The sequence below is a fragment of the Ornithorhynchus anatinus genome, chromosome 16 (genome assembly GCF_004115215.2).
Source record: "Ornithorhynchus anatinus isolate Pmale09 chromosome 16, mOrnAna1.pri.v4, whole genome shotgun sequence".
NCBI lineage: Eukaryota > Metazoa > Chordata > Mammalia > Monotremata > Ornithorhynchidae > Ornithorhynchus > Ornithorhynchus anatinus.
Window position 1 is genome coordinate 12,464,317 of NC_041743.1, and position 142,410 is coordinate 12,606,726.

Below are 142,410 nucleotides of genomic sequence, written 5' to 3' on the forward strand. Positions count from 1 at the left end.
CGCCCACGATGGCCGCCCGGGCGCGGGATGCCAAATCGCCTGTCCCCCCCGGGCCCCGTCCGCCGAAATCCTCCAACCGTGGCACGGCCGGAAAAGGTCACGGTCCCCATCCGCTTTCGCTCCCTGGGGCGGCGTGGGCGGTGACTCACCGGGTCGGCTCCCCGGCGGCGGATCCGTTGTAATGTTTATTTTGTACCGTCATAGCACTTTCCCAGCATCTCCACCGAGAAGCAGGGGAATAGCGTCACTCCCGGATGGTCTCGATCCAGAATCCAAGAGCGGAAGGCTCGGAGATGAACAGACACGGCTCCCCGGCGCGGAGGGCCACGGACCTCGGCCGGTGCCTGTGGGGAGCGACTTCCTCCTGCTTACTGGGCCGTCGGCGGTAGGGATGTATATCGCCGAGTCCGCTCCCCGGCCAGTCAGTCTGGAATTCGTTGCCCCGAAATCGGTACGACGCGTGAGACGCGCCCCCGCGTGAGGCACGTGGTAGGATGGACGGCTGGTGGATAGTCATTCTGTGTATTCCCTGCTCATGCTTAGTAATGAGTACTGCCCAATTTTAATGAAATATCGTATAATTTTATGCCTGGGTAACACATGGGGTTCCTCTGAAGACGACACCAGTAACGGGGAAGCCGACCGTGGGTGCGCGCGTCTCAAATGACCAGTGTGGGATTGGCGGTCCTGACCCCACCGTGGGCACGTAACCCCCTTTTGGGCTGCTCTGTACGCTGTCGCGTTTTCGTGGCACTGGTGTCATTTTTCGTGTTAACAGGTTTTAATTACCACCTCTCTTACTCTCAGAACTGCCCCTTTCATGCTTGTCGCATGTCAGGATGGTCTTTCCGCTGCAGTTTTTTCCCAACATTCTGCGACGCAGTGTTGCCCAGCGAATAATAGGAGAAGCGGCGTGGCTCGGTGGCAAGAGCCCGGGCTTGGGAGGCAGAGGTCATGGGTTCGAATCCCGGCTCTGCCCCTTGTCAGCCGTGGGACTGTGGGCAAGTCACTTCACTTCTCTGGGCCTCAGTTACCCCATCTGTAAAATGGGGATGAAGACCGTGAGCTTCACGTGGGACAACCTGATTACCCTTTATCTATCCCAGCGCTTAGAACAGTGCTCTGCACATAGTAAGCGCTTGACAGATACCAACATTATTATTATTATTATTGTTCTTTTAATGATAATTATGGTATTTGTTAAGGGCTCACTTTGTGTCAGGCACTGTATTAAGCACTGGGGTAGATACAGGGCAATTGGGCTGGACACGGTCCCCGTCTCACATGGGGCTCACGATCTTAATCCCCATTTTACAGATGAAGAAACTGAGGCCCAGAGAGGCGAAATGACTTGCCCGAGGTCACACAGCAGACAAGCGGCAGAGCTGGGATTAGAACCGACGCCCTTCTGACGCCCGGGCTCTCTCCATTAGGCCACGCTGCTTCTCCACGGGTCTGGGAGGCGGAAGGACCTGGGTTCTAATTCTGGCTCCTCCCCCTTGTCTGTTGTGTGACCTTGGCCAAGTCACTTCACTTCTCTCTGCCTCAGTGGGTGGGAGCTTTAGGGGCTGCAGTCTAAGGGTCTCAGACTAAGGGGGCTAGCGGTCTGACCGCGGTAGCCTTAGTCCCTCACCCAACCTGCCTTAAGCCCCGGGAAAGAGAAGGCTGGCTCTCATCCAGCCACGGAGGGGCCTCTTGTGATGTCCTGCCGCGGATCAAGGCAGCAGAGGAGACTAGTCCTCCGCCTGTGAACGTTTATAGGTGGCGCGGCTTGGAGCCAACCCGTGCGGCTCGTGGGATGGAGTTGGCCGAGGGCAGAGCGCAGAGAGGAAGGGCAGAGGTCACGTGGCTGGCCCATCCCCACCCCCGGATTCCGATCGGATCGCCAGGACCTTCTCCCTGGCCCCAGGGGGCCTTGCTTTGCCGACCCTGACCCACTCAAGCGGCAACCAAGGCCCCGGGGAGCTAATGAGGGTAATGATGATTAAAAAAAAAAAAAAACCCTGGCAGTCGTCAGGCGTTTACGCCGAGCACCGTACTAGGCAGTGGGGTGGAAGCAAGATAATCGGGTCAGACACGGCCCCCGTCTCGGGTGGGGCTTCCGCTCTAAGCGGGAGGGAGACCGGGTATTGAATTCCCGTTTTGCGGATGAGGGAACTGAGGCACGGAGAAGTCTAGGCGACTTACTCCAGCTCCTGGAAAGGACAGCCCGAGCACCACGCACGGATCATATTTTATACTGGAGAAAGAATCGTACTTTTATGTGGTTGCAATTCTTTCGAGTTTAGTCAGGAGGTCGGTGCCAATCGGCAAGGTCAGGGATCCCAGCTTAACGCACGGGTCGCTCTCCACAGCAACCTCGCCCTCTTGTATTTATCGTCGTCCTTGTCTTTTGTATTCTCTCAATTGTTTGACCCTTCTTTGTGTGTCTGTCAGCTGGCTCCCTCTCCCCTCCGCGGTCCTTGGATTGCGAGCCCCCTGACAGTGAGGGATCATATTTAACCATCACCCGGGTCCCTTTGTCCCCCAGAGCTTAGTACAGTGGTCTGTGCAAAATAGGGACTCTACGAAGGCCCGTATTAACGCTACTGCGGAATTGACCGTTACCATTCCTCTTGTGATGGGCAACGGTGACGAGGCCAGCCCTTCCCGGAGGACAGCAGAGTGAGTTTTCCGGGAACGTTCCAGAAGGCCCGCGTTTCAAGCCAGGTAGCGCTACCTGTCTCACAGTCCTCGGCGAGCTAGGGTGGGTTTGGCCGGAAAGGAAATTAACCTTCAGCGTCTGCCCGTGACGAATCTGCCCACTCGGCCTGCCAGACCCGTTTACCGTATCAGAACAACTTGTTGGCTTCACCCAGAAATTAGAAATGTGTTTTGGCTAATAAATCTAAATTTATTTTGCAGTAGTCATTTTTCTTAATGGGAGTGTTTTCCAGATGTTGCTCAAGTCTAGTCGTCTGGGACCCTCTCCAATAAATGTGGAAAGTTTGCTCTCATAGGTTGGTTCTGTCGGTTTTGCCTAGCCCACTGACCAATTAGTTCTTCCTGATTTAGTTTCACCGATATATAAAGCATCCGGGACGTCAGAGAAACAGATGCATCTTTTATAGGGTAAGTTGGTTTGGAGCTGATTTCATTCAGGATGTGTTTTCTTACAGATACTCAAACCGCTGCTACAAGTCGAGGCTTCTGGTTTGTTTGTTTTATAATTTTAAGAACTTCAGTGGAATCCACCTGTTGGAAGCGTCACTGAAATAAAAAGTTAATGAAAACTCAGAAGAGTAGGATCTACTCTGCTCTTTTAAAGAAAGGTCTTGTCAGTTTGCTTTCAAAGATTCAATTCTGAGGGTTGGTTTTGGTTTTTTTTTTTTTGTTTTTTTTTTGTTTTTTACTATTATTAGGGCTTGAGCTGTCAATTGTCCTTCTAATGATTTTTAACGAGGCTATTAAAATATTTGGTGTAATATTTTCCAAATGTGTAGCATTCTATGCAGGCTATTTATGACGTTGAGTATATTTAATATCAAAATCTGGTGAAAGACCAGAGCAGGTTTTTACTCTTGCTCTTAGCTAAAATGCATTTCCTTCGGATAGTCTAAAGGAAGAGGTATTTCATTGGACCACTAAGCCTCCAAATGGCTTTTTTAATTATTGAAATGATCCCTTCCTGTCGATTCAGATGAACTCAGATTTAAAGTGGTGTAACAGTGAAACAGACATTTTTCTAATGCGTTTTATGTTCCCTTTTTCAGGAAGAATGCAGACCATGAAAACAATAATGGAATGGAAGATACTGTACATTCACCTGGCGTTGCTTTCCCTTTTCCTGATAGAGGAAGCGTCTTCTCAAGGTACTCAAAAACAGTGAAGTTCCGAAGCAAGATTTTAGAGATTGGATTTCAATTCTTATTATCCTATTTTGAATATATCACATTAGAATTTACCATCTGATTTTATTTTAAAAGGAGATGCAAATCCAGATGAGTCCTTAGCTGTCTTTTCAAGTTGAATTAGATTTTAAGTCTCAAAATTATGCAAACAGCATAGACTGTTTTTTATAGATACATACACACACACACACACGCACACACATATATATATGCCTATATACTGTTAAATTTATAGCCTTTATAGTCTCTCCCAAAAGACAAATTCTGAATGTTTTACACGAAGGTGTTTTGAGAGGGTAAGATGATCTACTATTAATTTCCCCAAAGGTTTAAAAAATCAGTAATGTGGACACAAAAATGGGCATCCGCCTTAGAGTCCCGAGGCTGGCTTTTCTTTAAATGCCCTGAGCTCTCCCGTTGTGTTAGTGCTCTTTAACGGTCTCTACGGATGGATCCGTGTGAAAATATTTTGTTTTGCTCACTATTGCCAGGGCACCTCCATTTCTAACAGTTTGGGATTTGGGCTCATTTCTGCCAAAAGTCCTATCAGAGTCTTGGCATGGCTTCCTTTTGGCTATGAAATTCTGGAAGAATTAGTACTGGCGTCCCACTGAGCTAATCGGATTCCTGTTGACTAAATAAAGGATTGCCTACCGAAGCATTCTTCAGAAATGTAGAACGCTTAGACAGCAGGTAGATGCAAACGCATCTGAGTGCTTCTCGCTCGGTGATTTTAATCTATCCAATCTCTCAAATTCTCGCTGTGCGGTGGCATCGGGAAACTTTAGCTCTCGGCTCGCAGTGCTAATATTTTCAGCCACGATAAAATTTCTTTTGCCTTTTTTCTACATTTCGCACCCATTACTCACCGAAATACACTTTACTTTGCCTAAATTGAACTCTAAATTAACACGTGATGGTGATGCTGATAAGGGTGGGCACAGCTTGAGTTTACTTTTGGTCCTGACGTTGTTCGAATCACATTTTGCCTGCAAAAATGATTTCATGATTAACTCAAAGGGCTGCATTTGCAAATTGTCTAGTGCTGCTTTCACGTGGTCTCGTCTGTAGCTTTCACGCTTGCCTGTCCTCCATCACCTCTGTTTCTCCCACCCGGCCTCTCCCTGTACGTACACACACCTGTATGTATACAGTGTTGGAAGTTATGCTTGTCTTGAGTGCTGTGTTTCTTTTGTTTCTCTAGGCCCTGTTTTGAGTCTTTCAGCAAATTTTAGACTCTCTCTTCAGGATACTGGTCCTGCAGACTGCCATTCTAGGCATGACAATTAGGAATATGTAATTTATTAGCAAATTGCCTATTCACTAATAAATTAGTACATTATTAGAGAACTCTATCTCAATTTCAGGAGGGTTTCTAAGGTGTTAGGCTCAGGTTGCTGCTTGAATTGTTTGAGGGTAACTGTGCTTCACTGTGGTTTTGTCACCTGTGTTTTCCACTGTGGGGAAGCACCTCTCCCTTATGCTGTAATTCAGTGTGAGATTTCCCGGAACTTTTATACTTCTGAATGGTCTGTCAAAGACAGAAACCTTTCTGGGCCAGACGCGTGATGTTTTGTGCCGCACTTAAGTTTACTGCGTACCTGTCCAGTGTGAGTAGTTGATGGATTCTAAGTAAAGTGGATTCCTTTTCAATCCCCAAATCCCTCACCCCGGTCACGATGAAAAAAATCAATTAGATGAGGAAGGGATGACCCTAACTGGTCCATACAAAATCGAATGAATATATCAAATATTAAATCTGCAGAGTAGTATCGTCGATTTCAAATTTTAAATCATATCTATCCATGAAACCTCCAATGTGCTTGCCAATTTCCAACAGAAATCATAAGAGCTGTAGGGGACAGTTTAGTCAGATGAAAAATGATAACAGCAGCTGTGGTATTTGTTAAGCACTTACTGTGTGCCAGGCACTGTGTTAAGCTCTGGGGTGGATACAAGCAAATCGGATTTGGACACAGTCCCTGTCCCACTTGGGGCTCACAGTCTCAATCCCCATTTTACAGATGAGGTCACTGAGGCCCAGTGAAGTGACTTGCCCAAGGTCACGCAGCCGGCAAGTGGCAGAACTGGAATTAGCACCCATGACCACCTGATTCCTAGGCCTGTGCTCTATCCACTACGCCAAAATGAGGTTTCAAAGTAAAGGAGACGGCTCTTGAAAGAAGCCAGGGAATTCTCCCTGCAGTTGATCCTTCTCAGTTTCCTCTAAGAAAAAGCGTCTAGTGGTTCTGCCAACCGACGGATAGAGGAACGAGGATCTCAGTAGTTTCGTAGCATTTGTAGAGGTCTCACGTGGTGCGGTGCGCTGTAAAAGGTGCTTGGGAAGTAAGGAGTAACCAAGTAACACGTTCCGTGCCCACGAGGAGTTTACCGTCTAACGGGGAAGGCCGATGGGAGGCTGAGACGACGCACGGGCAACCTGGGAAGAGAAGGTTCGGCAAGCTGGCCTTTCTCTTGCCCCCGCCGTGAGATGCTAACCTCCAGTCCCCTCCGCCTCCCCGACCACCTCCGAGCTGGCTCGATCCCTGGCCCTTGACCGGACGGATAATGACTGGATACCGACACGGGCCGGCGTGGCTGGAAGCCAAGAGCTAGGCTCACGGCATTGATACAGGAAATACGATCTCTAATGCTTTTCTTTAAAAATGAATTCTCACCCACCAGGTTTTACTCAGGGACAATAAGATGCCCTTCCACATCTGACCTCTCACTGCTAAGAATAGAAACATCTCCCTCTGATGCTCAGAAGGATCAAATGACAAGGCCCCGGTGGCAGAGACCCACCAGGGGCAGAGGGGAGATTAGAAGGCGAGGCAGATCCGTGTCTCAAATGCCCGAGGACCACTGAACTTGTCTTCCGGCCACCCGCCCCAGCATTTTGCTCTTTCCCCAACATCCCTCCCCCTGTATTGATCGGTTTGGCGATGTTTACGCGGGTGTTGTGTAATTGTAGATGTATCAAGCTGTGCGGGGAGATGTGGGGAAGGGTATTCTAGGACTGACGCCTGCCACTGTGACTATAACTGTCAACACTTCATGGAGTGCTGTCCCGATTACAAGAAAGTCTGCACCAAGGGTAAGTTCTCAGGCCCGACAGTTCTTCTACTGGTGAGCACTGCTCCTTTTCCCCTTTCTGTTGGAGTGATTTTTATGTTTCTTGTTTATGATTCCATGTTTGCTTGTTCTGTGTCTCTTGTTTTGTGGCATAAATGTTGCACTGTACTGTATCTAGAGAAGGGACCAAACCCTTTAATTACATAGGAACCCCCCAGCTCCCCCCGCCCCCCCACACAACTGATGCTCCGAAGATAATTGAACTGCTCTTTTTTAACAAGTTCTAAGATTGCTATCACAGACGGCGGGGGACCGTTATACATCTTTTAAGGATTAACTGCATTCGGCCGGAGACCAAGCGGTTGGGCAGTTTTAAAGGATCACGGTGTAAAAATGTTGTTCATGAAGTTACCAATATTGAAGACTATATTTTAAATCAGGATTCAACGGATGCTGCACGTTTAACGTATTGACGACTAAGACCTGATCTAATTCGTTTCCCAAATCTAAGATTTTATTTTCACTGTGTTGAGGAAAGACTTTGCTTTCCGCATACAAGTGCATTTCTCCTTCAGCGCATGTGAACTGAGTACCGAAGCAACTGAAAGTACGATTTGATCTTGAATCCGAATGAAGACCATTTGGGTGTTAGTCTGGAACAGGGTTCATTTAATGCAACAAATCTTTAAATGGAGCCAGTTTTAAGTGGGCAATGCTGGAATGAAACAAAGCCTTTTACTGTTTTAAAGCATTGTCACGTGTGAATTACAAAACTGGGGAGGGTGAACTTTCTCCCATATTGAAGGTGTCACGGAGGGTGATGTGATGGAAGAGGGTGGGCGGGAGGGAGAAAGAAACAGTTTCATTGTCGAGGTGAAGAGATTTGCAGATTTCTATGCCTAACCTGATGTCGTTTCGCCTTGGGTAGAGCTCTCCTGCAAAGGACGGTGCTTTGAGTCGTTTGTAAGAGGGAGAGAATGCGACTGTGATGCAGCCTGTACTAAATTCGGCAAGTGCTGCCCGGACTATCAGAGCTTCTGCGAAGAAAGTAAGTGCTAGTTTTTATTTGGGTCCTCTTTCCGGCATTTTGCACACTGCCTCGAGTTTTTTTAAATTGTGTTCCATAGGGTAATCTGGCTAACGTGTTTTTTATTGCCTTAGACTGCCGGCATATAATACTGTCACTTAACTGAATTACATAACCGTTCAGTGGAAATTCTCTTCTGTCAAGAGAAAAGAGGGCAGGCCCTGTTCTCTCTCTCCTCCCCTTCATTTTTTCTACTTATCTTGGCGAGTGCTGGGGCAGTCGGTCTTGGGACAGTACGTTCTTTCTGCTTCGGGTTTCCGGTTCCAATTCAGGAAAGGTTAATGATGACAGCCAAACTGTTGCTGGCCTCTGTTGAGTTCCCAGAGGGCTGTCCCAACAAAGTACGTTGAAGTGTGAGGTCCCTGCCCTGCCCAGAAGGAGTTTAAATTCTTTATGGGCAGGGAATGGATTGACCAACTCTACTGCACTGTGCTTGGCCCTCAGTAAATCCCACTGATTGAGTCCATCTGTTAATATCTGTGCTTTTGACTGCCGTAGGTGAAGATGAGGGGCAGAATGATTCCTCTGAATCTGCACTTAAGTGTAGAGGATTTGGCCAGCGAGATCACAACCAAATATGCCCATTTCTCTTCAGTTTAGCTGTGACCCTTTGGCAGTGTTTCCCTGTTTCTACTAGAAATATCTCAAGTTGTCAAGCCTGGGGTTAATTGCCAGCTGGGAATTGTTCCGGTCTATACAACTGCGTTTTCTTTTCCGTCCGGTTCTAACACACAGACACCAAAGGAAACTCAAACTGATGGCGCTTAGGGAATAATCGGATAGAAAAACTGAAACGGCAAAATGAATATATCCAAAACCTCTTATGCTGCGGCTTTGAGGAGGCAAATATTCCCTGCAGAATCTTATTTCCTCTGAACATTGTAATTCCCCCACGCACGGAGCGGCAGAGAAAAAACTGTGGAGTGTAAATCCAATAACCCTGCAGGGTGTTGGCAACTCAGTTACTTGATCATTTAATTCATCATCAGTGGTATTTATTGAGCATTCATTTACTGTGTGCAGAGCACTGTACCAAACACTTGGGAGAGTACGGTACGACAGCTTGAGTAGCTACGTTCCCTGCCCACAACGAACTTACAATCTAGAGGGGGAGAACTTCATCGGGGGCAGAACCCCGAAATGGGCAGCTCTTTAGCTTTGGACAAGTGGTTCCTATGAGCTGCTTCAGATATCCGAAGAACGGGCACCGTTGGGGCTGAGCAAGTTCACCGAGTGGGTCGCTTCTTGTGGGGCTGTGGGATAGGGTGTAGGCAAGTGTCTAATGAATGAACAAATTGCTTTCCCCGGGCTCCTTTGTGAGGTCCCTTGCTGTCGAGTTAGAGCTGAACCAAGAAATGGTGAAAAGGATAGCCGTCCCCTCACACACTAGCCTCTCGGCATCACTTAGCCATGCAGCAAAAGCAGAGGAAAGGAAAGTGACGCCGATTTGAAAGACAACAGGAAACTGTTAGACGGCAACTTTTCTCAAATGTTACGGACAATTTATGTCCCAATCGATGCTCTCGTTTTCAGATGCTTCATGCAGCTGCGTTTAATTTGGCCTGACAGACCCAGATCGTTCAAGACTCTTTGTGTCTTTAGGCCACAATTATATGGAAAACACCCATGCTATATGCGTTACCAAAAATCCTAATGGGAAGTGGGGTTTCTCCCCCGCTAGCCGAGAGGATGAAACACTCGACTGGAACAATGTGGGCATTCTATTCCCGTGATACAAAGTTTCAAACAGACTTAAAATGAAGCGGCTCACCAACGTCCCATTAGAGTCGATCAGTGAAAGGGACACCTTAAAGAAAGACAGCTAGAGTAAACTGGAGGCGATGTTTAGTTGAGTAAATTCTCAACATCTCACGAATGCCCCCTTTCACTTCTGAAGTTGTTTGGCCTCCTAGCTCTGACCATTCACCCTGTGTGCGCTAATTACTGCAAGCTGCGTGCTAACGAATCTATTAACAGTCTTTTACTTGGCCTCAGTACACCACCCGAAACCAACACCACCATCACCAGAAACTGCACCGCTCAAACCAACCCCTCCGGCCAACAAATCAACCACTAAACGCACCCCTAAAACACCAAAGAAGAAGCCAAAGACAGTGGTAGAAGCAAAGGAAGTGACAGAAGGTAGGAAAGGGGTCACTGTTGCATGATGGAGTATTTTCTCTGAGTCTTAAAAACCCTGGAGGTGGGCTGGAGAGCATGGGACAGGAGAAAGTTAGAAGCTATTACGTCTGCTTAGCCATTTGCAAGGAAGTTTTACTGGTTTTAGTCTTAAAATCAGTACGTGGGAAGAGTAGGGAAGTCAATTTAACAGTGGTTCTTTGGATAAGTAGGTGTAATTTAGTAAGTCGAACCGTTGCGCTCTCGAAACACTCGGCGATGTGATTTATGGGGATGTCGGATCTCAGGGAATCACGGGCGGAGATGACAAGAGACGGCCGGCGCCTTGCCTTTTAGACTAGATGCTTTGCTCTGTACAGCGTTTAACACGGCAAGAAGGGACTTTATAAACATTTAGACGGGGAGACGCCAAACTCACTGGGATTCAGACCAGAGACGATTCGCAACCGGTCCCATTTTATTTGAACGTCCTGGGCGATGGTTCGTCAATTGTGATAGTTCACCCCGCCACCTCTTCTATTTGGTTACAGAACATTCGGTTTCTGAGAATCAGGAAACCTCTTCTTCGTCTTCATCTTCCTCTTCCTCAACCATTCGGAAAACCAAGTCTTCCAAAAATTCATCTGACAATTCAGAACCAAAGAAGAAACCCAAAGGTTTGAGTATTGATGAGACTCAGCTCTCCATCAATACCGCTAAGGGTGGTGCTGACTTTAAAGTAGGGTGATTTGAGTTCAGAGTTTTGGTTTCTTAGTAACTTTCAAAAGATCACTGTGAAAATTCCAAGTGATCTCTAAGAAACCCCAAATAGAGGGACTTGCCGACGAGACAGACTGATACGGATATGAGCAGTACGTAAGAAAATGGGTTTTGAAAGACCTGCGATCAGGATTCTCTAAAATGAGAGTGGGAACCATTAATCGTAGCGGAAGTATTTCTTCCCCCCTCTAACAAGGCATATTGCCTATTTGAACCGCCAAAGTCAGGTTTCCTTGTTCTCGGTTGTTAGGAGTCTCCATTACCTCAGCCAGAATGTAAGCATATGGACAACACACACCTGCCAAACCAATATCTGCTATTAAAAACCTCGGGGCAGGCAGAACTAGAACTGTACAGATCTTATGCCTGGTCATTCTCTCCGCAACGTGACAACTGGACACTCCGTATGAAGTCGTTTGCAACTTACAGCAGCAGCGGCACCTAATAGTTGCCCGCCTGGCAAAACCGGGGCAAGGCAGATGGGACTCGGGATGGCAGAATGGAAGCTGCCGCATCACCCACGGCTCGCTGGTTGAATTCCTGCCCTCTTAGTGCCTATTTCCTACCTCCGGTGCTACGGCTCCCAATCCCTGCGTCTCAACGGAGCCCTTGCTAGCGAGGCAGAGGTGCAGACAGGTCGGGGGGAGTGGCCGGGGGTCTGTCGGTGACGGAGCCCGCGGTAAGCAACGGGGAGGGGGCCCGGATCCTCGCGGGACGACAGTGGCGTGAGAAGACGGGTGACTGCCGGCATCCGAGCCGGGGGACGGGGCTCCTGCCTTAATGGTCTGGGCTTGGGGTGCCAACGTTCGCTACCTGCCGGAAGTTGGAATCTCCTGCCAAGGACTGTGATCCCGGAGTGGTCCAGACCAAGCAGGAGGCTGGGTGTGTGCGGCGGAGGAGGGCGAGGGGAACGATCTGCCTGAATTTTCACCCGCTGTTGGCGGCCTCTCCGCCGCGCGGCAGGGAAAATAGAAGGTGTTCGGGGAATGACCAAAGATGTGCTTTGTTTTTTTTTCCCTAGGACAAGACTCTAAAAAGAAAAGAACCACCAAAGACAAGCCTACCCCACCGCCTCCAACTGTAGACGAAGGCAGGAGCGGAGCAGACGACGCGGGTTTCGAGCCAACTCCTCTTCCAGAAAGCCCGAGCCCTCGGCCAAACGAAGCCGTCCCAACCACGAAAGCTACTACGGCCCACCCGGAGGTCAGTCTCCCGCCGAGCGGTCCTGCAAGTACAGCTGAGGTTTCCCTTAAGGAGACGTCAACGTCGACGAAAGAGACGACGGCTACTACCGCCAAAGAGACTTCGACTACAGTTAAGGAAACAGTGACGACCGCTAAACGGACTTCAACGACAGCTAAGGAAACAGCTAGTGCCGCCAAGCAGACGGCTACCACAGGATCAAAACCGGCCTCTGAGGTCCCGACGCCACCTGCGGTTATGACGACGACGGCGGGCAAGGAGACGACGACGACGGCGGGCAAGGAGACGACGACGACGGCGGGCAAGGAGACGACGACGACGGCGGGCAAGGAGACGACGACGACGGAGGGCAAGGAGACGACGACGACGGAGGGCAAGGAGACGACGACGACGGAGGGCAAGGAGACGACGACGACGGAGGGCAAGGAGACGACGACGGAGGGCAAGGAGACGACGACGGAGGGCAAGGAGACGACGACGACGGAGGGCAAGGAGACGACGACGACGGAGGGCAAGGAGATGACGACGACGGAGAGCAAGGAGACGACGACGGCCAAACAAACGGTCGCTCCGACCACGGTTGCCTCTCCCTCATCTAAAATAGTCACCTCGGAGCCACCTTCCACCCCCGAAGACAAAACTCTTACAAGTAAAACAGCGAGTACCACTATTAAGGTAACCACAACTAAAGATACCTCTACCGCCCCTAAAGTGACAACAACTAAAATCACAACTACCACAACCGAAGAGACAACTTCCAATCCCGGAGACACAACCGTGACAACGGACAAGATCTCCGTGGCTCCGAAAGACACGACGATGGCTCCGAGAGAGACTCCGGCAGACCCTGGAGCTCCAACCGCCCCACCTTCAGAAAAGATTCCCACGGCCTCCGAACCCACGACGGCCCCGGCTTCGGACGAGACTCTGGCCCCTGAAGAGACTCCGGTGACCTCTGAAGCCGCGACGGCCCCGGCTCCGGACGAGGCTTCTGCGCCTAAAGAAACTTCCGTAACCCCTAAAGCCACGACGGCCCCGGCTCCGGACGAGGCTTCTGCGCCTAAAGAAACTTCCGTAACCCCTAAAGCCACGACGGCCCCGGCTCCGGACGAGGCTTCTGCGCCTAAAGAAACTTCCGTAACCCCTAAAGCCACGACCGCCCCGGCTTCGGACGAGACGCCGGTACCTAAAGAAACCTCCGTGACCCCGGCTTTAGACGAGGCTTCTGCACCTCAAGAGACTCCCGTAACCCCCGAAGCCACGACCACCCCAGCTCCAGACAAGACTCCTGCACCCAAAGAGACTCCCGTAGCCCCTCAAGCCACGACCACCCCGGCTTCGGACGAGACTCCCGTACCCAAAGAGACACCCGTAACCTCGAAAGCCACAACCACTCCCGCTCCAGACGAGACTTCTGTACCTGAAAAGACTCCCGCCGCTTCTAAAGCCTCAACCACACCGGCTTTAGACGAGGCCTCTGCGCCTAAGGACACTCCCGCGACCCCTAAATCCACAACCACCCCGGCTCCGGGCAAGACTCCGGCACCTAAAAAGACTCCCGCGACCCCTAAATCCACAACCACCCCGGCTCCGGGCAAGACTCCGGCACCTAAAAAGACTCCCGCGACCCCTAAATCCACAACCACCCCGGCTCCGGACAGGACTCCGGCACCTAAAAAGACTCCCGCGACCCCGAAATCCACAACCACCCCGGCTCCGGACGGGACTCCGGCACCTAAAAAGACTCCCGCAGCTTCTAAAGCCACAACCACCCCGGCTCCAGACGGGACTATGCCAACTAAAGTGACAATTGCGACTGTAAAGACAAGTACTCCTAAAATTCCAAGTAAAGAAATCACCGCTCCGGGAACACTGACGATGGTTGGACGTCAAGAGGATCCTTCCTCTTTGGCCGAATCGCCCATCCGCGTCCCCATCGCACCTACAAGAACCCCAAAGCCAGAAAGGCCAGACGCTCCCGTTGGTCCCGAAGACGTCTCAGAAAGCGTGATTCCGGCCCTTCCAGAACTGGAGGAACAGCTTATGATTCCAAGACCTCCGGCCTTCAATCCACTGGCCGTCCCGGGGGCTACCTTTATTTTGAGACCGAATCAAAACGGTGCCAGCAACCCAGTGCTTTCAGGTGAGCCCGTCTTTGGGCAGGGATTATCTCTGTTGCCCAATTGTACATTCCAAGCGTTTAGTACAGTGCTCTGCACAGAGTAAGCGCTCAATAAATACTATAGAATGAACGAATGAAAGATACTTATCTTTTGCTTAATCACATTTGATTAAAGACTGAACTGAACCAAGGTCTTTACTAATAGGACAGATGGTCACCTCTCTGGGGCTGAGGACCAAACCTCCCTGGAAAGGAACTCCAGATTTCTTTCAAATTTAAGAAATTCCATCATTCAACATGAACAAACAAAAACATTACAGGGTGGAAAGGCCATCATGCTCAGCAATATAACTTCTTTCCACTCTTACGTTTGATATTTCATATTTCGGGTGAGCCTCTGATGCTTTGAGATTCCATTCAGATCTCAAACTTGTCGGAATCAACTGGGAATAGCAGTCCAGGCTTGGTTAGGTTAAACCAGAATGCTCCAAGCTGATGAAAAGGTTTGCATTTGAGATTCTTCCGAGAAGAAAACGGACGTGATACGCTGGCAGTGAGTCCCGAATAGAGATCTTGGATAATCAGTATGATTTTTTTTTTTCCCATCCCTTTTTAGGGGTGGAAAGTTCTTAGAAAAGCTTTTTAAAGAATTTACGGGCAATGTTCTGAGCACAAAAATTGTGGGTCACAATGATTAAGTTGAAAGAACAGAGTAACTGTGAAAAGTCATCAGCAAGGATCAGTAGGTATATGAAAATCAGTTTGGTCTTTGGAACTAATTGGATCGCATTTTAGTATATTTAAGAATTGTGCAGCCTCGGGGCCGAGTCCTAATCATGCTTTGTATAAGCAAACAAATAATTTTGTCCATTAATGGAACATTCCTTAAGAAGGTAAGCAGCCAAGAGTCTAGGTTTCTAGCAGATTTTCAAAGAGAAATTACACATGGCCCAGATAAATGGTCTTTAAGACTATGACCCGAGGCAGTAAATGCCAAGAATTTCCCAGAGGCCTCCAACATCCTGGAGGTAACTAATGTCAGAGAATTGGACCACTTACCGTTTCAGGAGGTATGAAAGGAGTACGAACCCGAGACTAAATAGATGCTCCCCTGTTTTTTAATGGTGAGGGCCAATCCAATCTTCAACTGGGCCTCAATTTTGGCACAATAAATGCCTGAATGTCTTCTGCGCTCTATTCCAGATGAGATGAACTTGTGTAACGGAAAGCCAGTGGACGGACTCACGACTTTGCGCAATGGGACATTAGTTGCATTTCGAGGTGAGCCCAATATGGATTTTGTTTTGCCTTCTGCTTTAGATCAAATAATCAGCTTATTGGGATAGGCACTTTCTAGGACTGATATATCCCAGACATTTCAAAAATTCGTATTATTTAACACAATGATAATCTTGAAGGTGCAGAGGAGAAATACCTTTTGGCCAGTTGAGTAATGTGAAAGGTAGGAAGACATTCACGGGATTAATTTGATTTGGTCTTTTATGGGGAGGTGGGGATAAGTCCCTATTGTATTTTTTGTAATTTGTCTGTTTGTCTACCTTGAAGGTAGGTGCTGCTGTCTTCTATCTTAGGTTCCCAACTTTCTAGAATAGTGCTGCACACACATCAGATGCTCAGTATGCCCACATTTATTTGCATAATTGCCCCGGTCATAACACAATTTTTGTTACATTAAAACATGGCTGGGGCAATTTAGTGGGTCACCTAAGAGATCTAGCAGTGAAAGGGGGAGAAAAAGGAGGGGAGAAGGAAGAGGGCACTTGAGACCACACTTCTTACCTTTTTCCTTCTCTCAACTGCTGCAAAAAATGGGGACTTTAAGGTAATACGACAGGGAGGAGGTGTCACGTTCTCATTTTCCTTTTCCTCTGCAAAAGGCTATCACTGCTTTCAATTAGGTGATACAAAAGAATATTTTATTTTCTCCTCAAAAATCAGGGTGAGGGCAATTACAGAATACAAAAGAGAAGGATGAATGTTTTTCAATTCTATTCAACTGTATGCAACTTGAGATCGTGAATTATATGTCATTGTTTTCACTGCTTTTTAAACAAAAACAAATGCCTTTCTTTTCTTGAGGCCTTGGAAGTTTTAACCCTCCATAGCCTATTATTCTTTTAAACATTGATGTGAGGAGGTTAAGGGCTCATGTATTTCTAATTTGCAGTAACAGATACACAGTGCCAGATCTGTCTACAAGTCATGGCTCTTGTTAGTAACAGCAGTGCCATAAACTCTTTCTTTTTCAAATGAAATCCAATATTCAATCTGAAAGAGCCTCGAAAATTAATATTAAGCATCTGATTCCCAACCATCACCCTAAAAATAAATGAAGATGTCTTTGTGTTTACAAGAATGTTTTACTGCGGGCGGCCTGAGGTAGAGTTGTAAACAGGAGATTTTCTAGACTGACTGTTAACTTTTATTTTCAGGTCATTATTTCTGGATGTTGAATCCATTCACTCCTCCATCACCACCTCGCAGAATTACTGAGGTGTGGGGCATCCCCTCCCCTATTGATACAGTTTTTACGAGATGCAACTGTGAAGGAAAAACGTTTTTCTTTAAGGTGAGGAGAGTGACGTGCCCCATTAGTTGAATTGCCATCGAACAGATGCAACTAAGTGCGGGTACGAACCCTGGTCAATTTATAAGCATCTTCACTGATGATTTCTGGGCAAATCTAGATGACAGAGATGCATTAGTAATATGGTAGAATACACGGTGCAACTGTCTAGTAAAACGATTCTGTTCTCCCACTCTGTGCTTTGACTATGCATTTGGGCTAGAAAGCGATTGGGGAATGATCTTTTGACAACATAAGCCTGCCTGTCTTTGCCAGGCCCTGTTACTAAAGAGACTGCTCGCTGCGCCATTGTTTTTCGATTGCTCACAGATGAGTACTTTAGCATGGGCTTTGGCCAGAATGTAGCCCTTCCATTATAGGAGACCTGGGAGTCAGAAGGACCTGGATTCTAATCCCACAACTCCACTTGTCTGCTGTATGACCCTGGGCCAGTCACTTGACTTTTCTGGACCTCAGTCACCTCATCTCTACAACAGGCATTAAGACTGAGAGTCTTCCGTGGGACAGGGACTTTGTCCAACCCGATCTGCTTGTATATAACCCGGAGCTTAGGACGGTGTCCGGCACTCAGTTAGTGCTTACTATCACGATTATTATTATTATCAAAAACAATGCCTGCTGTAGCAGTCAACTTCAGTTACTCTTGTGCTAAAGGTTATAAAGATAGAAGATCCTAGAGTTTGTGTTCACATTTGATCACACTGTTTTATATATAAATGGGGTATTTGACTTTGTTACGATGTGTTAATTTTTAGGTAAATAATTTTTCTCCCTCTGAGTCCCAGGACTACGGTTATATTTAGTTTTCTGTTTTAAATCATTAGGACTCTCAGTACTGGCGTTTCACCAATGACGTAAAAGACGCAGGCTACCCGAAACAGATCTTTAAAGGATTTGGAGGACTGAATGGAAAAATAGTGGCGGCTCTCTCGATAGCTAAACACAAAAACAGGCCTGAATCGGTGTATTTTTTCAAAAGAGGTATGTGTCTACGTGGACCTTTTACCAACCTCTCTTTGATGATGAGGAACAGTAAAGTTACAAATGGTGACCTTTTGGGAAATACTTAAATCTCTTACCAGATATGATTCTGACACCCTGAATTGTTTTAGGGTGATCTTCCCCCTACAGTCATTTGAAAGGGCAGATAAACAAGGGGGAAAACTGTAGCCTTAATTGTGTTAATATACAAGATATTTCCGTGTAAAACTACTCTGGATTCCATCACCAGTGCACATTTTGGGGCTCAGGGGGATTCCCCCCAGCCCCAAAACCCCACTCCCCTCTTCTTTCTAGGCCTTTAAAAGAGTTTGTTTTCCTTTACCTATCATTATCTCCATTTTTATACGAGACACCATTTCTTTATGTTAGGCGGCAGCATGCAGCAGTATACCTATCAGCACGAACCCACCAAAAAATGCACCAGGCAGAAACCTGCTGTCACCTATCCAATTTACGGACAGACTACCTTGGTCAGAAGACGTCGCTATGACCGGGCTGTACCTCCGTACCAAACGTACCACCACACCATCAGAATTAACTATCCACCCAGCTATCAAACGGTCAAAGTCAGCTACCCAGTAGGTAAGGTCAAGGTGCTTACTTGCATTTACCTGTGGAAAATGAAGTCAACAGTCAAACATGTACAGGTATTACAGTAAACTCTATTATGGTTGTTAAGTCCCTCTGTGTGTGTTTGAGTGTGAGGGGAAGAGGAGGAAGGATGCAATATTCAAGATCTATTTTTCTAATTTTAATATGCCTCATTCAGGTGTGCTGCATAATGAAGTAAGAATGAATACACAGTGGAGAGGATTTCCCAAAGTCATAACCTCGGCTATCGCACTGCCCAACCCCAGGAAACCCGATGGCTACGACTACTATTCATTTTCTAAAGGTAAGCTCTCCAGCGAAACGAGAGATGATAATGACGATGGTATCCGTTGAGGGCTCACTGTGGGCCGAGCGCTCTTCTGAGCGCTGGATCTGAGAGATCCAGAGCGGATGTGGAAAAGGCTGGTGTGAGAAATAAACCATCTTCTCTCTGCCTTGGGCAGAATAAATAAAAACCTGATTCGTCGAGGCTCTACCTTTGCCTAGATTTACTTTCTTTGAAAACATTTTAGGGAAAATCTTAAAAGGCTCTGTATAATAAGTGAGAAAACAAAATTGGTTACTTATGGGATGGTTTTAAGCTCAAGACTATAGCGATCTTTTGCCTGCATTTTGTGACAACCCAGGGCCTCTTTAAAGGATATTTTATATCTATTCTTTTTCTCTCCATTATAGATCGATCCTACAGCATCGACGTGCCCACCAGAACAGCAAGAGCCATCACCACACGCTCGGGCCAGACGCTATCAAAGGCCTGGTACAACTGTCCTTGACAGCCACCTCTAGGGTTGTGGATTTGAAGGAGAAGCGACGCTTTTCACTAACGAGTCTAATTTTATTAATAAAGGGGTTGAAATGTTTGCATACCGATTTAAGTATAAAATGCTTTGACGCGCAGCAGTAGATTACTCTAAAAGAAAGCCGATCCGCCACTTGTATTCACAGCTCCGGAGATTATTTTACAGGACTTTTAACTAATATTCCCTCTGTTTAGTCCACCTCTGCCTCCCATTGCATGGGTAACACCTGAAAGTAGAAAAAGAAAAACATCCCTTCAGTCGGCGGATCCCCATTACCACTTGATTTTTAAAAATCACAGCTCTAGTTGGATTCAGGACCCTAAAGGTAAAAATGCTTTAAATCAGAGGGGCAACAGTTTAGCAAGTGTCTAACAGTGTACTGAATTGTTACTCAAATTGTTACCGATTTGTATATTCCAAGCGCTTAGTACAGTGCTCTGCACACAGTAAGCGCTCTAAGTACTACTGAATGAATGAATACTCCATATCATACGAGTCAAAAACATTTTTTTACAACATCACCAGTGCTCACGTTGAAAGCTGCCCGTTTCCTGGTAAAAAGTGAGCCTCGTGCAGCCTTCTGAGAAACTCACCTCTCTGACGGTTAAACTGACGACCCCGGACCCCTGTTCTCAGTGTCTGTGGCTGAAGCCTGACTCGCCTGAAAGGCTTCGGTTGACTGGTGCTGGTATCTAGAGAGAAAAACCACGACACCAAAAATCAGTTGAACAGTGGGAGAAGCGGTTTAGAAGTACGTGCGTTAATGTCCAATGTCATTGTCTGACAGCTTTCACTGTTTAGCAATTATTTAACCAGTAATTATTTTTATTGAAAAAAATATTAAACTAGATTGAACAAAAGCAATGTTTAGCTTTTTTTCTTTCCTGTTACCAAGCATGGTGATTTTCATGTTGTACTGACAATCCTAGGTAACAAAAAACCCTCACCACTCCCCCCCCCCCCCCCCCCCCCCATTCTTTACTGCCCGTTTAGCAGCTTAAGTTTATTTTTGGGTCAGTGTTCTGCCCAAAGTAAGCACTCAATACATACCATCGATTGGTTTAGGAGATTTTCCTCCCTTGAGAAATGGAAGGGAAGCACTTTCAAAGCACAAGCTTTAAGGGCTAATTACACAGTACAATAAATTCAACAATTATAGAATCCATGTATTAACTGACACAGAGGAAGGCAACAATCATTCCGCACTGCTCGGATTTTACTAACCATTTTCTGACCTTCCCAAGTTAGTTATAAAGGAAGCTTGCGGGAAGGTAATGTGGGAGATTTATCTTACATTAAACTCCTTCCCGCTGATCCTCGGGCTTGGGGGCCGAGGCAGTTTTTGAACTTCAGTGGGTTTAAGGCTTAAATTTTGCCTTGTGAACCTCACCTCTGATGTTGCCTGCTGTAATCCTATCCACGTTGAGGACCCAATTAAAACCAAACCGTAGTCGCTGAGGACTTCCAGTTAACAAGCTAAGTGGGCTGAACCTGGTACATGAGGCTGGATAATAGAGACGACAGATCGGTACCTGCTGACGAACTGGACGGAGGATCTTGGCTGGTGGAAGGCAGATCCGACTCATCAGACGCCTGCACCGGTTCTTCCTCGTGTTGACTATCGATTTCTAGGCCAGCTTCAGAACTGATCCTGAGGAGAGGAGAAGAGCAAAATAGCCTGAGTGGCAATTTACGTTACTTCTAATGAACAGGGAAAATAATGAATACGCCAACTACTATCAAAATAGCATACACAGAATTCTGACACCCAAGGGCTGAACCAAGAGGGGCCCAGCTCGCTCTTGGTCGGTAGAGGTTCCTCGGGTCCTTAGAGAGGACGACTCACTTGTAAGAACTACGATAGTCTATTTCTGAAACAGTCAAAATTCTTCAGGACTTAGGTTTAAAATCATAAAAACCCATTATCCTTTATTAGAATTGTCCTCTTCCATTACGCATAGAGGAAACACGATTAAAAAAGCATTTTAATAAATTTTAGAAGCTCCTCCGCCACGGCTGTGTATCATTCAGACCCTTAGAGATAGTAAACAAACTAAAAGGGCAGTAGGAGAAATGAAAGAATGGTCAGAGGTCTGTTGGGAAGAGTTCACAGAAAGGAAAATGGAAGTATCATTATTCGATCTGTTAATTACAGAAGAATCTGGCATGGCTGTCCCTTCTGAAAGATGAAACGTAGCAAATGGTGACTACATAAATTCCTGGTTTATGCAGTATCAATATTCCCAGAAACTCTTAAGACAATTTCAACTGCCTGTACATGACGATATGCAATGCAAAAGATAAATAAAGTGCTTGGCAAGGGGCTATATTTAACCCCTCAATATTCTGTTTTCCGGCATTACATTATATCGTCAACAGCCAGCGGAAAAGAAATTCACAGGTACGTTATGGAAAGGAAATGTCGGCTTACCCTTCGGATTCTGCCTCCACAAACACCTCATCTCCGTCATCCCCTCCTCCTGATTCAGCAGTGGTTGATAAATTGCCGGTCGACGTCGTCACCATCGGAACAGACTGAGAGGCGTGTTCTGAAGCATCAGAGGTAGTGCTTTCAGTAAAAACTGTCACTTAGAAAGGGGGAAAAAAACAGGGAAACTGGCTGAGGCATCTATTTTAAACTTAAAACAAATTCTTCCAACTACAAGGGGTGACGTGATAGTCTTCCAGGCAACATTTTCAATACCTGGAGCTGTTTGGCAAAAAGTCAAAGTCTTACCCGGAGCTGCTACTTGGAGAGGAGTCGTCGGGACACTACGGCCACCGGATTCTTCTTCGTGAGCAAGGAAGAGAGGTGTTTCATACATTCCTAAACCTAAAGATCATTTTGCATATTAACAGCTTTGCCATCTAGAAGATTCAGTAAAGTGGCTTTTCTCCCTCGCCAATTAAGGTCTCTGAGATACGCTAGTTCGAAACGCTCCAATCATCTCTGTATATCTTGCTACACAATTACGACGATCAGCATGCCACATAATAATAATGATGGTATTTGTTAAGCGATTACTCCGTGCCAAGCACGAAGGTAAGCCATCTCCATCCATCCGTTCCCCCTCAGCCTGTGGGAACTGCATAGCGATACGTCTCTGGTCCCAGGCTAATGTACTAACTGGACGAAGCGCATCTACTAGATCAACTCACCTCTTCCAGTATATCATCTCATTACCTACAACACGCCCAAAGTGCATTAGGGGATTTTACCTCCTTGAGATGCCAGCTGGCCAAGGTCCGAGTGGCTGGAGCTTGTCTGTGGCATGTCTTCGGGGGGACCAAATCGGAACCGAGGAACACCGGCCACTTGAGGTGAACTAGGAGAAATAGAATATTTTTCAGTATTCGGTCTAAATGAAAGTAGCGGTACTTTGGCTATTTCTAATAAACACATATATATATATATATATATGTATAACAGAGCAGGAAGGGAAGAGCATCACTGAGAAGGATGAACCCACCCCAGTGCACTTACAAGATGGAAAAAGAAACAGGTTAAGAAAAATGAAGTGACAGAGCTACAAAAGGGAAGGGGTGATGAGTAGAGGAGTCTGGGGTAAGCAGCAGCTCCTATTTTTCCGAGGGTTGCTTTCTCTGACTAGAAGACTCATTAGGTTGGGCGAGTTCACTGCTATCACAAAGTGTAGATTTAAAAGTAGTGTCCCCTGGACTGTAAACTCATAGTGGGCAGGGAATGTGTCTAACCACTCTGCTATACCGTGCTGCTCTCCCAGGAGTTAGTACAGTGCTCTGCACACAGCAGCGCTCAATAAATAGGATTCATCCTCGGCTCCTTAAGGGCACAAAGCATGCTTTTGGACTTCTTGCCTGAAAGAGTAGTATATTTTAGAGCTAATACTCGTTTAGAGAAAAACGATAGATTCATATTTGTGGATGGTAATACTGTGCAAAACTCTGGGTCTGAAAAATTACTGGCAAGATGTTACACAGGGGTACTGGCTATTTTAAAATACAGGCCCTGTACATAGTGAAAATCATATTATCTAAATGTCTGTTAATCCAATCAGTGGTATGGAGCATCTACTATGTGCAGAACACTGTACTAGGCGCTTGGGAGAACACAACGGAATTAGCTGACATGTTCCCTGCTCATAACGAGCTTACAGTCCAGTGACTGGTGGACTAAATGATGATTAGCATGGATAATTGAGGGAGAAAAAGTGCAGAGAACCAAGCAAGATAAGTTTCAAGCCTGAAAATATGGCTTAAATTCATTCTCTATATCCACATGCAAACTGCCAGGTGATGTACTCAGAGCAATGTAAAGTAGGAAATTTTATTTCATTTTTCCGTTTCCCCCAAAACTCATGAAAACCTTATAGAGAATCAGTGACTCAGTGTTAGAGAAAGAATGATATAAAGTCTGATGAGAAAGCTTAAAGAGGAGAAGAAAATATATATATATATTCCACTGGCTTCATTAACTTACTGAATTGCTTCTGCAAAACCATCTGTTCGATGCGGCACCACAAGAGTCGGAGTGCTTGGAACGGTTCTGTCCTCGTCGTCAAAAAAATGTTGCTGCTAAAAACAAAGTCTGAAATAAGAAGCTAAACACATATTCTTTACAAGATCCTGGAAATGCTTAAGTTTCACTCAATGAAATAAAATCCAAGACGAGTTCCTCTCCGTAAAAACAAAATGTGAATACTGCCTTTAAGTCTAAAAAAACCCACAAGGCAGCTTCACTTGAACATTCTGGAAAAAATCAGCAGCTAATGTATTAAGTTCCATTCACTTAGAACTTTCAAACTTCAAAAACTCCTTCTGTCGGGATTTCCAATACGCCCGATAACCTCACTCAAATTTCCTCATCTGTCAAATGGGGATTAAGACCGTGAGCCCCATGTGGGCCAGGGACTGCGTCCGACCCGATATCTGGCATTTAGTACAGTGCCTGGCACAGAGTAAGAGCTTAACCAACACCACAATTATCATTATGATTAGTACTAATTACTTTGTCCCCAAGACAGACTTTTTAAAAATGGCTATTTACCATGCCACCGATTCCAGGGGTCAATTGAAGTCCACGCCCCACTGACTGCCGCCTTGGCATCTGGATTCTCTGAGAAGAAAAGGGGTAGCGTGAGTATTTTTTAAGCATTATAGCAACTCACCTTCACAACTGAAAGACGCGCTGCAAAATAAAGACTCACTACTGCCTAGTCCTTGACAAGAATGGCTAGGCACAGGGGCAACGGAAAGAGTCCAGAGGGTCAATCGACCCTCGGGGCTGAGAGGGAGCTGCCTACATGGTACCTTGGTTTAGAGAAGGCCAAATGACACGTGAGGGCTAGGGATAAATTCTCCCTCTATCAAACACAAGTTTTTAGTGGACACCTCGCTTAGCACAGTGCTCTGTACACAGTAAGCGCCCAATCAATACAATTCATGGATATCACCTCCTGTGGGTAGAAGTGCTTGGGAAAGTGGAAAAAAAATTCAATAGTTATGATCCCTGCCCTCCAAGGAAGATAAGTGCATGAGGTAGTATAAAGGTCTTAAAGGAGGTTGGGAGTATTTAAATACTTTGGTGTGAAATGGTAATTGCCAAAGATATAAACTGGGGAGAGTAGAAATTTCCCAGGGAAGGCCTCCTGGAGGAATGTGATTTCAGAAAGGCTTTGAAGGTGGGAAGGGGGAGCTCCTCGAGGGCTACTATGTATACTCACCCAAGGGCTTAGTACAGTGCTCTGCCCCCAGTAGGAGCTCAATAAATATTATCGAGAGATGGAAGGAGAGGAGGTCCAGGTAGGGAGGAAGGCCTGAGCTACAGGTCAGCAGTGAGAGCTACGAGGAGGCACGATGAGACTAAATATTTGCCAACTGAAAACTCTTTAACTTCATTCATCTCAATACTGAAACAGAGCACAGTCTGATCATCTTCCTAAATTAACAGGCTCCTTTATATCCCACTTAATCTTCCACTTATTTATTTTACGAGTTCACCAGTAAACCTGGAAGAGAAAATTCTAAATTACCAAAGGGGATTTTTTTGGTATATACACACGTGTGTGTATGTGTGTGTATTTATATTAATGTTTGTCTCCCCTTCTAGACTGTGAGCTCGTTGTGGGCAGGGACTGTGTCTTTTTGTTGTGAGAGTGTACTCCCCCAAGCACTTAGTACAGTGCTTCACACACAATAAGCCCTCAATAAATACGACTGAATAGAACAGAATGTGTGGAACGTAAGTAACTAGTAAACAAGAATTACACCGAATTCCAACGAATTATGTCCAATTACCCTTTATAACATATTTTAAAAAACTGCAAGCCACGACAAGCTAATGGTGAGTTTTGTTACAGCAGGGCATTAATTGTGTGCTATTCACTGAGGGAGACTAAAAAAATCACTACCGGCCTTAAAACTCAGTACTAACTTCTTGATGAATGGGGCAGCTATTAAAAACGTCGTCAGTCTTCATTAATTTCATTCTTCCCCTGATTCATACAATTTCTTCGTCGAGCATTCGCATTCCGGAAATTGATGCTCACTTTGCACGTATAGATATATAGGGTTGAAAATATGAATGCTAAGAAAAAAGTGGAAGCGTAGAGATGATTTCTTTTCCTTCCTCACAACCACTGGAGAACTCTCACACAGAAAATGTAGCCAGATGCAAAATAAGTTGCACTGGAGTTCCAACCCACCCAAAGCTTTTACAGTGGAAAACTATGATCAGTTCATTAACTTGGACGGTGCCGTTCAGTATGGTTATAAAAATATTTAAATTACACCCACTCACTGCTTGCAAATTTCACTTAACCCTTGGAGCCAGAGAGTTGAGAGATCTCCACTGGAGTTAAGGAAGATGGTCTGATGATTAAAAGGCAATTCCTATACATCATACTTTGAAGAACACGGTGATATTTACTGTTTTTTCAAGGAAGACATTTTCAGAAGAGGAACTGTGGCGAGGAGGGGCAGCAGTTGGCACAAAAAATGTTTTGTTCATTACTGTACCTGCACGGGTGGTCCCAGCTCTTGGGGTGGAGCGTGGATAGTGAGCCTTGGAGGGAGCGGGTGTGGGGGTCTGCGGGGTGACTGAGGTGCTCGAGGAGCCTGTCTTTCCGATGCTGACGACGGCTGCTGCTCGTGGGAGAAAGAAGACTCGGCAACACCTGCACTTCCTTCACCTTTAAGGGAAAAATGTTCAGACTCAGGGGCGTCGACACGGTTTCTTGGGCAACTCCAGGAGTACGAAACGTCTGCCAGACTTTGCTAGCACTAACTGAATTTACCAAACTGGGGCCGAGTAGTTCCTGTGGAGCTTTCCTAAAATGGCCTATTCACAGGAAGGAAGCATTTCACACCACCAGATGTAAGGTTTCTACATCAGTCTTGGCAATAGTTTCAGAAAAGTTACTTGCCTATGAAAAATTTTACCTAGGCCATAGTTTTCAAAAGCCACATTCCTCTTACCCCATCTTGGAGGGTCACTTCTGGCCTGGATTTAGACACAAAATTATAAAGCTCCTTTTTATGAAAATCTCAGCAAATGCTACTGAAGCCTCAAATTCACAAAGGATATTACGAGACAGTGTGCCACTCTGCTGCAAAAGGTAGGTAGTGTGTGTTCTCCTCCTTGGGGGAATGGCAGCAAGACAATTTTGACTCAGGTACCAAAGCTTATTAAAAATTAATTTCCCAGTCTTTGTCTACACTTTTCCTCCCCATGTACTATTGACTCGGGAGATCTGTTTCCTTACAGAATGAACCGTACTTCTCTGATCAGTTCACCTACACTGAGTAAAAATATTTAAACAAATCTATGAAGATGAAAAGCAAACATATTTTCAACTAAGTCTCTTAAGGAGTCAACTATTTCTCTGCATTAGAAGTCATGGGAACCTTAATACACAAAAACTCATTTTCATTAGAAGATGGAAACAGACATTTTGGGGTGCGGTCGTACTTCTGCTCTACAAAAGGGGGAAAACTCCTTGAATTGTTACAATTACATCCGAAGACGGTTTGGTTATGAAGGAATGTTTCATTTCTGATTCAGGTCTTGATTCTCCCGGAACTCCACTACATTGCAACAGAGCAGCAGTCGGGCATGATGCGGTAACGCCCTACAACGGCACCTCTAATTATTTGCTCGGCAAACCCCAGTACTGCCATGGTTTGCTTTCTTCAGCGTCCGTCAACATCGATAGTCCGTGGCCTTGGTGCAATAAGGATTTGTCACTATTCTTACTTTTCCACAGCTGACAATTTTGAACGAACCTAGCTGTCGCCGTCCAGCAGGACTTAAGCGATTCAAGCGCTTTTTCTAATTCCAAATTCATTCAATCGTATCTACTGAACGCTTTCTGTGTGCAGAGCACTGTACTAAGAAGTTGGGAGAGGACAATACAACAACCAACGGATACAGAAAAAAGCCTCTAGAAGTGCTTTTTGATCTCACCACTGTTTTGAGAATCTGCAGCCCTCTGATTGCTTTCTCCACCACCCAGGCTTTCCTCCGTTTCTGTACCGGGATCAGTACCATCGCCGCCCTAAAATATAAAAACACTCCATGACCGAGTGCAAAATGGACCACACCTGAAATGAGCACGTCAATCAAAAGCAAATTTTAAACAAATGAATTCTGGTTCCCAGGTTTCAAACCCTGAAAAATCCATTTCGAGTTGTGTTTGTTTGTTTCTTTCAGAATTCTTAGTCATCTATCTCCATTCAGATCTAATTACTGTGCTCTCACGCCCCATATCTACCAATCAACACAACAGAAAATGAAATAGAGGTTTTGTACAATTTGGTACATAAAGGTGACAACAAAAATGATTTCTGACTGAGCCACAGAGAAGCTGATTGGCTAGTGTTCTGAAGTAAGCTGGTACTTCCGTGAAATTATGGAATTTATGGAAAAAAAATCTTTAAACATTTCAACGCTTAAGATCTTTCAATCTTTAAACATTTCACTAAAACATGGGGTCATTGCAACCTGGCTAGTCCTCCAAGTTATAAAGCTCACAATACTGGAATTAATAATGATAACAGCAACAATTTACTATGGGTCAAGCCTTGCTCTATGTACTGGGGTAGATATAAAAAGAGTCCTAGCAGCTAGGCCCGGCCTAGGCCCTTTGCTCCTCTAATTCCAACCTACTCGCTGGGCCTCGTTCTTGTCTCAACCCTTTGCTCAGTCTCTCCTGCCTGGAACGCTCTCCGCCTCCATATTGGACTGCCCAGCACTCTCTTCATAATCCTAATCAGATCCAGGAAGTCTTCCCTGACTGGTCTCCCTATTTCCCCTCCCTACCGCTTCATCCTTGCACTTTGTCCCATCCTCTAAGCACTTAGGGATTCATCCCACCCTCACAGTACTTATGCTCCCATCCTTATACTCCGGTTGCTTCTCTTACCTACAGTTTAATTTTAATGTCTACGTCCGGCTGGGTTCTAACTTCCTTGAGGGCAGGGACCAGGCCTACAGTGCCTGGCACATAGTAAGCGCTTAACAAATACCATCATCATTATTATTATTACCAATTGTACTGTACTCGCCCAAGCACTTAAGTACAGTGCTTTGCACAGAGTGCTCAATATGCCTAATTCATGAAGCTTCAGCCAAGGTGCATGTACTAGAATCTTAGCTGTATATAATGCAAAGGTTATCAAGAACTGGTGGAAAGAGCATGGGCCTTGGAGGCAGAGGACCTGGGTTCTAATCTGAGACTTCCCAACTGCTAGCTGTATGACCTTGGGCAAGTCACTTAACTTTGCCTCAGCTTCCTCAGCTGTAAAATGGGGATTAAAAACCTATTCCCCCCCCCCCCCCCCTTTCTACTACACTGTGAGCTTCAGGCAGGACAGGACTGACCTAATTAACTTGTATTTACCCAGCTCTTAGAACACAGTAAGTGCTCAACAAATTCCATTTAAAAAAAAAATCAAACACATTAAATTAGCTCCTTATTAGTGTTGGCAGGCAACCACAACCAGGACCTCAAGCCAGATGCTCTAAATTAGGCCCTGAAAATCCAGGTAGAACCAGGCCTTACCTCAGCATCATCAGCTTCATATCCATCATTGCCATCAGCGCTACCAGTTCCTTCATTACTATCTTCACCTTCATCTCCCATTCCTGTGTCTTCGTCGTCATCATCTTCATCTTCCTCCTCATCTTCATAATCCTACGGGAATTAAACCCCAAGTTGGGAATGTGAAATAAGAATGGTCAACTGAAGAGTAGTCAGAAACTTGGAAGACAATACTGCTTGAGAAGGAGAGCAGAGTGAAGGTCAGAAAGGTCAAAATTATGCAAATGCAGCTGCAAAAACCCCCGCACAACTTCGAAAGCTAAAATATACTCACACAGGATACCCTAATGAAAGTATATGTGGTTTTGCCTCACAGCATAATAATCAAATGAGATTCTTTTGGGAATTCTGATTGCTACAGCTGACCAGGAATGAATGAGGGGAAACATGGGTGGATAAGGGACACATTTGTATTTATGGATGAGTTAGCTACTGGGAGAAATGAAAGAATATGGGCTGGTGGAAATCAACCAAATCCAGTAAGTGTGTCCTGGAGGAATTCACCATTCCACTACATTTTATCAATCCCAGAAACCCAATTTGGATCCAAAAATCACACACAGACCAAGAAACTATTTTCTGTGGCACTAAATATACAATTATACTAAATATACAGGGACTAGTGGATTAACATCACAAAAATGGCTTGTGATGACAGGAAACTAAAACGAGAAAATCAATCTGAATACTTTTTGGTTTGCAATGTTACAGACTGTCACCTGCAAATTGAAATTTAGTGATGAGGTCTTCATTAAGTCAGGTCACGACACCGGAGAAATTCCATTTGCATGGCTCGCAAATGTGGTTATGAGCGAGAGGAGTGAAGGCTACAGAAACTAAAATGAGTCCCTTTAACAAAAGGAGCCGAGCGCAGCGATGACTCCTGCTCCTGTGATTTCAAGCTAGAACCACCAAGCTGGAAGCTCAGGCTACGCTCCAGCAGCTTTTGTCAAAAGGGACCAGGGGAATTTGTCTTCTAAAAACAGAGTCCACAGACTACATGTTCAAGGGTTTTCCGGTCACTAGGGACAGATCTTGTGGCCAGGTCAACAACACATACAATCATTTATTAATGAAGTTCAAGCTGAAATGAATGTGGAGTAAATTCCTAAGGGTTCAACAATCCAAAAATGTTCCTAATTCTGTCAGGGCAGAAGTTCTGCACTAAATCAGGTACTCGATTCCCTTGTCGTGTAGGGATTACATTCCTGATGAACACTGTCATGGGAAACACGTTAAAAAACGACGATTGTGTGTATGTCGCGGTGGTGAGTCCAACTAGACCCCGACGCAAAGGAGGTGAGAAGAGGAAGCCAGGAGTCACCCCGGGCCCCTCCCAAAGGGGAGGTGTAATTAATGCCTCACGGAGCAACATTTGGAGATGAGCCAATCAAGAGGAGGGTTTGGGAAGGAAGCGTTGGTGGGGGGAAATACAGGTAACTGGAGAAGACCCTCGGCCATCTTGAGGCAAGAGCTGTAAGCTGTGCTCCTGGGAGAGCAGGACACGGGGCAAGCTCTGGGTAGGGACACTGGATGGGACACGGGGCATAGGAAGGGATCAGAGACGATCTAGGGTGAGGGGTCAGGATACCTTGAAGGTTCAGGGTCCAGAGTCAGGACACCAGAGTGAGGCTCCTGCCCCCAAAGGAGAGAAAAGACACAGAGAAGTTGAGACAGGAACTTGGGAGGCCCCGAGAGAAGAAGGGGAAGGACCCAGGACGGTATTATCAGAAGAATTTCCCTAAGTCCTTACTATATCCTTTTAAAAACATGTAAGGAAAATATGTAACAAAAGTCCCAAGTTCAACAGTATATAATTTTAAAATGAAAAAGGAAGGTAAAGACGTCTCTATTTGAGATCACCATGATGTCAGGCCAATGGTGGTAACTCCGTTTCTCTTTAGTCTGACTCAACTGCTCACGCTTACCTCTTGCTCGCCGTCGTTTTCCTCATCGTCATCATCTTCGTCATCACTGTCGATTACAATAACATCATCTCCTTTGGGCTGGCCGTCTTGGGACGACGTAGTGGTCTGCTGCTCTGACTGAGGCCCAAGATCCAATGGTAGAGATTGAGAGTTTTCTTCAGTGTCCTCCATGGGTGTATAGTCTCCCTGGGAGATTCCCTTGGAATGTAAACATAAAAATTAGTTGAAATTGGAATATTTAATACTTGTTTTTAAGACACAGTTCAATCTAAAAAACTAACATCAGCATTTGAGCAGAAACATATTTTTAAATTCTAAATCACTATTTAAAACACGTGCCTCTGAAAGAAAGCCAATGTTATTTCAGTTACTCCCGCAAAACCTCCAAGTTATTTTTCTAAGGCCACCAACGGCATAAGTGAAGGAAAACACGTGAAACAAAACTCAAGATGTGTGCAATCTAGTTAGCATGACAGCTCTTTCTTTCAAATACGTTAACATTGGCTTTTGAAAAACCATTCTCACTTGAGAATATCAGAATTCAAAAGAAAAATGTCTGTTTTTGACTGCGGGAGGACTTTTACCATTCTTGTTTGGGTAGCGCTGCCAAAATACATCTTCAGCTAGTAATCTTCTATGAAAGATTACCCATGACAGCACAGAAAATGTATCCGCACAATTCGTCTCAAAACCGTTACGTTAGAAGCAACTTTAATTAAAATTATGCATAGTAAAATCTCATAATAATGAAAATGTTTTTAGAAAACAACGCGGTACAAGTGGAAAATGAAGACTTGGGTTTATTTGACCTCAAAAAAACTGATGTGTATCGTGTGATGCGGATGTGTGTTGGATTCGCTTGGCTTTGATTAATCCTCACCACCCTGGTGATGACCTCCTATCAGCCACCTAATAATAGTAATAATAATAATAGCATTTAAGAGCTTACTGCGTGGCACTCACTGTATAAGCCCTGGCGTGGATACAAGCAAATCCTTGGGGGAGCACAATACTGTACATAAAAATCCCTGCCCACCAGGAGCATACATTCTAGTGGGGGGAGACAAGGACTAAAATAAACTACAGTTAAGGGAACCAACATGCAACTGCTGTGAGGGTGAGGTCACGGTGAATACTCAAGTGCTTACAGGGTAAGGACTCGTGTACGTAGGTAACGCGCTAAGGAGAGAAATGGGTTGGAGAGATGAAAGATTAGTCAGGGGAAGCTTCCTGGAGACGTGTGCTTTGGCTTTGAAGGTGGGAATCAATCAGTAAATCAATCAGTGGTATTTATTGAGTGCTTACTGTACTAAGCGCTTGGGAGGGTACACGACAACAGTGTCGGCAAACACGTTCCCAGCCCGAAACAAGCTTACAGTCTGGTGGGGGGGGATGGGATAGACACTAATATGAGTAGTGGTCTGCTGCATGTGAAGAGGAAGGGAGAACCAGGAAGAGAGGGTGTGACCAAGGGTTGATGACGTGAGAGAGAGAAGCACAAATTTAGGGCAAATTCTACCGTCTATATTATATCAAGAGAAGAATATGGATCTGGGAACAACCCGAAAAAAATAACAAAAATAACTGCGTTAGAGTTTACTTACTGAAGGCAAATAGGGATATACCAAAATATCAAATGCTAAATAGCAGTAAGATAGGAGAATTTTTCAGTTTAAAGCCATAAAGAGGGGAGGCTGAGTCACAGTGCTCTCAGCTGGCTGTGAGAGGTTTGCAATATACCAGAAAAAGAGAAGAGCAGCTAAAATTCTAATAGGTACAATTTTCCAAGGGTTCAAAGCTGCTCAGATTGAACCTCGGAAGCTACTGACAACATCAAATTCACCTCTTGCGGGTCACCTCTCGCAGGCCAGCAGCAACAGTAAAATTGATTTGTGTTTAACTTACTTCTCCAATGGAATCTTGGGAATCTTGATTGAAGGTTTGAGTCTCTACTTCCCCATCAGTGCTTTCTTCCGCCATAACGTCCTCCTAAATGATCACATGATAAAACATAGAGATTGCACTCCAAATATTCATTGTTCCTTCTGTATTTTTTTGAAACTCTTCAAGGGAAATAATAAAAACAACGCAGGAGACCAATAGAGCTGAAGCAACTGCACAGCCGGACTACCACAACTTAAAAGAGGAAGATTTCATTCTAATTTTAAGTGGCAGATATTTGAAACATGTGATGGAGGAAAAAACCGGGGCAGACAGAAACTGTACTTTGGGCCAGGTACTTTTAAAGGGAGGCGAGAAGCCTGAGTGCTGCACGGGGCATCTCGACTGTAGAAAGGACAACTAAAATGCCAACGGGCAGCTGTCAGACATTTCTGTCTTGCAAGCTGCAATCTACTCACATAACCAATTTCTTTGGAACTGCAAAGCCAGACTTAATACCATCATGAGGGGCGTTCCACTCTGGAACAAATTAAGTGCTCAACCGCAAATTGGCCATTTGGAAAAATCTGGACCATTCAGTCATAGGATAATTTGGTCGTAAAATATTTAGTTCCGCTACATCAAAGCTAAGAGTATAAAAATTTCTTAACGCCATTGATGCAAGTGAGATTCCAACAGGTTAGGGTGTAGGATATGTCTTATAAAAGCAGCCACAGAAGTACACAAAACCCCAGAACTGTCAGCAAATACGTTTTTCCCACCCCTTTATTCTTTATAATAAAATCATATTCGGGGCCCTTAAGGATCCTAATTCCATGGCAGTCAATTTTAACTAAGACCAGGAATCATTTGAGTTCCATTTCATGAAAGTAAAAGGACCTCCCCAAATTTAATTTTAATATAAAAAGTCCCATTTATCAAATTCCCCACTTTAAACCCTCTATTTCTATGATAAACATGGGAAATATCTACTACAGGCATTCGGGGAACACTCCTTGGTGGAAGTATATTTACCTCTAAATGGTGATGACATTCCTCTCTTTAACATCAATGTTACAACACACGCTAAAAGATGATTCATGTAAGACGACTAGCCCCTTCTCTATATACTCCCCCGGCCACTTTAAATGCCTAAATATTTTTAACTCAGCCCTTTGCATGACACTCTTTGCCACACACCTCAGTTCCCACAGGAGGCACGCTTTTCAATTTCTTCGGGAGAGGCAGATCCACTGTCTCCTCGGAGACCTGGTCTGAGTTTTCAATTGCGCTCTCATCTTCCTCCTCTCGGGCGCGCTTCGGCAACGAAGAACTTGGGGTGGCTGAAACTTTGAAATACACCATTCACAATTGAGAGCTGGTAAAAATACATGCTTCATTTGGAAATAGCACAGGTGGGAATTTCCTTCACCGAATGGATTTGGTTATCAATATTATAATATCATATTACAATAACAATACAATTGATATTAATTAATATATCAACACCATAATATATTATATTCATTATATCAATATAACAAATAAATAATATTTATTATTTATTAATAAAGATTTATTTAATACCACTTAATTTCCATACTAGTGGCTTCCAAACTTCAGGGCCTAGTTTTTTTTAAAGCATACTAACAAGGAAACAAATAAAAGGCAGTCTATGACTTAAAAAAAGAGCATTCTTCTGGTTTTTGATAAAGACAGAGCAATCTTTTCCAATATTAATATATTTTCCAATAATATAATATTATTCATGATTAACAGGAGCTGACATTCTTCTGAGAGACAACCAGAATGTGCTGGCTATTTTCTCTTCAGTGGGCCACAGGTACCCAGAAATTATGGTACATTCACCTATCGCCACAGTCTTCCATGTAACCTCACGGCAATTCATTACTACCGAGAACCAGGGAATGTGTCCGCTTATTGTTATACCCTACTCTCTCAAGCACTTAGTCCAGTCCTTAGCACACGATAAGCGCTCGATAAATACAATTACACCTGAATGAATGAGTAACAAACAATATTAATTAAAAGCCGACACACTCGTAGAAATTCAGGCTTCTCCTGAAAGAGGAGATGTGAAAAGAGAAGCTAGGATTAAGGGATTCCACCGGTAACGCAAGACAGGCGGCAATTTGATTTTCATCTTGCGGGCTAAACTAACCTGTGCCGAATACGGCGGTGGAAGTGGAGGGCCTCTCGATTGGTGAGCTCTGTACCACCTCCACAATGCTGGGGGAGAGTTCTTGGTTGGCCGGCTCCATCTGAGGAAGACTCTGCTGAGTGGGCTGCACAAAAGCCGTGGCTTGGGTCTGCTGCTGAACTGTCAAGATGGGCTGAGAGATGGGGGGCTGGACATTCGGACTGGTGGAACGGACCGATCCGCTTGTACTTCCGAAGACCGGAACGTGCTCCACAGGTCCTTCTGACTGGATAGCTGAAAGGCAAGGCTAGCGTCACTACACTTTTATTCATCCTCCTCTCCCAGTCCCAAAACACCTACATACAGAATGTGTTCTGATTATTGTCATAGTGTACTCTCCCAAGTTCATAATACAGAGCTTTGCACACAGTAAGCGCTCAATGAATACGGTTGTGTGAATGAATGAATACAGTTTTCAATATCTTCATTTTTCTATTTACTCTTTTTTTTTTTTTTTAAATGACAACCCAGGTAATAGTGTCCCTACAGCTTTCAACACCTTTCTGTTTATTTTTTCAAAAATGACTGCAGATGTAATCAAAACCACGCACAGATAAGAAGTTATAAATGAAATTACATTTGACTGAAATTCATTCATTCAATAGTATTTATTGAGCGCTTACTATGTGCGGAGCACTGTACTTAAGGGCTTGGAATATACGTATCGGTAACAGATAGAGACAGTCCCTGCCCTTTGACGGGCTTACAGTCTAATCATGTGTTACCATCCAATTTTTAATTTTCAGAAAACGAGAAATGAGACAAGTTGAAGTCACTCCAAGCTTTTCTTGTAAAAATACAAAATTTGGAGGCCCAGTTTGGTTGAGGTAGATCAAAGTAACCTCTAGACTACAAGCTCATCCTATAGACCGTACGCTCATCGTGAGCAGGGAATGTGTCTGTTACATTGTTAGGCTGCATTCTCCCGAGCCCTTAGTACAGTGCTCTGCACACAATAAGTGCGCAGTAAATTTGACTGGTTGACTGAAGCAATCTTGTTCCAAATGAAGTGACGATATACTCGTGGAAGACACTCAGTCTGATATAAGGGTTTGAATTCTGAGGCCGAAAAGTCCTCACCCCTTGAAAGCGTGAAGGTGCTGGAGACGGGGGTAACAGAGAAGGAACAACAGGGCACTGCTCGCGGCCTACGTATTTCCTAATTCCCCACTCACTGACATCACCAGTGCATTCTCTCTTGTTCAATTCATCCCGCTTAGTACGGTGCTCCGAACACAGTAAGCACTCAATAAATGCGACTGAATGAATGAATGCCTTCTATGCTCTTTCACCGCCTTCCAGTAGGAAGAAGTAGTAATTGGTGGGTGGCTGATTATGGCTGGGGAGGCGGGCATGTGCACGCATGCCCTTGCTTTTAAAGCAAGACTCACTTCTTGGATAAATCTGCCATTTTCAATTAGTAGACTACAATAAACGGTTTAGCCATAGCGTACGTCTGCGCTACCCATTTGGGCTACAACACTGTTTGAGAAATAGGGAATGTTTATCACACAACGCGAATGTTTGGCCAGGGCGGTTCCTCAACGTCGGAAGAGTCTGTGCCCAGGCGCAGGGCACGTCAGGTAAGTCCGACAGAACGCGGTTTCGGGCACTGCAAGAAGGCGACCTTAAAATTGCAGAGCTATTGCAGAACTAATAACTGCAATGACCACCTTGGAACATCATACAATGCAGTATCGTTTGAGATGTTCATTCTAGACAAAACCCGTAGGTGCTACAGTTTTAAAGCAGACTTGGTAGCTGATTATTCAGTTGAGGTGGTTTTCTTCCCACTTTACCTTCTTGAGTCTCCACCTGTGTCGTAGGCATCACGGTAGCCGTAGGGGTGGTGGTCGGATTGGTAACCGTCGCCGGCGTAACCATTGGACGGATACTAGCTCGAGGCGTTGATTTATTTCCAGCTATGGCAGCGGCGGTCACTTTGCTCGGAGTGGACACGACGGGAGTCGGCTTGATATTGGCTGTCGGTGGATCGGAAGCGCTGGCACTTGAAATAAAGCAGTTACAGGAGGCAACTTTTGAGCAACAAATACATTTAACATTCTCACTCCCAATGCCGATGTTCAGTTTTCTCTTAAGTGCTTAGTACGCCTTACGGAAACACACGGCTATGGTAGATAGGTAAAATTTAAAATTAGTAAAAACCTCTCTTATCGAGGTCAGTTGACAGTGTAAAAGCAGACCACGGGGGCCAAATCAATCCAGTTTATCAGGCACTGGATGAAGTGAAAGTCAAATTAATGAGGACAGACTGTACTTAAGATACTAAAAAGTTAGGAGGAATCAGAGATTACGGGGAAGGAAAGCAAATAAAAGGTTAAGGATTTGAGAGCGTGTAACCTGTGGCTTCGGTAAGGAAATGACAAACACCCACAGGCCTCGACAACGCGCTCAGCAGTTTGAATTCAACGTTCCTCTATAACAACGGGGCATCCATCTTATCTCTTCATTTTAAGTTCATTGTGGGCAGGGAATGTATTCTACGAACTCTGTTGTACTGTACACTCCCAGGTGCTTAGTACAGTGCTCTGCAAATGCTAAGTGCTCAAATATCACTGATGATGATTACTGCTTCTAGTGAGCTGCAAACTGAGAATAGTTAGGAAGGTAGGCACTTTTCTCAAATTATCTGCAACACTGACTTAGAATCACATACATTTATAATTACTTCTGATCCTTGTCCAAAGCTTGCTTTGTGAAAAGCCCGGGAGAGAGTCCGGGAAATGGAACCAGGATATGGATTCAGATGTGATTCTACAACATATAGAAGAGTCTTCTCCCATTTGAAATTCCGGTTCAGTACTTGCACTGCACTGAATTATTTCCATTGGAAAAAAAACTTTCTAAACCCAGGCAAGAGTCCACAAGGCAAATGCGCATAAAACACACTTAATGCACAAGGCTTAAAAGATGGACTGGGGCTACTTCACACAAGGATATGGCTTTGGAAAACCAAACCAACAAACAAACAAAACAAGTAACTCACATTCCTCTTTCCCCGGAAGCTGGAGTGGTTTTCAGTGAGATCTGTCTCTGCTGTTCAGGGACCTGTGAGATGCATCATTTTGAGATATTACAGAACGATGAGTCTGAAATTCCCTGAAGTAACACCGGCATCAACATCCAGAGCTGTCGCAAATGTTTTTCTTTCAATTCTAGAGCAGCCGGCTGATCTAGAATCGTTTCCACAGAGTTACACGCTAGCCCAGGGTGGCCAAACCGCGGCTCACGAGCCCCGTGCGATTCTCCTTCCCTCGCTGGGTGGCTCTCAAGGCCCAGTGACTCGAGGATTTTGCAGTGGTGATGGGAAGTACCCCCCGCCCATCCCCGGCACGCCACCGTGCACCTTTCCCATCCCGGCTGAAGGAATGCTTTTGGATTTGTGGCCTCTGGCCACATTATCTATCTGTGGCTCTTTGGTACTTGCGGATTAGCTGCCCGTGCGCTAAACTCCAAAATGATCTAATAATAGTAATGGTGAGGAGTGTGCTACTTGCTAAACACTTACTATTTGCTAAGCACTGTACTAAATGCTGCAGCAGATGAGAAAATCAGGGCAGACACAGGCCCTGTCCTACACGGAGCTACCGGTTTAATGCAGAGGGATAACAGGTGGTGAATCCCCATTTCACGGATGAGAAAACGGAGGCATAGTTGGCCACGCCCCAAACTGCCTAGCCTCGCCCCACCTTCCAAATGAATCCTGGTTCGAATACCAGTTATTTCTATTTAATTACCTTACTTGTGGACTCCTGAGGCTCATCTCGTTGTTCGTGGTGCCTCTCTTGCTGTTCTCTAAGCTCTCTTTCCAGGCGGCTTATGCGACTTTCATACTGTGATTTTAGAGCAGTCATACGTACATCCAACTCATCCTTCTGCTGATCCAATGCCCCATTCCTTTGTTTAAGCTCCTCATTTTCTTTAGTCAGTTGATCTTTCACACCTAAACCGACGAAGAGTCAGAAGCTCAAGAGCACGTTTATAAATTAATTTACTCCTTTTGTTTAAAAATTGAAAATACTGAAAGGGCACCCGGCTCCCAAGTAGAATGATTTTTGCCGTTAAGGGCACTGAACTACTAGGGTGGGAAAAGCTTCCATACATCCCTCATAAAATATCCGATGGTTCTATGTATACTTCATATCTCCATTCAATCACCTAAAAAGGGGCATATTTGATCATTTTCAATTAATTTACTCACACACCGATATTCAGAAACACCAATTATATATGCATCTAGTTGAACGATTAGTAGATGAACATTAAAAGAAGGAAGCTAGCCTAATTAAACCTTAGTGATTCGCCCAAGGTCACATAGCAGGCAAGTGGCGGAGCCAGGAGTGGAAGCCAGGCCCGTGCTCTTTCCACTAAGTGACAATGTTTTCTCAGTCCCAGATTTATAGGAGGAAAGACCATAAAGAGATGAGTGTTAAAACTACTTTGAATATATATTCATATTATAATATTTTGCTATATAATGCAGTGCACGAAAAGAAAAGAGATATCACCCCGGTATGCTCAAACCCTAAAATCTGAATGAAGAAAAAACACACGTGTATGTGCTTCTATTTACCTGCTATATGAGCAATTTTCTGTTTGGCAGCTACTAGAGCCTTTCTGGTCTTCTCTTCCTTTTCAGTTATCTGCTGGCGGAGCTGTTCCTCCAGGGCAGTTCTATCTTGCAGATCTTGATGAAGACGGGAAAGTTCAGACTGCAGCTGGGTTATCTGTTCTTGCAGGCCTTTAGCTTCACTCTCCTTTTCAGATAACGTCTGCGACAAAGGCAATTTTTTTAACCCATGGACACAAGCCACGTTACTAGATAATGAGGATAAGGAGTTCCTCGGCATTTTCAAAGGCCACCCGATGAATTTAAAAGCGTACACGCTAATTACGAGTTTAAGTAGAGGTGTTAAAAATGTCGATCTAGAGACTGATCACATTACATTTTCACAAAGCTGTATTTGGTAAAAAAAACTGATGGTTTGCATCTCTGAGGTTCGTTTTTCAACATCTTACAACAGTTCTGTTGTAAGGGAGGAAAAGTGATTGATCCTAACAAGTTTTCCTTTCACTAGACTAAGGCTTGATAAATGACGAGCCACAGAGGGAAGAGATAGTGGGAGAGGTGGCTACAGTCCTACCCTGCCTTAATGTGCTGAATCTAAAACCAGAGCTGCACTCACACCTTCTAAATATTTGGCGCTTCAGAAGGGGGTGACTTGGATTTTGAATAATCAGAATAATCATCTTGAAATGAAAACCTACCCATAATGTAGAATAGCTCATTTTTACTATTGTCCTTGTTTTTGTGTTTCTTTGCCGTTTAATTATTCCTTGTGCAATCACCAACTTCCACCTCCAACTGAGAATGTGATTCCCCTGTGCCTCAGAAACCATTTCCCACATACCAGTGTTGTAATTTACTGCAGCACCCACCACTGTCATCATTAAAACTTACAGTCATCGGGATACTTGTATAAATCCTGTCATTCACTTTGTAAATATTCAAATTCACCACGTTGCGGTTAAGTAAACATTATTCCTATTTGATAATGAGTGAATACGTGACATAGCGCTGTCTACTATGCTTTTATGGGCAGATAAATGACAGAATAATAATGATAATGTTGGTATTTGTTAAGCGCTTACTCTGTGCAGAGAACTGTTCTATGAGCTGGGGGAGACAGGGTCATCAGGTTGTCCCACGTGAAGCTCACAGTTAATCCCCATTTTACAGATGAGGTAACTGAGGCACAGAGAAGTTAAGTGACTTGCCCATAGTCACACAGCCGAACCCATAATCTCTGACTCCCACGCTCGGGTTCTTTCCACTGAGCCACGCGGAAACAATCGCAAACCAAGGACTTTACGACTATCTGGAGAATCCACCTACCTTCTGTAAATTCTCTGTTTGGCCCTCTAGTGATTTTGTTTTCATTTCAGCTTGGTTGAGGGTTTCTTTGAGCTCTTGCATTTCTTGAATGGAAGCCTGCTGTTCTTGCTGTTCTCCTGAAGACTGAGCTGAACTTTCGGCTACCTAAAACGACACAGGCGACTGAGCATTTCCGCAAAAGATTTTGCCCCCAGGGTCCTGGGGCCTGAGGGCAATCTCTCTCCTCCTTCCTGAAAGCCTGAAAACTAAAGCTTGATCACCCACACGGAAGGGCGGAGGAGCCAGAGGCTGAGAATCACATGAACAAGAGCTTCTGGGGATTTGGGGCCCCCGCCTGATCTCTGAGTAGACTCACTAGTCCCGCCTGACAGTTTGAAAATGAGCCTGTCTAATCAATCAAGCAATCAATGGTATGCACTGAGTGCTTACTATGTGCAGAGCACTGTACTAAGTGCTTGGGAGAGTACAATACAAAAGAATTAGCAGACACACTCCCTGCCCATAAAAGCTTACAGTCTAGAGGGGGAGACAGGCATTAATATGAATATGAACTTATAATTATAATATGAATTTATAATTGACCTACGAGTTTGCAATGAAGAATTGTGTCCGGAGCAGTGAACTGTCCAAAGACTATGTCGCCCAAATACTGTGTAGCATGAATTTTTTGATTACTCAATTTTGATTATTCAAGAATTGTTGTCTGGTAATTCTTCAATAACTATGTGGATCTGATTTCCACCAGTTAAAATGGAAGGGCTTGTGAGCCAGACATGACCAAAAATGTGTTTTGTTTTGTGTGTGGTGTTTTTTCTGGGGGTGGAGGGGTGGACTTTTTCCAGGATTTAGCAATAAGCATTTTAAGTTCTTAATAAAAGTTAACGATAATTGATTTTGACAGATAGGAAGAATATGCCCTCGGATTAAAGAGTTTAAAACTAAGTGATAAAAACAATTCAGAGAAAATCGAGCTTATTATTCAAAATAATGTTGCTGATTCTTTTTTGTTTTATAGTAAATAGAGTAACGAATGTTGGCCTATGCTTTTGGTTATGACAGTTCTTTAGGCGAGGCAGAGGCAAAAATACCTTTGAGGAAATAAGGCCACCAACAACGACCATTTACATTTTTCCTTCTTTTCGTGACAGAGGAATTAACTACTTAGTCTATGGATTTCAATCAGCCTGGCTTTATAAAAAAGGTGAAAACATTCACCTGTGCTATTTAACTTTCTAAATACTGCTTTCTTTATATCAAGTTAAGCCTACCTTATCATGCTGTGCCTTAAGCTCTTCATACTGAGTCTTGTATCGGCGGCCGATTTTCTTGACTTGGGTGATGGTTTTGACTTTCTCTTGTATATCGGCTACTTTAGCATCTAAGTCCTTCTGAAGGGTTTCCTTTTCGGTTCGTATTTTACTTAGTTCTTCCCTTAGGTTTTGGATTAGGTTCTGGCTAGTGGTCAGAGACGCATTTGATCTAAATCAAAAGTGAAAGAAGAGTGGGGAGAAGAGAGGGTGATTAACAAGCCCGAAACATGAATTTCTTGACAAGTTTTGCCGCCTCACTGAGCCGTGGCTGTCTCCTCACACTCACTCGTCAGGCCATACTGTTACGGGGCTACATTCTCTTCACTTCACCTCAGAATATTACCCAGCACAGCTGCTTGGCTGCCAATTATCCTCCATTTTACAACCCTGCCCCACCCCAGTGAAGCTGGTCTGAGGTGAGCTAAACTATCATGGAAGTAAACCTAACTGTTCCAAATTCTCATTCGTAGTTCTAGATCTCTTCCAAATTCTCATTTGTGGTTCGACCTTGCCAAATGAGACTGTATATAGCACACGCCAGACTCATAACACTTTTCCGCAGCGTCTTTTCTCCGCCGACCCAGAGGCTATTCTGAAAAGCTTCCAGATACCTACAACTTGACTTTGCATCAAGGGTCTTAAAAGGTCTCTCTCTACTGCAACCTCTCCTTACTGTTCCTCTAGGGCAAAAATCATCTCCTCTAGGATATGCTCCCAAGCGCCTAGTACAGAGAGCTCTGGATTAATCAACTAACCAATGATATATCTGAAGTGCCTACTGAATACCCAAGCACTGTACTTCAGAGGCGCTCAGTTGACTTTTAAACACAAAAACCTCATTTAAAGGTTAACATTTGTTAATGCATAGGTTTTCTGAATAGCATGACTTTGGAGGTTCGGAGCTTCAGCAGAGAAAGCGTGTTTCTGGTGGACTAATTTGTGAATGCAGCTTTAACTTTTCTCATCATCGTTTAAATGACAAACCAAAAAAAAAGAAACCCTCTGTTTTCTCACATTAAGGGAGGTGTGATTAAACAGGTCTGTTGTTCAGGGAAGTGGAAGGGCTGTGGATGTAAATCCCTTTCTCCATCACCGGTCCTACTGGAAATCTGGGATTTGCTATAAATCGGCTCACTTGGATACACGGGAGTCATGAAAATTTACAACATACCTTGCGATTTCAGCTTTGAGTCGGCCGGTTTCTTCCGTCATCTGTTGAATGCGCTTGGTGTTGACCTCCTTTTCTGAAAGCAGCTTGCGACATTCTTCAAGATCTGTATCCTTCTGCTGACTCACTAGATGCTAAAATAAGACAGATTTCTAGCCTGATTTTCACTGTTGTTAATTCACCCTCTCGTCTTCTACAAAAAGTAAACGTGCTCCAAAAGGCAGCAGAGACATCCTCGTCATTTCTAACACGAATACCCGAATAGCATTTTGATTAAAGCAGGCCTGTCTATATCACATAAACTCAATTTAAAAAAAATACTATCAGGCTGCAAAAATAGGTACTAGGGGCCCACGGTTGTTTGGTTCAGGAAAAAACCAATTGCTTCCTGACCTGTTCAACTGGTTAGAACCAAGTCTTTTTGTTCTTATAAATAAAGGCAGTTAAATTTACCTCAATACAAATAAAAAAATCCAAACTGCTTTAGCATGTCTGATGGCCTAATCTGGATATCGGATACTGAGTATCTCTTTGGCTCTACTATATTGAATTAAATACACCAAAAAGTGACATTAAGAGTGGAGAAGCTTTTGAATTGTGCCATGGACCTGGCACGGGAAGTTAACTTGAATCACTGAGAGAAAAACCTGACGTGAGAAAAAGATCTCTTCCAATCTCCACTAAAGATGCTATCATACTCAGATATTCAAAGAAATAAGGTTTCAAAAGGCTGTGCCCTTCTTTCGAGGGCTAAAGTACCTAGCTAAACACAGAAAAAAACCAGTGTTAGAACATAAGCCACCTCTGCATCACTCCGGGACAATTTACTAAAAGGGGAGTGGTATATATGAATCCAGGCGGAAGTATCGTGAGGTTTTCTAATACACATCATGAAGAGGATTTTCAAATAAGTCATTAACCTCATCTGTGTATCACACATTTATGAACGTTATCACGCTTTGAGGGCAGGGACTGTGCCTTTTTGTTTGCTGCAAATGGCTGATAGAATACTCCGTGCCCCACAGAATAAATGCTGTTGCTGATGCATGATAACACAGTTTAAGAAAGAGGAAAATCACACCTACCTGAGTCCGCACTTTCCAGCGTTTGACATCCTCTTCTAGCAATTTCTTCTCTGCCTGCAGCATTCCACTTTTCTCACTCAGCTCGGCATTTGATTCTTGCAAGGGTAGGATATCTAGTTCTAGTTTTCGAACCTAAAAAGACAAAATGGTTTTCTTCGACGGGTTCTCTTCAGGTATTTTTAGTGGATCTCATCACCAAAATGGGTGACCCTACCCACGATACGCCTTGGAGGAGCAGGGCTCGCATTCCCTTCGTGCTATATTCAGGTCACGGGGCTCTACGTTGGCACTCAGGCTGGATGGGCAGGAAGGTCAGTGAGAACTGCAGGGAGTGGGCGGGATTACCCATCCAGTAGCAACTCTTGTCGGAAGGGAAGTCCTAAACCACTAAGCCACCGGGGGGGTGGGTAGAGGGCGTGGAATGGCCAAGAATAGACCGAGGCCACCCCTCACTAACCCTGGCTTGCATTTGTTGCAATTCTTGCTCCAGTCTCTCCTTCTCTTCCCTCAGCATTTTATTGGTCTCGATAACTACATTCATGGTTTCCGTTTTCTTCATTAGTTCTTCATGCTGAGCCATTGTCTTTGCGGTCACCTAAAATAGTTGTTCAATAGGTTAGAGACACTTCAATGTCCATTCCTGGAAGCATCCTGAAAAATGACAGTTCTTGTCTATTTTCCAATGCGTTGGAATGGATTGAATAGATCTCAAGTTTAAATTCTGGTTTTTTGTCTTTTTTTTTTTTTAACCATAGTCATTCATTCCCTGCCCGTACTTCAAAAGGGTAACTATCTGTGGGAAAAAGGCTAAAGTCCAGCCTGGCTGGTGACCGGGACAAAAACTCCTACCCCCTTTCCATTTCTGGCATAGTTGGGCTCCTGTCTGGGGTATTTTCATATGCAAATGGAAATCCATGCGCTACTGTATAGATAATAAACCCCAGGCACACAGAGAATTAACAGTGCCTGTCTGCTGCCCCCCAACACACACGGACGTCTCTTTCCTGACTAGAGCCTGTGAGTTTGTGCTCAGGCCAAAAGGAAAACGGATGGTAGTGAGCCAGATCTAAACCACCCACTCATCAGGCTGGGGTGGACGAATGGAAAAAATTTGGGCTGTATATCAGTTTATTTCGAAAGTGAGAAAAATCCATAATTAGGAGAGTCTAGTTTGAAAGGAGCGATTTTTGAGGGTAGAGTATGAAAACAGATTCAACAGATTCAAGAGGGGAAAAAAGAAATCCAACTGACTAAAATATTAGCCTACATACCTGGACCTTCTCTCTCTCTGCAGTCAGACTATCTTGGAGTTCTTGAATCTCCCTTTCCAGGAGCTCCACCCGTTGCCGGTAACGTAAACTCTCAACCTGAGCTACCTCAAATCTGGTTTCTGCAATCTCCTTCTCTCGCCGTATGAACCTTAAAAAACAGAAATAGCACATCTTAAAATCACAGCTGTTGAAGTACTTATTCTCTGCAAGCTCTCTGATCATTTTGGTGATTTGAAAAGAATACACTTGCTCGGTTGTCCTACCTGAATACCAAAAGGTACAGTCCTGAACAAGCAGGCTTAGCCCACAACCCTATTTAGCCTAACGGAAAGCACGCAGGGTAATTCTCTCACTCTGAGATTCCTCAGGACCAGGTGGCTCCAGGACAGAAAACAGCGCATAAGCAATAATGATGCTATGCTTATGCAGAATTCTGCGTGCACACTGAGATTTACTTAAGGGTTAATAATACATGTGCCTATCTGATGGCTCCACCTCCCTTTCCATCCCAATCCTGTAGGAAATCAAGATGGGCTCAGCTGAAAAAAAAAATGACTTGCAATATTTAATTTACCTGAGAATTTCTAGGATTTGCTCCTGAGACTTTCCTTCTTCATTGAGAGAAACGTTTAATGGACCCTGAACACCTTCTTTGATAGACGTCACCATCTTGTCACTTAATTTTTCAATCTGCTCATGCAACAGTCTGTTTTGTTTCTCTAAATCCTCACAGCGAGACGCATGCTTGGAAACTTCATCCTGCAAATCGACAATGGGCCTCTCAATTCTCATTCCCAGTGTCTTTTTAAAAATACCCATTTACTCTGATGTAAAGTTATCACGTCACGGGAACATACCTTTGACATTCTTTCCCTTTCCTCCCAAGAGGCTTTACACTCCAGCAACTGTGCTTCCGCTTTCTGGGCTACTTCTTCCAACTGCTGTCGGACGGCAGAGTTCCTCCCGACCTGTTCTTTGGCAGCCTGTAAGGCCTCAACGTCAGCCGCGTGGAGCATCAATTCCCGTTCGTACTTATTCTGGGCTTCTATAGCTATTTTAGCCTGCAAACCAAGTTCCAAAATTAGACAGGATTTGGCATATGGAAACGACAGCTTTGCTCCGCTAAAGGACTTGAGGACTGCACTTATCTGAGTACCGCCATTATGAACGTTGATGAGTTAAACCACCCATCTGATGCCTTCTTAAAAAAAGACAAGTTCCTAAGTGATTAGTTAATCACGACTGAGGAAAAAAGGGAGGCAAGGAAAGGGTGGCAAAGAAAAAAGATATTACTTCTTTCCCTTTTGGCTTCTAGATGTTATGCTCCATCCCAGGGGTGAGCTAAAGCAGGCGAGGACCGTGAGATTGGCTCTCTCGATTCCTGTCCGGAGCCCAAAAGCTGGGAAAGGAACTCTCAGAAAGGAAAAGAAAAGAGGTGCTCTTCCTTTCTTCTCTCTACTGCTCTCTATAGCCTGGCAAGGATCCCCCACCTTCTGCTGATTGACTAATGTGTTTTAGGCAGCAAGAGGGAGCAGAGGGGAAGAGTGGCAAATACACAGCCACAATTCTTCTCTCTTCCGCTACTGCTAGAACTTGGAGCAGAACAATCGAACCCCGGAGCAGCGAGAAGCAGCGTGGACTGGCGGAAAGAGTAGCCGGTGGACTGGCTTGGGAGACGGAGGACCTGGGTTTCGGCTCTGCCGTCTTCCTGCTGTGAGACCTCAGGCAAGTGACTTAAGTTCGGCTGTCTCGGTTTTCTCATCTATAAAATGGGATTAAATATGTCTTCACCCTCTTGAGACAATTCAACATGAACCCAATGTGGGACAGGGACGGTGTCCGACCTGATTACCTTCTATCGACCCCAGACGGTCCTCGGCACATAGTAACTCTTAAACACCCCAATTATTATTATTATTGTTACAATTTGACCCAGGCTGAGCCTATAACTTTCATAGTTTTGGAGGACAGGAGCCCTAAATTCCCCAAGTCTGCTGGCATCAGACAAGGGATGGTGCAAGTCCTGAAAAAAATCTAAACTAAAAAGTCTTAATGACATTAAGGTACCACAACCTTCACAGAGTGGCTTAGTGGAAGGAGCCCGGGCTTGGGAATTTGAGGTCGTGGGTTCTAACCCCAGCACCCCAACTGGTCAGCTGTGTGACTTTGGGCAAGTCACTTCACTTCTCTGTGCCTCAGTTACCTCATCTGTAAAAGGGGGATTAAGACTGTGAGCCCCACTTGGGACAACATGATAACCTTGTATCTACCCCAGTGCTTAGAACAGTGCTCGGCACACAGTGAGTGCTTAACAAATACATTAGTGTTATTATTATTATTACCACCCCTTGGTCTGCAACATTTTCTTCTTGGTTCCCAGAAAATGAGCGGATTTGCAAGGAAAAATTCTGTTCATAGAGTAACGGGTTGGACGTTTTTATTATTCTAATGTCTTCGAACTAGGCCTATTTAGGCCAACGTTACTTATGCGGTGAAACTTACTTGTTCCTGACAGTCACGCCTGGCTTGCTGTTCATTACTTAAGGCTGCGCTTGCTCTCTGGAGAGCTTCTTGGACTTCGTTTTGAACATTAGTGAGGCTTTTCTTTAACTCCGCCAACTAAACAGCAAAAAAACGAAGTGCGGGGTTAAGCCGAGTGTTCGCTTTATAAGCAACTACTAAACAATTTAAATCTCAACAAAATTACTTTGAGCAGTATCAGGGAGACTAAATTTAAGATGGAAATTCATTACAATCTGGCAAATGATGACCTCCGGCAATACTGCCCTCCAAATAAAAAAAAAAAAAGACCCAAGAATCTCAACATTTCACTACAAACCCACTCCCTCAAATGAGCTGGTCAGATTTGTGGCCTTTGACTAGGTCAGAATGCTACCGTTTGTAGCAAGGCTTACCGTGATAATTTAGCTCTTCATTTCAACCTATACCACGCTACCTTTGAAAATTCACTTAAAACATGATCAACAGGTTTTGAGGACCTTTTAGAGGAAAAAAAATTGGGTGGGTCCTTCAATTACTGTTCAGATAGCATGCCGAAGATATGTTCATACACCTTGAGAGTAACTTGAACACATTCCTTGTAACTCTGGAAACCTCTGGCTCTAACTCTGGCAGATGTGTACAGTAAGGGCCAAAAGGAGACACTTCTAGTGTCTACCTAATACAGGAATACGATCGGAAATGCAGAGAAGTAGGAGTGGAATTCAACACGGCAAAAAACAAAGACCTGAGGAAACCCAAAGAGTTGGTTCATTGTCTAGAGAAAGGGAAATTACATCAATCTTAAGTGCACTTTTACCTGTTGCTCCATGCTCTCGACAGCTTTTCGCTTATCATCTTGAAGTTCTTGTTTTTCCTTTTCAGCTTCCATCAGCTTCTTTTCGAGCTGTGCCTGATACTCGGCTGAATCCTTTAAACGGGCTTCAATATTCTTACGGACCTCTTCCGTCACCTTCATCGCCATCCAAAGAGAGCAAAGGCCACAAGGAAAAACTGTGTTTCAGTTGGTAGAATTAACGCACAGCAGAGTACACAGCATCACACTACTGTTTTGCTTAAGATTCGCCAACGGTTTCAATAGCATTTTAGCACTGTTTGAGAAGAATTTTCTTAAATTTAAACACAAAGTAAAACTAACAAGGAGACACCGCAAGTAAGGCTGTATATACTACGAATGCTCTTCTTATACACTTAAAGATTCTAGAGACCACATTTCAAAAGGCAAATAGGCAGCAAATTATCCACTCTTCTCCAAAAGGCAAGGTTCATGAAGTACATAAATAACCAGTGCATACTGGTATCAAAAATGGTCTGGAATGTAGAAGGAGGTACAATCAAACTATGAACCATCAACATCACAGGAGACCTAATAAATGAACAGGTCCAAACCAGGAGTCAAACAGAATATTTATTAATATTTTCTAAGAAGCTTATATAGGAAGCGACTCAAGCAACAACTAAACCTATTACCAAACAGAGGTTCTAGCCAGCGTTACTGATCTTCAAATCAATCCTACCTGTTTTTCCTTATTAAGGGATTCCTCCAGACTCAGAACCATAGCTCGGTACTGTTCCACATTACTAGTGGTTGTCTTGAGTCGCTCCTTCAAGTCGTTAGCCAGTTCTTCAGCTTGTCTGAGTTGGCTTCTAAGATCATCTATATCTTCACTGTTGGACTTCCCTAAAAGTCAGAATTCTCACAGTTAAATGCAAACTTAAGCTCTTTCCATGTACAAGCTCTTATAATAACAGCATTTTAAGAGGCTTGAATAAATGCCATTGTTCTTGTCTGTCTCCCCCGATTAGACCGTAAGCCCGTCAAACGGCAGGGACTGTCTCTATCGGTTGCCGACTTGTTCATTCCAAGCGCTTAGTACAGTGCTCTGCACGTAGTAAGCGCTCAATAAATACTATTGAACGAATGAATGAATGAATGAAATGTCTCAAACAATAATTTTTTTTGTTGTTCTTTACGGCATTTATTAAGCACGGTACCGAGAGCTGGGGAAACACAAGATAGTCAAGTTGGAAGCATCAGGAAAAGTAAGACATACCCCAAACCTAACTAGTTCCCCCACTCAGACACCATCTATGAGATGTAAATAGACGAGAGCTAAATCTATTTCTTTTTTTGTTTTCCAAGATCCTCAGAGAAACTTTAAACATCATGACCTTAAGTCATATGAACCTACAAAGCTTGATTTAGGCAAATACATTCACACTTTTACCTTTTCCAGTTCTCTGGGCTGACTGGGCGGCAAGCTGAGCTTCGATATTATGAAGCTGCTGTTTCAACGTAGTAATTTCTTTTTGCGAATTTTTTAATAGCTCTTTTGTATTTGAATGGAGGCTCATTTCCGTCTCGAGCTGTCGCTTTGTGTCTAAAAGATGAACCTGTGAAAGCAAGGCGGACAAATGATGTTACAGAAGTACTTAAATTTACAGATCTCCTTGTCAATAATAGTCTTGAAAACAACCATACTTGAACGGAATCACAACGTTCACTGTTCAGAAGTGATAATGCCTCAAGAAAGTAAAATTTCAAATAAAAATATTACATTCTAGCTGACCTTTCAGAACAAAAGACCAAGGCTAAATCTTGTGATTTGGATACTAAAGATTGAGATATTCATATATAGCTACGCCAGACCACCACTGTTTCACCTTCAAAGCCTAATTAAGGTCACATCTCCACACGGCCTCCCCCAGTTAAGCCCTCTTTTACCAAACTCCCCCTCCCCCTTCTGGGTCATCTATGCATCTGTACTCTTTGGGTAACTGATCGTCACCCACCCTCAGCCCCACAGCACTTACGTTCAAAACTGTAACTTATTTATTTACACGAAGGTCCCCCCCTCTACACTGCATGCGCATTTTGGGCAGCAAATGTGTCAAATCAACTCCGGTCGTATTGACCTCTCCCAAGCACTTTAAACAGTGCTCTGCACACAGTTAAGCACTCAAATACCATTGACTGATTGATTCTTAAACTTTCCCTCATCATGGCTACTCGAGCTGTTAAGCTTAAAGACCTCTCCCAACTTCACCGTTACTACGACTCACCAACAACGTAAGCCTCAAATTAAAAGTGTCAAGGAATCTGGGCCTAGACCGCTGTTGGAAAATTTTCCCTACTAATATGGACTACAATTTGTGAAGAGATACTTACATCTTGATTCCTGGTAAGAGTATGTCTTTGCTCTACTTCACTTTCCAACTTTTTCTTTAACTGGGATATCTCCCGCTCCAGTTTATCAATCTGGTTATTATACCGTTGCTTGCTTTCAGTCTCCGCTCTCTCCAGGATGCCCTAAGACAAAGAAAAGATCGGCTACACTTTATCTCTTGGCCGTGATACCTTAATAACGTAATAATTGTACCGGAAAAGACTCGAACGATGCTCAGTGTTCAGAAAACAAAAGTAAAATCGCAAATAAAAATATTACCTTCGAGCAGGCCTCTCAGAGCAAATGTCAAAAGACTAATTTTTTAAATCTAGGTTCAGAATAAGATAGGGCTTGATGAGACATGTTCACTGCTCAAATTAAGGATGAGAATGACGACTGCCAAGTGACGGACAGCCATCGTTAAAAAATTATATTTTGGTCAGAAAATAATTTCTATGATTTGACTTTCAAAAACACATTAAGATGAGTATTTTAACCTTAAAATATGATCCTGAAGCTGACAAATAGTGACACAGGCAAGAACGATGAAGATTACCATTTCACAAGTCTTTCAGCTAGTTGAATTAAGAACCTTTGGTGAAATGCACATAAACATTTCAGTATAGCTTCACGATTACCTGAATTGTCTGCAGATTAGTAAGTAGTAGATTTTGTCCCCTTTGTTCTGCTAACAAAGACTCTCGCTGCTGAGACAGACGGACTTCTGATAATTTCAGCATTTCCTTTTCTTTCTTCAGGCTTTCTGTTCTCACCTGGAGGCAGAAAGCATTCACAACAAATCTTTAAGCAATTGCGGAAGACTGCTAATGCATTTACTGAGTACTAGCGGAAGCCCAGCACTGTACTAGTTTCTGAAAGCATTAAAGAAATCATCACTGCCCTCGAAGCACAAATTCTAAAAAGATTTCTCCCTTAATGCCCAGATGTAATTAATGACCTTAACGTACTCTTTGCTAAGTTATGCTAAGTGGACAATCTGGGACAGAATGTTTTAAATCATCAATCCCTGTCAAGAGCTAGACTGACCTGGAAAAATGAGGCAAGGACGGAAGATATGACAAGTTTTAATTAACCGATCAATGGTAATTGAGTTAACCGTGTATAGAGCACCGTACTACGTGCTTGGGAGAGTACAATGGAAAAAGAGTTGCTAGATACATTCCCTTCCCATAAGGAGCTTACAGTTTATAGAGGGAGCACTACTAAAATCAGTTAACACTAGACGCAGACCAATGTCCCTGTGGCTACGACGTGTGGGACGGGGCCTTGAGCATTCATTCACTCCGTCGTATTTGAGGCTTATCGTGTGCAAAGCACTGTACTAAGCTCTTGGGAGAGTACAACAGAACAATAAACAGCCTCACTCCCTGCCCACAACAGCCTCCCCATAAAGTTGAGAGGAAATACTGCAGAGAAGTCGCGGGAGGCAGGCTACGGGGAGCAGGAGCCGTGTTGTTCACGACCCAGCTGCTTTTCACGGTGACGTGGGCTTTTGGGAAAGCCAAATATATCCTACTCGGACCGAGAAAAATCTACAGACGCGGGCCATAAAAGCCCAGCTCCTTGGGCCCTTTACTTCCCAAGTGGAGGGCTTTCAATCATTCAGTTGTATTTATTGAGCCCTTATAGTGTGCAGAGCACTCTAAGCACTTGGGGGAGTACAGTATAACAACAGACAGACACTTTCCCTGACCACAAGGAGCTAACCGTCTGGAGGCTTTAACTGACCGGGGGGATGGGCTATGTCAGTCTCGGACGCTCTTCATCGCATCCGGTCTGTTGGGCAGCTTGAAGCCCCGTCCTCTCGGATGCTCTTCATCACGTCTGGTCTGTTGGGCAGCTTGAAGCCCCGACCCCTGCGGATCAGGGAATGGCTAGCTAGAGCCAGGCCACGGAGGTCCTGGAGCTGTGGACCCGTGGGTGGATGCGGGGGGAAAGGGGTGGCCACTGAAACTCTATTCCAAGGGAGGGGCGGTAGCCAACTGGACGGAAGGGGAGCCAACTTACCTCTGCTACAGCTAACTTTTCATTTGCTCCTCTCAAGTCTTGGGTCATCGAATTGATGATCTGTTCCTGCTTCTGAGTTGTTGCGGTAAGCTTTTGGTTCCTCTCTTGTAAGGACGTTATTTCCCGACGATAGCCCTCGACATTGTCCTGTAGCATTTCGTATCTTCATGGAAAGCGTTAGAGAAACCATTATGAGTAAAATCAAATCAAGCCCCCAGTGGTACGATCCCCCCGCCCATTTGATTCTTGCATTCCTCCCTTCTTCGTTACAGCACGCTAAAATTCCCCATACTCTCCTTTTCTGATTTGATTCCAGCAGGGGATGAGAAAAATGCCAGTGATTTAGTGAACGTTTATGTAAAAATGCATCTCTGGTATACCGAAAAATGACGCTTTCGCGTTCCAACTAAAAAACGCTTCAGGGCAAACGCTGACTAGTCAAAAGATCTCATGAAAAAATGGGACAACCCTGAGGGCAGAGCAGGTGCAGAAAGCTGTCCCAGAATTAAAGGGAAGAGAGATGGGGGCACTGAAAGACATCTGATCACGGCAGCTGGGCTCTGGCCTGTCTCCTCCAGGATCTCGGGGCCAGTTTGCTCCCACGCTCCCTGTCTGTACTTTCTGAAATTCTCCGAGCCAGCCCCTTGTCTGCTTTTTCTACCGTTCCTCAGGGGGAGCGGAAAGGGCAAGCTCAATTTGTCACAGATCCTGACGTATGCACCCGTGTTCCCGGAATGACCACCATCTCTGCTGTGTCAACAGGATGGATTAAATCATACATTACACCTAGCCCGGACTAATGATTTACATTTCCTCGGCATCCGAACAAAATACAAAATTCAACACAATTCACCTTCGCCAGCATAACATCTTATACAGTAAATATCCCCTTACCGCTTAGAAGCAAAATCGAGCTGTGTGGATATTTTGGTGTTCTGAGACCGCAAATCTGTAACTTGTTCTTGAAGTTTCTCATGCTGTTCATTTTGTATTTTGTCGTTTTCTGCCTTTTCTTTCTTGTAGTTCTCAAACATTTCCTGCAGCTAAATATTAGAAATATGGTTTAAGCTACTGTTACTGTTCCCTCTAATCACTTGACCACGAAGAATAAAGGGGCACCTATACCTGTTTGAGTGCTGCCTTCGCTTCCACGGCCTCGGCTGACTCGTTCAAAGACCCTGGAGCTGGAGTTGAGATGGCCTGAGGCGCTGCTGAAGAACGTTTGGGTGTCGACGTCAAAGAAATCTCCTCCAAGTTTGAAGCTTCGTAAAAGAAAATCAAGATACGGGGTAAACTGATTATCACTAAACAGAAAAGGGTTTTAATCCCTTAACAGGGTATCTTGCGTTTAATAAAACGTGGCTGTTATGTTTCCTCACAATACAGGATAGAGATTGAATAAAATAGCCACTTGGGCGATTGTTCTATTTTTCTCCCACAAATTAGGGAGAGAAGACGAGAACACACTGGTGTGAAAAACTACAGTGAATAATTTAGAGGAGAATAGGTTTTTAACAAAAGTGCTCGACTTTTGCAGAAGCGACACTACCCTGACTGAAGTGTAGAAGTCCCTTCTCTGGCATCCCATTACCTAATTTACATCCAGAAACACACAATTAGGGAATTCTTCCGAACAAGAGACCTGCCTTGTAGTGGAATGACGACTCCCGTGGTCTGGGACAATAAAATCCGGTACATATCACGCTGGCGGACTATCGAATCCACAAGCTGCATCTGATGATGCCGTGACTCACGCAGTTGTTCCAATTCGGTTAGCGAACTCTCAAGTTGGATCTGTAGCTCGGTAATCCTGCATTCAGAGAGATCAGTTTGCTTTACTGAATGAAGGGGCAGGTGAATTTCTGCTCTGTAGAGGCCCACCATCAGCTGCACACCTCCTTGCTCTCCATCTTCTCTTCCCTCAGCCACATCCCAGGTTTAGAAAAAGGGCAGCCCATTTATGAACTATCTTTGCTCTTCCCAGCAGACGAAATGCAGAAAACCTACACAGTCACGGAAATAACAGGCTGCCCATCTGCAAAGAGTGTGAGCGGTAACACTGTTTCTTGGAAGCTCTTACTGGACAACTAAGTTTTCCAGGGCGGGAAGGAGAATGGCTTCTTCAAGAACTCGTTCCAACTCTAAGGAAATTATTGGGGGGAGGGAATTTCCACTAACCCCCACCCCTGTTAAACTCCATCACCACCAACCTCACAAGTGCCGAAGGCTCACAACAAAGAACTGTTTGATTTTACAGAAATTTTTCTCTTTTCTCCCTCCACTGGAATCTCCTGGACACACCACTGACTGGTACAGTCAAGTGATTGCACTCTTTTCTAAGAGGTTTCCACCTATTCTGGTATACTCAGAAGAGCAGGGGGATATTTACCAATCAAGGCAAGAAAGGAGACTTCTGAGGATGAAGGCATCGACTCAAAAGAATTCTTAAATCCTTACTTGGAAGAGGTCGTCTCTTGTTCTTCTCTCTCTCTAGTCTCCCCTAGTTCTCGGAGTGCTACCAAAAGGCGCTGATTCTGTTGCTGAAGTTCTTCGATATTTCTGTAGGAAACTAGATACTGTGATATTACTTCAGATGAACTGCTGATATCAGCAGAGCTCACTTCTTCATCTCGAATTACGTGATTGCCTCTCGCTTCTTCGAGCTCCATTAACAGCACTCTTATCTGTGAGAATTTCCAATCGAATTCATCGTTAATACATTTCCTCTTGAGGACTGGGGTTTTTAAAACAAACCACAGATACGTTACTTTCTAGAAATGTCGACGGGCCCGGAGACGTTGCAAAATGAGCATTCTGGAAGAATGTTTAATGCCTTCTGCCCCGCTCCTTAAGGGGAGGGATAGGGCCTAGCCACTCTACGCTGTACTGTACATTCTCAAGGGCTTAGACCAGTGTTCTGCAAATAGTATGCACTCGTTAAATAACACTGATTAACATGCAAATCGAAAGAATCTTTTATTAGCTGGCATGCTAGAGGAATGAGAAATGCCGGTTAATTAAGATGCAGGATTAGCCTAGAAAAGTACTGCAAGGAGGACTACTCCAAGCCTTTGTATAATCACAGGAGAGCTCCGAAGAGCCACATTAAGATTAAAGTCTCAAAAGAAAGGGCAGCAAAGGGTCGACTTCAGTGGGAAATAGAGGCATCGTGGAGAGGTTTATATATTAGTTGACGCTGGCTGTGCTTAAATCCAGGTAACTGGGGCTGGCCAAAGTAGCCCCTGAAAACCACCAGCCCCCTTTTGCTCATCGGAACAGGCAAGCAGAGAGTTACTCTGCTATCTCCCAAATGGTAGAGCTTGTGGGAAAGGCTGTCGAGGACCTGCAAACCTGCACCCAGCTTGACTCCATCCATCCCTTCCCCGTGGGGTGCAGATGCCGATGAGATGGCGGGGTAGGAAACATGGCCATGAGTGGCTTAAGGGAAAAAAAACGAGCCTGGCAGTCAGAGGACTTAGATTCTAATCTCAGCACAGTCACTTCACTGCTGTGTGACCTCAGGCGAGTCATTTCCCTTCTCTGTGCCTCAGGTATAAATATGGGGATTCAAAACCTGTTCTTCCCCCCTATTTAAACTGCGAGCCCCATGTCTGACAGGGGTGGGGTCAACATATCTTCTATCTACCCCAGTGCGTGGCACACAGTACGTTTAACAAATACAACTATTATAACTGCGATTACTATCGTTACTAATAAAAGAGAAGGAAAGAGACCCAAACGACACGACCACCGTAAACTCCCCTCGCTGGGTAGAGGGAACGCCTTTTAGGGGTTGATCTTCTACCCTGAGATATGAAAAATCTCGGCTATTAAAGTGGTAGATGGTAGGGCTTTTACCGCAATAGGAAAAAGAGTTCAAGATAAAGACTTTCTAACCTGTTGTGAAAGATCTTTTACTTGTACTCCCATCCTTTGGTTGTCTCTTTCAAGCACAGCTGACTGTTTGTTGGCTTTATCGGTATCTTCTTGCAAACGTTGAATTTCCTTTACAAAAACATTTTTTATAAACTTCCAGAAAGTTCAACATTGTCTTCAAGCCCCCTCCCCCCTCTGAGATTTCCCCACAATCTTTTCTGTGAACGCTAAACCCCACGTTAGAGTTAAAATACACAGATGCTCCGGAATTCAATACGATGGGGGAGACAGGCATAATATTTCAACTAGAGTGGTCAAAATAAATAATTGAGGGGGGAGATATGTACGAGTGATGAGGAGGGGATAAATAGATCGTGGACGCTAGAGTCGGCTACCGAGATGCTACGGCTCGGGGACTGGGAAATTCATTAAGGAAAGCATGCTGAAGGTGGTGGGAATTTGAAGGATTTGTAAGAGGAGAGCCGCGGACCTACCCGATGGGAGGTGGGAGATGCACGGAAAGGGAACAGCAGGGGTGAGGGGATGAAGAAGACTGACTTGGGTGGACCAAAGGCAGAAAACTGGGGAATAGGCAAAGCGGACAGATGGCGGACAGCCTTGAAGCCGACTGAGACGCTCGACGTGGCGAGATACGGGGAGTGGAAGTCTGAAGGGGAGTTGAAGCCACGGGAGTGGATGAGATCAAGAAGCGTACAGTGAAAAGAGCTGCTGACAGAACATCCAAGAAGAGATAACTGGGTGGTGGGAGGAAATGTCAGAACACGGGGAAGAGGGGAGGGGTTAGGGCAAGTGAGGGAGAGAAGAACAGGCCAGGGAGGGAGGAGGAGAACCAGACATTCTCCAGAAGGGAACGTCCCCCCTTTAGGAAAAGGTCAAGGGAAGATTAGGAGGGAGCAGAGTCCCTTAGATTTGGCAAGGAGGAGGTCAGTGAAGAATGGTCTCACTGGAGTGAAGAGGGCAGAAACTAGATTGGAGAGGGTTAACTCCCGCTTCATTTCTACTCTCTTTTGCTATACCCTAAAAAATTCCCGAAGGCTCTCAGAGCTCATTCCAAGACGTGCATGTGATCCTTTTGACTTCCTAGACACGTATCAGAACTGGCTATATCGGGGGCAGCCGAGCCTCGTGAACTGAAGAGCTGCAAACCAAAAGCCTACTGAGGCCAAGAGCCGCAGAGGAAAGAAAATTTCTTCACCCTTGGCTCGGCGAGTGGCTATTGTGGGTGTGGGGGAGGAAACGGCGAGCGGTGGCAGTGGCAGTGAGACACTTCGGGGAGGAGGGGTGTGGGTGAAAAGGAGGGGATTCCCGTATTCCCCTTCGATCAACTTGGAAGGAGCCACCCTGGTGAAAAAGGCTGCAGGGGCGGACCACTGCAGAGCACTGACGGCTCCTGTTGTCTCGGAGAAACTGCATAATGGAAGGGATGCGTGCGAGCCGCACGGCGAGCCAAGAAAAGCGAAGGAGAGCCACATGTCACTCGGATGTCACAGCCTGGCTACTTCTCGGCTCTAAGTCAGCTGCCAAAACCTAAGCGAGTAGACTCAGTTTGGCACCTATCTTGTAGGTTTGAAGAGAGTACCGTTAGTGTGATTTTTCCGTGTGGGCGTCGCTGAAGCGACACATCCTATCGCTCGCTACCTGACAGGCGGGCTTCCCATAATCCCCCACCCCGCAAAAAGACACCAACCTTCATTGCCTGCTCAAGCTTAGCAGATAAACTTGCCACGGCCTTTTGGGCACGTTCGTACTCCTCACGTTGGCGTTTCAAAATCGGGGCTTTGGCTTCTACTTCCTTAACGATTTCATCTAGATATTTATTAATTCGCTTGTTCTCTAGCTTTTCCAGCAGCAGCTGATCCTGGGTTTCTACATATGCATTATATAACTGTAAGAAAATGGATATTTTTAGATAGAGGTGTGATAATAATGGTTATCACAGTATTTGTTAATTATCATTTATAATTAATATAATCAATTATTATTTTTGGTATTTATATTACACCATACCCCAGTTTTGCAATACCGCGAAGGGCTTTATCCACGCCAAACCGCATATTAGAGCACTCACCCATTCTGAAGCATGCGTACAACCTTTTCAATAATGCGGTATAAAATTAGGCCTTCAGAAAAAATCCTCAATGTTCTAGCCAAGATGTCGGGACAGAGCATATGTATTAAACTAAATGGCCTGCAGTAAGAAACTAGGAACCAAGAACATGGATTTTCCTTGGGTCTTCCAATTACTTACTGCTTCGTTTAAGCCGGAGTATTCTGATAAATCATTTCAGAGAGTAAGCGACCCAGAAGTAGCTATTTCAACCCTTTAATGCAAAAATTCTGACCTCAGTGAGCTTCATTCCCGGTTTGACAATTTTAGCTACAGCTGCTGCAGTAGGAGACATGGCCGCAAGCTCTTCTTCGGAAAGGATCGCACCTGTTAGAGTCAACACATGTGGAAAGCTATCAGGCTCTGTGCTCGTAAAAAGAAAAGCATTCAATTTTTTAAGAAGGAAAAACGTGGGCGATACTTAGGTGTGGATAAAACGTATAAAGGCTACTGAATTGTTCATTTGGTTTCTGCAATAAGAACGCCTGAGGTAAAAATAATGATCTCGATAACAACTAAGACAGTTATTAAGCGTGTACCGTGTGCTAAACTCTAAGGTAGAAAGGAGATAATCAGGTCTGACACACTCCCTGTCCCACACAGGGCTCTCAGTCCTGATTTCGCAGATGAGAAAACTGAGGCACAGTAAAGTTAAGTGTCTTAGCCAAGGTCACAGAGACGGCAAGAGGCAGAGTTGGGAATGGTTTTCAGTCTCCTGACTCCCAGTGGTGCTGCGCTCTCTTCTTTAGACCAGGGGCCCCCCGCCACACTGTAATACTTTAATCTGTTTTGGAAATTCCAGGATGATTCGCTTCCATGTAGCCCCGGGCAGCACTCAAAAGTGCCGAGAGTGACACCATTCCCTCAATTCCGTAGAATTTTGCAGAGATACGAAAAGCCAACAATGACCTCTGGTCAGTTTTTCAGGAAGGCACCACAACAGTACTTCAGAGCCCCCCCATTCATTTGTTCAACATAATTTAAAGGAAGCGTCCAACATGAGCCCCAGATCAATCAGTGTATGAATTGAGCACTCACTAGGTACAGAGAACTGTACTGAGCACTTGGGAGAGTACGATACAACAGACGGCAAGACCGGCACCCCAACGCTAACGAACAATCTGCAAACACGAGTCGTACCTTTACGTTTTGTAGCAGAAAGCAAGTCATTGGCATTCTCTAGCTCTTTCTCTAACTTGACCGTTTTCTCTCGCATTTCTTTTTCCATTTCCATTTTAGATTCTTCTACTTCCATCAAATGATCCTGGGTTGCTTTATTAGCTAAATATGCACATTACAGAAAACATGGGTTACTTTCAAGTGTAGGAGGAGTAGACACCGAACATTTCTAAAATTAAGTTCTTATGTACCGGTTCCTTGCAGCTTTGCCAACAACCCTATTTAGGCCAATGCTGGATATGGCTCTGAGGCCAAGCTGGACTAGCAAATCTTGGCCACATTTATCAAACTGCCATGATTGTCAAATCAGTCACTCAATCATTTTTATTGAGCGCTTACTGTGTGAAGAGCACTGTACTAGGCACTTGGGCGAGTACAAATGCTTCTCTGCTTGAATGGTGCTATCAAGTTAGGGAACAGTAGGGAAAAGAACAAGCCTGTTTGGAAATTACACGCCACAGCATCAAACAGTATGAAACAGAAATGGGAATTATATATTGTCCATATACACAGTGAGCTCTCTCACTCTCAACTCCTCCCTTGGCTTCAAATATGAGCCTCATCGTGAAATACGATAGCATCCTCTTCTGAAAAACGCTCATTCTTCGCAGAGGAATCGAAAACAAACTTAGAAGGAAACTGGTAACTCACTCATTCATTCCTAAAGGAAGGCTGCTACAAAACACCGTATTTTTTTCTGATTCACTCTACGACCCGCTAACAGCAGGTTACGTAAACACTACAAGTCAGAGTTAGCTTGATTACCAAGTCCAGAGCGTTAAATTCATAGGAAAACAAAGATCTAAGAAATAATCCAAACATCTTAAATTGACACCGCTTTTCTGTTAAAACAGCTGAAGCACTTACAAATTTTGTTTATTCCTCCGGATTGGCCTATTTCTCCAGTTCTTTCAAATGTTTTTTAAAAAAAAACCAAAAACACCCAATCACCACCAAAAGCTTTTTAAGAGCCAAGTGAAATAGGGAATAGGCATAGATTACCCTTGCTTTGCAGAGGCAGAATGTGTGAAAGAACTCAATAACGGAACTAAAATAAGAGCGCACGCCCAAGAATCACATTCTTCCAAGGTCTAACAAACCGCCTCCACCATCAAGCAACATCACTAAACAATTCCAGTTCATCTGTAACTTAAACCAACAACGTGGAGAAAGCCGACGTGTGTTTCCCCGTGACCAGAAGCTGTTTTTTACCTTCTCCAGCATCTTTCAGAAGTCTGTGAAGCTCATCCACTGCTCGCGTCAGCTCATTGCTCTTTGACTCTGAATCATCGGCAGCACTCTAAAAGTAATAGCGCACTTGTTTACCAAGAACAAATACAAGGACACGGAGCACAGCATCATAATTTGTAATTTAAAGCAATTTTACGTATTAACCGAACAAACTGAAAAGCCAAGGAAAGTAGTGTTGCCCTAGTGGATGGAGCTCAGGCCCCGGGGTCAGAAGGAACTGGGTTCTAATCCCAGCTCCACAACTTGTCTGTTGCCTGACCTTGGGCAAGGCACTTCGCTGTGCCTCAGTTACCTCATCTGTAAAATGAGGATTAGGACTGTGAGCCCCACGTGGGACGTGGACTGCATCCAACCTGATTAACTTGCATCTACTCCAGTGCCTAGTACAGTGCCTGGCACCTAGTGCTTAAATACTAAGACACAAAAACCAAAACAAAAACGCCCCAGCATCCGATTGGGCGTAATCTTGCAGGACTGTAGCTAGGCTATTGTTCTATATTAAATGCTCCCTAAATGCAAATGGAAAAGAACTGGGTTCTGACTCATGATAAACACGTGATCATACAAATGCACTCCAACATAAATCAAGGAAAAAAAAAAGGTCTATGGAGGCTCAGAACGTACAAAGCCGTACGGTTTTACATCAAGCTCAACTTCCCTGGGCAAGACACCCAACCCACACACTGGGAACAATTCTCCGGTCCTTCCAAACCAACTGCTACTTACCTTGTACAAGTTGGAGAGCTTAATGTGAGCATTTAGTTCATTTTGGAATCTTTCTTCCATGCTGGCTTGCTGTTCTTTGGCCTGGCAACAAAAGTAATTAAATCACTCAAACCTGAAATGTTTAAATGGAGTTAAGAGAGCCCCTTTTTTAAAAATGGCCGAACAGGTATAGTATTAACATTTAAAATTCAACCATGTATAAGAGTCAATCAAATTCCGGGAAGATGAAAAACAGATGAATAGGGTCTTTGAGGGGAAAACTGCCAATATTAACAATTTACGTCCTTGTCTCGAACAACAAAGAAGTTGCTAGAGGATAGGCATAGGACAGTCAGGTCTATAGGAATAAACTGCAATTGAATTAACTGTTTCTGAGGACTGGAAAGTGTGACTTTTAGTAGATATCTGTACCTCTTTCAATTTAGTCAAAAGCTCTTCCACATGTTTCTGTAGATGTTCATTTGATGTTTTCAAGCCATTCACCTGCTCCTCCATCCTGGAAACCTGTATGAATGAAATTTGTTCACTCTGTCACAAACTTAGAATCATTACCAGATTTTCAGGCTGGAGGGCCAAAGAAACCGAAAGCATTAGAATAAGACTCCAGGGTCTTCATAGCTGTTCCTATTTTACCTCCTCTTTCTTGTTCTCCATATTACATTTAAGTTCCAGGATTTCATTTCCTTTTTCTCTGCCAATGGCCAAGAGTTCATCAGTTTTTGATTTCAGTTCAGTACTCAGCCACGTATTCTGATTCTGTAGTAACTCCTTCTCTTGTTCCAGGCGCTTCTCTCGAAACTAAAAAAAAATAAAATAAAAAGAAAGAAAATTATTAAGGGATCACCAGGGTCTGACCTGACCTGCAGTATAGAAATTACATTTCTATTACGGTGCCAAAGTTTTAAATTAGCTGAGTCGAGTTGCTCGGAAATCTATTCTGCGTTTCATTTAAGCATATGATGCAGCAGGCTATAGGTCTGATTTGAATCAGAAAATTCTCTATTCTCCATGCCTGGGTGCTGCCAGATATTCCCTTCCCCCAGCTCTAGTGTTTGGGGAAAGTTCGGGGAAATTATTCTGCTATAATAACATGGTCCCACGATACAAATCCTGTCCCACCTTCCTAATCTGCATGGCTACTTTTAAGTTACCTGTTTATCAATCAAAGGTATTTACTGAGCGTTTACTCTGTGCAGAGCACTATACTAAGCCCATTTATTGGAAATCCTCCTTGTTTAAATATATTAATTTTTCATAACTCAAAGTATTTTGGGGAAACAAATCAATCACCTCGATAATAAATTTGTCCAAACAACTTGTTCACTGAAAAAAAATACAAACTGTTTTGAAAGGAACAGATCCAAGTGATGTAGAAGGGAGATCGAGGTGGGAAGAGTAGTAATCTGTCAGGAAGCGGGAGGGAGTTTCAAGCCAGATGGGGGCAGAGGGTCAGCCCAGACAGAGGAGACAGAGGGATGGCATTAGAGGGATAGAGTGTGCAAGCTGGGTCAGATGAACTTTAGCACAAGATCAACGAGGTGAGGTAGGATGGGGAGAACTAACTGAATGCCTTAAAGCCGAGTTGGAGGGAGATGGACAACCAATGGAGGTCTGTGAGGAGTAAGGAGACACTGGTTGAACCTTTTTTTTAGGAAAACGACGTGGGCAGCAGAGTGAAACATGGACCGGAGTGGGGAGCGACAGGATGCAGGACGGTCAGCAGGGATGCCGACGCAATAGTCGAGGAGGGATACAAGTGCTCGGGTCAGGATGGCTGCAGTTTGGACGGAGAGGAAAGGGTGGATTTTCGAGACGCGAAGGTAGAACCGACAGGATTTCCTGACATATTGAATACGTAGGCTGAATGAGAACGCTACGTTGAGGACACCGACAAGACTCTCTCTTCATCGCGGGAGCTACCTTCGGTCATTTTGACCGCTCGCTATCTTAGAAGCTACATATTTCTCACCTTTATCGAGACATCGGAAGCTTGCAGCTCATCCAGCTTTAACTGGAGCTCTACCTTTGATGAGCTACTTTCTTTAAGTTTCTCATTCAGGCGTTTAACGTCCTCTAGAAAAGATGAGAAAAATATGAAGATATCAATAATACTAAATATCAATGCAGAAGGAACGATTATCCCAATTCTTTATGTTATCAAAATATTGTACGTAATGAGACCTGAGGGCTCTCTCTTTAAAATGCAACTAAATCTATGTGCCCACGTCTCTTCTTCGACTCCGCCTCCACCCAGAGTTTAAGGGCCTGTTAAACAATCCTGGACCTTAATTTACGTTTGGCAGGATTAACTCTGAGTTTCTCAATCTACCCCTTTTGTTCAGAAGTACACTCAGTCCTCTTCCACAGTGGGGATTTTCACTCTACATTTTAAATAAAACCCTGCTAGGGAATTAGGAGACGTTCTTCCCGACAACACGCAGCAGCTTAGTTAGAATTCATTCGATAGTATTTATTGAGCGCTTATTATACGCAGAATGCAACGTCATAGACAAAATGGTCCTAGGTGCACTGAAAGCGCACACACTAAAACAAACGGTTAAGAATGCAGCCCCTTTGCTCAAAGAGATCATTTGCTCGTATGTTTCAACGCAGTACAATACATCAAAATGAAGCGTCTTCAAACTGGGTTATACGAGACACTCTGATCGTCTCCAAAACAGCTCCCAGGCAGCGACTCCTCGAGAGTCGGGACTCGGAGGGGGAGGAGTTGCATCCAGGGGGAAGGGAAAGGAAGAGACGTGAGAAAAGATAGAGATAAGGAGCCAGAGGTCCAGGGCCTAGAAACTTGGAAACCCCAGGACACCAACAAGAGAAAATTACACCTGCTGAGGGAGAAATTTCAGTGACAAGGAAAAGGGAGCCATCCCTTCAGGGCAACAGAAGTGAATTTAGACCCAAGTGTATTGAGGATTTCTCCCGCTGCATAAACAAACTCCCTGACTAGGACTCATGCAAAAATAGGAGTGATCACCCCATGTTTTGAACTGTTTATATGGAGAGCAGAGGGGTTAACTAGAATTCACTTAGAGCAGAAGGCTGAGCATCAGGCCCATCTAACACATACGAATACAAACGAATACATTTTTAAAATGCAAGCTAAGATTTGCTCTGAAAAAATCCCGCTGAGATGATATATTGAACACACCAGTTAAGTATTCGATTTCTTGACAGCGTCTCTCGGTAGTTCTAATCAAATCCCTTTTCTCAGCTTCCAGTTCTTCCTTTGCTCTTGTAAGTTGGTTCTGTTTTAAAACGAAATAGTTTAAAATAAAGGACTCCTAAAAGAACAGCCTTCCAGTTTAACGACCAAGAGGGTAGCCCATAAGGAATTAAATGCTTTACACTGCTTCATTTTTGGTTCGTACACAGCAGATTTCCACAATGCTCAGCATATTATTCTATATGGGAAGCACGGGGGACTTTTCGGTCAAAGTCCCGGGCCAGAGAACAAACACCGGAAGAAGCCAAGCCTGCCCCGCTCAAGGCTTCCTTCCTTTTGCCGAGCCAATCCATCAGTGCTATTTATTGAGCGCTTACTGTGCACAGCGCACTACACTAAGCGATTGGCCCTGTAGTAAGCTTTAAGCCGCTCGAAACCAGTTCAGCAATACCAGTGAGAACAAGCCAAGGAAATCAGTGACAGCAGAGACGAAAAGGTCTAATTCTGGACCCGCTCCAAGGCGGTACACGATCTTTCCAAAATGTAAATTTGACCATATCAAGCCCCTCATCAAGAGATTACAAAAGGCTCCTCATTGCTTCTTGCATCAAACAAATGCTCCTGACGATCGGGGCTCTTTATCAGCTGCCTTTTCCTCACGCCGCCGCTTCCTCCTCCAACAAGATGACGGAGGAGGAGAAACAGGAGCCAGGCAGTCTAACATAGCATTTTCTCGTCACCGAGCTGAAAAACCTGATATTAAAAGGGAAATGACCACTATTCTTTAACGATAATTCATTCGGGCAGGCTTGTACCTTTCTGCACTTATCTCATCTGTTGTTTTAAAAAACACTCTACCTTTTTAAAATTATTATTATTTTTAATGCCGGGGGCTCGAGGTCATTTTGATTCAGATGAAGCCCATCCTCTAAGAACAAGTTTTACTATCTCAGAAACGCTTCCAGTTTCTCATGCAACTAGGCCCCTCCTCTCTGCACCAACTCAGTGCCATTCTGACACTCTGGAACTAATGCCGAACCCGATTCCACAAGATGTAACCCCACTCTTTGAAAGGGCTCTCCTCTATCATGTCGTGTAATACAGTCGACGGATATTAAACCTGAACAGAAACATGACGATCCTGAGCACTCTCGAGTTCCTGGTTTTTCTCAGTCAACGTCTTCACATTCGCATCTGGAGGAAAATAGACGTTTTATAAAAGTAAATACTGGTTAATTCAATGCGGCTCTACAAAGAAAATCTGCAAGGATCCCTTAATATTCTCCTTATGTTAGAGTTGAATGGAAGATTTACTCTTCACAAATAAAAGACCAAGTGGTCTGTCTGCAAGGAACAAATAAAGACTCTCCAGGGATAGTGAAAATAATATAAACAGTCCAACTATAAATCTAGATGAAAAGCTTAACCAAATAAAACTGGTCTTCTAAAGCTTTGAGTAATTTCCAGTACTTAGTCTACGATAAATCAATTTTGAGCATTTTTACTGTGAAACAGCCTATAAGGATAATAATGATACTTGGTATTAACAATATTCATCAAATTCTTTGTTCCTGGTTATTTTTTTCTCCCACTCAAGACCGGATAACATATATCCCCTTAAAACCACTTGGTGACAGTTCCCAAAGTCATTTCAAGAGATTAATGAATAGGGTTGGTTGCCTACTTCTAGATAATAAACTCCTGTAAAGGAGGGACGTACGGTCGACTTTAATCGCGACCTTCCAAGTACCTTACATAATGTTCTGGATACTGCTCATCGGTGCTGCTGATGGCACTGTTTAGATGTCATTTAAGAGCAGTCAGGCGTCACTTTCTCTTGTTTCACGAATGCCCTAGATTCATTCATTCATTCAATAGTATTTATTGAGCGCTTACTATGTGCAGAGCACTGTACTAAGCGCTTGGGATGGACAAGTCGGCAACAGATAGAGACAGTCCCTGCCATTTGACGGGCTTACAGTCTAATCGGGGGAGACGGACAGACAAGAACAATGGCACTAAACAGCGTCAAGGGGAAGAACATCTCGTAAAAACAATGGCAAATAAATAGAATCAAGGCGATGTACAATTCATTAACAAAATAAATAGGGTAACGAAAATATATACAGTTGAGCGGACGAGTACAGTGCTGTGGGGATGGGAAGGGAGAGGTGGAGGAGCAGAGGGAAAAGGGGAAAATGAGGCTTTAGCTGCGGAGAGGTAAAGGGGGGATGGCAGAGGGAGTAGAGGGGGAAGAGGAGCTCAGTCTGGGAACGCCTCTAGGAGGAGGTGATTTTTAAGTAAGGTTTTGAAGAGGGAAAGAGAATCAGTTTGGCGGAGGTGAGGAGGGAGGGCATTCCAGGACCGTGGGAGGACGTGACCCGGGGGTCGACGGCGGGATAGGCGAGACCGAGGGACGGCGAGGAGGTGGGCGGCAGAGGAGCGGAGCGTGCGGGGTGGGCGGTAGAAAGAGAGAAGGGAGGAGAGGTAGGAAGGGGCAAGGTGATGGAGAGCCTTGAAGCCTAGAGTGAGGAGTTTTTGTTTGGAGCGGAGGTCGATAGGCAACCACTGGAGTTGTTTAAGAAGGGGAGTGACAGGCCCAGAGCGTTTCTGCAGGAAGATGAGCCGGGCAGCGGAGTGAAGAATAGACCGGAGCGGGGCGAGAGAGGAGGAAGGGAGGTCAGAGAGAAGGCTGACACAGTAGTCTAGCCGGGATATAACGAGAGCCCGTAATAGTAAGGTAGCCGTTTGGGTGGAGAGGAAAGGGCGGATCTTGGCGATATTGTAGAGGTGAAACCGGCAGGTCTTGGTAACGGATAGGATGTGTGGGGTGAACGAGAGGGACGAGTCAAGGATGACACCGAGATTGCGGGCCTGCGGGACGGGAAGGATGGTCGTGCCATCCACGGTGATGGAGAAGTCTGGGAGCGGACCGGGCTTGGGAGGGAAGATGAGGAGCCCAGTCTTGCTCATGTTGAGCTTTAGGTGGCGGGCCGACATCCAGGTGGAGACGTCCCGGAGGCAGGAGGAGATGCGAGCCTGAAGGGAGGGGGAGAGGACAGGGGCGGAGATGTAGATCTGCCTGTCATCTGCGTAGAGATGGTAGTCAAGGCCGTGAGAGCGGATGAGTTTACCGAGGGAGTGAGTGTAAATGGAGAACAGAAGAGGGCCAAGAACTGACCCTTGAGGAACTGCAACAGTTAAAGGATGGGAGGGGGAGGAGGCTCCAGCGTAGGAGACCGAGAATGATCGGCCAGAGAGGTGAGAGGAGAACCGGGAGAGGACAGAGTCCGTGAAGCCAAGGTGAGATAAGGTATGGAGGAGGAGGGGATGGTCGACAGTGTCAAAGGCAGCAGAGAGGTCAAGGAGGATCAGAATGGAGTAGGAGCCATTGGATTTGGCAAGAAGGAGGTCACGGGTGACCTTAGAGAGAGCAGTCTCGGTAGAGTGGAGGGGACGGAAGCCAGATTGGAGGGGGTCTAGGAGAGAATGGGAGTTAAGGAATTCTAGGCATCCATTGTAGACGACTCGTTCTAAGATTTTGGAAAGGAAGGGTAGTAGGGAGATAGGACGATAACTGGAGGGGGAAGTGGGGTCAAGAGCGGGTTTTTTTTAGGATGGGGGAGACATGGGCATGTTTGAAGGCAGAGGGGAAGGAGCCCTTGGAGATTGAGTGGTTAAAAATAGAAGTTAAGGAAGGGAGGAGGGCAGGGGCGATGGTTTTCAGAAGGTGAGAGGGAATGGGGTCCGAGGCGCAGGTGGAGGGGGTGGCACTTGCGAGGAGGGAGGAGATCTCCTCTGAGGATACTGCAGGGAAGGATGGGAAAGTAGGGGAGGGGGTTGTTGGGGGGGGGAGGGGAGAGGCGGAGGGGTGACTTTGGGGAGCTCAGACCTGATCGTGTTGATTTTCGTGAGGAAATAGGTGGCCAGATCATTAGGGGTGAGAGATGGGGGAGGGGGAGGAACAGGGGGCCTAAGGAGAGAGTTAAAGGTCCGGAACAATCGGCGGGGGTGACGGGCATGGGTGTCGATGAGGGAGGAGAAGAAGCTTTGCCTGGCGGAGGAGAGGGCAGAGTTAAGGCAGGAAAGGATAAATCTAGATCTACTAGATACGAAGGAAGAGTGGCATTAAGCCACACTGGGACCTAAATTTCGTGGCCTTGCCGTAGCCCAGTGGACACTAGAAAAATCTCAGACCAAACACCCAAATTTTACCGAGACCTTTCGTCCGGAGGGCCCGTACCGCTTGCCGAATTGGGTAGGCTGAAATTCTATGTCAGAGAAATGGGAATTGCACAGAAAAGCCTGAAAAAACTATACAATCATTTTCTTTTGAAGGCGGCAATCAAGAATTATCCCTTGGTAAATGGCAATGATTTGCTATTCTGTGATTTACAATAAATATATGGTTTAAAACAAATAAATACACAGGAGGCCAGACAGCATAACGGAAAAAGCATGGGGAGTCAGGGAGACAGCTCAGCTCTGGCACTCTGCCATTAGCCTGTTGTGTGACTGGGAAAATCTCAATCTCTCTGCTTGAGTTTCTTCATAAAGGTAAGATACCTGCTTTCCTTACCCCTTAACTTATGAGCCACATGTGGGACGGAGACCGTGTCGACCCTGACAATCTTGTATCTAAACGCTTAGCATTCTGTAGGACACGATAAGCATTTAATAGATACCACAAAGAACTCTCATATCAAAATACTTGTGGCGTATACCATTTCCAAGACAGTTTACAAAGAGATCTCTACCTAAAATGGGCCAATCAGGAAAGTGCTAAAAAGCACCCAACAAATTGAAACACATCATTCCTAGACGCAGTTCTTGAATAAATGTCTATTAGTTGTCTCAGAAGATTTCTGACACTTCCGAGACTATTTGCAAATTAGCACCCCAATGAAAAACTCACTTAGCTTGTCCAGCTCCAGCCGCAAATTCTGGCATTCACGGGTTTCATTTACGAGTCGTTCCTGACACTGGGCCAGCCTCTTCTCCACTTCAAAATATTGTTGCTCTGGGAAAACACACAAACACACACACACACAGACTCGGTGATAAGCACAGTTCAGATAATCGACATGGCATTTATGCGTATTTCGGGAGAAATATGAACATAAAGGAGATATTCTGCCCCCAAGACATCTGCACTTATGCATCTTTCCCACTTCCACCCCTCTACCTAAAGCTCTCTGACCCTTCGCACTGGCAGGTTGATGCTGTCCCAACTGTTGAAGACTTTCTGAAACCTCACCTCCTCGAGAAGGCCTCTTCTGACTAATCTCATCTCCCTACCCCAACCCCATATCGTATCCCCCCAACTGCTACTTCCCCGTCACTGAAGGAGTTGGGTTCTCACCTCCTCCTGCTCCCAGAAGCACTTAGGTACCTATCTCCTCCCGCCGCGTCCTGTCTGTAAATTATTTACTTTCGCTTTTCGTGCTGAACGACAGGCATCAGGCCCATGGCGTGTCCGGTAAGCTCTCAGGTGCTGAGTTCTGGGCTCCACGCATAGCAAAGTGCTCAATAAACACTACGGCACCTCCAACTTAGCTCAACCAGAGCTAACCAGAGTCCCCCGTCCTTCCTCGGCCCACTCCTAGCTTTCCCATCCTCCCTGTCCCAAAAGCCCTTCACTCTGATGTCACCCTGGACCCGTCACTGCCTCTCAGCTCTCCTTTCCTGGTCTTTCGTTTTCTGAGGATACTCATTCACGCATTCAATCGTATTTATTGAGCGCTCACGACGTGCAGAGCACCGTCCTAAGCGCTTGGAACGGGCAATTCGGCAACAGAGAGAGACGATCCCTGCCCAGCGACGGGCTCACAGGCTAAACGGGACGTCTGTCATGTCTGTTGTACTGCACTCTTCCGAGTCCAACGCTCTGCACCGGGGGAGCGTTCAGTAAAATGCCACTGCCTGAGCGACTGATGTCCCCGCTCCTCTCCAGACGAAGTCCCTAGCAGATGTCCAAGGTCCAAGCTCTCGTTATATTAGACAACTACTGGATCACAACTCCTCACTAGACTAGCTGCCTCCAGCCTCTAGCATTTGCTGCATAAAACATTTTACTAGAGCGTCGTGCACACGTCTCCATTAGCTACTTCTCTCCTTCCCCGTAACGAAGACACTCTCTGTCGATGGCCCGAAGGCTCTCCCCCAGCTTTCTCTACCACAGTTAGCAGCTCTTCACCTACTAATCCCCAGCTCATCTTCTAACTGGACCTTGTCAGACTGGACCTCTCGGTCACATCAATCCCCCCGGCCTACGATAGTCTATTTCTTGAAAATCCGGTAGGCCACGGCTTATGTTCCCTCTCCTCTTCCTTTAATCCCATCTCCTCTGGGAAACTTCCTTGATTTAATTTCTCCGGCCCAGTTCCATCAACTCAACATTGTTCTTGTCTGTCCGCCTCCCCCGATTAGACTGTGCGCCCGTCAAAGGGCAGGGGCTGTCTCTGTTACCGATTTGTCCATTCCAAGCGCTTAGTACAGTGCTCTGCACCTAGTAAGCGCTCACTAAATACTATTGAATGATGAATGAACATCACTCTTACCTTAGCGCTTCGATATTTCAGCCTTATCCTCAGCACTTATTTACCGATACAAATTTTTATTTGCGTACGCAATTATTCAGCCTTTCATCATCTGCACTACTTCCCGTCACAACCTCGTTCTCTCCTCCGCTCCCGATATTTGCAAAACTTTTTGGTCCAACCGTTCGGACCGTGAGCCCGTCACGGGGCCTGGATTGTCTCTCTCTGCTGCCGAATTGTCCCTTCCAAGCGCTCAGAACAGTGCTCTGCACACAGTAAGCGCTCAATAAATACGTCTGACTGACTGAATATTTGTTTTGTTGTCTGTCTCCCCTTTTAAGACTGAGGCCGTTGCTGCGTCGGGATTATTTCTATTGTCGAATTGTCCCTTCCAAGCGCTCAGTACAGTGTTCTGCATATAGTAAGCGCTCAGTAAATACGATTGAAAGAACCTGCACATAGTAAGCGCTCAATAAATACGGCTGAATGAACCTGCACGTAGTAAGCGCTCAATAAATACGACTGAATGAACGAATACTTGTTTTGTTATCTGTCTCCCATGTTTAGACCGTGAGCCCGTCGTGGGGCAGGGATCGACTCTCTCTTTTGCCTAATCGTCCCTTCCAAGCGCTCAGTCCAGCGCTCTACACATAGTAAGCGTTCAATAAATACGACTGAATGAACCTGCACATAGAAAGCGCTCAAAAAATACGACTGAATGAACGAATACTTGTTTTGTTTTGTTGTCTGTCTCCCCCATTTAGACCGCGAGCCCGTCGTGGGGCCGGGATGGTCTCTCTCTTTTGCCGAATTGTCCCTTCCAAGCGCTCAGTACAGTACTCTGCACATAGTAAGCGCTCACTAAATACGACTGAATGAAAGTGCACATAGTAAGCGCTCAAAAAATACGACTAAATGAACGAATACTTGTTTTGTGGTCTGTCTCCCACGTTTGGATCTTGAGCCCGTCGTGGGGCAGGGATCGTCTCTCTGCTTTGCCGAATCGTCCCTTCCAAGCGCTCGGTCCAGCGCTCTGCACATAGTAGGCGCTCAATAAAGACGACTGAATGAAGGTGCACAAAGTAAGCGCTCAAAAAACACGACGGAATGAACGAATATTTGTTTTGTTTTGTGGCCCGCCTCCCCCTTCTGGACCGTGAGCCCGTCGTGGGGCCGGGCTGGTCTCTCTCTTTGGCCGAACTGTCCCTTCCAAGCGCTCAGTCCAGTGCTCTGCACAGAGTAAGCGCTCAATCAAGACCACTGAATGAAGATGCACATAGTAAGTGCTCCAAATACACGACTGACTGAATACTTGTTTTGTCGTCTGCCTCCCCCGTTCAGAGCGTGGGCCCGGGCTGGTCCCTCCCTGTGGCCCAATTGTGCCTTCCAAGCGTTCAGTACTCTGCATATAGTAATCGCTCAATCAAGACGACTGAATGAAGGTGCACAGAGTAAGCGCTCAAAAAATACGGCTGAATGAACGGATACTTGTTTTGTCGTCTGCCTCCCCCCGTTCAGACCGTGGGCCCGGGCTGGTCTCTCTCTTTGGCCGAATTGTCCCTTCCAAGCGCTCAGTCCAGTGCTCTGCACAGAGTAGGCGCTCAATCAAGACCACTGAATGAAGATGCACATAGTAAGCGCTCCAAATACACGACTGCATGCACGGACACTTGTTTTGTCGTCTGCCTCCCCCGTTCGGAGCGTGGGCCCGGGGCTGGTGTCTCCCCGTGGCCCAACTGTCCCTTCCAAGCGCTCAGTACAGTACTCCGCACAGAGTGGGCGCTCCGTCAAGACGCCTGAAGGCAGCTGCACGTAGGAGGCGCTCAGGGTGGTCGCTGCTGCTCCTCCTCCTCCTCCTCCTCCTCCGTCTCCGCGCTCCTTTCCAGAGGCAAGGACTCACCGCTGTCGACCTTGAACTTCTCGTGCCGGCCCTTGAGCCCGTCGATCTCGCTCTGCTGGTCGGCCAGGAACTTCTCCAGCTTGGCCTGCACGGGCTTGGCCAGCTTGGCCAGCTCGGCCCGGTCGAGGAGCTGCTGCAGCACGGCCGCCATCTCCGCCAGGCGCGGCCCCGGGGCGGGTTCCCGCGCGGCCGGGCGCGCGCGCGCAGGCGCAGAGCGGAGGCTCCGGGGCCCGGACCCTGCGGGGCCGCCGGGCGCAGGCGTCGGGGGCGCGGCCCGCCCGCGGAGGACACGCGCAGGCGCGGAGGACACGCGCAGGCGCGCCGGGCCCCCGCCGCCCCCTCCCCCGGCCCCGCGCACGCGCACCCCAACACCGCCCTCCTTCGCTCTCCGGCCGCGCACACGCCCTCCCTCGCTCGCCGACCGCGCGTGCGCACAGACCGCCCCCACCCTTCGTTCTCTGGCCGCGCACACGCCCCCTCGCCCTCCGACCGCGCGTGCGCACACGCCCCCCGCTCGCTCTCCGCCCGCGCACACGTCCCTCGTGCGCTCCGGCCGCGCATGCGCGCACGCCCCCGCTCGCTCGCTGCCCGCGCACACGCCCCTCGTGCTCTCCGGCCGCGCATGCGCACACGCCCCCTCGCTCCCCGGCCGCGCATGCGCGCTCGCCCCCCCCCCCCCCCCGCTCTCCCGCCCCGTCGGCCGCGCATGGCCACCGGTCGCCTATGGGAGGTTCGTCTCCGGCCGGAGGCCCCGCCCCCCGCCCGCCCCGCTCCCCCCTCCGGCCCGACTTACCGGGCCGGGCCCTGGCGGCGGGGCCTCGGGCGGACATGACCGTTCGGCCCCGTGGGGTCCCTCAGGGCTGCGGGGGCGGCGGGGGTGGGGGGGGGGAGGAGGAGGAGGAGGAGGGGGAGACGGGGGTGACTTCCGCCACACTCCCGATGGCCGCCGGCAGGGGGCGGGCGCGGGCCGTTGGGCGGCCGTGACGTCACCGCGCCGTGACGCCAGCCGCCGCCCGCCCCGCGCCGCCTCTTGGCCCGCTCGCGCCTGGCCGGGTGAGCGCCGCGCGCTGGCGGCCGAGGTCGTGGGTTCGAATCCGCCCACCGGCCGCTGCGGGACCCGGGAGCGGTCGCTTCCCTGGGCCTCGGGGACCTCATCCGTCGAAAGGGGAGGAAGACCGGGAGCCTCACCCCCCCCCGCCCCCCCGCATCCCCCAGCGCTGAGAACAGTGCTCCGCGCACAGTAAGCGCTTTAATAATAACGAAGGGATTTGTTAAGCGCTGAGTAGGTGCAGAGCACTGTTCTCAGCGCTGGGGGGAGCCAAGGGGATCGGCTGGGCCCACGCGGGGCTCACCGTCTTCAGCCCCATTTGACAGAGGAGGCCACTGAGGCCCAGAGAAGGCAAGTGACTGGCCCCAAGTCACCCAGCTGACCGGCGGCCGAGCCGGGATTCGAACCCACGACCTCCGACTCCCCGGCCCGGGCTCTTTCCACTGACCCCCCCTGCTTCTCTAGCCACGCTGCTTAACAAATACCAGCATTATCATTATTATTTACTTTATTATATTATAATGATTCTATCATTATTATTAATCCTCGTTTTTCCAGGGGAGGGCCCGGAGGACTGAAGTGACTTGCCCAAGGCCACCCAGCAGACAAGCGGCGCAGCCGGGATTCGAACCCACGACCTCCGACTCCCAAGGCCGGGTTCTTTCCACTGAGCCACGCTGCTTACCAAATACCAGCAGCGTTATTATCATTTGCTTTATTTTTTTATATTATAATTATTCTATTATTATTATCAAGCCCCATTTTTCCAGGGGAGGGCCCGGAGGCCCGAAGTGGCTTGCCCAAGGCCACCCGGCAGACAAACGGCGCAGCCGGGATTCGAACCCGCGACCTCTGCCTCCCCAGCCCGGGCTCTCTGCCCTGAGCCCCGCCGCTTCTCTCACTGGGCTCTGCTTGAGCCCTCCCCATCGCCCCGACTCCCTCCCTCCCTTCCAGCACTGGCGCACATTTCTAATAATAATGTTGGTATTTGTTGAGCGCTTACTCTGTGCAGAGCACTGGGCCGAGCGCTGGGGGAGATACAAGGCGATCAGGTCGTGCCGCCTGAGGCTCACGGTCTTAATCCCCATTTTACAGATGAGGTAGATGGGGCCCAGTGAAGTGACTTGCCCCCAGTCACACAGCTGACAAGTGCCAGAGCCGGGACTCGAACCCGTGACCTCTTGACTCCCGAGCCCGGGCTCTTTCCACTGAACCACGCTGCGTTTGTACGTCATCATCACGGTGGCCTCCGTTAAGCGCTTAACCGTGGGCTGAGCGCCGGGGAGGGTACGGGGTCATCAGGTGGCCCCGCGTGGGGTTCACGGGCTCCATCCCCATTTCGCCCACGAGGTCACCGAGGCCCAGGGACGTCCAGCGACCGGCCCAGAGTCGCACGGCTGGCAGGCGGCGGAGCCGGGATCGGAACCCACGACCTTATTATTTATTATTATTTTGGTATTTGTTAAGCGCTTACTATGTGCCGAGCACTGTTCTAAGCGCTGGGGTAGACATAGGGGAATCAGGTTGTCCCACGTGGGGCTCACAGTTTTAATCCCCATTTTACAGATGAGGGAACTGAGGCACAGAGAAGTGACTCGCCCACAGTCCCACAGCCGACAAGTGGCAGAGCTGGGATTCGAACTCATGAGCCCTGACTCCAAAGCCCGTGCTCTTTCCACTGAGCCACGCTGCTTCTCTGTATTACGAGTAGACTTTGAGCCCGTCGTCGGGCGGGGATCGTCTCTATCTGTTGCCCCATCGTAGCTTCCGAGGGCTTAGTACAGTGCTCTGCCTGTAGTACGTGCTCCATAAATGCAAGTGAATGACTCTGTCATTCTATTTATTTTATTAACGATGCGTATATATACCTATAATTCTGTTTCTCTGTCTCGATGCTACCGATGCCTATTTCTTGGATTGTCCGTCTCCCCCCCGCTAGGCCGCGAGCCCGTTGCGGGACAGGGATCCTCTCTATCTGTTGCCAAAGTGTACCTTCCAAGTGCTTAGTACGGTGCTCTGCCTGTAGTAAGTGCTCCGTAAATACAAGTGAATGAATCTGTCGTCCTGTTTTATTAATGATGCGTATCTATACCAGTAATTCTGTTTCTCTGTCTTGATGCTACGGATGCCCGTCTACTTCTTTGGTTGTCCGTCTCCCCCCTTCTGGGCTGCGAGCCCGTCGCGGGGCAGGGATCGTCTCGATCTGTTGCCCGATTGTACCTTCCAAGCGCTCAGGCTCGTTTCTTCCCTTCGGGGCCCCGCCGAGAGCTCTCTTCCTCCAGGAGGCCTTCCCAGACTGAGCCCCCCCCCCCTTTCCCTCTGCTCCTCCTCCCCATTCCCTCTACTCCTTCCCTCGGCTCTTCCCCCTTCCCCGCTCCACTGCGCTTGTGCGTATTGGTACGTATTATTACTCTATTTTATTAATGATGCGTATGTATCTATAATTCTGTTTCTTTATTTTGATGCTCTTGATGCCTGACTACTTGATTTGTTGTCCGTCTCCCCCCCCTTCTAGACTGCGAGCCCGTTGTTGTGTAGGGATCGTCTCTATCTGTTGCCAAATTGTACTTTCCACCCGCTTAGGCTCTCTTCTCCCCCCTTCCAAGCCCTACCGCGAGCTCCCCTCCTCCAGGAGGCCTTCCCAGACCGAGCCCTCCCTTTCCCTCCGCTCCTCCTCCCTCCGTCGCACCGACTCCCTCCCTCTGCTCCACCCCCGCCCCATCGCTCGTGTGTATTTGTACATATCCCTCTATTCTATTGACGATGTGGATAAACCTATGATTCTATTTATCTCGACGCTATCGATGCCTGCCTACTTGTTTTGTTGTCCGGCTCCCCCTGTGAGCCCGTCGTTGGGGAGGGATCGCCATCTGTTGCCAAACTGTACTTTCCCAAGCGCTCAGTCCGGTGCTCTGCGCGCAGTAAGCGCTCAATAAATACGACCGGATGAGTGAATAAAATTGAAAGCGTCAGCCGTGAGCTTTCCCAAGTCTCCCGGCCCAATTGCTACTTACTCGTCTCTCTCCCGCATCCCAGCTCGGCCTAAATCTACCCCCCCGTGCCTCTGACCTTATCCCAGCTCTCTGCCTAAAATCTTTTATTCCCACTCCCCTCACTTCTGGTTTCCACTTCCCACTCTCTGGTGCTTCTTCCCCCTCCGCCTTCAAAGCCGCCTGTGTCTCCCCTAATCCCGAAAAGAAAGGCTTCCTCTGGGCCTCACCGCCTCCTCCGGCTTATCGCCCTATCTTCTTTCCTCCTCAAACTCCTAGAACCGGTCACACGCACCTGCCTCCGTCTCCTTTGCACCAACCCCGTCCTTGACGTTCTGCCGTCCTAATACGACCGCTCTTTCAATTCAGCGTCTCAACTGGGAAGGAGATGTCTCGTTCTTTAGGGAGATGCTTTTCCTCTCGAGCTATCGAGGGTGGACCGGTAAAGCCCGCGTTCTCATCCAACTGCGTTTCCTAAAAGACGTGCACCGTTCTCTCGACTGTCATCTGGCTAGCGTTTTAGCCTTCGGTCATCCGAGCGCTGAAACCTTTCTCCTCGTCGAACAGGTCGAAATTCGCAGAGGGAGACGTTGAAAGATGGGACGGAGCTACATCGTAGACGAAGCCGTTGGCCAGTACCTTTTAAATTTTGACATTAAGGACAGGGCTTACGTGTCTGGCCTTTTAATAGGACAGGTGAGTGTACTTACGTGGTTTTAATGCTTCGGTTCCCCTGACATCTACGGCGAAAGTCACTTGCCTCTTTCCCTTAAAGAATCAATACCACACTTTTAGACTTTGTTGGAAAAGAAAAGTCCTGCCTGGCCCCCACTTCTGCAAGACTGGGGCTCCTCCATTTCTTCATATTAATGTCCGTCTGCCCCCTAGACTGTAACTCTCCGCGGGCAGGAAGCCTGTCCGTTTATTGTTACAGCGCACTTTCCCAGCATTTAGCACGGTGCCCCGCGGGCAGTAATCGCTCAACAGATGCCGTCGAACGAATGAAAGCGCTCTATAAGAGGAGGCGTGCAGGACTACGGCTAGGGAGGGCGTTTCCCTGGCGAGGAGTTCGTTTTTTTTTACGATACCTGTTAGGCAGTTATCAAATGCGTTTCAAACACTGTTCTAAGCACCGCAGTAGCTACAAGCTGATCGGGTTGGACAGTCTGTCCCTCCTGGGGCTCACAGTCTAAATAGGAGTAGAATTTAATCTCCTTTTACAGATGGGGGAACTGAGGCACCGGGACGTGCCTCACTCAAGTGACTCGGAGCCGGGATTAGAACCCAGGTCCTCCGACTCCCTGGCTCTTTCCGCTGGGCCTCGCTATCTGCCGAGTGGACATCCAGAGCGACCCATCTGTCCGGTAACACTCGGGTGATCGTTCTCCCCTTTGGTTTTCGCAGTGTTCGTCGCAAAGGGACTACGTGCTTCTAGCCACCCGGACGCCACCCAAGGAAGAGCAGAATGAAAGTCCCCAACGGGCCCAGTCCGCGTTGGCTGACCTGGATGAAGAGTGGGCTTCAGCGCACGCCAATCAGGTTCAACCCTTCTAGAAAACGTGTGGCCCTTCCGCCGTCTACTCGACTGATATCCGTACCGCGATTTTGATCTTTCACCTTAGATTTCAAAATATTCACGCGTCGGTTTTTAGAACATTGGCTCGTAAAGAGTAGAAGGCAGCCAGGTGCTTGAAGGCAGAGCTCAGTTAAACGTGAACGTAGTTGAGGAACAGGAAGCGCTACAGCTGCGTCGCAAAAAACGGGAACAAAACCGAAATCGGCCTCTGTTTGTAATTAGAGCTGACGATACGTTTCCGTGGAGGGCCAAAAATAGAATTAGTGTAGAAGGGTGTTTTTGTCATTTTGAACCGGTACGTAGAAAATTTGTAGTATTTCCTTCAGATGATGGCACCGAATCTCTGCTAGGTTTTCTTGAATCTTAGATGTGTGGTATTTTTAATTTGACGCACACGGGGAAATACCCAACTTCCCCGTGGCATTTGTCTATCCAGTCACAATTTATTTATGGCATTTGTTAGGCACTTACTACGCATTTAGCAGTGGGGTCAGTACCAGAAAGGCAGATCGTTGGTTCCTTCGTTCAGTCGTATTTATTGAGCGCTTACTGTGTGCCGAGCACTGGACTGAGCGCTTGGGAAGTACAGTTCGGCAACAGACAGAAGCAATCCCTCCCCGACAGCGGGCTCCGCGTGCCGCGGTACAGCTCGCGGTCTAAAAGGGAAGAAGCACAGGTACCATCCCCGTGGTACAAATAGGGAACTGAGGCACAGAGAGGTTGTGACTCGACGAAGGGCACGCGGCAAGTCCGTGGCAAAACTGGAACCCTTTCCCCCTAGACCCGTACCCTTTCCATTAGGCAACCCCGCCTCTGGAAGGAAGGAGCTCTTCTAGTCTTAAACCGCATAATCCTGAAAAGTATCCAGACTAAAATGCTCTATTTCTGTTTTTTAGGTGTCTAGAATGCTGCCCGGAGGACTCTTGGTCCTTGGAGTATTTATTCTTACTGCTCCAGAGCTGGCAAAAGATGTTCAAAATGTTCTTCGCAGAGTAAGTACATGAATTGTACTCTCCCAAGCACTTAGGTACGGTGCTTTGCGCGCAGTGAGCGTTCGGTAGATACGCTCGAATGACTGTGTAGCCCCTTATGTGAGGTTCTCATCTGTATTTAAACCAAACTCTCAACGTCGTATCTACCCGAATGGCCTTGAAAGTGCATAGGATGTCATTTGGTCTGTTCGGACGGTCATCCGTTAGGATTTAGTGAATGCCTACAGAGGGTGTCTTAAGAGTGTGTACTAAAAGTCAAGTCAGCGTCTGCCCTGCGGCAGTTTGCGGTCTAATCGGAGAGATTTTAGGAATGAGCAGTACCTTAAAGAACAACAGTTCGGGAACGCACCTCCGGAATTGCCGCGTCGATCATCACGCCCCCTGTTTGGGTAGACGTTGATGGGTCAGTCGGTGACAACACCTAAGTGTGAAGTAGCGAACCGAATTGCTGGAAAGAGCGTTGTGTCCAGTTGCTTGTTCGGAGCCTTCCCGCCGCTGAAAGGAAAGAGAGCGATGGCAGGTAGAAGCCGTGTCCCTTAGGGCGCCGACGAGTCCCGTCTCAGCGGTGCTGGCCGTTGGGCCCTTCTCCCCGCCACGCTGGAGGCGGCAGCCCAATCTGAGGGAGATGGGGCAACTTGGGCCGGCTGTCCGGTGTCGTCACTGGGCCCTCGTCCGGGGCGGAGCACGCGTGGGTATAAAAGTCCCTGAATAGTCCCGTGACAGAACCAAAGCCACGGGTTCCTCCTCTGTGATCTCTGCCGGCGTCTTTGCCAGGCACCGACATCTTATTCCACGAGGCTCTGAGGTCCTCCGGTGGACCGTGAGCTGCGCGAGGGAGCCTGAGGGAATTCAATTTGCTATGTCTGTTGTACTCTTATGAAGTATTATTAATCGATGTCTTCGGTCAACGTCAGCGACCACTCGCGGTCGATTTTTTTTCTGGGCTCGAGGCGGAGGGAGTGGGGAAGGATCGGGAAAGCAGAGATCCCGGGGTTTCCGTTACCTCGCTCCCATTTGAGCGATCGCTGGGAATCAGTCGTATTTAGTCAGACGTATCGTTGGAGCACTCACTGGGTGCGGCGCACTGTACTAGACGCTTGGGAGAGTACAATATAGCAATAAACATTCCCTGCCCGCTACGAGCTTCCAGTGTAGAGGGACTGGTAGGTGAGAAAACATAAAGGCAGAGGTACCTCCTTGCCTTTCGTTCCTGCCCAGCTGCAGATTGTGCAGCTCGCTTCCAAACTGCTCATCTTAGAAGTTGTGGAGATTGTTTTGAAATGCATACATTTAGGTATAAGGTGAAAATCATTTTCGTCTGTCTCTTTTTCCTCCTTGCTCCGTTTCAAACGGGATGATTTATGTTTAACCTATTTTTAACGGAAATAGTTTTAGGTAGAACTCAAAGAAGGTGCAAAATACAGTGGAAAGAAATAAGGAGCGCTGTTTGATTTTTAGCGCTTTAGAATCAGCAAAGCTTTTCATTGAGATTCAGGGTGCAGAAGAAAAGACCTTTTTCATTCTTATTTTTTCTTTTGGGCCTTAGCTAATTTTCTCTGTGGAGAAGTCAATTAGTAAAGCGAGGCTGTGGAATCTCTCAGAAGAGGAGGTCTCAGAACGAATCGCACTTCACATTTGCTCTTCTTCCAAAAAGTATCCTTTGGGGAACCGTTGTTTAGAAAATTCATCGCTGAGGGAAAGTGTTTGCATGTATTTCTTCAAAATTGTCTTCATACGACATTAATTTGGAAGTACCTAGCCCCAGATAGCATTTCGACACTTGAAAAAAGTAATATATTTGTCTCTGTGAAAATGGTAAGGAAACTTCCATTTTTGTACTCAAAGGTATATCAGAAATGTGTGCATGGAAGAAAAGCATTCTTCTTGGATAAACCCGGGATAAAGAATGAAAATGATTCAAAAAATCAATTTGTGTCATATAGAACATCCTGGAAAAACAAAAGCCAAACATGCTTTCCATTAATGAAATATAGAATCTATTTTCAGTCTTTCCTTAATCGAGAAGCTCCGTGGCCTAATGGAAAAAGCGTGAGCCTGGGAGTCAGAAGACCTGGATTCTAATCCATACTCTTCCACCCGGCTGCTGTGTGACCTTAGGAAACTCATTTACCTTCTTGGTAACTCACTTGTAAAATGGGGATGAAATCTTTATTCTCCCTCCTATTTAGACTCTGAGCCCCACGTTGGACAGGAACTGTGCCTGACCTGATTATCTTCTGTCCATCCGAGGGTTTAATATAGTGTTTGGCATTTAGTGAGCACTTAACGGAAAACACCACAATTATTAATTGCCGCACCTAGCGCCCTCGTAATAACAACACACGTGCTCTGTAGTCTCCAGTCCCGTTATCAAACCTTGAAAATGCTCATTCCGCACTTAAACTCCCCAGAGCGTAGAGTGTGTTTGGAAATATCTTTTCCCCTTGATTAATTTGTATTTAATAATTTAATCTTAGATGGGAAACTGCTGTCAGATATTTACTACGTGCTATGAATATCAGATGTATCTGCATCTGGACCGTTCGTGGTTTACGTGTCCTGATTCTCTGTTATTTACCCGGGAGTTAGTTGGGTAGTTCGTTAAATAGCGGTCATCGCAAAATCCCAGGCGGGTCATTTTCTCTTGAGTGTCGCTCACCACGTGCTTCATCTTACACCTTCCTTAATTCACGAAGGATACTTTGTCGGACTTACGATATCCAAGATCCAAAGGTAAGAAGAACTCTCTCCTTTCAAAAATATCTCCGGTGCTAATCCCCGTAAATAAGCCAGACACGCTGCTCGTTCGGTTAGATAAAGTGTGTTGGTTTAACGCGGCTTAATTTCCGTTGACAACTTTGTACGGTTCTGTTAAGATTTGAGAATAATCGACAGTTACCTTCACCCAGGGTTCTCAGATAAATCTCTTACAGTCTCAGATCGTTCCGTAATGAATTGACCCCCGCTCTTTCTCAGTCTCAGTGTCAATAAGCCACTTGGTTGCCCTCCTTAAAGTCGGAGGAATGTGGAAGTCCATAGTGTTGGCCATTATGTCCTTGCTGTTCTTCCCCCAAGTTTGAGGAAAAAGGCCCTGAGATCCAAGATTCCGAGCAGCAGTACCAGTTCATTTAGAAAAATAAACAGTTTGGGACAAATGCCGAGACAAAGAGTCTCTAGCTTCGGCTCCAAGCTCCGGTGACTGGCCAGCCTCAAATATTGCCGTTGCCGCTTATAATGCCCTTAACGTTTTTAACGAAAAGAGAGATGTGTCCTTCTCTGACTTGGTTTAACGATCAATTATTGTTTGTTCAGGTGTCGGTTGGCATTTTATGCACTGGTGATTACCCTCCTTTGGTCTATTTAATCACTTTTCCTGAGATTTGGCAATATAGTCTCACACAGAGGATAGAATTCATAAATGGGAACGTGGGATCGTCGATCGGCTCTTCGAGCCAGTCATCGATCCTTTTATTCTAAAGTGCTTCCGTTTGTCTTTTCCTCCCGCTCCCCTTTAAAGAGTTCAGCTAAACCAGCAGAGTGGAAATATCAGAATGGGCTGTCTAGTTCGTGGCTCTCTTTAGAGTGTACAATTCACGTCAATATCCACATTCCACTGTCTTCTACGTCTGCCGGGTACACGCTGGAGAAAAACACGAAGGTATGGAATAAATGAGCATATCTTATTGTTTAGTAGTGGTTTCTATTCCTTAATAGTAGCTTCTTCAATGTCCAGGACATTAAAAGAAGACAAAGAGAAAAGATTGATAAAATGTGAATAAGCCCTTCTGTATCCTCTTCAGCTTCCAACTCCCTTGTTTTCTTCCCCCAAAGTATCCTTTCCTTCTCTTTCCCTCATTCTAGCTCCACTGTTGTTTTTTCTGATTCGGATTTGACCCTCTTCTCTCGCCATTACACCACACTGTTTTGAAACATCCCTTCTAACTAGGGAATTTTTCACCCCTCCTTCCTGTGTTCCCATTTTGTCAGTTTTCAAGGGAGCGAATAACTGAGAGATTCCGTGTCTGTCTCCAGGAATACCTCCGATCTGTTAGTGCTCGCGCCGTCTGTTGGTTTGGTCTGAAGAAGGCGAGGGAGTCATCTGCTCAGTAGGGTTGAAGTAAATAAAATTGGGGAGAACTGTCAACTTAATTTGCTGTTAAATCTGAAGAGTTTTCCCGTATTTTGTAGAATACGAGAGAAAGTCATCCAATTAGACGTAGATAGAATAATTGAATTGACCTTACTGTATACCTAGGGTGGTCTGTTTTGTTTTAGTTTTTTATAGTTTGCCTTTTTTTTTTTTTTTAACAGAACGGACTTTTACGTTGGGCAAAGCAAATAGAAAATGGTGTATTTTTGATCAACGGGCAAGTTAAAGAGGAAGACAGTAATCTCTTAGAAGGACAGGTGAGCTCAAAGTAATGCGACCTTGCTAAAAGATGAAATTTGAAGTTTTATTTTGAAAACCTAAAAGTTTAAAATTTTTCAGAGTTACAGTTGCCTGAAAGCGTGGCTCAGTGGAAAGAGCACGGGCTTTGGAGTCAGAGGTCATGGGTTCGAATCCCAGCTCGGCCACTTGTCAGCTGGGTGACTTTGGGCAAGTCACTTAACTTCTCGGTGTCTCAGTGACCTCATCTGTCAAGTGGGGATTAACTGTGAGCCCCACGTGGGACAGCCTGATTCCCCTGTGTCTACCCCAGCGCTTAGAACAGTGCTCAGCACGTAGTAAGCGCTTAACAAATACCACCGTTATTATTATGAAAGGTCATATCCGGGGATAGATAACTGAAAATCCTTTCAATCACTCTTTATATTCCCAACGGCCTGTTCAGTAAGGTGAGGCGAACCCTGGGTGCATTATTCCTAGCCTTAAAAATCTACGTTTTCGCATCCTGAATCAATCTATTGGTATTTATTGAGCGCTTACTGGGTGCAGAGCACTGTGCTCAGCGCTCGAAGCCTCACAGAGTGATTACGCCCCTCTCCTTGGGCCCCTGTTTACCTCAGTCTTTTCTCGGGTGACCTGGAGGCTTTATCCTAAAAGAACAGTCATTGCTTTCTTATACCTGATGCTCTCGGCTACCTCCAATCTCTTTCTCTCTTTCAGAAAAAGTCTTCTAGAGGAAATACTCAGGCCAACAGCCAAACCTTTGACGTCCGGGTTCTCACCCCACTGGTAAATGTTAGAAAATGCTATTAGACCAAAGTACAGTGTTTCCTAAAGTATTGATTATAGCTAAAAGTGTCCAGTCCTCGCTCTCCCGTTTGGTTTCTAAGATGTCGATTAGTCAACCCTTCGTATTTATTGACTAAATACGTTGTATTAAGCCCTTGGGAAAGAACGATTTAACAGTCGGCAGACACATTCCCTGCCCACGACGAGCTCACAGTCTAGAGGGGGAGACAGACACTGATATAAATAAATACATTACGGATATGCAGAGTCAGCAACTCACAGCGGTATTGTCCTTCTGCAATAAGGGGCTTCGACGCTTCTCCAGGGCTGGTGGCGTGGGGAAGGGCACTGGGATGTAAATAATCTGGCCACTCCACCAGCTCTTCCCTAGGTCTTATTCAGTCAGTAGTATTTATTGAGCGCTTACTGTGTGCAGAGCACTGTACTAAAGTCTTATCGGTCGGGAGAGGTTCGGGAATCGAATGAAGTCACGTAGCTGCCGGGCTCGGGTCTTGAACCGTCCAGGACAGCGAGGAGGGGTGCCTGCCCCGACGACCTCGAAGGGACTCCCAAGCGAGAGTCGCGAGTGGCCGCCACTCTCGAGGAGATGAGATGGCCACCACATCAAGGGAGGTGGCCACCCCAGCCCAGCTCAACGTGTCGTGGCCTCAAGCAAGAAGAAGCGATGTTTCCACGACTGCTGCGTCTTCTGTAGAGTGCTAGGCTAGGTGAAACTCGATTGCCCCCGTGAAGTGCCCTTTCCTCTCCACCCAAACGGCTACCTTACTGTTACGGGCTCTCGTTATATCCCGGCTGGAGTACCGTGTCAGCCTTCTCTCTGACCTCCCTTCCTCCTCTCTCGCCCCGCTCCGGTCTATTCTTCACTCCGCTGCCCGGCTCATCTTCCTGCAGAAACGATCTGGGCGTGTCACTCCCCTTCTTAAACAACTCCAGTGGTTGCCTATCGACCTCCGCTCCAAACAAAAACTCCTCACTCTAGGCTTCAAGGCTCTCCATCACCTTGCCCCTTCCTACCTCTCCTCCCTTCTCTCTTTCTACCGCCCACCCCGCATGCTCCGCTCCTCTGCCGCCCACCTCCTCGCCGTCCCTCGGTCTCGCCTATCCCGCCGTCGACCCCTGGGTCACGTCCTCCCGCGGTCCTGGAACGCCCTCCCTCCTCACCTCCGCCAAACTGATTCTCTTTCCCTCTTCAAAACCTTACTTAAAAATCACCTCCTCCAAGAGGCCTTCCCAGACTGAGCTCCTCTTCCCCCTCTACTCCCTCTGCCATCCCCCCTTTACCTCTCCGCAGCTAAAGCCTCATTTTCCCCTTTTCCCTCTGCTCCTCCACCTCTCCCTTCCCATCCCCACAGCACTGTACCCGTCCGCTCAACTGTATATATTTTCGTTACCCTATTTATTTTGTTAATGAATTGTACATCGCCTCGATTCTATTTAGTTGCCATTGTTTTTATGAGATGTTCTTCCCCTTGACGCTGTTTAGTGCCATTGTTCTTGTCTGTCCGTCTCCCCCGATTAGACTGTAAGCCCGTCAAACGGCAGGGACCGTCTCTATCTGTTGCCGACTTGTTCATCCCAAGCGCTTAGTACAGTGCTCTGCACATAGTAAGCGCTCAATAAATACTATTGAATGAATGAAAGTGGCCAAGCCGCCGTCAATTTTGCAGAGGACTACCGCTCTCCTAGTCTCTCTGGACTCCCCTCCCTCAGTCTCTCGCTCCTCACGCGCCCCAGGGTGCACTAACAACAGATGACGTGGCTGAAGCGATGCCTCCTTATTATCGGTTGCCGACTCGTACATTCCAAGCGCTTAGTACAGTGCTCTGCACACAGTAAGCGCTCAATAAATCCTATTGAATGAATCCTTGTTAGGGATGCAAGCCTCAGCTACGTGCCAAAGATTGGAAAGTATCAAAGTGTCCAATCAAAAATAAAACGGCTCTCCCAAACGCTATTTTTAATATCCGGAGCGCAACCAAGGCAGGAGGAGAATGGTAGTATAGGGAGAGATCTCCTCAGCGGTATATTTGGTAGTATATTTTGTCCCTGCCCTTTAGCTGTAGACCAGTGTTTCGCACGCAGTAAACTCTCGATAAATACGATCGAACGGATGAATGAATACCTGTCAGAAAAGCCAGGCAGAACTGACAAGTGCAGTTTTGTTTTCCTGTCCGTATGAAGGGTGAAAAAAGATCAGATGAAAGACGATCAGGACCGTTAAAGGATATTTTTAAAAAGCAGTTCCGTTTAACCGTAGTGCCACGTTTTAGTTTTTGTAATTCTTTTGATCTGTTTACCAGCAAGAGGGCATCACTGGAAAATAGATCTATACCGGCCTCTCGTTTGTTCTCACAAGGGGAAAAGAATGTGTGGTTTCAAGTTGCGTTGTGAACGCCGAACAGAAAATAGCACGTTGAAAAGTAAATATCTCTCTGATGATAAATCTTCCATTATGGCGGGAGAAACTCGTCGACCTTCATAAAATGTCCTTAGGTAAATTATTTTTATGAATGATTATCGCGACTCGCCAGATCACGCCGTTGAAACTCTATCTGTCTTTCAGTTGCAGAGTTCAAATAATAGATCCACGGCTACAGTTCAGGTCTGCAGCGGTTCCGTCAACCTCAGGGGAGATGTAAAATGTCGAGCTTACGTTCACAGCAACAAGCCCAAGGTTAAAGAGGCTGTGCAGGTACTATTCAACTGAGAATTTGCTTTAATAGCATTTTTCCTCCCAGAGATAATAGCTGTGGGATTTCTTAAGCTGTGGCATTTCTTAGCGAAGCAGCGTGGCTCAGTGGAAAGAGCACGGGCTCAGGAGTCAGAGGTCATGGGTTCTAATCCCGGCCCCGCCACCTGTCAACTGTGTGACTCTGGGCAGGTCGCTTCACTTCTCGGCGCCTCAGTTCCCTCATCTGTAAATTGGGGATTCAGTGCCTGTTCTCCTACAGTGGGAGTCCCGGGTGGGACGTGACGATCTTGTATCTACCCCAGCGCTTAGTAACAGTGCCTGGTACTTTGTAAGCCCTTAACGGATACCACAATTATTATCATTATTATCATTTGTTATACATCTAATATGTGTATATGTATATATTTTCGTGGAGGGAGTGAGGGGAGGATCAAGAAAAGAGGTATGGATGGAGAGAGCGGGAATGGATGAGAGAGAGACAGTCTTCGTGTCTAGGTTAGGCACGGGCTCACGATGAAAGCAGTATATTTCTCTTCCTCGGAAATGTCCTTATGTACTTGTCAGGTTTCAAATTTCTTAGCCCAGAGCCTTTTGACGTACTTTGGGTTCTCTGGGAAGATTCCAATCTGCATGCCTTTTTTGTAAATTCCCCAAATTTCCAAAGAATGAATGTGTTTCCTAGATGATCTGACTTGATCACATTCACACTCTTAAATATATTTCATGAGATTTGACTACTTTATAGGAACATAACGTTTCTCTGAATTATCAAAAAGTTGTTAAAAGTATCTTTGTGCAGGCTTTCCCATAAGGCAAATTGAGGTGTCTAACTCGATTCCTTTTTGCATTTTCCCTTACCAGGCACTGAAGAGAGACATCCTGAACACGGTTTCTGATCGCAGTCACATATTGTTTGAGGATCTGCTTATGACCGAAACCCCAGCCCCCCAAAATATGAGTATGAATCAAAAGTAAATTTTTTTTTGCTTCTTGTACGTTAACACTTTCAGTCGACATAGTGCCCTTAACAGCAACAGGATTCTGTCAACTCGGGGATTGGGAACCAAAGTTCCCTTGGCAAGTATGAATTCATGAAACCTCTCAAAGTCTGCAGGAAGTTGCCTGGAACTCCCTCCCCCTTCGCATCTGCCAGATCACCTCACTCTGAATCTTCAGAGCCCCCTTAAAAATTCCACTTTCCTCAGGAAACCTTCCCCGATTAATCGCCGGTACCCGAAGCTGTGTCAACTGAACCCCAGTCCTTAGCCCTGATACATTTCTCTCCATCTTCAGCCCCTTACCTGTATATTCAATCCAGTCAGCTATCTGCTCCTGACGTATTCATTTTATTACCTCATGCAGTCTCGCCTTCGTCTCCCTCCCACTCTTTTAATCAGTCAGTCGTATTTATTGAGTAATTACTGTCTGCAGAGCGCTACGGGAAATGGGTGTTTTGCTTTTGGTATACTGCTCTAAGTGCCTAGTACCCCTGTTCTGCATTCAGGCGCTCAATTAATTTCTTTGATTTGGAAGTGTCTTGGACAGGCGAAGTGTATTAAATCACTCCTGCGTAACTACATTCCCAGTGGAGTGATCGGAGAAGAGCGCCTCCGAGATGGAGGCGATTTATCCGTGAAAAAGCATGGCCTAGCAGAACCAACGCTGGCCCGGAAGTCAGAGGACCTGGGTTCTAATCCGGTTCCGCCGCCTACCAGCTGGGTGACCTTGGGCGAGTCACGTAACTTCTCTGCCTCAGTTCCCTCATCTGAAAAATGGGGATTAAGACTGTGAGCCTTATGCGGTGCACGGGCTGCGTCCAACCCGATCATCTCGTTTCTACCCCAGCATTTAGTAGAAGGCTGGGCACATAATAAATGCTTAACAAATACTGTTTTTTTAAAAAAAGAAAAACAGTGGGTTCCCAGGATAACACAGTGAGGATCAATGAGCTGTCATCCATCGTCCCAAAGTTTTCACTGGATGCCCTTCGATGCTATGTGCCCAGTATTAATATATTTTATTTTGTCTTTTAACTTTTTCAAAAGAAACCAAGACTCCCTGGCGGTGCCTCCTAATGATAATTAACCATCAAATGATCCCAACCGATCAGTCGTACTTATTGGGCACTTACTGCGTGCGGAACGCCGTACTGAGTGCTTGGCAGAGATCGGCACGACAATGTAACCGACACATTCCCCGCCCACAAAGAGTTTATACAAATAACCATTTCTTCCTCATCGTTTGTAGTTATCAATTTACCAATTGCATTTATTGTATTTATCAATTGTATTTATCAAATTCAATCGTATTTATGGAGCACCTACCGTGAGGGGGGTCCTGTACTAAGCATGCGGGGGAGTAGAGTAGAATATGAGTTTGTAGACGTGATCCCGGCCCACAGAGGTCTTACAGTCCAGGGGGGAGTGACCGACAATTACAGAGATGGGAAATGGCAGAGAGTCGGGATCTGGGCGTAAGGGATGTGGGGCTGTGGGTGGAGAGGCTATCAAGTGCTTACCGTGTGCAAAGCACCGTCGTAGATGTGATTTTATGAGGTCTCTGGAGGTGTGGAGTGGTAAGCCCTCAGATGTGACGGCGGGAGTCCGGATCGGGAGGCGGACACGGGCACGGGGTCGACGGTGGGATAGATGGGATCGAGGCACAGACAGTAGATCGGCTTTAGAGGAGTGGGGTGTTGTCGTGGGAAATCGGGGTGGTGAGGTGAGGAGGGGGCGAGCTGAGGGAGTGGAGTTTCCGCTTGACGCAGGAGTGGATGGGCAGTCATTTCATTGCAGTACGAGGATCTTTCAGCTAGGAGGCAAACTTGTTCTAGAAGAAAATGGAATTCCTTGTCCTTAGACAGGAGTTAAATATTGGGTAGGTAGAGGGCCTACCAGATCTCTTCGTTATTATGATGACATTTTTAGAAAGTATTTGAATTTAGGATCATTCCTACGATACCGTCTTTAAAGGTAAAACAGTCCCATTTAAAATCCACCCTCAGTATTCATCTAGAAGTCACGTCTTTCCAACGTTAGTGTCGCCGTTTCCTCATAGTTGTGCTCCTTGTATTTTCTTCACCCAGTGGTAGAAAAAAAGGCAGGATTGTATTCGTTTCTCTCTCCTTTTTAGCTAAAAATGGATTTAAAAAGCGTAATCAGTTAAGGAGGGTTCATTGGGTTAGATATTTGCAAACCCTTTCAATCAATCTGTGGTATTTATCGAATGGTTATGATGTGCCGAACGGTGTCCTAAGCACTTGGGAAAGTACCTTCCGGTGGAATTCATAGGCGTGATCCCTGCCCCCGGGAAGCTAGTAGTCTCCTGAAGCCTGTAGTCTACCGGGGAAGACGGACGTTAAAAGAAATTACAGAATGGGGAAATGACGGACCGTGAGGGTACGTGCTCGGTGTTGTGGGGCTCGGGGTGGAGTGAATATCAAGATCCATGAAGAGCGAAGGTCAGATAAGGGTGGATGAGTTGGGGAGATGAGGGCTCAGGGAAGGCCCTGAGGGGAGATGTGATTTTAATAGGGTTTTAAAGGTGGGGAGAGGGGTTGTCGGTTATGAAAGGGGGGAGGGCATTTCAGCACGGAAGGAGGATGTGGGCGAATGGCCGACAGCGGGGTAGACGAGACTGAGGGACGGTGGGTAGGTTGGTGGTAGGGGACCGAAGTGCGTGGGGCCGAACGGTAGTCGGGGCGAGCTGATTGCGGGCCTTCGAGCCTGTGGCGAGACCTTTCCGTTTGATTCAGAGGTGGATGGGCAATGCTTTCGAAGAGGGAAAGGTGCGGACTAGACTTTCTGAACTTTTTTGGAGAAAAACGATCAGGGCAGCAGAATGCGGTGTAGACTGAGAAGGGGAGAGACAGGAGGCGGGGAGGCCGCTGAGAAGGCCGATGCAGTCGTCGGGGCAGGGTGATGGTTAGTGCTTAGATCGGCGTGGTAGCCCTTATAGTCATGATACAAACAGTACAAACCAATATTTGCACATTTTTGGTGAAATTAATTGAGCAATTTCTGTTAAAAAAAAAAAAAAGTGCAAAAGTTGTTAGAATTCATAATTTTTTCAAAGCACGCAAAATTAGAAAACTGGCATTTTTCTCGAATGCTCTGGATCCTTTATATGAAGCAGCGCTGTCACTGATGAGATTGTATTTTTATAAGCCAATGAAATCCTAGTGTACTGACCTTGGTCTCGTCTCGTCGACATCCAGATTCGGAAAAGGAATTTCATTCCCTGCCTCACCGTGTGTTTGTCCCCATTCCTGGTTCGAGTGTCATGCTGTGCGATTACAAATTCGGAGACGAATCGACTGCGGCGGTCCGGGAGCATTTTGAGGAGATGTTAGATCGGTCTGTTCGAGTGGAGGATTTGGAAATTGCAGAAGAAATGAACGCAGGTAACTCTGACGAGATTTTTTTTCACCCCAGATTAGACCGCAGAAGGATTATGAAAATTCAAAGGTCTCTCTTAGGGAACAGAAATAAGATTAGTAGAAAGGTATTTAAATCACGTTTTAGATTGTAGACATCAACCTGTCCTGCCCTTCTCAAAGGATTTTTCAAAGCAAAGTCAGTAGAATATTGGTTTGTACTGAACCTTTTCTCTGGGTGGCAAGCTCACTGTGGACGGGGAGTGTGTCTACTAATTCTGTTATATTTTATTCTCCCAAGAACTTAGTACAGCGCTCTGAATACGATAAGCACTCGATGCCATTGACTGAGTGATTTTTAGAATGGAGCTTGAAATAAGAGTTAATGCTGAATAGATGGAAATGTACTGCTTTTTAACTGCAAGAAGTTGCATATAACTCAGGCATCTCAATGTTATTGTTTAGCCCTATCAAATTATACTCGCCCATATGATAGACTCACTCCTCTCTTCCAAAAGTGGCAACTTCCTGAAGGTTAGGCCTCCCGTGACTCTGAGTTTTAAAACGGGCCGGAAAGAGAAGTACCACAGACCAAGCCCAGAGACGAGCTAAAAATCACACCGCCGGAGCGTCAGAAGCCACTCTAGAGGCATCCAAGAAGGAGAGTTAAAAACAAACAAGAATGAAGAGAGAGAGAGACAGAAATACACAGACTCCTAAACTCAGAATATGATGGGCGGCTTTGTCTTGCAAACCAACATTCAAACCGCTTTGGACATAGAGCTTAAGGGACTGAGGAGAAGAGGAATCTTGGAACAGGGAATCCTTTCCAAGAATACATTTCCCAGGATTAATCAGTGAATCAGTGGTATTTATTGAGCGCTTACTGTGTGCAGAGCACTATACCGAGCGCAGCATACTAGAGTTGATAGGCACGTTCCCGGCCCGCAACCAGTTTACAGTGTAGAGGATTAATTAACCAATAAATTAACCCGTAGTTGAAGAACCTTCATTTTTTGTCCCCTCTAACTTCTGGCCCATGTCCCAGACAGCAATGAAGAGCTGTATAAGGAAATGCAGCGGGGGTGAAATGAATAGATTTCTCCTCACGCCGGGGCCCAACTTGGCAGTAAATACGGTCCAGGCTCCCTAATTGATGGTGGTACCCACACTGTCCTTATTCTCAGTCCTTCCACTTTTGCCCCTCGCCGTGGGGTCACGTGATAATAGGTAGGGGCGGTGGAAATCTCATTCATCCATCCGGGCCCGTCACTAGCTAGCAAGGCATTTACAATTGCTCTCACCAAACCCAGGGGGGTGATATCTCCACCGCGAACACACAGGATGTTGCAAGTTGTTGGCGTGAGACTCGTCTCTCTGTCCCACTACCATCTCTCCTACTGAAAGTGACGGGGGCTAAGCTTCCTAGTCTACCTCAATTTTCTCAAATCCAAAAAGAAACCTAGTGGGTGAACGGTGACTGTTGGTTGAGCTCAGTCTAACAATCTTTCCTAGCCCCTTCACACAGAGAAGAGGTTAATTTTTATCACCCTTCCTCACAGAGGCCGTATGAGCTCGTCAGAGGCGTTACACTGTTGAGGAATGTCCTCAGTGTCACACAGAAAGCCAACGCCTCTGTCGGTATCAGGGGATCTCCCTGCGCTGTTTTCTCAGAGACTTATGCTACCTTTCCATATGCCAAGTACCTCTCGAGTTCAATAACAGCAGGTCTTTTGGGTATGTGCAAAAGAGACCTCTCCACTCCTGATTCAATAACAGATTGTTATTGATCTCTACACAAATTGTGTTATTTGTTAAGGGCTTACTATGCGCCCGTCACTGTCCTAAGCACTGGGGTAGATACAGGGTAATTGGGTTGGGCACGGTCCCCGTCTCACGTAGGACTCCCTGTCTCAATCCCCATTTTACAGAGAAGTTAATGAGTTGCCCGAGGTCAGCCGGCAGACAAGTGCCGGAGCCGGGATTAGAACCCAGGTCCTTTGACTCCCAGGCCCGATCTCTACCCATCAGACCACACTGCCCACGATCGATCGATCGATATTGTCTGAAGCGTCTAATTCTTTTCTACTGGCCAGATGATCGATTTCTAAGGTTACAGAGCGTAAGCACGGGAGTTTAGGCAACTGCGATGACTTTAATTTGTAGTTTTTAAACTACTTCCAAAATACAACTAAAAGGAAAATTGCCCACTGGAAATAATTTTGAAGAATGTAACTGCAAGTCACACATCTATAACTTGAAATTAACTTCTGACTGAGGATCGTATTTGGAGAAAACCCATGTAGGAAAGGGACAGTTGACTTTTTTAAATAAAACATAGTCATTATTTAAGGAATTAGTGAACCTTCAAATTACATATTGCATTCAGTTTTCAAGACAATGACAAATTATTTGTACAAGTGATGGTTTCGGGGAACACTATTGAAAATAAGAACGTTCAAATTCAGTTTAGCATGCCAGGTAAAGAGCAAATTCTAGGGAAATGTAAGCGATTTAACTGTGATTTTGACCCCGAGATTATCCGATCGTTGAAATCTCGAAGATCCATTATTCATTTTCCTGTCACTTATTTCCGTGATTAAGAAAATAAATCATTTAAAATCCTTAAGCATAAATTATTTTGCTTTAATTTTCTTTAATTTCCTCGTTATTCATCTGTTGCTATGGTGTGTGTTCGTCTTCTTCCACACCCCCTAGTATTTACTGAATGGGGCGTGACCGGATTATAGTATTTAATTCGGAAGAGTCTCGTTACCATGGTGAGTCATGTAATTTTTAGATTTGGTGATTCCCAAACTAGCCCAAGATGTCTCGGAGTTGAGACCACCCAATCTCTATTCTTCTGAAGTTAAGCTGTTCCAGATGTAGTGTTAGAGTGAATACTACCCTTATTTGAAAGTTGAAATTGCTTCAGATGAGCGAGTTTTGATGTTCGAATGACCGACAGATTGGAGTTTTAAGACTATCACGCTTAACTTGAAATGGATGATGTAGGCAGGTTTCAAGGTAGGCACGTAGAGCAGGGTCCCAAGGTAATATAGGGAACTTAGAGAACTGGAAAGGTCCTAAATGCGACCGGCCTCCGAAGGGGTAGTATTGTATGTTTTTATCTGATTGCTCTGCGTAATATGATTAAAGGGTTTCTAAGAGATGAGGTGAGTTTTGACAGTCCTCGCTAGCCCTCCGGGCCACTGACTCACAGTAAGTGTAACGCACTTGACCCTAAGGCGCACGCCTCGTGATTTTCTTCACCTGGAACCTGCCCTGAGTTTCCAGACCTCACAGGCCCACTCCACGTAACTGTAATAATAACTATGGTATTTATTAAGTGTGCCTCCTGTGTACCGGGCGCCGTGCTAAGCGCTGGGGCGAATTCAAGCAAACCGGGTGGGACACGGTCCCTGTCCCGCTTGGGGCCCACAGTCTCAATCCCCATTTTGTTGATGAGGCTGAGGCACCGAGAAGTGAAGTGACTCGCCCGAGGTCACACAGCAGACAAGTGGCGGCGCCGGGATTAGAACCCATGACCTTCTGACTCCCAGGCCCGGGCTCTGCCCACCTAGGCCACGCTCCTTCTCCACCCGCTCGCCCCCTCCTTCCCCACCCAGCTTCTCAAAGAATTGCGACTCTGACTCACTCTCCATTAGTCAGGCCGGCATTCCTGTCCCCGGAAATAGCAGCCACCGAGATTTTCGGAGATTCGATCCTCTTAGGTGTTCGACCGCTATTTGAACGATCCCTTATTTTCTTTATTGGTGACGGTATCCGTTAAGGGCTTATCGCGTACCAAGCGGGGTTCTAAGCGCCGGGGTAGATACGAGTTAATTAGGTCGGCCACGGTCCCCGTCCCACACGAAGCTCCTAGTTCAGTAGGAAGTAGACCAGGTGTTGAACTCCCACTTTACAGTTGAGGAAACGGAGGCACAGAGAGGTAAAGTGACTTGCCCAAGGTCACTCAGCAGACGCACGGACAGCGGGAGAGCCAGGATTAGAATCCAGGCCTTCCGACTGCCAGGTCCGTGCTCTTTCCACTGGGCTATGCTGTTTCCAGGTCTTGTGAACCCAGTTGCCAGGCAGTTGGTTCTGTTTTGCAGAGCCTGCTTCCCGAAGTATTATATTTATTTTGTGATTAAATGGATGAGAATAATTTATTTGTTTAAATGACTCATTTAAGGTGGGGGTGCCTCTGGCTTTAGAATTTCTCCTATCAGCGAGTCTCAAAACTGACTTTGACTAACCATTGCATTCCAGAGTCTCCGTGTTACGGTTGGAGTGAAGTACAAGGGGACTCACCTTTTCCCTCTCCAAATTTAGTCTAACTCACTTTTGCCAGGTAGAGCCAATTTTCATTAGTTATTAGAGCAGAAATGAAGTTTTACCGTTTTTGAAATCGATTATTTTCACTGGAGCTCTGTGTCTTTCATTACATTGATCCCGAAAAATGGATAATATTTAAGGTGAGCTATTCTTGCTTTAAAGTATTAACTATAGAAAAATCTCATTAACCTGAAATTCGAAGAACCACCACAAAACCGTAACGTGACACGTCGACACCACCAGCCCCCTTTAATTTGAAATGCAGGAGAACTGAGTACGTCGAATGGTTTCTCCAGAAAGCTTGCAAATCGACCTGATTGATCGTTAATAATGAAGAACGGTAGGCGGCTGTGAAAAAATCACTTTCGTCTGCCCCTCATGCTCTCGCACCGTTGAAAAGAGACCGAAGTTCGCCTTCAATTAAAATATTCCAACTTCAGATGAAACGAAACGGTTTTACAGAGAAAGCCCTCCTGCGTGCTGGACTTCAAATTATGGTATTTTGAATTAAATAAAAGATAGAAAAATAGACATTTTTTATGTAGTTGCATTTTTAATATCTTAAAGGGCTTTTCGACAGAGGCGGAGTAGCTCCTGTGTAGAATTTGAGCGCGCAATATCCGCTTCATTTCTCTGAGGAAGGCAGACCTCCCGGATCCCTCTTGGATCCAGACTTAGCCCAGAGGAAGTGTGGGCTGGTGGACTATTTTTTGCTCGCCTATCAGCCCTCCGAGCTTTCCTACTAGTGATAATGGTGGTACTTGTTAAGCGCTCACTCTGTGCCAGGCCCTGTACTAAGCGCTGTGGTGGGTACAGGCAAATCGGGTTGGACCCGGTACATGTGCCACATGGGACTCCCCGTCTCAATCCCCAATTTGCAGAGGAGGGAACTAAGGCCCAGAGAAGTGAAGTGACTTGTCCCAGGCCACACAGCAGACAGTGGCGGGGCCGGGATTAGAACCCATGACCTTCTGACTCCCAGGCCCGGGCTCTAACCAAGAGGCCGCCCTGCTTCTCCCCCCTCACATCTCTTCCCTACCCAACACAGGCTTGGCGGAGACTGCCCGAAAGACAAGGAAGCTTATCTTGCCGCTGCCCAGTGGGGAAATATACAATCCCAACCAGTTTAGGTTTAGCTATTTGTATCGTTCTACACTCATTAAGAACCTACTCTATGAGTCCGGTTGGAAGAGTGACTCATTTTATAACTGCTTTATCGCCCTCAAGTTTTCTAAATTTACTCATGAGACTCTGAAAACCAAACGTTACGATGCTCCGTCTGATGTACCAGCTATGAGGTCCTTATCTTTTTCCCCTATTGAAAGATCTAATTCTGAAAGAGTAATTATTTTCTCACAAATTCCCAACTTCAATTAATTGACCTCTTCTCTTCTCCAGCCAGTTTACCCACGAGTCCGCCGGGCGGGGTCGATCCACAGAGTGCAGATGAAGAGCAACCTAAGCAACTGAAAAAAGAGATAACGGCTTCGAAGTTCCAGCAAAATATAGGTATGCCGCCTGTTGTCACTTTATTGTTCATGGCATAAAAGAGCTGCTGTGAAATCTGGGTCTGTTAATTATGATCCACCACGATTTGATGGGTGCATATCAAATCTTGTTGGGGGTTTTTTTGGGTCAGTTTTTTCAGGACTTCATGTGCTTGCTGACAGACGCTTCCTGTTAGACTTCTTTTTGTCTTGCCTGCAAACATTAAGCACCGTTGTCTTGTCTCATGCCGTTGAGTCGCCCCCCGACCCGTAGCGACCCCGTGGACGCGGCTCTCCCGGGAGGCCCCGCTCTCCGTCCGCCTTGGTTCTGGTAGCGGATCCGTAGAGTTTTCTTGATAAAAATCCGGTAGCGGTTTACCACTGCCTTCTTCCACGCAGTAGACTTGAGTTTCCGCCCTCGGCTCTCTCCGGTGACGCTGCCGCCCAGCCCGGGTGAGTTTTGACTTGCAGTAGATTGCCTTCCGCTCGCCAGCCGCCGGACGGGCTAGGAACGGAATTGGGTATGCCTCTGCTTGATTTTCCTTCCCGCAGCCGAGACCGGTAGTGGTCTGGAGTAGAGTTTCAAACGGTAGAACCCTCCAGATGCCGGTAAGCACCATTAAGTGCCCATTCTTTCAATGTAAGAAACAGAACATTAGATTAAGAGCTGGGTTCTAATTCGGCCGTGCCGCATTCGCCGAGTCACCTGACACCTCTGTGCTCTGGATTTCCAATCCTTACTCGGTTTTTGGTGGAGAGACTTTTCGCCTACTGAGGTTTGAGCACTTTTGTACACATCCTTAAACTCCATCCCCCCCATCTCTGATTTATTTTAGCTTCTGTCTCTCCCTCCGGGCGGGGAGCGTGGCTACCGACCCTGTGGTATCGATCTGTCCCAAGCGCCTTCCGCAGCGCTCTGCACCTAGTACTGAATAAATCCCCTAAACGGATTTGAAGAGAGCAAAATATTGAACCAGTCTCATTTACGGCAGTTGCGTGAGACGCCACGTGACCTCGCCTGACACTTTATGTTGAGTTTTGTGATCGAAAATAGGTGGAAGGCTAGTATTCGAGCCCAAGTTCAAGCTGCCGAGTGGGACAGCTTCCACAACCCAAAGGAACAGCCCTCGATTCCCACGTTTTCACTCCGTACTTCCATTTTGTCTGATTTTTAGGTCTGGCAGTGGCCACGGCGGTCGCAGTCTTTGCAGTCGGCCTCTCCTTTCATTACTTCAGTGATTAGAGTGAAGCCCCAGAAACTTTTTAGTCGTCGTGGGAATCTTGACCGGCGTTCCAGTGCCAATTCTGAAACTGCAGGGTGACTTCTCAGTTGAACCTCCGTGCGGGCAGAAGTCATGCCGTGAATACGCGTTAGATGCGTTTCTGACTCGCAGCGAAACATCGAACCGCCTCGTTTAGGCATGTGAACGTTGTAGGTGGGTCAGGTTTCCAGAAATAAAGTTGTCAATCAAGCTCCAAATTACATGTAAGGTAACATTTTTCAGAATGAATTTTTAAAATGATCTTTGATACGAATTGTCACGTGCTAATGTATTTCAAATATCTTTTTCAGTATCGAATGGCAAAATCGTATGCTCCTTGTTAGAGTGATCCTACTATTTGAATATCTTCCCAAACATATAAAATATATATATATATATACGTACGCTACAAAGGATTCAGTCAATTTTGTTTCCTCCGCTGTGGTATACGGTGATACTTTAAAGAGGTTTAGGTTGTGGAAATTCTGTTGGAACTGTTGGAATCAATGTCTGAGTTGCATACACATGGAAAAGCTAAAACAAAGAAAAGTGGTTTTTATGTTTTGTAGCATAAATCAATTTGTAGAGGTCTTTCGCTTTCAAAATAGCAATGGGTAGAAAGCCAGAAGTCCTCATTTCTTCTTCCCTCACTGACACAGATATGGTTTTAATTTTATCTGTTAAAGCGGTCTCTTAAACCTCCTTATTCCAGAATCTCTTGAGTGCTCTTGAAAAATCGAATTGTGGAAAACACTGCAGATGTAATGTTTTGAAGAATTTACCCGCAGTTTGAACGCAAAGCATGGTTAATGAGCATCTGCCCCTCTGCCACGTTCTCAAGTCTAAGCTTTTGATCCTGCCAGAGCACTCTGGGCTTTGTCATTGAGAATAACCAATTGCTTGCTATTAAAAGCTTCCTCGCTCTCCTGCCTCAAGTGTTCAGTTTAAAAATGTAAACATCGGTTTGCGTGCGACTTTGGGGGTGTTTAATCACTCTTGAGACGGCTCTGCCGTCTCGCCCCCACTTAGGAGTACTCAAGGGACAAGCGGCAGCGAGGGCTACTGAACCGAGGAGGAAACCGGGACACAGAGGAGTCAAGTCACTTGGCCCGAGTCGCACAGAGCCGGCCTTTAGACCCGTCCAGACGGATCTTTTGCTGTCGGAAATATTTTGCATCCTCCTGTAAAACGACCATCGGTAGTTCGGACCGAAAGAAACCCAAATGGTTCCAAGTCGCATCCTGGGGCCGAGCAGTCTTCCGGTGGATGCACGTAATTCAGAAGTACCGTAGAGAATACTTTCTCCGCTTAAAATCCTGTATTTGCGGATGATGATGGCATTAGTGGTTTCATTGGTGGTTTCTATTTTTCAGTCGTGATTCTGGACAACAGTTCGACACTGAGAGCTTCATTTACTCTAAGACCGAGGATGAGGATGAGCTGGGGGAAGGCATTCTGGACTTGATTCTGTAGCGTATTGACATTTTGTCATCGGTAAATTACCGTAGAATCGTAAATTCAGTTCCTTGTCTCCCTTCACGGGAGGCTTCTCTGTGACTTCTCTGAGACCCAACTTCTAACTGTGGTATGGGTCAACTGTTCATTTTAAATGATTAATCATTCTCTTTATTCCTAAGGCAAAATAACTGAAGACAGTATTGATCCGGATTTACATTTAAGGCTAAAGACCATTTACAAGCACAGGTAGTTGTTTAGAGTTATTCGAACACTAAATGCGACATGACTAAAGCTAGGATTTTCTCAGCACCCCAGAGCTACCGAAAAGTAAAACGCAGTGGCCTTATTCATACGGAATTGCTCATCCATGTGCTCATTTTGCAAGGCAGCAAAAGTGCTTTTGAATGCAGGTTTACTTAAGATCCAAAAGTATATCCGTAGGTGTTTTTACCCTTGGAACAAGTTATAGCAAGAAAAAGAAGAAAACATCTTATTAAATGCAAGTCTAATTATAAAATGAAGCATCATCTTCAACCATTAAGAATAAGCACGGGCTATATAACGCGCATCTAGTTGGTAACAATTTAGGAAAGGATTTCCACGAAAAACAGAAATTTGTTCTTGCTCAGTGAAAATGTAAATAACAGTTCCGTGGCATAGAATAAGTATTATCAGTCATAGGAAATTCACAGGACATCCTTCTCTTCTCGTTCCTGCTATTTTCTGGTGATAAATGGGGAAAATTATTTAAAAAAAATAAGAACTCCATAAGGAGTAGGTTTTAAGATTGAAGGATTAAACCTTCTAGTTTCTTTGGATCCAGCAACAAATGCACCAGGGTAGTTGAGCCAAGCGAATGGAAATCTTATAATAACGTTGCCCTTTTTCATGAAATGTCGTTCTGGACCTTAACGGCTCGGATAGTAAATATCCGAATGCTAAAGTAGAAGTTGTTTTCTCTTCAGCCGTCGTCCTAATATTCTGTTGGAAGCACTGAAGTTTAAATATAGAGAACTGAGCCGTTTCACTGTAATGAAATAACTGGCTTATTACAGAAATCGCGGCGGTCAAACCATTTGTTCAAAATCAAGGGACTTTGCTTTAAAATTCTAAATCTTCCACGTCAGTATTTCCGTAATTACTTCTCTGCTCAAGCAATTGAGGGCAAAAATACAACTTCACGGACGAGAGAACGTTCGCTCAACTCGAGCGGCGAACACAGCGTGAAGAGCGGGGACCAGGTTCCAGCCTCAGCTGGCCTCCACTCCCGAAGTAGCCTTCCCGGTCCTTCTAGGATTCCGCAGTTGGCCCTCAGTGGGTAATAATAATAATAATGGTATTTGGAAAGCACTTACTACGTGCCCGGCGGTGTTCTAAGCACTGAGGGGGATACAACCAAATCGGGTCGGACACGGTCCCTGTCCCATACGGGACTCACGGACTCCATTCTCATTTCACAGATGAGGTAACGGGTCCAGAGAGGTGAAGTGACTGCCCCAAGGCCACACAGCCGAGAGGTGGTGGAACCGGGATTAGAACCAAGGTCCTTCTGGCTCCCGGGCCCGTGCTCTATCCACTGGGCCACGCTGCTCCTCCGGATGACCTGGGGAGAGGGGTTGGCAGCCAGCTCCGGCACCGCTTTCCACCTCCCTGCATTCCAAGCGCTTAGTACGGTGCTCTGCACATAGTAAGCGCTCAATAAATGCTATTGAATGAAAGGATGAATTCCGCCTCTCCTTCTGCTCTGGCCAAGATGGCGGCAGAGGCCCCCGCCCGGGACGGGGGAGATCCTCCCCGGCGGCGACTGTGGCAGAAGGGGTTGGGGGCTGCCCAGGCAGAAGCAGCCCGTGGAAGGGGGGGAAGCAAGGATAACCTGACAGCGCTTGGCAAGAATCAGGTCAGGATGACACGATTCCTCCCCTAGACCGCTCCCCCGCTGGCCCCGAGGGTCGGTTTGGGCAGGGAATACGTCTACCAACACCGTCGGATTGCGCTCTCCCAAGCGCCTGCCCCTAGTAAGCAGTCGATAAATACCGTTGCTGACGGTGATGACCCTCAGAGGTTCCTGGCGGAGTAAATTTCATTCGTTCACTTATTCGGTCGTACTTATTGAGCACTTACTGGGTGCGGAGCGCTGTACCAAGCGTTCGGAAGAGTACAGTGTAAGGACACGTTCCCTGCCCTCCCCGAGGCCCCCTCCCAGTGCCGAAAACCCCCGTGGGGCAGATCCTGCCTTCAACGGCCACGGGGGCCTCCTGAAGGAGAAAAAGGGCTGGTCCCGCAGTACAGAAAAGCCCCGGGAGTCGGGATAAAGTCTGCCGGCTCACCTGAGCAGCGACTTCTTTAGCTGCGCGCTCTCCGGACTGCACGGTTTTGTGTTCGGGAGGAAAGGAGGAATCTCTCTGTTCGTTTTTCTCCGTCTCATCCTCTCTCTCGTTCCGTCTTTCTCCCTCTATATACACCGACATTCAGGCTGTAACTGATCCCTTGGCAGTGCGGCTCCTCTCTCTTCACGACCGACTCCGGGCCTTTCTCCTCCCGAGATCAGAATCGGACCTGCCGATCTATATCGTTGAAACGGGGACCGGGTTCGGCCATCCCGTATTTAGGGACGCTCGTGGAAGATAGAGTTCTATAACCCGGTGGAGATGGCGGTTCAATTTTTGTTGGTTAGCTTGCTCGAAAATAAACGGATCTTTAAAACCAAGGAAATGGTGTGGAATCAATTTACCAGTCCATTTTGCGAAAGTCAAAAGTCTGTGTTTTCAAGAGGCGATAAAGTAGCCTCCGACAAAACGTCGGTTTATGTAAGAGTCATTTTCGGGAACCTTTTTTACCTTATAATTAAAAAAGGAAAGCTCTGCCAGGAAGAAGACAAGACTGAAGTCAGTCATTAAATTCTGTGTGACTCTGGGGAAGGAGGCGATTAGCAACGTCATAGCCGTTGCCTGAATGAGGGATATTGCGAGTCGTCCCGTAAATTCAAGACCTTCTCAGAATCTCCTCTGGTCCCTCCGTAGACGGTGGGGGAGTCGTTCGCCCGGTTTTATACCGACAGTTGGATGCCCAGTGGTGTTCACCGTAGTATCTAAAGAGAGGAGGGTTTAGCACTGTACTAACGCCTAGGAAGAGCACAAAAGAAGCAAGGCCCAGGTTCCACATCCTCGAGGAACTTACAGTATAACGTTTCCTTGTCCGTTAGCGCCACTTCATCAGGCACCTCCGTGTCTGGTATTTCAGCACTTAGTACAGTGCCTGTCACGTATTAAGCGCTTAACAAATCATCATCATAGTAAGTGCTTAACAGATATCATCATTATATGTCCCCACCCAACAAATGTAAATTTTGCAACTTTACACAGAGAAACTTGATGTGTATGTTGCATAGCATAATGATGATAATGTTGGTATTTGTTAAGCGCTTACTATGTGCAGAGCACCGTTCTAAGCGCTGGGGGAGATACAGGGTAATCAGGTCGTCCCACGTGGTGCTCACGGTCTTCATCCCCATCTTACAGATGAGGGAACCGAGGCACAGGCAAGGTGTCTACCGGCTCGACCGTAGTTTTATATCGTACTCTCCCAGGCACTTAGCGCAGTGCTCTGCACACTTGCCGAGTCGTCTCCGACCGACAGCGACGCCACGGACTCGTCTCTCCCGGAACGCCCCGCTCTCCATCTGCAATCTTTCTGGGAGTGGATCCGGAGAGTTTTCTTGGGAAAAATCCAGTCGTGGTTTACCGTCGCCTCCTTCGGCGCGGTCAACTTGAGTCTCCGCCCTCGGCTCTCTCCCACGCCGCTGCTGCCCGGCACGGGTGAGGTTTGTCTTGGAGCAGATGGCCGTCCACTCGCTAGCCACTGCCCAAGCCGGGAATGGAACGGACGGGCCTCGGCTCGACTCTCCCTCCCGTAGCCGAGACCGGTAGAGGACTTGGGAACTCTCCGGGTGTCACCCCGAGAGGGGACTCTGAACTCGGGGCTCAACAAATATCGATTGATTGACGTACCTTTCGTAACGCTTTGCATTTGTGATTCTTGTACGTGTGGGTCCCAACTAAGCCATCTGTATATTTCTACACCCGCTTTGTTTTATAGTTCTCCTTTAGCTAATGTTTGGGGGTGGGATGGATCTGTTAAGAAGCTTGGGGATGTTTCTGTAGGAATACAAGTTGAGAAAATAGCAGTCGTAGAACCCGATCTGGAGGAATGATTTCCAAATCGAAGATCTTGTAAATGGGCATTTTTATTGCTTTAATTGTAATAGTTCGCGGACGTAGTACTCATATCCGTAGGCTTGTAGGTGGCGGTAATTCTTTGCGGAGGCGGCGTGGAATGCCGAGCACCGATAAGTCCCGAAGTTGTGTTTCGTGAGAAGTGCGTGAATGACTTCTAGACCGTTCCCAGTGAAATTATCTTCTATTCTTCATAAAAATCCTTGGGATTCAAGTAGCAATCATCCAAATAAATAAACACAGAATGCAAGGACAAAGAGCCGAGAAGCCGGAGGATCTGGGTTCTAATCCCTGCTCTGGCACTTTGCTGGGTGACCTTGGGCAAAGTCACTTAACTTCTCTGGGCCTCAGTTACCTTATCTATAAAATAAGGATTAATACCGTGAGTCCTGTGTGGATAGGGACTGTGTCAACCTAATTATCTTGTATCTGCCCCGGTGCTTAATACAGTGCCTGGCACATAGTGCTTAAGAAATTCCATAAAAAAAAGACTGAGTTCTCGATAATAGGTTTTGAAAATTTAGAGCTCCTATTTGTACTATGACCATCAGGAGTTTAGCAATGTATATGCGTTTACCATATAAGTGTAAGCATTATGCAAAATCAGAGATAACATCGCGCTTACAAGAGAATGATTTTGCATAACAATTTGAGATTATTCCATACAGCCTTAGTGCCAGAAGGTATAATGTTTATGATGTTAATTCAATCTCCAACACGGTATGTTTGCAGATATCATGTTAATATCAATGGTTTCTTTTCACAATTAATTTAAGAATATACTGTGTAAAGAAAAGATTCGTTCTTCCTTCATATCAGTGAACATCCGCGGATATTTTATTTTTGGGATACTTTCTCAAAAAAATCCTTGCGTCAAAGTTTTGCAGCTCTGATCGGATTATGTAGTCATTTAGAGAGTCCTGTAACTAAGAAAAAGTACATCAGACCTATGGTTTTAATACAAAAACATGGTTAATATTTTTTAAGATCTCTTTTTTCCCACTCACTATTAATATTCCCTACCTAACTGGGGTTTTTTTTTTTTGTATTTTTCAAATGGGATGTCCTTGTGTTTCCAGGATGTCAACGTATTGGTTTCTTTGCCAACTTCTTAAAGCTACTGTAAATTGAGAGCCCCGCTCTTTCCTATAAAACAGTTTCCCTCATTAAAACAGCAAGAGGCGACTGTTTAAATTTGGACTTTTTTTAATCATTCAGAATTTTCTTTTAGGCAGAGACCTTCAGCGTTCTAGTCAAAGCTTGCCCTGTGTTTGGCTTTTCCTGTTGAACATCGATGAATGGTGGGATCAAAGCTTTGTCTCTGACTTCCATTAGTCACCAGATTCCTATTCGGCGTACGGTTGCTAACATCGTACGGACTCTGTATCGGCGACACCTAGTTACTTCTGTTTTGACAATTACGGGTTAAAGAAATTCCTTGGACTAACCTGCTTAAGCTTGCTCCATCTGTCTTTTAAATGATCGCGTGGCGGGTTATTCCTTACAAGTCCAAAGCGGTCCCGAACGAGAAGCCCTTCTTAAACTACTCTATTTTTTTAATTCTTCCCCAGAGAGGAATTTTCGTCCATCCCTTCACGCTTTCGGTAGCTCTGCCTTCCTGCTTCCGCCCTGCAAAATTATATCGCGGTGCCGTTGATGAAGAGTGATGGTGACACTGAAGAGAACTCATACCGTTAATTACTGATGTAAAATATGATATTGGGATGCATTTGTAGATAGGATAATGATGGTATTTGCGAAGCGCTCACTGGGTGCCCAGCACCGTTCTAAGCGCTGGAATTAAGTTGTTTGCCTCCATTCCATTGGAAGTGACTCGCGTTTTAAACAGAGCTTCCCATCTCCAGAGGGAGGTGGAATGGAAATGAAAAGCGTTATTAGCCATTGTGTGAGGCTTAGGGTTGTTATCGTTTGTCACCCCCTCCTCTAAGTGGTAAGATTCTCTCCTAGACCGTAAGCACCTTATGAAAAGAGAACGTCCCTTCTAACTCTACGGTATTGTACTCTCCCAAACGTTTAGTACCCAGTAAGCGCTCAAGAAATATGATGAATCGATCTTCCGGAGACAGTTCTTCTCTGGGCCGACCGTATGACGGACGAGGATATTTCAGCTTCCAGGTTAGCCAGTTGGTGGAGGGAATGCCTCTGTTTCAAAAGGGAAAAAGGCAATCCGTATATTTCCTTTTCTATCGGCGATACCCAGAGAATCCTAAAGGCTTGAAAGAATCTTGAGAGCAACTTTTAGTCGATGGTCGGGTTTTCAAGCAAGAACACACTTAGGCCATCCTGACTATCTGAGACCCGAAACTATTTTTTAAAACCTCCATGCAAAAGTATTACGTTATCGCCCTCAGTGACACCCCAAAATGTGATATCTAATCTTGAGAAATCCTTTCTCGTGGCCAACATACATCGCTCTTGCTGCCGATTAATTCCATTTTCTCCTCTTCTATCTTAAGGGAAGATGGGGACCAGCTGGTTACTCTCTTCCGTGTAATAACTCGGATGTGTTGAAAATCCTGGTTAATCTTTTCTTCTTCAAGCCCAAATTCCCCTTTTCTTTTTACTTTCCCCTTAGTTCTGTTTTTCATTTCTTTAACCAGCTTTGACCCCCCTCTTCAAATTATTTTGGTATTTGGAGAACAGAACGGAACTCTCTTTCGTCGGAAGAAGTGTGGCCCAGTGGAAATAGCACAGGCCTGGGCATCTGATGACCTGGGTTCTAGTCCCAGATCTAACACTTGCTTGATGTGTGATGCTGTGCAAGTCACTTAACTCGTCTGTGCCTCAGTTTCCCCTACTGTAAAGTGGAGAACGAATGAATACCTGTTCTCCCTCCTACTTAGACTGTAAGCCTCATGTGGGACGGGGACTGTGTCCGATCTGATTAACTTGCATCTACTCCAGCACTTAGAATAAAGCCCAGCACTTAATTAGTACTTAAATAAAATAATGATAGTAATGACAACAATAATAATCATCACTGTTATTGTTGTCATTACTATCATTATTTTATTTGTTAAGTACTAATTAAGTGCTAAGCTTTGTTCTAAGTGCTGGAGTAGATTGTATTACTGGAGTAGATTATCTCACTATTATTGCTATAATATTCCCTCCTACTTGGACTGTGAGCCTTATGTGAGACAAGAACCATTTCCGATAATCTCGCGTCTACCCCAGCGCTTATCTAACTACAGTGTTTCGCACGTAGTAATTGCTTCATAAATGCCATCGTTATTCTTAAAGGCCCGAAAAGAGGTGAGGGTAACTTTCACAGGGTTCCTACACTCTACATGCCCGTTTATAATAACAACAATAATAATAGTAATGTTGGCATTTGTTAAGCGCTTACTATGTGCAGAGCACTGTTCTAAGCGCTGGGGGAGATACAGGGGAATCAGGTTGTCCCACGTGAGGCTCACAGTCTTCATCCCCATTTTTGCCGATGAGGTAACTGAGGCACCGAGAAGTGAAGTGACTTGCCCACAGTCACACCGTTGCCAAGTGGCAGAGCCAGGATTCGAACCCATGACCTCTGACTCCCAAGCCCGGGCTCTTTCCACTGAGCCACGCTGCTTATGTACCCAAGGGTCAGGGTTGCTTTTTAAAATTCAGGTCAGTATCGCGGTCCATTATCCGCTTCTTATCCGCTATGATCTCCGGATCTTTTTCCGTCTTCCCTCTGACTCAAGGCCATGCTCTTTCCCCAAGGCCATGCTCCTTCTCTTTCTAGCCAAAATGCTAGTGAGAACACAGGTTACGATAGACCTAAAGGTGCCCCAAATGTCAATACAGCTCTGGACGGTGTGATTTTAGGAAACTAACATGGGTAGCTGACATGAGTTCAATTAGTGTTTTGTAATTAAGCGCTTATTATGTGCCAGGTACTGTACTAAGCGCTAAGGCAGGTACACCCAAAGTGGGTTAGACACGGTTCCTGTCCCACATGGGGTTCATAGTTTTAATGCCCATTTTACAGATGAGAGAGTTGAAGCCCAGAGAAGTTTAGCGACTCGCCCGTGGTCACCCAGCAGGCAGGTGGAGGAATCAGGATTAGAACCCAGGTCTTTCCGTCTCCCAGACCTATACTCTAACCATTAGGCCCCGCCGCTTCTCGGGTTTGTTCTGTCAAACCTTTTACTTCGCGAAGTTTATAGCGTATTTCTGGGAGAAGGGCTGCTGTAACAGATCGCCAACAACCAAGAAGTTGGTTGATCAAAATCAGTACGTTCAATCATGCTACGTCATCAAGTTAGTTCACAACTCAGTCGAATCGGCCGTTGATGAGACAAACCAGGTACCGGGCAAGTAAGTGTGACCGGGGACCTCATTCGCTTTCTACTCCCTGCAAGAGTAACAGCAGCCATAAATCCCCAGAAACTCCAGGATTATCTTCTTCCAATTATGAATCATATCTGGTCCTCGAAACTATCTCTGGTTCAATAGAGTCTCTTTATTCAGCCCGAAATAATCTCTGATTCAACAGTTTGTCTCTACTCGATTGGACGGAATCAGGCTGTATTTTGATTCCGGACGAAGTTGGTTACGGTAACCGAGTTCATTACAGTAAAAGGGAAGAAAATCTCCGTTTGGAAAGAAGGTATAAATCTGGAAGGGGAAAACCAAACCCGACTGGTTTAGGTCATTGTAGACAATGAAGTGATTTGCAATAATGGTGACGTTTGTTAAGCGCTAACTCTGTGCCGGGAACTGTACTGAGCGCCGGGGTAGATACAAGCCGATCGGAATGGTCACATTCGCTGTCCCGCTTGGGGCTCACAGTCTTAATCCCCATTTTACGGATGAGGTAACTGAGGCACAGGGAAATTAAGTGATTTGCCCAAGATCCCACAGCCAAGTGGCGGAGCGCGGATTAGAGTCCAAGTCCTTCTGACTCCTTGACCCATGCTCCATTTTGTTTGCCAGTGAGTAAAGTTTGATTTCTGATAGTGTTGGTGACTGCTGATTTTTGATGACTGACCATTAACATTCTGATTAATGGTAACTTGGCAGAGTGAAAAGTTTCAGGTAGTAGGTAACTTCCTTACGCAAGGGTCGAAGGGTTTTTTTTTCTGCTTATTATATACGATAAACTTTCAAAAATAGCTAAGCTGTGTGCTCCAGTCTAAGCTTTGGCCTCTTCCCCACAGAATTTCCTAACTAGATATTAGAGGTGCATCGAATAGGTAGCATTTGAACATTTTGCATTGACTATTGTGTATTTCAGGTATCACAGTTCCTTAATAATGAGCCAGTTTGAAGCCTTCAGCGAAACTAACCTTTAGCTTAGAAGAAAGGCAAAAGCAGATCATTTCCGGGATTGAAATGTTAAAATCGACAAGTGATCTGCCATGTGATTTTCATAGTTTTGTGGTTCAAAAACCCAGTTCAGTAGTGTGTGCGGTTCGTAATTATGATAGACAGTCTAATGATGTGCCTGTCCGCTGCAGCACCTTTTAGTGGTAAAGGTGATTTCTGAGAATCGCAAATGTTTCTTCAAAGCTACCTTTCATGAAACTCGGTTTTCGATTCCCCACTTTACAACATCGCTCGCCAGTGGGATTTTTTTTAAACAAGCCATTTTGACCCAGCAGAGAAGGGTGTGTGATTTGACATGATAAAAAATAGATTTTACACGAAAAACTCATTTCTCTCGAAGCTTTATTCTGAAGTACATAAGCGAACGGTAATTACGTAGCAACGTGGAATTCTTAAGCAGTTACACACGACAGAAATAGAGAAGTTGGGTTTCTTTGTAGCAGAAAAGATTTCATGCTTGACACAGAGTAAGCGCCTAACCGATACCGTTATCATTACTATAATTAGTTTAGGTTAGATGTCAGGAAGTACTCCCGGTAGTCTAATTAGCCGTAGAAGCTGGTTACCTGCGGGGGTTGTGGAAACTCCATCGATTGAAATCTTGGAAACCGGGAAAGATTTTTATCTGACGGAAATGGTTTAGATAAGGGCATAAGAATGGACCGGGTAGCGAGCTCTGAAGATGACCTTCCTGATTTACAGTTCTCCGATTTCATAGCAGATCATCTGTGCTTCATCAAAATGGTGAAGTCAGGGGAATGCTGTTTTAAGATACAGTTTACGAGAATGGAACTAACGTTTTTTGACAAGGATGCGGTTCACAACTCCCATTCTGCCTGTAATTTCTTAGGATGTTGCTGAACACGATATTAGAATGCATCTTATTTCACTTATTGTGTCAGAAATGTTATCGGAGCTCTCCGTCTGTTCAGATCGTAGCCGCCGACTAGAAAGCAAAAGATAAGGGATTTAGATGTCAACGAGCTTGACGTACTTAAGGTTAAGAAATCCACAGACTCCCAGATAGCATTTATACATGGCAGTTTTTACACATCTACCAGCCAGAATGATCGTGCACTGAGATTTCCCTAAAATAACATGGCCGCAACTGATAACGTGGAAAAGGGATAAGGGAGGTACGGAAATATTAAATTTTAATTACTCAGTATCTTCCTCTTCTATGTTGGCATTCTGTACTGTTTGAATTTTTCTTTCGGGGAGAAGTCCGTATTCACAGAGGAGAGATTCTACGTCCCCGGCGAAAAACTCTTCTCCCAGCCGTTCCGTGACATTAATAAAATTGCCCAAGAGCTCTCCGGCTTTGTAGACCAGCAGCGTGGGGAGGACGCCTGCGGAGAAGCGATCCCCCGCCCCTGTGTTCGAAGCCCTGATCTTACAGAACCTCAGGGTGGGATATTCCGTGGCCAGGCAAGCCAGGCCGCTGTTGAGTGCTTCACAGCCCTCGACGTCATTCTCGTAAATGTGCACGATGACCGTGGTGCTTTTCTGCTCCTTCTCAATGGCCTCCAAGAATTGCTCCCCCGTCTCTAGCTCGCATAAGAATCCGTACTTCGGTCCGAAGCTCAGCTTCTGGTGCATGTTGTGCATGCATTGCCGGCGATACTTTCGTAGGCACCGCTCATCCTCTTTCTCTTGGTGGATCAGCTCGTATTCCTGAACGCTCATCTGCGAAGGCAGAAAGCCAAACGTTACCGGAGGAGGAGGAGGAGCTCGCAGGCCGTCGGGCCCAGCTGGGGGGGGTGGAGTGGCGAAAGTGAGGGGAGAGCGTGTCTGTGTGCGTGTGTTTGGGGGGGGACGAGGGTTCCCTAGCATCTGAGGGTGGTGTTCCCCATCTTATGAGCGTGGAGGAGAAGGAAACTGTTTTTGTCATGCTCGTCCTTATGGGACTGAGGGAATCTCTCCATCGGGGACCCGGGTTCGAATTCTGATTCTGCCACCCGTCTCCTGCGGAAACCTCGGGCAAATCACTTGACTTCTGTGGTCCTCCTTTTCCCCCTTAGACTGTGAGCCCATGGGGGTCAGAGCCTGGGTCTGATCTGTCTGTACCGTATCTATCCTCCTAATAATGAGGTTGGTATTTGTCAAACGCCTTGGGTCCGATCTCTCTATGTCGTATCTATCATCCCGACTCTGCCACTTGTCAGCTGTGTGACTGTGGGCAAGTCACTTGACTTCTCTGGGCCTCGGTTACCTCATCAGTAAAATGGGGATTGAGACCGTGAGGCCCACGGGGGACAACTTAATTACCTTGTATCTATCCCAGCACTACGTACAGGTCTTGGTACGTAGTAAGCGCCTAACGAATGCCATCATCATTTATTATCATTATTGTTAATGACACCGTTAGGCCACACAAACCCATTCCTGAAGGTGATGGCTTTCAAGAAATGTTCCGGGTTCCATCGCTTATTCTAGAAATGTCTGCCGATCCATCCCTGCACAGTAGGATTTTCTCTTTATTCTACCGACCTTTCTGCGGATTCTTTCTCTCGAGTCTTTATTATCTCTTCTGTGCGGTGAAGACAACTGTCTAAGAATCTCCTTCTTGCTAGGAACGGAGTCACTGTCCTCACTTTCCAACTTGAACTTTCTCCAGTCGTTGATTACTCCTTTGGGGCCTGAAATAGAATGATTTATGGTTTTTTGTTTTTTTTTTTACCTTCTCTTAGTTCTAGGATATCTTAAACGTTGAAAGTATACTTCTGCCTTATAAGAGAAAGCAGTGGATTCTCTCTCTCGTTTGAGTCCGGTCTTTTGATGGTCTCACGGATACAGCCTCCCGCTGAAGTTTTGGCCAATTGTTCCCCAAATTTCTGCATCCTTGATCATCTGCATTAGGTCTCCCAGGGTCTGAATTGGGGTCGACTTGGAGGGAGGAAATATTTTAAAATCGTTTTAGCTGGTGACTGGAATTTTTCTAATGGTGACTGGAATTTTAGAAAAAAAATTGAACCCGTATTTCTGGAGGAAGTCGATAATGAGTCCCTGCTACAAAGAGTGAGATTATTTTAAGGTTCCGAGATCCTGGAGAAAAGAAAGAAGTCGTAACCTACACAAGGAGCAGCTCGATAATTATAAAGGTGTTATCCAGGGGAGATAACTGGGGAAGGAAATGATTTATTTCAATTGGAATTTCAGAGAGATGATTTGGGCTTGAAGTAGGGAGATATTAGACGGTGAGCCCGTTGTTGGGTAGGGATTGTCTCTATCTGTTGCCGAACTGTACTTCCCAAGCGCTTAGTACAGTGCTCTGCACTCAGTAAGCTCTCAATAAACACAACTGACTGAATGAATGAAAGCAGAAGGGACAGCATACTCACCTGTGTGCGTAGCCTGCCCTTCAAAATCCTCTTCCAAACTGGGGTTATTTGTTTCATCCATTTCTTCAACTCAATTGGACAGAATCTACGGATTCAATGAAGAAATATTGAATTTTCTATTCGGTAGCTACGTATGTGTCAAATGTAAATTCCTGACGCTCTCAGGTACTAGGACAAGTTAATGACTGTCATTATGGGAAATAATTTCAGTTATGACTCTTTGTCTCCTAAAAATGGGTATTGTTGAATGTGCCTGAATCAGGAGTAATGCGTATAATGCATTTTCCCCATAAATATATGATGTTCTTGTCTGAAGCTATATCACTGAGAGGTATTTTTAAATACTAGGTAATATATTTTCAGAAAGTTTTCTTTCAACAGTGGCTTTCTGACACAGAGTAATGGCAACCAATTCATTGAAATACAGTTTTCCCAACGACTGCTCTGCGATCAGAGTTCTTTAAAACTTGTCTTAGAGAAAGATCACCATTCAAGAAACTATTCCTAAAATCCTCAAAAAAAAAAACCCAAGGCAAAACACGGTGTAGTGACGTCGTTTTCTCATTTGCGTGCTGTAATTCACCGAGGTTTACAGAAAGGTTATTTTTCCATTCGGTTTTTCTCGTAAGGTGATCTTCCTTTACGGACACAAATTTTCCACTACATCACTTAAACCTAGGGACACTGAGGCACTTAGGAATTACAAAATAGAGAAATGACGCATTCCTTGTCCACATGGAGTTAACACCCTAAGCGGGGTGACAAGTGTAAAAATATTTAGAGGAAGGGTCAAAATAAATAATTGAAGGTACAATTGGAACATTTCCTTCGTGAAAGTATTTATATTCTATTTGATTGCCGATGCTGCTCTTTTGAGTTTGATGTGAAGTATCTAGGAGGGTGGCTCGTTTCAGTTAAATACTCTTTTCCTTGACACTTAGATTGTGAAATTTTTGCTTGTAGGGCGATACTATCTCTTCAGCAGCGCAGAGTTGGAAATATAACAGATCAAACCTCAATCAAATCAATGGGATTTACCAAGCACCTAAGGGGGGGGCGAAGCGCTGTATTAAGCATTTGGTAGAGTACGGTTCAAGGGAGTTGGTAGACACGTATCGTGCCCACAGAGAGCTCCATTCTAAACAGCCTGCTATTAGTAACATAAGGAACAATATCAAACACCTGACTGAAAAGTTTGCCTCAGAAAATTAAAGCATTAACATTTGTACTCCTGCCTAAGGAAAACTTTCGACTTTTAGGGTGTAAAAATTGTCGAAAAGCTAGATCATTCACTGAGTCATTCAGTGGTAAATCCTACTTCTCTTCTGTGGGGAGCCTGTAGTAAAATAATAATAATAATAATTGTGGTCTTTTTAAGCACTTACTATGTGCTAGGCATTATACTAAGTGCCGGGGTGGATACAAGCAAATCAGGTTGGAGACAGTCCCTGTCCCCCCTGGGGCTCACAATCTCAATCCTTATTTTACAGACGAGGGAACCGAGGCCCAGAGGAGTGAAGTGACTTGCCCGAGGTCACACAGCAGACAAGTGGCGGAGTCGGCATCCCTTGGGAGTCGACAGATGAAAGTAGAGGTCGCAGTTCCTGACCCCGAGGAGCTTAAACAGTCTCATAGCGAAGCGGCGTGGCTCGGTGGAAAGAGCAAGGGCTTTGGAGTCAGAGGTCATGAGTTCGAATCCCAGCTCTGCCACTTGTCAGCTGTGTGACTGTGGGCAAGTCACTTCATTTCTGTGTGCCTCAGTTACCTCGTCTGTGAAACGGGGTGTGAGCCCCACGCGGGACATCCTGATCACCCTGTATTTACCCCAGCGCTTAGAACAGTGCTCGGCACATAGGGAGCGCTTAGCAAATACCAACATTATTATTATTAGTGCCACATTCTGACTCTTAACCAAGGCCACCCCCTTTGACGTATCTTGATCCTTCTTGGGCTGGAACTGCCCGAGACGTCTAGTCGGGGCAGGCCTCCCCATCCCTTTTCCTGAGCTCCGAGGCACAAGTAAAGAGAAGCAAAGAACGAGCGTAGGCATGAGAGTCCAAGTGCTTAGCACAGTGCTCTGCGCACAGTAAACCCCCGATAAATAACAATCTCCAGAGAGCCGAACGCCCGTGAAATCGTGTACCTTATTCTACGTGACGCTTTCGTACCTCCCAGGGGGAGGAGTCAAGGTGGAAGGAGCCTAAAATAGAAATACTGGGCATGAAAGGCATTAAGATATAGCGGATGGAGGACAGGCCCGGGAGTCAGAAGGTCATGAGTTCTAATCCCGGCTCTGCCACTTGCCTGCTGTGTGACCTTGGCCAAGTCACTTCGCTTCTCTGGGCCTCACTCACCTCATCTGTTAAAAGGGGATTAAGCTTGTGAGCCCCACGTGGGACAGGGACTGTGTCCAACCTGATTGGGTTGTATTACAGCAGCGCTTAGAACAGGGCTCGACACATAGTAGTTGCGCTCAACACACAGTGTCATTATCGTTCTTCTTCTTCTTCTTAGTGTTATCCAGAGGTAAATCCCCACAGGACTGGAAACAGACCAGCTGAAAACGAGACAAATGGGAACCCTGATCCACCCCACGGTCCAATCAAAAATCTTGAATTTAAAGCAGACCTTCCTCTACAAAATTCACCGGGAGAGCTGTACGTGTCTGCAAATAGGTCGTAATCCTCCACCTGCCTCTGGCCTATCTGAAATATCCGGGGAATTCCTCAACGATTCATTAAGTCGATGAATATACAGTACGTGCCTAGTGGATCCTCTTCAGAATCCAGAAGGATGTAGATATAGCCAGTGGATACCGTGAAGGCTTTATCTGAGATTAAATGAATCCTCGTTTAATAAGAAGCTGCTTAAGGATCTAGGACAAGGTGACATAGAAGACTGTCAAGTTCACCGGCGATCACCACGGTTCAAGAGGAGGTCCTGGATTATTCCTCTCATCCGATTAAAAGGAGTTATGACACAGTACTTCTTCGGGGGAGATGGACTATTTCGACTTTGAGCTTCCTTCGGCCTTTAAAGGTGAAGTTGGACTCCAAAGGCCAAGGGCCATCACCCCAGTTACAAACGGATGTAAGCCGCTCAAAATGACAGGATGGGTACGAATACGGGAGCGGGCAGGTTGAGCGAGGAGAAATCGGTGACGGTAGCTTTCATCTTGCTTACGAAAAGAGATCCCGGAAGCAGTCGATCGGTGGCATTTATCGAGTGCTTACTGCGTGCGGGACATTGCACTAAGTACTTAGGAGGGTAGGAAAGAGTAACGGGACGTGGGCCCTCGAGGAGCTGACCCATCCAAGATACCGAGCACCTGTTGGCTGCCATATGAGAGTTTGAGGGGGCACCGAGGTGTGAAGGGAAGAAGAATCCTGGGAAGTCCACGACGATAATGATAGTGTCGGCATTTGTTAAGCGCTTACTACGTGCAGAGCACTGTTCTAAGCGCTGGGGGAGATACGGGGTCATCAGGTTGTCGCACGCGAGGCTCACGGTCTTAACCCCCATTTTACAGATGAGGTGACCGAGGCCCAGAGACGTTAAGGGACTTGCCCACAGTCACACAGCTGGAACCCAGGTCTCTAGCCTTTCGGAGCAAGAGCCCTTGCCCCAGGAGAGCAGCGGGCTTACCCTCTTTTATACCGACACACTGGCGCTCCGAGAGGCAAAAGGAAGCGGCCTGACCTCGTGGGAAGAACACGGGCCAGGGAGTAAGAGGACCTCGGTTCGAATCCCGGCTTTGTTGCTCGTCTGCCGTGTGACCTCGGGCGAGTCGCTCAACTTCTCTATGCTTCGGCTACTTTATCTGTGATTGAGACGGTGGGCCCCACGGAGAAGCAGCGTGGCTGAGCGGAAAGAGCCCGGGCTTGGGAGTCAGAGGTCATGGGTTCGGATCCCGGCTCTGCCACTTGGCAGCTGTGTGACCGTGGGCGAGTCCCTGAACTTCTCTGTGCCTCAGTCACCTCATCTGTAAAATGGGGATTAAGACTGGGAGCCCCACGTGGGACAACCTGATGACCCTGTATCTCCCCCGGCGCTTAGAACAGTGCTCCGCACATAGTGAGCGCTTAACAAATACCAACATTATTATTATTGTCCAACCTCGTTATCTCGTATAGACCCGGGGCTTAGTACGGCGCCTGGCCCATAGTGAGCACTTAACAGATACCCTTAAAAAACGAATGAACAGCACTAAAAAAAACCCCAAACCCCACCCTATTCTGCTTTTAAGAGGTGGCTTGGCCTGATAGAAAAAACCCGGGCTCGGGAGTCAGAGGACGTGGGTCTTAAGACCAGCTCTGACACTTGCCTGTGGGTGACCTGGGGGCAAGTCGCTTAACTTCTCTATGCCTCAGTTTCCTCAACTGTAAAACAGAGATTCGACGCCTGTTCTCCCTCTTACTTGGACCGTGAGCCTACGTGGGACGGGGAGCGGGTCCTACCCGATGACCCCGTGTCTCCCTCGGCACTTAGAACAGCGCTTGGCACACAGTGAGTGCCTAGCAAATACCACAACAAACCATTTAAATGCCAGACGTCTTTCGGAAAATTTTAGTCGCTCAAACTGAAGTGAGTTAAGAAGATCGAGTGAAGATTCACATTAAGCGAATCTTCCCGCCCGGGGCACCGCGTCGGGGGTAGAAAACCGATAATACTGCTCTTTGCCGGAAATTATTTGGCCAAATGTTGTACTTGCTTGACTATCCACTGTGTTGGAATAACGGGAGTCCAACTAGAAAGGCTAAGGGGTCGGGCGAGTGGTGAAACGAGACTGGCAGAGGACATGATGGGAATGTCTTTTGTTTAATGCTCTGAGGGGTAATTCGCACATCTCGATATAACAGAGCACTCCCGGCTGGAATTTCGTTCCATCATCCAAATAAAATGGCATCACGGAAAGATCTACACAGTTAGATCAGTGGAAGGCCGTAGTTTAAGAAAAGCCAGAGTGACATCGGAATGCTTTTATAGGAACCGTTAGGTAATGGCCCCGGCGTACTCAGTCGTGATCAGATGTGGGGAACCTCTGAAGAGAATTCAGAGGTGAGCCCGAGGAAAATGTTTGGGAAAGTTGAAGGAGATGAATTTACTTTTTATTATCATTTATTAAAGGGTAAGAACAACCTTAACCGCCTTGAGAGCAGATTCAAAGCTCTGCTCCTGTAGCCACAGTACCCGACTGCTTTTTGCTTTTTGTTTTCCATATTCATCCATGTCTTCTGCGTGATTTCACTGTTTCCTCTCTCGTCATTATTAATCGTATTTATTGAACATTTACTGGGTCCAAAGCGCTGTACTAAGCGCTTGGGAGAGAACAAAATGACATCAGACACATTCCCTGCCCCCAACGAGCTCACAGTCTCCTTATGTGTCTTTCCCCACTTCAGCCTTCTATTATGAGCCTCCATTCTTCCGTTGAAGACCCAGCGTAAACACGGTTAATGTTGAATTTTTACCCATGTGTTCTTTCCCCGGGCTTAGTGCGGAATTCTGCAAGCATTTAGCCACTTACTGTGTGTGATCTGATTATCTTGTATCTCCTCCGGTGCTTAGTACAGTGCTTGGCGCACGGAAGAATCTTAAAAAAAATCCCCCGGACGACTACTACTATTAATCAATCCATCGGTCATATTTCTTGGGTGCTTACAGTGCACAGAGTACTGTGATAAGCGCTTGGGAGAGTACAGTCCAACAGTGTAACAGACATATTCCAGACATATAACACACATATTATCTGGAAGCAGCGTGGCTCAGTGGAAAGGGCCCGGGCTTAGGAGTCGGAGGTCATGGGTTCGAATCCCCGCTCTGCCACTTGTCGGCTGTGTGACTGTGGGCAAGTCGCTTCACTTCTCTGGGCCTCGGTTCCCTCGTCTGTAAAGTGGGGGTGAAGACCGTGAGCCTCGCGTGGGACAACCTGATGACCCTGTATCTACCCCCCAGCGCTTAGAACAGTGCTCGGCAAGTAGTAAGCGCTTAACAAATGCCAACATTATTATTATTATTATTATTATTATTTGCTCAGCACCAACTCGCAAACTCTCCAAACTAAGGAAATTTTTAGCTCATCCTCTGAATTGATTTTGGAGAACTGAGAGCAGCAATAACCGCCCAGGGAGTCAGGGAAAAATCCACCGCAGAGGTGAGAGTCTCAACCCGTATCGTCTCGTCCAAAGACCTATTGCAGAAATCTCAGGATTTCTGCTATACTTTGCACTGGGAATGAAAAACATCTCGATATATGTGGCACAGCAGTCATCTGAGTTAAACATGAAGCTTTAAATTAAAATCCTGTAAAACGGACCTCGTCTTTCGCTGACTTGGATGAGAGGATCAACCAGGTGAATTGATGATTCGTTCACCTTATTATCTCTTCTCCTCACAAACTCACAGAGACCTCGGTAGCCAACAAGCGCTTAGGCAAAGACAAAGCAGAGGACTCCAGATGGAAAATACTCTAAACACTTCACTTAGTGCGTATTTGCTCCTGGCCCTTCTGGCTCAATAACCACCAAATATCATTTAATAAACCCATTTGTCTTGGGGGTGAGACCCTACTGGAGATTTCCACTTCCCAAGAAACGAGGTGGAGAAACTGTGAAACGTCAAAGCAGTTTTGTCTGCTGCCGGGCTCCCTTAGGCTATGAACAGAAAGTTCATTTAAGGCTGTTGACCCTATGAACGGAGAGTAATACTAAATTCACCACTTAAATACCTATTTCACCTTTTTCAGCAAAATACATTAACAATACCTCCATTTAACCATGAAGCAAAATTTTTGATTAAAAAAGTGGAATGTTCAATGAATCTACCCACACCCAGACAAAAGTTCCACTAGACTGTGAGATCTTGAAGGCCATTGTGACCATATCTACTAAATCCCTCGTACTCTTGCAGATGGTTAGCACAGTGCTCTGCTCAGAGTAAGCTCGGTACGGTGCTTCACACACACAGTAAACTCTCAGTGAATACGACTGAATGAAATACGATTTAATGACTAAGTACAGTCGGTTGCTATTATCGGTCCTGGTGATTATCAGTCATCCGTACATTTTATTCACCATCCTCAGCCCCACAACATTTATATACGTATCCGTAATTTATTTATATTAATGGCTGCCTATTCCTCTAGAGGGTAAGCTCTTCGTGGGCGAGGAACGTGTGTACCATCTTTCTTATATTGTATTCTTTAATAATACCATTGATTGATCCACTAATTATGGTTGGAGAGCAGGGAGGGGAGTGATGATGAATGGAATAGATTTAGAGTTGCAGCCATACATAATAATATTAATGTTGGTATTTGTTACGTGCTTACTACGTGCAGAGCACCGTTCTAAGCGCTGGGGTAGATCCAGGGTAATCAGTTTGTCCCACGTGAGGCTCACAGTCTTCATCCCCATCTTACAGATGAGCTCACTGAGGCACAGAGAAGTGAAGTGACCCGCCCACAGTCACACAGCTGACAAGTGGCAGAGCCGGCATTCGAACCCATGACCTCTGACTCCCAAGCCCGTGTTCTTTCCACCGAGCCACGCCGTACAAGGCACCTTGTGGAGTAGCTCATTCGTCTCCCTTCTAAAGAATACGACTCGCATTTTCAGGATCTCTCATCTGCAAAATGGGGATTAGGATTGCGAGTCCCGTGTGGGACAGAAATTTTGCCCGGCCTGATTATCTTCTAACTACCCCAGTGCTTATTAAAGTGCCCGGCACGTAGTGGGTTCTTAACATTACCATTTTATTTATATGTATATAATCATATGTGTGTGTGTGTGTGTGTGTGTGTGTGTATGTATACGGATGTATATATTGTTTTTCTTCTCCGTTAGAGCGTAAGCTTCCTGGGGGAAGGTAACGTGCCATTTCTTATTCCGTCCCTCCCAAGTACGGAAGACTGCGGCGAGGGCTTGATAAATGCTCCTATTACTATCACTCCTCCTGTTTTCCCTGCGTCTTTTGGGCATCATTACTTTCTGCCTGTTGCTTCCAGATCGGCAAACAGGTGCCCGCTGTCTTGGAGCGTCTTCGGCCGGCCCTCTACTCTGGAATGGATTATCGGGACCGTTTCCAGACTGGACTCAGTTCCCCAAGCGAATCCCACCTGGATCCACGCCATTAGTACTCGGGATCCAAGCTCCGAAGATTCGAGGTCCGTCGAGACCGACCGGCAGAATGTTTCTGTCTTAGCAACAGGTGGCTAAGTGCCAGTAATCTTTATGAGGATCCCGGAACGCTCCAGTACCACTCGGGAAGAACACGCTGTCTCGCTGAGGCCCCGTCAGGGCAAATTAGATCACGGACACGTGGGTTCAAGGAGGAGAGCAGAATCCACGTTAGGTCCACATGGGGAGAATTTTCTAGCAGAAGGTCGTCCCCTATTAATCGCACCTCGGACCGTTTGTTCTCCAGCACCGTTATCCAACCGGAGGCCACCTTTTACCGAAGCGATTCGGACACCCTTATTTTTGAAATAAGAAATCGAAGATTTAAACCTGCATCATTTCTCAAAAGCGCTGGATGCACGACGTAGATCTGATTTACGGAAAATCAAATTGATACAAACCTATCTCAAGAAAAAGCATATCTGAGAAGGTCAGAAACACTCCAAGTTGTCGTTTAACGTTTCCCAGAACGCTGGTCGGCCAAGGGTGAAGAAGAGATGTATTATCCCGGCTCTGCCCCTTGTCAGCTGTGTGACCGTGGGCAAGTCGCTTCACTTCTCTGTGCCTCGGTTACCTCATCTGTAAAATGGGGATGAAGACTGGGAGCCCCAGGTGGGACAATCTGATCACCTTGTTTCCCCCAGCACTTAGAACAGTGCTCTGCACATAGTAAGCGCTTAACAAATGCCAACATTATCATTACTACAACTATCGTAACTAATGTTATCGTGACTAAATAACTTCCTGGGTATCATTTGGTGCCCTGAAAGGAGCGACTTACTAAATAATATCTTGAAGGAGGTTTAACTCACAAAGATCAGCCCATACTTCCTACCGGGTTATTTATGCAGCTTTTTACAGTTTATAGTACAGTGCTCTGTGCACCCAGTAAGCACTCAGTAAATAGTATCGATCGATTATTTGAATCTATTGCTTCCCCCTTCCTGAAATTTATTTTAGCGTCTCTTCTGTTAGACTGCGAACTTCTCGATCACACGTACTGTACTCTCCCAAGTGCTTAATGCAGGCCCTGCACGGCATCAGCACTCAAAAAATGCCGTGGGATCGGTTGTAATAGTAATACTATTTCTTGAGCGTCCACTGGATGCAATGAACTGTACCAGTGCTTGGGGAAGTAATGATAACGTTGCTATTTGTTAAGAGCTTACTATGGGCCGAACGCTGTTCCCAGCTCTGGGGTAGATACAAGGTAAGCAGTTTGTCCCGCGTGGGGCTCACAAGCGGCGTGGCTCGGTGGAAAGAGCCCGGGCTTTGGAGTCAGAGGTCATGGGTTCGAATCCCAGCTCTGCCACTTGTCAGCTGTGTGACTGTGGGCGAGTCACTTCACTTCTCTGGGCCTCAGTTACCGCATCTGGAAAATGGGGATGAAGACCGTGAGCCCCACGTGGGACAACCTGATTCCCCTGTGTCTACCCCAGCGCTTAGAACGGTGCTCTGCACATAGTGAGCGCTTAACAAATACCAACATTATCATTACTTATCACCATTTTACAGATGAGCTAACCGAGGGACAGAAGTGCCCGAAGTCCCACCGCTGACAAGTGGCAGAGCGGAATTAGAACCCACGACCTACGACATATATATAAACATACATTCCCTGCCCCATTGAAAAGAGTTCCTTATTTACTTGGCTCAGACTTTAAACTCACTGGGGGCAGGGAGTGTGACTCGGTTACATGGTAACACTCTCGAACACTTAGCACAGCGCTCTGCACCCAGCGAGTGCTCAATTGATCGACTAAAGTTCGACCTGTAGGTAAACAATCACACAGGTGATTGAGCAGGCGCAGTTTAAAGGACTTACCAAGTTCGTATTTTCACAGTGACTTTCTCTAGGGAAGTTAAAAAGTCCTTCGTTCCCGTGTTCTCCTCCACGTCCCTACCGCTCCGCGTCACCTCAAAATATTCCTCATGAAAACGGCGAGAGCGTAAGAAAAGAAGAGGGTCTTTTCCCTCAGTGCTCCTCAGGTCATGTTGAACTACCCCTCTGAGGAAGCCAGACATTTACACGAAGGACCCCTCATTGTTACGGGGACCCGCTCAGTGCTATTTATTGAGCAATTTCTGTGTGCAGAGCACTGTACTAAGTGCTTGGGAGAGTACAATATCCAATAAAATTGTGGACATGAGTCCCAGCCTCAATGCCAGACATTAAAATAAATTACGATTAATGGCATAAGGAGAGATACCTAAGAACACTAGAAGCAGCATGACACCGTGAGTCAGAAGGTCACGGGTTCTAATCCCCGCTCCACCACTTGCCTGCTGTGTGGCCTCGGGTAAGTCACCGGCAGCGTGGCTCAGCGTGCCTCGGGAGTCAGAGGTCATGGGTTCAAATCCCTGCTCTGCCACTTCTCAGCTCTGTGACTTTGGGCAAGTCACTTACCTTCTCTGTGCCTCAGTTACCTCATCCGTAAAATGGGGATGAAGACCGTGAACCCCACGTGGGACAACCTGATGACCCTCTATCTACCCCAGCGCTTAGAACGGTGCTCTGCACATAGTAAGTGCTTAACAAATACCAACATTATTATTATTACTTCTCTGTGCCTCAGTTATCTCATCTGTAAAATGGGGATTGAGATTGTGAGCCCCACCTGGGACAGGGACTGTGTCCAACCCGATTTATTTGTACCCACCCCAGTGCTTAGTTCAGTGACTGGCATATCGTCAGTGCTTAACAAATACCACTGTTAATAATAATAATAATAATAATAAGTGCTGTGGGGTTAGGTGGGGATAAGTATCAAAATATCAAAGGGTTATGTGGGACCGGGGTTGGATCCAAAGTCCAAAACGATTTTTTTTTCCTCAAAAACACTTTTTCAGGGAGGATGAGAGGTGTTAGGGATCTGTTAAGCTTTAAGGAATAAAAATTAGTAGTTTGTGCTCAGAGCAGACCCGTTAATATAACCCGTTCTTAAGTGGCAAACGGTGATCCGGGGATTGGATTTCCAATGCAGCTTCAGTCATGCTTCCTGCTAGCATTTTCAGTAGCATCTCCAAATCACAAAATGACAACGAAAGTATAAAACACTAATTAGAAAGAAAAACCGTTCTGAAGGAAGCTTTCAAAATCAAACCTGGATTTAGTACGCTAAAAAGCGTGCCTACCGTCCCGTGGCTTAGCTCTCCGTCTTCAGTCGCGGATCAGAGTTCGCGATGGTGATGAGCGGCGGAATAGCTTTAGCGGACCGCGCCACTGCGGAGCCGCGACGGATCTGAGCTGGGATTTATGGCCCCGGGTGACGATGACCCTTGCAGAAATAGCTCTGAACAGGTAATAGGATTGGAGTAAGAGAATTAGCCGATTCTGTTCATTCGTCACGAGCCAGTGGAATCAACAGCTCGACACGGATTCTGGGTTTTAGTTCATAAATATAATTGGAAAATATCGATATCGCCCGAGGTCGTTGTACGAAACCCAGTGTATCGCTAGCTGTAATAGACATAATGAGCTGTCCTTCACGACTACTGCCGTGAAAGTGTATTTATAGATGAGTGTGGCCGAAAAGACCCACCTGTGATCAGTAGTTTCTTTCACGTGGTGTGTATGTAAAGATCATCCATGGCTGTACAGTCGCATTTGCTATCTGTGAGCCAACCACGGATTTGGATTCCGCCTCTTCCTATGACCTCCCTCGAAGTGATTCTTCCACAGAGCCGGCCCTCTACCGAATGCCGCTTTTCACGTTTGTCTGCTGTCATTATCTCCAGGCGGAACACTCTGGGAGGACATAAATTGCACCTATCTCCAGAAATCCTATTGATGTTTTAAGGGGAAAAAATTCGATTTTCAGTGTTTACCGGGGAAGAGGTAACTCGCTTGTAAGAAGTTCTCTTGATAAATCACCCTACCTCCTCACTTATTCGGAATCTCATCGATCAGTGGTACTTACTGAGTGCTTATACGAGCAGAGTACATAATGCCTAGTCAGTGTCCATGATGTGGAAGATCTTCAGCGAATACCCATTTGTTGGTTTGCGGAGGAGTAGGGTTAGGGAAAAGTGGAGTTCTGTTTTCTTGTCTGAAACAATACGGAATTGCCAGTATCTTCCCAGGACATTTCTATGTTGGAAAGATAAAAACTTTGATAAAAACATAGAAATTAAACACCGCCGTAAGTGATAAGTTGGTAAGTAAATCACTTACGGCGGTGTTAAATTTTCCTTGTCAGTTACATGACCTCAATGTAAAAAGCGAGTTGGTTGAACGTTCGGGAGGCTTTGAATTCGAACTCTTGATTTGTGACCTCTGTCCATTTGATAGTCTCCTCACCTTCAGCCCCGCAGCACTTGAGTACCTATCTATAAATTATATGTTATTAATTATTATAGATGACTCTGAGGTTGCAGGAGGGATGGTTACCAACCGAGACCAGACAGTAGGAATGGAGGAGTAGGGTTAGGGAAAAGTGGAGTTCTGTTTTCTTGTCTGAAACAATACTGAATTGCCAGTATCTTCCAAGGACATTTCTATGTTGGAAAGATAAAAACTTGGTCAGGATCATCTTAAAAACAGCTCTTGACTCCTAATAAAACCCAGAGGCAAAAATCATCCTGGTTTTGTTCTCCCAAGAGCGTTAGCGCTCAAAAAATACCCTTAATTGATTCGACCACCTCTGTCGTACTCTCCCAAGCACTTAGCACAGTGCTCTTCACACAGGAAAAATACCAAAAATACCATTAATCGATTCTACCAACTCTGTTGTATTGTACCCTCCCAAGCGCTTAGTACAGTGCTCTGCACGAAGGAAAAATTCAATAAATACATTGATCGATTGATTTACAGCTCATATCAACATACGCAGGAGAAAGTTCTTCTGAATCATGACTTTCCTTTTTTTGTAATTATTTTCAAACACTTGAGAACTATTCAGAGATGTGGAAAACTCCAATCTTCCGTAGCACGATACGACAGAAGGTGACAGGATATCTCAAATACTTTTTCCGTTGTCTATAAGCCAGAAAGTTGCATCTTTCCTCAAAAGTCCAGAAATGAAATTAAGAAAGAAGTTTTACCTGGATCACTGAAATGATGAAAAAAAGTAAGTTTTATTAGGAGCGCTCTCAAGCTATCCATAAATAGTCCGACCATCTTCCCAGTTCACAGATTAATTGAAAGCTCGTTAAGGGCGGGGAACGTATCCGCTAATTCTGTGGTATTACGCTCTCTGAAAGTCTGTGTCTATGTTCTGCACAAATTATGGGCTCAAATAATACCACTGATCGATCGGCTGCTAGCAAGTTGCTTTGCTTTGTTTCGAATTGGGAAGATAGAAGAATTTAGAAGTGAAAAGCAAACTCCCAATTCGATCAGCAGTTGGATCACTATAGTTTACAAATGAATCGATTATCAGTAGGACTCCCCGTAAACATGAATGACTCATTTGGCTAATTGCCGGTTTAGGATTTCATTCATTCATTCATCAATAGTATTTATTGAGCGCTTACTATGTGCAGAGCACTGGACTAAGCGCTTGGAATGGACAATACGGCAACAGATAGAGACAATCCCTGCCCAGTGACGGGCTCACAGTCTAATCGGGGGAGACAGACGGGCTAAAACAAGACAACTTATTGATTTGTTGGTGGTGAACGGGATTCCTGGCCGTCGACCGAATACATCTTTGAAGCTTTTTATGTAATTTAAGGTTGTTACCAACAGAGGCCAGCATATGCCTTGCAGAAACACAGTTAGGGAGCCGCGGAGAGCCTGGCGATCTCACTCTGGTAGCATTTAAATTCTAACTCCTGTTCAGTTGATTGGTTTTAATGCCACCTCTCAGTAACTCACGAATTTGAAAGTGGTTAGACGATTCACTAAGAATTTTGGTGGGGGGGGGGGGGGGGCACATCTGGAAGGTGGATACTTTGGAGGAAAGCGTCCATGAAAATGTCACGGTTGAGAGGATAAAATCCATTTAGGCCTAGGTTTCAGTCTAGGTTACAGACCGTCAGCAAGTTACGGACGTCTGTTCATTCTCTTGCATTGTACCCTCCCAAGCGCTCAATACAGTGCTCTGCACATAGCAAGCGCGCAATAGATACGATTTATCGTTCGACTGAAGGAAAGCGTCATGAACTATTAAGAAAAAATAGCTTCCAAGGCTAAATTCATCTTCCTATTCAAGCCCGCAAGGCCAGAGCCCAGATTTTATGGAAGACAGCATTTACCTGCTGCTTGACTTGCTTCCATTCACTGGAGAGAGTTTTGTGGGATGTAAAATCATTAGATTCTTGGCTACAGTTTCAACAGTGCGTTTGACTTAATTACCTCAGCAGGGAGTTGAGCAATTCCAGCAGATCACGCAAACCTGTCACAAAGAGGAATCAAAAATCTCAAACTCCACCCTCTCCGACGTGCCTTAAATATTTCAGAGGATTAGCGCTAGATGAGTTGCAAATGTTTCTGCTTATTGTTGTCTCGCGCTCTCCCAAGCGCTTAGTACAGTGCTCTGCACAGGAAGTGCTTAATAACTACGACTGAATGAATGAAATGTTGAAAAACTGCCGATATCAAAGATACTGAGGTACTTCTACAAAGAGAAAGTGTGTTTATGAACTGCTCTACCCCTTAAATTTTGAATTTGCAAAATGTTACAGAATAATTTTAAAAGTCTTAAATTTGAATAGAGCGGAGTCGGTTGCGGGGTTTTATATCAAACATAGAATTTAAGATGTCATGTTCAACTGAAAGGAAATTTTTAGATACTTATCTGTCAGAGACTTGTTAGTTCTTAGCCCTGTTCTAATTTGGGTTTAGGCAAATACGATTACATCTTTTTGTTTAATTACTGTACCAATAAAATCAAGGAAGGAAAATACTCCACACCAGACTTTTAATGCCATTCTCCATGTTCTGCCTTCTGTTACTTTGTTTTTCCAGTTGCCTGCCTTATTTTCTTCAATTGATTATTATTATTATTTTTTTTACCGGAAAGAGAAATTGCCGGATGGAGTCAGTATTCAATCTCTACACCTCTTCTACCAATTTCAGGTGAAAAGTGGAAAGTTTTTCACGATGCGAGTTGTGGTTTTACGACAGGTTTTTCTAGTAACCTAGAATGTGCCTTGAGAAAACTCTAACCTTTTTCTTTCCTTTCTGACCTTTGCCAGTCCACTTCTTGTGTGAAAAAAATCTAAGCACGCAGAATCACCCAGCAGACGGGTAGTGGAGCCGGGATTAGAACCCGTGACCTTCTGACTCACAGGCCCCTGCTCTATCCACTACATCGTGCCATAGTCAGAGATCCTGGGTTCTAATCCTAACTCGGTCAATTGCTTGCTGTGTGACCTCGGGCAAATCACTTAACTCCTCTCTACCTCAGTTTCCTCAATTGTAAAATGGGGATTAAATACCTGTTCGGCCTCCTCCTGGGAGCCCCATGGGGAACAGGGACTGTGTCTGACCTAATTAACTCATACCTATCCTAGTGCTTAGAACGGTGTTTGACACATAGTAAGTGCTTAACAAATGCCATAAAAAGCTACCGCTATTATTACTGATCAAGTCCCCACCACTCCTGGACAGAGCTCCTAATTCTCGCTGTTTTAAGTCTCCTGGAAGGCACCAGGAAGGTGAAAATCAATAAGATCCCAGTCAGCATTTGATTGGGCTGAATTGTTTCCCAGAGACCCCGAAGTATTCTAGTGAACTGTGTTGCTTTGGCTTGCACGGAAAAGGAACGGAACACTGGATCAGTTGTATTCTCGAACGCTTACTGTGTGCAGGGCGCTCTACTAAGCGATTTGCCCTGTTAAGAAACGTCTGGAACTGGGACTTTTTAGGGAGATGAGTGTGAATGAGTTGCGGTACGCGTTTGCGGCTTTCATGTCTTTATGAGTCTGTATGAGTGACTGTGGACGTCATTTTTGGGGTGGGGGGGGCGCCTGGAATTTCATTTACCCAGTTTATTCCACCTCTTAAAACCATAAAAAAAAAAAAAAGCCCTATAACACCATTCCAGTGGTCTCTTGGAAACAGACTGATTCTCTGGGCTCCTGGAATGGAGTACTTACTAGTAGCGTCACCAGTCCCGGGAATTGGCTCCTCGGTAAATCGATTGTCTTTTTTTAATCCCTGAAAGTTTCTCGTGAGGGAATTGTGGTTCACATCCGCTTACAGCAAGAAGTGACTGCGAACTGACGGGATATCCATGATCAGAATTCCAACGTGTGTTTCTGAAAGTGATTCTACAGAATTTGCTTTGACGCTTTTTAGGGTCAGACGAGAAGAGCATTAAAACTGTTAAAGAGATCAGATGTGAAAATAACTGCATTTGGATTCTGAAACGATGAAAGAAGCCACTGAATTTGGGTTATCGATCAGCTACTCGGTGGTATTTATTGAACAGTTACTGTGGGTAGAGCACCATACTAAGAGCTTGGGAGAGTACGGTACAATAAACCTGGTAGATAGGATCCCTGTTCAATACAGTCAGGATGTCTTGAAAATTAAGGGGACAATTCAATAGTGAAAGTTAAAAACCAAGAGGGAAAAGCCACCATATTCCGAGTTATTTTCAAGCAGTGAAAGAATACAGCACTTTTCCTGGAAATCCACCGTAATTAGTTATCCAGTGGACTGAACATACTGAAGTGAAAATGTTTTTATTATCTCTTTCACCCCAGGCGCAATCTAGTTGTGACTGTTTCCCCTTGGGAGTGTCCCAATTTAACCCCCAGGCCGTTCACAATTGTTCTTCTCTTTGACACTTTCACATGGGGAGAAACGGAGGCAGAAAGAAGTGAAATGACTTGCCCAGTTACACAGCAGGCGGTTGGCAGAGCCGGAATTAGAACCCGGGTCCTCTGACTCCCAGGCTTCTGCTGCTTCCGTTAGGCCGTGCTGCTCCCCACAGACTACTTCTGCAGACCGATTTAGGCGTTTGCTGGAAGTTGCACAAACTCTTTCAGGCCATTAAAAAGCCTAAATTTAGCACATTACCGTTAAGGGACACATAATGGAACTCTAGTTCGTTTTCTGAAGTTTGCAACTAACTCCGAATGTGTAGCTCATTTACTGGGAGACAGCTTAGGTCTATTAAGCGCTCAAATATTATCGCTATAATGCATCCTGCGGTAATTATAATGGTGGTTTGGAACGGTCCATCTGACAACAGCAATAATAGAGTTTCCTTTTCTTGAAAGAATCCATCTTTTGTATTCCCTTTTAAATATATTTTTTTAAGAAATTTAACTGTTGACCCCATTAAGGAAAAAATTGAAACCCTAATGAGGTTTCCAATTACAATCAATTCTTTCCAGCTGTTTTTCTACCTCCTGGGTATTCTCTTGTATGTTTTTGGAAGTGTTTTATTTTTCTGTTTCCTTCCCAGCTGTTTCTCTGGTCTCTGGCATGGGTATTTATAAAATACAGAAGGGAACTGAAGAAACTCCGAAACCCTCCAAACATCAGGAAAATCTCCATTGCCTTCCCTCAGATGGCCCCAAGACGGATGGCTTAATTCTTAGAAGTGGCTTCCAAATGACCTTCTCCATAGTAATAATAATAATAAAAGTAATGATATTAATGTTATTTGTTAAACAATATATACCAAACACTGTACTTAGCAATAGGGTAGAAAGAAGACAGTCAGATCCCAGACAGGGCTCACATTCTAAGTAGGAGGGAGAACTGGTATTGAATTCTCATTTTGCAGATGAAGGAACCGAGCCACAGAGGAGTTGTGACTTACAATGTCACACAGGAGGCACGTGGGAGAGCAGGATTAGAACCCCGGTCCTCCGCCCCCTAAGCCTGTGCTCTTTTTTTTAAACGGTATTTTTTAAACGCTTACTATGTGCTGAGCACTCTTCTAAGCGCTGGGGTAGATACAGGGTAATCCGATTGTCCCACGTGGGGCTCCCATTTTTTTTAATCCCCATTTTTACAGATGAGGTAACTGAGGCACAGAGAAGTTAAGTGACCCGCCCAAGGTCACACAGCAGACAAGCGGCGGAGCCGGAATTAGAACCCATGACCTCTGACTCCCAAGCCTGTGCTCTTTCCGCCGAGCCGCTTTCCACTAGGCGTGCTGGTTCCCTCGACTAAGTACCCCACGCCTTAGCGCCTTGGATCCACATGCTCGCTCACGCACAGAAAGCCCAGCGATTCCACCGCAACCGTTCTACCTTCTTTCGATTGCCGCCCTTCGCTCTCACATCCACCTCGATTAATATGCACTACTGTTAAGGGTGGGGCTCTGTCCGTAGTAGGGGCTCAGTACCTCTTACCGATCGATTCCACTTACGTTCTAAAGCTCTGTAGTTCTTTTTCCGTTGATCCCGTACTCCGTGACAGGATGGAAAAGGAATGGAATGGTGTATACCGGTGATGAAGATGACAGTAAAAACGAGCAACCAATGAACAGTCTGTTCTGAGTTAATGTATATGCATTTTTGCCAAGACTCAATGGGATCTGTCTGTTTGAGAAAGGAAAGAAGGTCTGTCCGGTGGCCAAAAAGCGGTCTTTTCTAAAGTAGGAAATCTCGGGTGCCTACTCGTTGCAACTGGATGTTAACTACGTGTAACGTGGCGAATTAAGCACTGGACTGGCCCTCTGCAGAACCAGGGTTTATTATCTATCGACCAGTAGCATTTATTAAGTGCTGATTGCGTGCACAGCACTGTACTAAGCCCTTGGGAGAGTACAGTACACCAGAATTGGTGGACATGTTCCCTGCCCGCCAGAGACTGTGCAGTTACAGGTGAGTTGCTCAATTACTGGCCCAGGGTATAAAAAGGGAGAGATGAAGCTCTGGTCTCCAGTTGCCCTGTAGAGATACTCCTGAAGATGAACGAGAGACCATCTACAGAGCAATTTCAACTTCACAGATGGAAAGTGCCGTGTAATTATTTCATATTTCATTCATCAGATGATGCGAATTATGGCCTTCGTGTCCTGAAGAAAATGCTACTGAAGAATGACGGTTATTTCTTCTTTAATTTACCAGATGTTCCTTACGACATAGCACAGATAATCCTCAAGCACGAGTTCCATGTCCAAGTACAGACAAACCTCTCCAGTTTGGACAGAAGAGAGGTAAAGACCAGCCAGAATTAGGGAGAAATCGGAACTGCACATATTTTTAACCAGTACAGTTTATTCCAAGACTATTCCTCTCTATTCCTGAATGTTTGGGTTGCACACAGTAGGTCAGATGGGAGAGCCGGATGTAGGCAAGGGAACGTGTCTACGAATTCTGTTCCACTGTACTCTCCCAAACATTTGATACAGAGCTCCGCGCCCAGAAAACCCTCAGTAAATACCACTGATTGATTGATTACCTGGAGAGAGAGAGAGAAAGCATTCTTAGCAAGAGGAACTGTCGAGCGACTTGCATTAATCTCTCCTTACGTTCTTCCCCGTTATGAAAAAGGGTAGTGGGTGGAGGGAAAGTGGAGGTGGAGTTGGGGGAAGGGGAGGTGGTGAGAAAGCTCCTTGACAGTAGGGATCTTGCCTGCCAACATCATGTACTCTCCCAAACATTTAGTACACTGCTTGTTAGGGAGTAAGTGTTTAGGAAGTACTATTGTCTGATGGCAAGGGAGACCATATCTGATAAGAAGAATGATTCTTCCTCAGCACGCCTAGATTAGGCATGGAGGGGCAGAGGAGAGGAAAGCTGGAAAAAGTCTGACCTCCCTCAGAGGGTCTTCTTCTCTTCCTTCATAATAATGATAGTAATAATAATGGTATTTGTTAAGCGCTTACTATGTGTCAGGCACCGTACTAAGCGCTGGGGGGAAATATGAGAAAATCGGGTTGGACGCAGGCCCTTTCCCATGTGGGGCTCACGGGCTCAATCCCCATTTTAGAGGTGACGTAACGGAGGCACAGAGAAGTGAAGTGACTTGCACAATATCACACAGCAGGCAAGAGGCAGAAGCGGAACTAGAACCCAGGACCTTTTGACTCTCAGGCCCAAACTCTATCTGTTAGACCTCACAGCTTCTTTTCCTTTCTCCTCCTCTGCCTAATTTTTTAAATGGTTTCTGTTAAGCGCTTATTATGTGCCGGACACTGTTCTACGTACTGGGGTAGATCCAACCAATCCGGCTGGACACAGTCCAACGTGGGGCTCGTAGTCTTAATCCCCATTTTACCGACGAGGACTCCTCCTCCTTAGGAACACAGTGTCTCTGGGGAAAATGCAGAAGCGGTCGTCAAGGGACTCAGTCTCGGCCCAGAGAAGCATTCTAAGGATAGGCGGACTCGGTCGGCTTTCCATCAGACGGTGCGTACGACACCATCGCCATGTCATGCCACCCATCATTATGTCATGCCACCCGTCCAGAATAATCTGCTTCCTTGTCTCGTTGACACGGAGACTGTCAGTGCCCAACTACCGTTCTCCTATGCTTCCCTTTCCAGTCCCCTCAATAAAGGAGAGCAGGCTTAGTAGCCTTTACCGAAGTTTGAAAATCCCAGTCTGATTCTTTTGATTTCTTCCTCTCCCCTCTTTATTTGCTCCATTTTGCTCTGTAGCTTTCTTCCTCCCCCGTATCCCGCCCACCCTCCCTATGGCTTGCAGCAGCTGCTTCTCCTCTTACTCCATGCCTTTCTCCCTTCGGGCATCATTTTGCAAATCATTTCTCATTGCTGCTATTTGTAACTTGGGCACGCTCGAAGCGAGGTTGAGCGCCTATCTGTCAACTCCGCCTTCGTACTCTACAAGAATGCTTCTTTGCATTTACTGTTGTTCAGACCACTGGTCCATTCAGTACAATAGTCTGCCTCCGAATTGTGGTCCCAAAGGATGCTCAGAGGGAAAAAGAAGAATGATAACCTCCTTGACATCTGTCTTCACGTTTACCCGGTAAAAATCTCTAGCTTTTCCCTCTGTGAGACCGTTATGACCTTTATGTCCAAGGATTGATCTAAACCTCTCTTGATCCCGTCAATATCCGTGAAGGGCAATCTTTTGTCTCTACCCTTTACTATCTCCTCTCCTTTAGTATCTCCCCGAAACGTGCTAGGTTATTTATAGTTATCTGTGTCCATGGCCAGAGTTATTCAACTTTATCCTGAGTGAAATCCCATCATTTCCCCAAATTTTGTCCTTGCCTGTTTCATAAATCTATATTTTAAGGCCACCAAGTAGCAGCCATATATACCTTCTGGGTGGGATATAGTTAAAATTCAATATATTTTGAAGAGCAATTTACTATAGTATCACATCTGTCCGTGGTGATCGGCTTCCCCCTCCCCGAAAATAGCCGGCTTATTTTATGCTTGGTGAAGATCTGAGATTGAGAAGAATAAATAGAGGTCTTCTAAGAGGTTCTTTAATTGAAAACTAATGTCTACTGCTAAATTCATCTGGATCAAAATTGACTGAACTGCAAGCCGGGAGGAAATGCTATAAATGACGGCTTATTCGCTGGAATTTCAGACTACCGCTTTCTTATAAACTCTCACCCTCCCCATAATTTCATATAGGAATAAAAAAATTACTCATAAGTAAAATATCTACCTAGTTTCAGCCCCTTCCCGGCACTATTAAATGGTCACTGTGCAACTGGAACCGCATGATTCGGTCACTCCAACCTTAACAGTTAGTACGTTGGGATAATAATAGGAAAGTCGATAATGCCTGCTGATCAAAATTACTTAGTGATTTTCTTTCAAACCTACCATTTTGGAAGGAAGAATAACAGAGGAGTTCAATTATATTTAATATTATGTCTGCCCGTTCCAATTCACTCTGGGAAGAAAAACTATTGGAATGTTAAGAAAGACACTGACACGTGAAACCTCGTCCCATTGAAAAAATGGATGGTGGAGAATAGAAGATGTTTTAGGTGACTTCATAATAAAAAAAAAATTGAGGTGGATTTTGCTCAGTGCTTTTTATGGGCCAAGAGTTGGGATAGAAACAAGATAAGCAGGTCGTACATCATCCCTGTCCCAAATGGGCCTCACACTCTAAGTGGGAGGGAGGCCAGGTATTGGATCCCCATTTTACACTTGAGGAAACTGAGGTACAGAGAAGTCAAGTGACTTGCCCAAGCTCACTCAGCAAGGAGGTGGCAGAATTGGGATTAGAACCCAGGTCCTCTGACTCGGAATCCCGTGTTCTTTCGACTACACCATACTGTTTCTCTGTGTTTGACCCCGTCCTAAGAAACGTGAATGAAAAGGAAGTGAAGGAAAAGAAAAAAGATCAGTTTCTTCAACAAAAGTATAACCTGAGAAACACCATTAATGGGTCAGTACAGAGATCCATCCACCTGGTAAAGGGATTTGAAAAAATATCATTCAATCCTATATATTCAGTCATTCAATCACATTTATTGAGCACTTACTGTGTATTTACTGAGCGCTTACTGTGGTACAGAACACTGAATTATGTATTTCTGTGCTTTGGTAGTTTACTCCATCTTCCTTCTTCCAAGGATATTACTATTAATAAGGTGTTCTTAAGCGCTAACGACGTACCAAGCACTGTGCTATGCAGTGGGATAGACAATACAATCAGATCAGGCAGAGTCCCTGTCCCCGATGGGGCTCGCGGTTTTGAAAGGTGGGTGAAATTACTGCACTTGTCTGTTTCTCTCCATCTAGCATTAACCGGTCTAAAATACTGGCCTGGAAGACGGATCCTGCTTCGCAATTCTCAAGCCGAAGTGATGTGTAGAATGAATGCTTTTACCTCTCTGCCTAAGTATGAAATGTTCTAAGACTGAACTATAGTGGGAAAATTTAAACGGTGGAATTGACTACAAATAACGCGGTTTTTGGCTACAAACTATAATATTATAAATCAGAATACTATTATTATGTATTTGTATATATCTGTAATTTATTTATGTATATTAATGTCTCTCTCTGCCTCTAGACTGTGAGCTCGCTGCAGGCAGAGAATGTGTCTGTGGTTATATTGTACTCTCCCAACCGCTTAGTATAGTTCACTCATTCATTCAGTCGTATTTATTGAGCGCTTACTGCGCGCAGAGCACCGTACTGAGTGCTTGGAGAGTACAATTCAGCAACAGATAGAGACAATTTCTACCCAACGACGGGCTCACAGTCTAAAAGGGAAAAGACAGACAACAAAACAAAACGAGTAGACAGGCATCAATAGTCTTTGTGCACCATAAGTGCTCAATAAATAGGAAGTGTTCGATAAATACGATTAATTGAGTGGATGAATAATAGACCATAAATGTTCTGGGAAGAATGCGGAAGAATGATTCAGCGTATAAAGTGTCACATTAAAGAAAGAGTCCACATCTGTTTTTTCTATACCCTAAAACAAGGTAAGTGAGTGATGTTGCAGTCCTAAGCAAAGTATACAAAACCTTAAGGAAAGGCAGAAGTGGAACAGCCTAAGAGTCAAGAGCCCGAAGCAAGCTACTTCAAAGCGTTTTGGCAAGAACGAAACAAGGAGCTCTCTCCGGGTTTTCATATCATCCATCGGCAGAGATAGTCGGGGTCCTCTACGAAAGAACAATAATCATCCAGATAATCTTGCGCATTCGGAAGTCGGGGGCGAAAAAGACAGCGTCGTCTCATCTTCGGACTATTGCCTTTGGGGAAAGAAGCCCGTGATTATCCCCATCGGGTTCTGGAACCATGAACCACCATTCCGTTCTAGTGCTTTTCGTTGAACCCTATCCAATTCCGTGCTTGTTTCTCCATTCTCTCGAGGGTTGCCGAGGGAAGCAATGACAACCGGTTTTTGTCTCCAGAGACTGGGTTTCCAGAGCTCTCTTTTAATCATACTCGTTTAGATTAGGGTGAAACGTTACCAGTAACCATTTAAAGTTTTGGGGTTCTTTTTTTAAAGCCAGACCCCCAGGGGATGGAAATGTCAGAAGACCCCCTCACATCATTTACGTGACCTCTCTTTAAAAACTCTCAACGGCCGCTCCTGGCGGGGCCGGTCCGATATCAAAAGATGAATGATAACTGCTTAAAAAAATAAGGATGGAAAATGACCCAACTGGGCCGATATCCAGACAGGAAAAATCTTGTGGCGGGCCTCAGAGGTACGGCAACGCGAACGATGTTTTGTGTCACACCCTCTGACCTTCCGAAGCGAAACAGAGTTCCAAGCACCCCGGCTCGGAGCCACACCTATAAGGTCAGCTTGTCTCTCCCAGGCGATGTGTCACTCTCCAGCTACCAAACCCCTGACACCTTGAAGATCGCCTTCCTTCTGCGGAATCACTGCGAGGAGTTGCGAGTTGGACTGGGTAAATGGTAATTACGTCAGAGGAAGTTTGTCATCTTTGGCTTTTTGGAAAAAAGGACTCCTCCGTCACCACTTCCTTTCGGGCGGCTGGGGATCGAACGTACGCGTCAGCGTCCCCGGCGTGAGAAGCAGCGTCGACTAGTGGGTAAGGGTCAGGGGACGTGGGTTCCGATCCTGGCTACGCCACTTGTCTGCTGAGAGCTCACCTCCTCCAAGAGGCCTTCCCAGACTGAGCTTCCCCTTTTCCCTCTGCTCCCTCTGCGGCCTCTCTACCTCCCCCTTCACCTCCCCTCAGCTAAGCCCCCTTTCCCCCCCTTTCCCTCTGCTCCTCCCCCCTCTCCCTTCCCCTCCCCTCAGCACCGTGCTCGTCCGCTCATTTGTATATATTTTTATTACCCTGTTTATTTTGCTGATGAGATGTGCATCCCCTCGATTCTATTTATCGCTATTGTTCCTGTCTGTCCGTCTCCCTCGATTAGACTGTAAGCCCGTCAGTGGGCGGGGACTGTCTCTATCTGTTGCCGAATTGTCCATTCCAAGCGCTTAGTACGGTGCTCTGCACAGAGTAAGCGCTCAGTAAATACTATTGAACGAATGAATGAATACTGCGTGACCTTGGACAAGTCACTTAACTTCTCTGTGCCTCAGTCACCTCGTCTGTAAGACAGGGATTAAGACCGTAAGCCCCAGGTGGGACGTGGATGGTGTCCGGCCTGATCACCTTGTACCTACCCCAGGGCTTAGAACGGTGCCTGGCACATAGTAAGTGCTGAACGAATACCGTCAAAAAAAAAAAAAATCCCCATTTCTGTTGTTGTGTACCTTTTTTTAAAGGTATCGGTTAAGCTCTTACTACGTGTCAAGCGCCGTTCTAAGCGCTGGGGTAGATACAAGTTTGTCGGGTTGGACGGGGTCCCTGTCCTCCACGGGGCTCAGCGTCTCAGTAGGGGGGAATAGGATTTAATCCCTATTTTACAGTTGAGGAAACCGAGGCATAGAGAAGTTAAGTGCCTTGACTAAGGTCATTCCACGAGCAATAGGCAGAGCCAGGATTAGAACCCAGGTCCACTTTCTTCCAGGCCGCTGCTCCCTCCACCAGGCCAGGCTGCTTCTCTAACGTTTCTCAGAAACCTCCGGTGAGGTCAGTGTGACCGTAGGACGGGCAGTCACAGGCCTCAGGGCTCTGTTCCTCCATCCCAAACCCCCCTGGTTGGGGGGGACCTGACAGCTCTGGGAGAGGCCCAGCAGCAAGGAAGAGGGGCTTCCCTTTCCCCCCGCTCCACTCCTTCTCCCCGTCTTCGGTTGGGACAGCAACGATGGGCACCATCGCTCCCCTTATGCAGCGGAATTGGCCGATCCCGGCTTGTTCCTCGGCGTTTCCGGCACGGCCAAGTGATGCGTTTCTGACTGGGCTGGAAAATCGAGTGAACTGGCCAGGGAGCTCCAGGTCAGCCGGGGCGATGATGGAGGACAGCGGCAATGAATCACCGAGTCGAAAAGCTGGGCTTGTGCCCCTTGAAGTTTGGACAGCCGTGCGTCCCGTCGCTTGTCCCTCTCTTCTCTTCTCGACAACGTGGCCCGGTAGGAAGAGCACGGGCCCGGCAGTCAGAGGACCTGGGTTCTAATCCTGGCTCTGCCGCTTGACTGCTCTGTGACCTTGGGTAAGTCACTTCACTTCTCTGAGCCTCAGTTCCCTCCTCTGCAAAATGGGACTTCGGTGCTTGCTCTCCCTCTGACTTACACCGTGAGCCCCGTGTGGGACAGGGACTGCGTCCGACTTGACTATCTTGTATCTATCCCACTCGGCACATAGAAAGTGCTTAATAAATACTACATTATGAATAGTAGTCTCTCTCTCCCGTCATTTCCCCTCTTTTCCTTTCTCTCTTTCTTTCTATACTCTTCCACTGCTGGATTTCTGGGGGGGGGGGTACGGTATTTGTTAGACACTAGCCCTGGGGTAGATACAAGATGGTATTCGGTGGTATTTATCGAGCCCTCACTAGGTGCGGAGTACTGTACTAAGCACTTGGGAGAGTACGACACGACAAAATCAGTAGACACCTTCTCTTTCCATAACGAGCCTACAGCCCAGCGATCATCAGGTTGGACACGGTCCGTGTCCCAGACAGGGCTCGGAGTCTTAATCCCCATTTTACGGATGCGGTAAGTGAGGCAGAGAGAAGTTAAGCGACTTGCTCAATTTCACCCAGCAGACAGGTGGCAGGGCCACGAGTAGAACCCAGATCCTTCGACTCCCAGGTCCATGCTCTTTCTATGCCGTCTCCCTCCTCTTCTGTTTCTTTGTCTCCAGGTTTGTTCCCGGCGGGGCACGGCGGACAACGTGCGTGTATCTTCTTCTTGTACTCTCCCAAGTACTCAGTAGAGTGCTCTGCATACAGTAAGTGCTCAGTGAATTCTGTGCTCGTGGATTAAAAAGAAGGAGTAAGGACAAGGGGTGGAGGGAAACGGAAAGAATAGGAGGAGATAGAAGATGTTCATTTTTGTTTGACAGGATTCATGTTCTTTTCTGGAATCACCTTTCCCGTTTGGAGGGCTAACCCAGTGGCGTGGCAAATTGGAGACCCTTGCACTCTCTGGGGAACTACATTCATTCATTCAATAGTATTTATTGAGCGCTTACTATGTGCAGAGCACTGGACTAAGCGCTTGGACTGTACAGATCGGCAACGGACAGAGACGGTCCCTGCCCTTTGACGGGCTTACGGTCTAATCGGGGGAGACGGACGGACAAGAAAAATAGCAATAAAAGAAAAATAGCAATAAAAGAAAAATAGCAAGAAACTATTGCTACATGCTACAACTTCATGCTCAGAGTCGAGCATTCTTCCGCGTCCCTCAGATTGAAGGTGTGGGTGGTAATTGTAGAACAGTGCTCCGCACGTAATAAGCACTTAACAAAAGCCATTATTATTATTATTATTATTATTAACTGGGTAGGCATATGTGGCAGCAGAATCAAAGGTCCGAATTCAAATAAATAAAAGCCGCTTTTTTTTCTCGACGCC

At 45.9% G+C, this 142,410-nt stretch overlaps 4 protein-coding genes and 1 non-coding gene across 17 annotated transcripts; 3 read left to right on the plus strand and 2 right to left on the minus strand.

Moving 5' to 3' along the window:
- The first annotated feature begins 3,220 nt into the window (after positions 1–3,220).
- PRG4 (proteoglycan 4) lies at positions 3,221–20,157 on the plus strand. The gene is made up of 13 exons (XM_029080990.2): positions 3,221–3,311; positions 3,753–3,851; positions 6,865–6,987; positions 7,894–8,013; positions 10,048–10,194; positions 10,722–10,847; positions 11,972–14,296; positions 15,479–15,556; positions 16,729–16,865; positions 17,708–17,864; positions 18,255–18,467; positions 18,655–18,780; positions 19,173–20,157. The coding sequence occupies exons 1-13, from the start codon at positions 3,266–3,268 to the stop codon at positions 19,268–19,270; spliced, it is 3,795 nt and encodes a 1,264-aa protein (XP_028936823.1). The 5' UTR covers positions 3,221–3,265; the 3' UTR covers positions 19,271–20,157.
- On the minus strand, positions 19,312–74,824 carry TPR (translocated promoter region, nuclear basket protein). 4 transcript variants are annotated; one of them, XM_029081045.2, is made up of 51 exons: positions 74,653–74,824; positions 71,129–71,233; positions 67,334–67,407; positions 66,199–66,295; positions 65,002–65,105; positions 63,666–63,830; positions 63,444–63,536; positions 63,033–63,113; positions 62,268–62,355; positions 61,017–61,157; positions 60,112–60,203; positions 59,457–59,654; positions 57,770–57,877; positions 56,330–56,556; positions 55,519–55,682; positions 54,998–55,134; positions 54,767–54,915; positions 53,873–54,035; positions 52,483–52,617; positions 51,847–51,987; positions 50,906–51,071; positions 50,195–50,358; positions 49,477–49,629; positions 48,660–48,776; positions 47,015–47,218; positions 46,732–46,916; positions 46,158–46,305; positions 45,344–45,481; positions 44,887–45,018; positions 43,805–43,935; positions 42,592–42,802; positions 41,324–41,467; positions 40,001–40,199; positions 39,165–39,370; positions 38,414–38,475; positions 37,206–37,414; positions 35,368–35,640; positions 34,386–34,534; positions 33,210–33,293; positions 31,305–31,502; positions 29,338–29,469; positions 27,741–27,831; positions 26,294–26,466; positions 24,324–24,392; positions 23,757–23,848; positions 22,517–22,623; positions 22,035–22,130; positions 21,729–21,885; positions 20,830–20,948; positions 19,891–19,989; positions 19,312–19,523 (listed from the first exon to the last, which is right to left on the minus strand). In XM_029081045.2, the coding sequence occupies exons 1-51, from the start codon at positions 74,801–74,803 to the stop codon at positions 19,468–19,470; spliced, it is 7,077 nt and encodes a 2,358-aa protein (XP_028936878.1). In that variant the 5' UTR covers positions 74,804–74,824; the 3' UTR covers positions 19,312–19,467. The 4 variants fall into 4 exon arrangements, with proteins under 4 accessions (XP_028936878.1, XP_028936880.1, XP_028936879.1 ...); XM_029081047.2 differs by having other exon boundaries at positions 21,729–21,846; positions 23,757–23,851; XM_029081046.2 differs by having other exon boundaries at positions 21,729–21,879; positions 23,757–23,851.
- Positions 74,825–75,353: 529 nt separating this feature from the next.
- On the plus strand, positions 75,354–101,539 carry ODR4 (odr-4 GPCR localization factor homolog). 10 transcript variants are annotated; one of them, XM_029080612.1, is made up of 14 exons: positions 75,354–75,382; positions 79,258–79,386; positions 80,095–80,229; positions 81,163–81,258; positions 82,805–82,911; positions 83,955–83,991; positions 84,776–84,916; positions 85,570–85,665; positions 86,366–86,434; positions 89,019–89,147; positions 90,009–90,105; positions 93,364–93,549; positions 99,259–99,369; positions 100,523–101,539. In XM_029080612.1, exons 2-14 carry the CDS (start codon positions 79,288–79,290, stop codon positions 100,588–100,590), a joined length of 1,371 nt encoding a protein of 456 aa, XP_028936445.1. In that variant the 5' UTR covers positions 75,354–75,382; positions 79,258–79,287; the 3' UTR covers positions 100,591–101,539. The 10 variants fall into 10 exon arrangements, 7 of the variants coding, with proteins under 7 accessions (XP_028936445.1, XP_028936447.1, XP_007667183.1 ...); XM_029080614.2 differs by lacking the exon at positions 75,354–75,382 and adding an exon at positions 75,688–75,705; XM_007668993.2 differs by lacking the exon at positions 75,354–75,382 and adding an exon at positions 76,912–76,926.
- An 11,255-nt stretch (positions 101,540–112,794) lies between these two features.
- Positions 112,795–115,056, minus strand: PDC (phosducin). The gene is made up of 3 exons (XM_001516804.2): positions 114,978–115,056; positions 114,127–114,275; positions 112,795–113,322 (listed from the first exon to the last, which is right to left on the minus strand). The coding sequence occupies exons 1-3, from the start codon at positions 115,036–115,038 to the stop codon at positions 112,795–112,797; spliced, it is 738 nt and encodes a 245-aa protein (XP_001516854.1). The 5' UTR covers positions 115,039–115,056.
- A 25,668-nt stretch (positions 115,057–140,724) lies between these two features.
- MIR1389 (microRNA mir-1389) lies at positions 140,725–140,836 on the plus strand. The gene has a single exon (NR_034848.1). It is a non-coding gene; the product is annotated as a microRNA mir-1389 (primary transcript).
- The last annotated feature ends 1,574 nt before the right edge of the window (positions 140,837–142,410 follow it).

Bases quoted from the DNA above. Each gene is read 5' to 3' on its own strand.
- TPR (XM_007668990.3), bottom strand. From the start codon at position 74,803: ATGGCGGCCGTGCTGCAGCAGCTCCTCGACCGGGCCGAGCTGGCCAAG. The intron at 39,371-40,000 runs GTAAATAGAAGC...TCGTCGGTTTAG, and splicing joins GAAAATTGCTCATATAGCAG to GTGTGAAAGATCAACTGACT. The intron at 19,990-20,829 runs GTACCGATCTGT...TTTTCTCTCTAG, and splicing joins TCCGTCCAGTTCGTCAGCAG to ATACCAGCACCAGTCAACCG.
- ODR4 (XM_029080612.1), top strand. From the start codon at position 79,288: ATGGGACGGAGCTACATCGTAGACGAAGCCGTTGGCCAGTACCTTTTA. The intron at 83,992-84,775 runs GTAAGAAGAACT...TCCCCTTTAAAG, and splicing joins ACGATATCCAAGATCCAAAG to AGTTCAGCTAAACCAGCAGA. The intron at 89,148-90,008 runs GTACTATTCAAC...TTCCCTTACCAG, and splicing joins AGGTTAAAGAGGCTGTGCAG to GCACTGAAGAGAGACATCCT.
- PRG4 (XM_029080990.2), top strand. From the start codon at position 3,266: ATGAAAACTCAGAAGAGTAGGATCTACTCTGCTCTTTTAAAGAAAG. The intron at 10,848-11,971 runs GTTTGAGTATTG...TTTTTTCCCTAG, and splicing joins ACCAAAGAAGAAACCCAAAG to GACAAGACTCTAAAAAGAAA. The intron at 18,781-19,172 runs GTAAGCTCTCCA...TCTCCATTATAG, and splicing joins CTACTATTCATTTTCTAAAG to ATCGATCCTACAGCATCGAC.
- PDC (XM_001516804.2), bottom strand. From the start codon at position 115,038: ATGGATGAAACAAATAACCCCAGTTTGGAAGAGGATTTTGAAGGGCAG. The intron at 114,276-114,977 runs GTGAGTATGCTG...ATTCTATTTCAG, and splicing joins AGGGCAGGCTACGCACACAG to GCCCCAAAGGAGTAATCAAC. The intron at 113,323-114,126 runs GTCGGTAGAATA...CTGCCTTCGCAG, and splicing joins GAGAAAGAATCCGCAGAAAG to ATGAGCGTTCAGGAATACGA.